Raw genomic sequence first — 109,279 nt, forward strand, 5'->3', positions numbered from 1 at the left:
TCTCAATATGATCCCTTACTACAGATTAGGAGCATATTCCCATGCTCAGAAGTCAATGGTCTGAATACTTAATTATTGGGTTACTTAGATGGGTCAAGTGACCACATCACGCTCATGTGCCAGGTACAAATGCCTTATGAGTTTTCCATCTTTGCATGTTGTAGTTGCTTTTGGCTTGCTAACTGGAGGTTTACACACAAATATATTAAGGCATACTTTTTTAAAATGAATCTTTAAATGGAGCTGCTCAATGAGCGGCTTATCGATAATGTGCAATGTGAAGCGCTATATAAATTAAATTAATTTGACTTGACCAATGCACTTCCATGTGAAAACGTAGTAGACTTTTAAAAAGACTTTTAACAGAAGCAATATGCTTTAAAAACATATACTTGTAATGTTTTTGGATACTTAAATGCATGTTAATTGCATTAAAAAGTAATTATAATCAACTTTTCCATGACATGCTATTAGCTTAATTTAAGAATGCTTTTTTGACCCATTAAGTAGGGCTTAAGTACATCTTTATATGTAATCTCATAATTATTTCTATTGACTGAAATATGGTTAATGTGTACTGCATATTGTCCATATTGACAATACGGACATATTGTAATTACACATTTGTAATGAAGTTGCAATTTTGCAAATTCTTTTAATATATTAATTTTAAATATAATACTGAATAACACACTACAGTTATACTCATAAACTTATAAAAAATTATAAACATTTTTTTTTAAAGTAATGACTTTACACTTACTGTTAGTCACATCAAAATAAGCATACTGTTTGAATTACTCTAATTGATCAAAAAGAGATGCAATAAAGTTAATCTAACATGGTTACCACAATGAGAGAACTTAACCAAATCAGATGCAGATTTGCAAATAATTTGAATTAAACTGGCTAAACAGATAAATATTAAATTTAGCAGGGGATTTTCAGCTCCTATCTTGCTTTGCATTAAACTGGATGAGAACTATATTATACGTCTTTCTGGGAAAGTGACACAGAGTTATTGCTGTTAGTGCTGAACATGACTGTTAAGTTAACATTTAGAAAGGAGTTATTTTGAGGGTTACTGTTTTGGTGATGAGTGGAGACTGTGGTTGGGACAGAAACAAGCTGTTATTAGACAAAACTATTCTGTAAGTTGTTTCAATGAGCAAGCATATTCCTGACACTCTATTTTTGCAATTTATAGTGTTATTATAGTATTACCTGATCCTGTTGTTATATGAACAAAATCTGTACAAAGCAGTTGTATCTGCAATAAGAACATTTATTTAAAATAAATAGGATTTACAAGATTCTCATGCGAAAACAATATTTATCATAATGTTGACTTAAAATAATTTTTTGATTATAAACAACACTAAACAGAACTGATATTGTTTTTTTGTTTGTTTTTTGTAAATAAAACAAAAATTACTCGAGCAAGTCGTACAAGAACATATTATTTCAGTCTTTCTACTTCAAATTTCACATTCAGTTCAGTGTGTTACCTGCCATTTCTTCGTAATTATTTGTGAAATCTAAATTAACATTATTTATATATATATATATATATATATATATATATATATATATATATATATATATATCAAAAACATAACTTTATAACTAATAACGAAAGAACATTGAGTTGCTTCATTAAAAGCTTTATTTACTGATACTGATGGCAGATTCTTCGTATCCGAATATCAGTAAGAAGATTTAGTCTAGGGCAGCAGACCTAAGTGACTGTAGAGGCCAATCCTGGATTTGCAAGCTTGAGGTAAGGAAAGACTGGGTTGCTGCTGTTGGCTACTTGGACAGCCAGGCCTTTCCTACATTTGCCCTTCTCCTGGGCAGTTGCCACTCTGCATTTCTCAAACTCTCAAACCAGTGACTCCCAATTTTGGGGGTTGATGTTAGCCTGCAACAGCTGTCGCTTCAGCTGATCCTTGTATCGCTTACATGGGGCTCCTCACTTGCATTTTCCCTGACAGAGTTCCCTATACAGCGCTACTTTTGGTAATCTTGCATCATCCATGCGTGATATGTGACCTGCCCAGCAGAGCTGCCGCTACAAGAGTATAGCCTCGATGCTTGGTAAACCTGCTCTCTCCAGAACCTCTGTGTGTGTCTTGTAGTGCTGCCACTGGCTTTCCATGATGGAACGAAGACAACGCTGGTGGAAACGGTACAGGACCCATGACTCAGATCAGTAAAGCAGGGTGCTAGGGAAGGCTGCTTTATAAACTTGGATTTTTGTCATCAGGCGCAGGGAGTGGTTTTGCCAGACAGGTTTCTGGGGTCGGCCAAAGGAGCTGCAGGCTTTGGCAAGTCGATTGTTCATGTCTTTGGTTATTGATACGTTATTTGAGGTAATGCTGCCCAAGTTGATGAACTGATCTACTGCATTAAGTGGATGGCCATCAACGTTAATCTTAGGCGGTCTGTAAGTATCTTGTGGAGGCATCTGGTACACGTCTGTTTTCTTCAGGCTAATGGTCAGGCCAAAGGTGCTAGCTGCTACCGTAAAAAGGCCAACGACTGGAGGGCTGCTTCCATGTGTGCTAGAAGTGCACAATCATCTGCAAACAACAATTCCATGATTAGTCGCCTTTGTTTGTTTGTTTGAGCGAAGAGGTGGCAAAGGTTAAAGACACCATCTGTTCGAAACCTGATGTATATGCTATACAGCAGGCCAAAAGGTATCACGTTGGACGGAGCTGCCATCAGACCCAACAGTCTCTGAAACTGTTTGACAGTGAGTGACCGGCCTTCTCTCACTCCCCTCACGGCTGTGAGAATCGCTTCGATACGAGCAGGAGACAACTGTTCCTGCATCGTTGTCGAATCCCACACCACGCCCAGATAAGTGGTTCTCTGTAGTGGAGAAAGCACACTTTTCTTGGCGTTCAGCCGTAACCCCAGCTCTTTCATATGGGCGAGGACGACATCTCGATGCCGAGCCACCGTCTGCTCTGACTGAGCTAATATAAACCAATCGTCGAAGTAATTGAGTATGCGGATGCCCTGGAGTCGCAACGGAGCCAAGGCAGCATCGACACACTTCGTGAAAGTGCGGGGTGAGAGTGACAGGCCGAACGGAAGAACCCGATACTCGTATGCTTCGCCCCCGAAAGCAAACCTCAGGAACTTCCTGTGTTGAGGAAGGATGGAAATATGGAAGTATGCGTCCTTGAGAGCTATCGTGATAAACCAGTCCTCCTGCTCCCGCTCAGCAGTCCCAAAGACCTGAGAACGGCGGGGGAGGAAGCGCTGGAATGCCGCCGCTTGCTTCTTCGCCTCCTGAAACTTCTTGACGACAGTATCAACTGCGCCGACGATGAGGCCTGAAGGCGACAGCAGGACAAGGATAATCTGTCCTTGTCTTGTAGTTCAGACAGATTCAACCACAGGTGTCACACCGTAGGCATCAGTGCTGCCATCGAATGGCCGATGGCTCTGGCAGTTTCTATGGTGGCCCGAAGCGACTGGTCTGTGGCCTGTCGCGGTTCGGCGACTATGTCCGATTCCTCCTCCTACTTATCGTCCAGGTCTTTTAGCAGGTCAGCCTGGTACGCCTGCAACATCACCATAGTGTGCAGACACACACCAGCTTGACCTGCCGCCATTTAAGCTTTCCCAACCAGGCTGGATGTCAGTGTTACTGCCCTGGTGGGAAGCTTCGGGGCCTTCAGGGACGATGCTGAGGATGGGTAGAGATAGCTTTAGTCTGCTCCACCGCTGGCATCGCCCCATACCCCTTCTCATTCAGCCCCGTGATGTTCGAGTAGTTGGATACTGTAGGGTTGAATAGTCGGGACAAATATGGTTTATCCCACGATTTTGTGATTTCAGTATGGAGATCAGGGGAAAATGGAAGGCCGTCGTGAAGGCTGTGTTCTAGCTTTGAGGAAGCGTTCATCCAGCTTTCTCTATGCACGAGCGTCCTGTTTCTCCGCTGACCATTCGATTTTCAGTTTGGCTACAGCATGAGTCACAACCTCCACAAGCTCCTCATTCGCGAAGGACTGCGGTGGCGAGTCCGCAGTCTCCTCCGTGTAGATGCTCATCACATCAACCTCCTCAGAGAAAGATAGATCAAGCACCTGGCCCTCTCTCCGGGTGGATAAAACTGCGGGGCGGGCTTCCGATCCCTGAGAGGGGGCTGTGGATCTCAGTAAGGACTGAGATAAGGACGAGCCTGTCTCTGATCCCTCCGCCAAATCTACTTGCGATCCCCACGATAACAGCCGTCGCTGTGCGTCAGCAACAGTGGGGCCGGACCCGCAGGATCATGAACCCGAGCGGGAGAAGCTCACAGTCATGACAGGCAGCCCCCTAGAGAGCTGCCCGTGCATGCTCCGCTCCCAAAGAGATGACGCACAAATCGTGTATATCCCCACCCGAGAGATAGTGTGGCCAGGGAGGAACACACAACTTGAAACACCGTCCGCTCTCCACAGATTTTGATTTACACTTAGATATGATATTACTCGCTTTCTATACAAAGATTCTCCTGACTGACTGAGTACTTTTGCATACACACAACACAGACACGCTCGCTGAAGAGTAAGAAGCTAACATGTGCGCTTGCCCAATGCACCTTTATGCTTCCTGGTTGCTCACGTCACCTCGCTCGTAAGGTCTCACTTCTCCATTGGACTGATTTCACACATGCTTCAGAACGTGGTCTCGCCGGGGGTGTCCCAAAGCGTTCGACACAGCTTGAGTTCCTGAAGGGCAACTGCTACCTATGTTGCTATCTCCTGAAAAATAATCTTTAATTGGTTCCACTGCTTCTCAGGGTCTGGATCTTGACTTAGTGATTCCATCTCACAAAATATTGCCTCTAATTTCCTGCTGAATTACTCTTTTTGTGCCAGCAACCGGTTAACATGGAGATTCTTGGTTCTGAGATCCACCTCTTTTCACTGTGGGCTTAATGGTGATTCTGACTTTTGCTCGAACCAGCCTATGGTCTGTGTAGCAATCAGCACTTGGCATGACACACCAGGATGTAGTCCAGGAGATGCCAGTGATTAGAGCATGGGTGTTGCCAAGTCATCTTAAATCTGGCCTTCTGCTGAAATAGGGTGTTGGTAATACTCTATATTAGACTAATAGACTATGCTCCATACAGAGCTCCAACAGCAGGCATCCACTGTCATTACAGTTGCCAACTCAGTGGTGACCCAGTACTGCAGGCCAGGCAATGTTTTCTCTGCCCACTCTTGCATTTAGATCACCCTTTATGAGAAGCTTGTCTGCCTTGTCTACTTTCAGGTGGAGAGATTTCAGTTCTCTGTAGAATTTTTCTTTGGTAACGGGATCTGCCTGAAGTGTAGGAGCGTACACACTGATGATAGTCATGAACTGGTTGCCGACAAGGGGTAGGCGTAGGGACATGTGCTGGTCAGAATGACCCACTGGGAAACTTGTAAGTTTTTTTTATTTTTTATCAATGGAGTTATTGATCCTAAGACCAACTCCAGATAATCTACAATCTTCTTTGGCTTTCCCAGACCAATGCAGAGTATAACCTGCCTCATACTCTATAAGTGAACCTTGCTCTGGGAGGCAGACTTCACTGACTGCAGCTGTATCAGTGTCCAGTTTGGCTAATTCTCTTGCCATCAATGCTGAGCGTCTCTGGGGTCGGTCATTGTGTGGACATTCCAGCATGCCACCTTCAAGCTTCTTGTCTTTGTTGACTTACTCTTCATGTTTTTACTGCTGTTATGAGATGCCCATTGGCCATGGCTACCCAACCGGGTGAAGGGCAAGGTAAACTGGGATTAGGCCACCTTTTAATGCCTATCTCCATGTGGAGCAAGCAGAACTGCCCCTAAAAAGGGCTGTTTGATTGCTCAGCTGATCATAAAAGGCAATTCAGTCAAAAGTACAAAGGCCGTGCTCTGATATACAGCATTAAAATTACATAAAATATTACCTGATGAGATTTTGCTCTCAGTCAAAACTATTTGCTCTGTAACAAATAATAGATTAATGAAACCAAATACTGCCCATGAGATTTCCTAAAACAAATTATATCGCATGTTTAACCACTATAGGGACATCAGAGACAGTGGCAAATTCCAGAAGATCTGGCCGAGGTAAGGCTGATTTTCTGAGATGTGAGCTCCAGGGCGTCAGCGACCATTTAATGCTCATAAACCTGCCGAGAGCAAATTTTCAAATAGATGTTGTCTTTATTAATAAACTGCATATATGAAGTCTAAACATGTACATTCCATGACACAAAAACAGTATTATTTATAAAATAATAGTAAATTTGGGCATCCACCATGACACTTGCTGTGAGAAATTCTGCAGAGGAGTGATACAAACAGTGAAATGGTCACTGTTTGAATTACTAGAATATTGCACTCCTCTCAGCCAATCAGATTGGAGGACCAAAGAACTGTTGTATATATATATACACGTACACACACACACACACACACACACACTTTATTTGTTTAGTTAATAAATGTAATGTAGTATACTGTATAACTTCATAGCACAGCAGAGGTTGGAGTTCCGTTCACACTGCAGACTTTCCACATGCATACATACATACACTAGTAAGTAAGTAAACAAACAAACAAACTAATTAATAAATAAATAATGTAATAGGAAAATAAAGTAAAGAACCAATAGAATCCCAAGAATGTGGTCATTGCATGACTGAAGCATATTACACTGGTTTCGGTATGATAATTGTTTTAAAGAATGTGAGTTTTGTATGAGTGTGTGCTTGTGTTTGATTTGCTGTGGACAGACCTGATGCCAAAAATATTGAAAAATAGGTGACAGCTGGGCAAGTCTTGACCTGCCGAATACATTCCAGAGCAAAGCATCAGGAAACAACGTCTCAAGAAATACAGGGGATTTCCACTGCAACAATTCAAATAATACAAATGAACTCAGGTGAACATACAGCAATTAAACCATTAAAATGACCTCTCTTATTATGTAGAGATTAATGTCTACTTTTATTGCCAATCATAAGAACAGCCCCAATGAGGCTACCTGGAGGACATGGTGGAGTAAATGACACTGAATGCTCCACCTCTACTGGAACACACATTCCAGAGCTCATTCATGCAGTAAAACAGCGCCAACAATAACACCTACAAACCAGACCACGCACTTTCCCAACACACCACTGATCACATGGACTATGTAAGCAATGCTTGGGGGCCGGCAGTGGGCCTGTCTGAACACACCTCTCTTACACGTACACTGATAGAATGTAAACAAACTGGGGGCTCTGATTTTATTGGCCGTCCTTTGGAAAAGCTGTGCCCTACCTGCTCAGGTGATTCCTGACTTCCTGTTGCACAGAATGGTGTGAGCCACGTGGTTGAGATCATGTTACACCCTTTACAAACATCTAATGAAGTCAATGACCTGACAGTTACTACAAACCCTGGTGCCACTGTCACTTCAAGCTTCGTGTCATCAGGAAGTTCAATGGTTCCACAACATGGCCATATGGGCCAAATAATAGATGCTGATCTAATAGTTGTGATGAATAGTTATGACATCAACGTTGGGAGTTTACAGCAGTCTGTCATAATATATTATTGCTGAGCCCATTGCTTCCCTTTTTCCTATACATTTTAAAATAAATTTTGCAGGAAATATCTTGAGCCATTTAAAATGTAGAGGAGTTTGTTTCTTCATCAAATTTGGAGATATGTAGCATTCCATCATTTGCTCACCAATGATCCCCTGCAGTGAATGGGTGCCATCAGAATGAGAGTCCAAACAGCAAATAAAAAAAATTAAAGTAATCCACAAGTAATCCACACCACTCCAGTCCATCAACTAACATCTTGAGAAGCCAAAAGTTGAATGTTTGTAAGAAACAAATCCATCATGAAAAAGTCATTGTATCTGAATCAGTAGAGAAATATGTACAAGCCGAAACAGTCCTAAACAGTTCTTAACAAATATGGGTGAATTTATATGTGAGAGTGATGATGTCCTTCATCAAATTATGTCATTGTAACAATTTTTGTTAATAATAGAATTATTAGCAGGTTAACAGGGTTGATGCACAACAATTTTAGGATACAAATTTTCTATAATATAATTTATTATAATTTTCTATTAATTGTCAAATAAAATGTAACCCAGGGTGGTTCTTTCAAAGTGCAAATCTTATAATGGTGGTTGACGTTATCCATATGGTTAATGTTATTTGTTTATCAACAATAAAAGTAAATTGTTTTTGTTTGTTGTCAGTACATCATAGGTCAAAGTACGTATAGGTCAAAGAAAAATGCCAACAAGACAGTTCTCTTATGTCTCCATATTAAAAACAAAACAAAAAATAAAATAAAATGAACACACACACTTCTGTGTTAACACATAAAATGTTAGCATTGCTGGTGCAGTCACATTAGCAAAATTTTGGCAAAATTTTGCGGGTCCATTATCCATTCTCAATAGTTTAGCAATGTATGCAGCACAGCTCACACAGAACTCAGTGCCAAACTAAGCAGCTTTCTGTTGGTCAACGAATAACTTGAAACCATTGTGAACCATTGCATGGGGAAATCCTCCGCTTTGACACAAAATCCCGATCGTGTGGATTCCTGCTGAAATTCCCCAAATTTCACTGAACAACATTAAATGTGAGTGCACCTTTAAAAGACACTTTTTACAGATATGTTTAATGAGCGATACAAATGCCTGTATTGCTGAACGGCCTGTATAAATGATTCTGACACATTTGAAGGAAGCATGATGTCCGTTCCTCTTCATAGTAGCATGTTTTAGGGTGTAGCTGCTGACTCACGGGCCAAAGGAGGAGGTAAAAGCTTATTGTGTCGTCTCCACCCGCCTGCACTTGTACTTTCAAATTTTCAGACAGCTATGTCCAACTTCGGCGCCAGTCTTTTCGGAGCTACTCATTTTCTCTCTGTGCCCCATTCCAGCTGGATCAGCACATCCTCGCCATCTCTGTCATAAACTTTTGTATGTCCCATAGAAAAATACAGAAGCTGCCCAAATTAACAACTGGATGTTTGTGTGAAATATATTTAACTGCTGAATGGCTGTGTGTTTCTGGTAAGTTTAGGGTCAGTTCGGGGAGGTCATCACTTGCAAGACTTTAAATTTTATATTTTAGTTTTTATGAGCAGGTGCCCAACAACCACTGAAAAGTTATTTATTAAATAACATAGTTAAGAAACACCACACGAGCTAAAGTACTTCTATACCTAATATCAGCACGATTGCAAATGTGAAATGTATTTTGTATAACACTCTAATAAGCAATACTCATTTAACATGCAATAAACACAGCAATATGCCATTTTTAGTCACAATATTGTCGGGTTTTGCTAATGTTTCTGCCAGTCCATCATTTCATACAAAGTAGCTGTGTCTCCTTTCAGTTTTGAACAAATCAGGTGAGTCAGTGATTCAATGATCCGTTCATAAAGACACTCACTTGCTTCTCTTCATGAATGAATCAGTTGGTTTGAATGAATCAGGTGAGTCAATGATTCAATGACCCTTTCATTAAGAAAAAATCCAAGAAAATCCAAAAGATGGGTTTTATTGATACTGATTTTCAGTGAACCCTAACCCTAACCCTAACTTTAATTTTGGACTGTTTCTCACATAAATCATAGGACTTCAAAACACTTCATATAGAAGTCATATGGACTACATCTGTGATGCGTGTTGTGCTTTTAGGAACTTGACAGATGTAGTTGGTCTATGAGCTTGTTATGGAAACAACTCGAACACCGTTTGTGTTCACTGAAAAAATGCAGGTTTGGAATGACGTGTAAACATGTGAGTAACAAAACCTGCTTAGTTAAAAATAGACTTTGAGTAACAAGGTTAGTTGGCGTTAAGTCACAAGCAAAGGAAGTGTCTTTATGTAAGTGAGCCTGGCTGATGACATAGCAACTAGAAGTTGCAAGTCAGAGTGATAAAGATAGACACGCATGCATACACTAATAGAGCCTTTGGGAAGACTGTCTGGGCTCATTCATATGGCATATTTTACTTCAGTCTTTATGGTTGCTTGCTTCAAGGGTGAAGTATATCAGTGTGAGCATTTACTAACGTCAAGTAACTGTAATGGTGACCTCCCTTCATAGCCCCCCACCCGGATGACGGCGATTAGACCTAAGACTGCTCTAAGCTACGATTAAAACATTCCAAATGTTCATAGTTCAAATGTCGATTTGTGGCTGTTCACATCATTCACAACTGATCGCCTTCTGCTTGAATACACACACTAATCTGGCTCCATCAACAGGAGTGAACCTGAATGCAAAAAGTGAGCCAAGTCCTAGACGCTCAGAGAATGTCCAAGGGAATTTGAATGAAAATGCATCACTGCTCTTCATTTCTCTTAAAGGGGTCATATTATGCTTTTTCACTTTTTGAATTTTAGTCAGTGTGTAGTGTATATGTTTGGGCATAAAAAAGATCTAGAAAGTTACAAATCTCAAAGTCCACTCCAAAGGGAGATATTTCGTTTTTTTTTTTTTTATCCCTTTTATCCCTTTTCAAGAACTACAACGAACAGCTCGTTTGGACTACAGCGGTCCGTGTATCATCTGATCATTCGTTTTTTGAATTAATATAGATAGTAGAAAAATGAGAAAGCAGCGCCTATTTTTGTTTTTTCAGAAAAGCGCAAAAACAAGATTTTGGCTCGATTTTCATTTTTTTTGGTTCACGGGTAGAAAATGGATAAATGACTTCAAAATTTGTTTTCCCCTTGTGGGCGGTCATGAGACGTCCCTTTCTGCTGATTGGTCAACCAAATCTGAACCTGTGACATCATCAGTCTTTCCTGTACGGGGCAGGTCCTTGATCGAACTTTCTTCTGTGCAAACTAAGCGTTATACAGAAATATTTATTTCAGAAGTGGATGAGAAGCACAGATAAACAAAGAAAGAAAAAAAAAGACACCAACAGGTTTTGCTGTATTGGAAATTATTATATAATCACACCTTCATTCCACACAGAACCCCAACAGATTTATTATATTTAGATTTAGGCTATTTAGGCTATATCTCTATGTATTCTTGATTGGCTTGAAAAGGGTTTGGTTAGGCTAGTTCTTCATTTACTGAATGAGGACGGGAGTTTGTTATCCTTCAGTGACTTGTGTTCTACATACTCTCCTGAGTTTTATAATGTAGTCTTTTATTTTATTAAAATTGATTATAATTGGTGCTCGTGAAAACTTGCCATTTCGGTTGTTTCTCACCAAACCCATATACCATCAGAACACTTGGATACACCACAAGTTATTTTACGACAGATTTGTATCCGCTTCAAAAAGAAAAGAAAAAGAGAGAGCATTCTCTGCCATTAAATGGGCAAGTGCGAGCAGGATATTGTGTGTGTGTGTGTTTCGAAAAAAGAAGGTATAGCCTTTAGTACAGGTGAGTTGCCCTAGTTCAAACAGTTCCAATACATTGCGATGGGTTAAATCAGTATGCAGACAAACGTGACTACACTCAAGCAGACCAGTACTGAAGTGCACAGGAAAAATGCCGCAGTCATTTTTAAGCAGTTTATTTTATTAATATTGAGGATTCATTTATGTTCACTTGGATTTTTTTTCCTCAACAGGGGAAATAACTAAATACTCTAACATTTTATTTGTGTACATTCAAAATAACTACAAAATACGGAAGTTCTAAGCGGCCATGCATTATTATAATTTTTCTGTCTTGTTTTCTCGTGATCTCGACATAACGAAAGTTGTTTTGTCGTTATCACGACTTAATTTTCTCGTGATCTCGACATAACGAAAGTTGTTTAGTCGTTATCACGACTTAATTTTCTCGTGATCTCGACATAACGAAAGTTGTTTTGTCGATATCACGACTTAATTTTCTCTGTGTATTTGGCATGAGAAAATGCTATAGAAGCAGCATCATCGTAGCATCATGGATGATCGTATTCGCTTTTACTTTGATCAGGGACTCACTCAACTGAAATAGCTCTGTGTCTGTCAGTGATTGACGACTTACACATAAGTGTTCGACACTTGAGAAGGAGGCTGTCGGGTCTGCAACTTTATCGTCAAAGACAATATAGCGACCCTGATTTTCTCACGATAGCTACAATTACGTCGTGAGAAAACGGTTTTTACGTTGAGATCAACAACTTTCGTTATGTCGAGATCACGAGAAAATTAAGTCGTGATAACGACAAAACAACTTTTGTTATGTCGAGATCACAAGAAAATGAAGTCGTGATAACGACAAAACAACTTTCGTTATGTCGAGATCACGAGAAAATTAAGTCGTGATAACGACAAAACAACTTTCGTTATGTCGAGATCACGAGAAAATTAAGTCGTGATAACGACAAAACAACTTTCGTTATGTCGAGATCACGAGAAAATTAAGTCGTGATCACGAGAAAACAAGACAGAAAAATTTGAATAATGCATGGCCGCTTAGAACTTCCGTTACAAAATGTCATGCCTTTGGAAAAATAAAGAAAACAACAGCATGCAACACTTTTGGCTCACTGAACATCTTTCTGTTGCACGCCACAAACACGAACCAATCCACAGTGAATACTTGATGCGCTTACTTTTTTTTAAAGTCTACATTTAGATTATTTGGCGTTAAATGCATCATATAAGTCACTTTGGAATAAATCACAGTATGTATCATGATTTAAAAAAGTGACTTTACAGTCTAAAAAATATGGTAGGCAATAGCAATTTATTTTGAGGATCACTTTAAGAAGAACCGCTGGTCTACACAGAAAAAAGCCTTGTCTAGACTCTGCCCCGGTACGAGTTGTGTTGAGCTATTCATTAGTCTGCTTGTTCGATGAGAAAAAGAGGAAATATAGTTGCAATAAAACGGGTTATGAATCCGTATACCTGCAGCAGCGGAACTGCAGAAGTACTGATGACGTCACGGTTGAGCTTTGGCTGACCAATCAGCAGAAAGGGGTGTTTAATTCCCACCCACGTAGTTCCCGTAGACATCGAATATTTAAGATGTTTATTCATTTTTCTATGCCTGAACAAATGAAAAAAAAAAACGAAAATAGGCGCCGTTTTCTCGTTTTTCTACAATCAATATTCATTCAAAAAACAATGATCGGATGATACACGGATCTACAGCGTTGCATTTCATTGTTTGTTATATCACAAAGCGGCCCATTAGAATATCATTAAAATAAATCCTGCCTACGGAAATTTGAATGGTTGGCAGGTGGGAGAACACTTGAACTCTGCACATTTCAAAATCGGAACCTGGTGCACGTGTTTTTATATCACTATATTTCTGAAGGAAATCGACTGTCTTCAGAAAATTTTGGATGTCATTTTAATTTCATCTTGCATGTAATGTTTGTGAGAGGAGCTCTGCTTTGTGTACAGCGTTACCTCGATCTCTGCCGCTCCATCAGCGCCTCCTGCTGGCAGAGAGTTAATTTGCATATATATATATGCGGCCACAAATAGTGTAAGTCTGTGGGACTATGGTATAAATAAATTCAACTGTATAACAGTTTCACTGCAATTCGTGTTATAATGTTAGAATTAAAGAACAATAAACATAATACATATTACCGTTGCACTTATTTGTACATAATAAATGCAGTTATTTTTAAGCTGTTGTTGACATCCTATCTAAAACGTGATTTAGCCAAAACAACAACTACAACAATAACTTTATCACTTTAATATGTCTTGCAATATCCATGCATGCAAAGGTTCTGCGTGATCCTCAATATTCTCGGGCTTTGAATACAGCTCAAATTGATATGGCAATATTGACGAACTTGCTGTTGCAAGGGGTGGGGCAATACTGAAACGCTGTCTAAGCTGTTCGCCAATCACAACGCACTGTTACAGCTAACCAATCACAACACATTTTATTTTTCAGAAGGCGGGCCTTCATCAAACCACTAATGGAGCCGTTTGGGTCAGGCTGGGGAGAAAGGTATTGTAATAATGTAAATTATGTGAAAAATGTGTTTTCGAACCACCAAGCATGACAGCATGTTCTAGTACACCCCCAAAAAAAAAAAAAAAAAATTCTCACTGTGTTACTGTTTTTATGCATAATGACACAGAGACCCCAATATATATGTAAAAAAATAGCAACATGCTTCCTCCATTGAAAAAGTCCATCCCCTGTTGTCTCTCACATCAAAATCCACCCGCAAATTTATTTAGAAATGTTTTGACTTGTAAACAGCTCTTGATTTGTGTGGATTATTGTGATGTGTTTATCAGCTGTTAGGACTCTCATTCTGACGGCACCCATTCACTGCAGAGCATCCATTGCTGAGCAAGTGATGGAATGCTATATTTCTCCAAATCTGTTCCCATGAATAAACAAACTCATCTACATCTTGGATGTCCTGAGGGTGAGTAAATTTTCAGCAAATGTAATTTGTTTGGGTGAACTCTTCCTTTACACTTGTATTTTCACTGATAACTTTCACTGATTTCACTTTTTTGAAGCTTTAACCATTTGTTTTAAAGTAGATAAGCACCTGCAAATCAAATAATCAAATAAGCAGAAACCATAAGCATGTGAACATTTGTTCATGCATGTATTTATATTTGACCTATTAATACATAATTTTGTTAACAGTTAGTTCTCATTAAATCGAGTCAATCCTGCAAATGACCAGCTCATGCTGTTTAGCTCCCAGTCATTATAATCTTTACTTGGTAACTTATTTTCAGCACTGTGTTTTCTAAATTCCAAAGCCTCTGAGGAGCCAGTCGTTGCTATAGAGATGTAACATTGTGTTTGTTGTAGAGGTTACTCAGCAGAATGTTTTAAAAGATTGAAAGATTGTCATAAAATGTATTCTGAAATACATAGTGTAGAGAGAGAGAGCTCAAACACTGAGAAAAAAAAAATAAGAACAGGATGATACAAAATATGTATACAGTATGTACCAATGCACCTGTATATTTTATTTTCATAATCAGAATTAGCTTTATTGCCAGGTATGTTTGCACATATAAGGAATTTGTTTTGTGTCCACAGTGCCACAGAATGACAGCGACAGGACAGAGATAATAAAAAAATAATGTACAAATATACAAAATGGACAATATGCAAAATAGCACAAACACAATATGCAAAATAGATCATTCAGTATGTACAGGTATGTATTTTATGATAATATCTGGCATAAAATTAACACAGATTTACCACAGTTTTTGTAAACTGTTTATATTTGATTTTAACAATGATTTGAATTATATGTTTAAAACAAATTGTACAGTTATTTATAATATATTTTTTAATCTTTATAGCCGAAGACTGAAATTCAGGATCTGGGACACACACAAAAAGATGCATTTAAATGTATATTTATATTAAGATTTTTAACTACTATGTACTAACGTTTAAATTATTAATTTGATACAAAGCACTTGCTGCATACATACATGGTTCTACACTGTATTTCTATTTAAAAATGTAAACATGAGCACAATAAGTACATTATACTTTTTTTTTTTGCATAAGTACATTGTAGTTAAGACACTATAAATTGGGACAAAGTTTTAATCTAAATTTCACAGAAATAAATAAATAAGCTGGAATCGGTGTCAATAAATAAATAAATAAATGCTTACAATTGTGACGGTATGTTGCTCCAGGGAACACAGGACGAAGGAAATATTCCAAAGAGATATTTTTATTAACAAAAAGGAAGATAAACAACATCTACAACAGCAGAACGCAAGTCACTTTAAGACTGGACATAAAACTCAGGGAACAGAAGGTATATAAAGCATACGGAAACTGAGGAGCAAACGAGATGATTAATTAAACACGTGAAGAGACTAAACGATGGTAAACTAATTACAGGAAACAAGAATAGGAAACACCAAATATGGTCAAAACAGAATTGAAAGGAAACCGACACGTGACAGATATCGCCCTGGAGGCTGGAGCAGAGCCAGGACAGGGAGGAGACACAGCAAGCTTCCAGGGTGGATCAGGGGACTCTGGAGGCCATGACGAATCAGGGGACTCTGGAGGCCATGGCGGATCTGGGGACTCTGGAGGCCCTTGGCCTGGCCACACAGGCCGGGACTATATGCCTGTGTGGCCAGGCCATATGCCCCCCCCCAAAATTTTCTTGGGGAAGTTCCCCTCTGGGAGCCATTGAGGAGCGGGCACTTGAGGGCGCTCTGGAGGAGCGGAGCAGGCACTGGAGGGCACTTGCGAGGAGTGGAGCTGGCCGACTTGGGGAACTCAGGAGACGAAGGGCTGGACGGGACCAGCGGAGATGAGGGAGATTCTGGGGTTAGAATGGGCGCAGCAAACGCTAGCGGTAGCGCCATATCCAGGAGCGCTGGAACAAGTGTCGGTGGGCCTGCCATACTCTTTGCCGCGGGCTTGCCATACTCTCAGACAGCGGGCTTGCCATACTCTCTGTAGGCGGCGGCGGCACAATCATCGCCGTGGGCGGAATCATCGGCGTCGCAGGCAGCTGAATCATCATCGTCGCAGGCTGCGGAAGCAGGCTGAATATCCCCGGACCTCCCTTGCGGGGAACCAAAATCAACCGCCTCCTCATCTTACGTTTAGGTCCAGTCTTCTGTGACGGTATGTTGCTCCAGGGAACACAGGACGAAGGAAATATTCCAAAGAGATATTTTTAATAACAAAAAGGAAGATAAACAACGTCTACAACAGCAGAACGCAAGTCACCTTAAGACTGGACATAAAACTCAGGGAACAGAAGGTATATAAAGCATACGGAAACTGAGGAGCAAACGAGATGATTAATTAAACGCAGATGAAGAGACTAAATGATGGTAAACTAATTATAGGAAACAACAACAGGAAACACCGAATATGGTCAAAACAGAACTGAAAGGAAACCAACACGTGACAACAATGCTATTTTAATCTGAAAAGTTTGTTCTACTAAACTGACAAAGAGAAAGACAACCACAGTAGTGAATTTGTCAGTCAAGCACAATGATGTCACTCATATGTCTTATTCTTTCGTAACATCTCTTGCATGAATCAGTTCTTCAATTGCACCTTTTCTCCACATTATAATCTGTGAATCTGTGTGCTTCTGTACTCAGTCGTGCAGACAAGAATATCAGAGTAAAATCAAGTCTATAGGAGCGTCTATCAGATAAGATAGCAGCCTCACTGACTCTGGGCCCACACTTCACCTTATCCCCGTGATTCCATTCATCGTGCTGATAAGAAAAAAGCAGACATTTAGTCACTGTGTCTCCCTGATTCATGCACAGCACACCCCACTAATCTCTCACAGCCAATGATAACCAGCAAACGCAGACAGACTCCGAGCATGACAGACACAAGCAGAAGCCAGTTTCTCCGTTTTTCAGGTTACTTTCCTCTCGACACATGATTGTAACATGTTGTTCAATTCCAGGAATTGCAGCGGGTCTGTTGTTTTCTCCAGCTATCAGACATGATAAGCCACTGTTGACACAGCAGTGGAACATTATACATTTTTTGATTTCCCCTGTTCTTTGTCCTGATTTAAAGGTTATTTTTTGGAATAGAAATCTCCATCAGCTGTTTAGAATAGCATAAGCAGATCAGCGCTTTGAATAAACACATTCTGAAATGATACATAATTCATAAATGACAATCCCTGGGATATTGGAATGCTTAAACCAGTTTTGGAGTCTAATGGTTGAATAGATGCAGGAGTCTTTGTAGTCTTTGCTAATGATACAATCTGAATGTAACTACGTAACTATTTTACACAGTTATGATTTTGTATGAATTTGTACAAAACCCTAACCATCAGTGGGATGTAGGCAAAGTGTATGAAAATTAGCCACCAATTCACCAAAACGTAAAATAGTTATGAACTGCATTAAGATTGGGTTGGAATGCTATGATATAAAATATAAATTAATTCTTTGTTACATTAAGCTGATTAAAAATAAGCTTCTTATCAGGGCTTTAAGGTACATGAATGGATAATTGACTATAATCTGTATATGTGGCTACTGGTCTAATATTTTGGTCTAATATCACTGTTCTAATATTATTATGCAACAGCTTTGGGGGTGAATTAAAAGATATGTTGTAAATGCTGAAGAATTTTAGTTATTTCATCAAATGAAAAGCGATTCATCAAATATACCATATTTCATAAATTTGGTACATTTAAAAACCTTTGGATGTTTGTCCTAAGTTTATATTAATTTAAAAGCATCAAAATATATATAATGCATTCATTTAAAATATTTTTTTAAAGTTTTAATATTTAATTAAATGATTAGCCCTGTAAACCATTTAAAATTCCCTCACAGTAATCAAAGTTTTATGTATGTATTTATTTATTTCCAGCTCTTACTATCATGTGAACATGTAATGTAATTTAATTCACCATCGAATGACTGGAATAGCATTTCACCAGGGGCAAACTGCATAATTCACACACATTGTAATATAATAAGGTGGTTTGTCAAGGGGTTACATCAGGATAACATTGACATGTTGCTTCTTGACTTGCTGTTGATATTTTCCCAAGAGAACTGTTGTAAAGACACTCAGGAAACTCTTTCTTGAAGCCACTGGCATAATTCATTGGAACAGAGATCAAAGGAAAACTAAGTCAGAAATCAAGTATCATGTTTACTTTGGTATGTAGATACTATCCCTTTTGCTGAAGAAGAAAAAAAAAAAAAAAAAAAAAAAAACTGAGTGGCTGGTAAACATACAAGTGAAGTAAAGTTTAAACATCTGTAGATGTGGTGCAATTACACAATTATAAACTCTGAACTAGGTCAAATCGAAGATGTATTATATCATAAAATTTGAAATATATAAAAATATAAGGAGTTACTAAACAAGCTGCTCCAGCACCCAGTGACAGTCACAGAACAACTTACAGCAAGATCAGATGGTTGCAGCAAGACCTGTGCCAGCCAGGGTCCAGGGAAAATAATGTTTGGATTAGGAAATAACTGGCACTTATCAAATGAATCTTGCATGGAATAAATGTCAAATTCTAAATCTTGTTACATGCATTTCAGTCATGACAACTATATATTTGGTTTCTATTTGGTGCTACACAGATAAACACGCTGCAGTGCACGTAAAATGTAAGATATACTGCTGCATGAATAGGCATACATAAATCCCATAGCAGATTTAGACAAGTGGTGCTGGGGGAGGTGGAGGGTCTCAGAGGAACTGCAGGACAGGCTAACAGCGAACCAGGCTATTTAAATGGCCAATAAGCTTGATGTGACTGCTAGCAGCTTGCGTGGAAAGAACCTATCAGTCTGCGCCATCTAGGGTTTAAAGACTGAACTAAATATTTCACTTACCTGAAATTTGTCTTTGCTTCACTCATCCACCAAACCAGTCATGATCCTTTGAACTTCACCAATGCATGCATAACGTACATCACAAAGCAAATTACATCCCAGTCTTGTGATGAACAGGCATTCAGTGTACAATTAGTCACATGGAAGCATAGAAATTATGGCTTCTGCTGGCTGAATGAAAATACCTGAAAAATCTGGCTTCTGCTGGCTGAATGAAAATACCTGAAAAATCTGGTTTCCGCTGGCTGAATGAGAATAGCCTGGGGTCAGGATTTTCAGATAAACGGAAGATGATGATTCACCTGACAGATTACCATTGCTCTGCTGAGTTTCTCTTCATGGAGTAATATCCATCAAAGAGATGAATGTACGGCTAACCTCACCCATCCATAAACCAGGTCTTAATTATCAAAGAAAGAGAGAAAAAAAAACTTCACATGAGTCAGATAACATTTACTCAGCTTTAATAAACTCATGTGCAAGACAAATGGATATACCTGACCATGAATCAGATTGTCAGAGTAAGACTGATCTCATTATTTTAAATTAATGTCATATTGTCTTCTGGGTCTGTTTAATATGAGGGAGAGTGAATCTTGTGTTTACAAAAGACTTAATTGTATTTAGGTGTGTGTGTGTGTGTGAATGCATGTGTAAGCAGGCCTGACAAAGGAGTGTTTCAGGTTTCATCAATCAGGCCGCAATGTACAGTAACATGTCAGGAAAATGTCTCAGGGTATTGGAAGTGTTGTCTTGTATTTAAAAATATATTTTCTCAATTCTTTCTATTATGGCAGTAGAGTAACTACATAATTAGTGGTATCATAGTGCTGGAACAAAATGAGATGAACAGTGTGTGCTGATCTCTTGTTAATGGTTAGTCAGGATCAGCACGACCTGAATCCTTTTTTCAAAGGGTTTTATTTGTATGCTTGACAGACATAGGTTCACTAATGAGACAATGAATCACTGAAAAACAAAGGGTGACGAAATCCAAAATGTCTGGCAAAGTAATGACTAGTCTGAATGCTAAGTAACTGTTCAATAAGGTCACAGCACTGCCACACAATAAGAAACATCTGTAAATCAAACTGCTATGAAGATTAATGTGTAACAACTAGTGTTGTCAATCGATTAAAAAAATAACTAATTAATCCTAATCCCACCTAACATTAAAGTTTTTAAATATACATTTATATTGCAATAATTTCACATTCAATCTTCAAATTAATGTACAAACAACATCAAGACAGTATATTTGTAATATTTGTTTAATGGGATCTTTTTTTTATGTCTAAAGGCCAGTATCACTGATACCAATTAATACTGATTTCCCTATATAAAACAAATCCCCCTAATATTTAACCATTGACTATAGCCATTCAACATTACATTAAGAGCTTTCAATTTTAACATTTATTAGACTTTAAAAATAACTTATAATTTAAGTGAATTTAAAATAATCTTCACATAAACCCATTATAATAAATGTCATATTTATCTACCTGTGCCCCAGATATATACATTTATGCATTTAGCAGACGCTTTTATCCAAATCGACTTACATTTGCATTCAAGTTACAGTTTTTACATTTTATCAGCTCTTGCTTTCCCTGGGAATCGAACCCATGACCTTGGCGTTGCTAGCGCCATGCTCTACTGTTTGAGCTACAGGAAAGTATACAGAAATTGAATACAGTTATCAAACACTAAATTCTAGACAAAATACAGATGAATCCTTAAAACTATAAAAGTTATTGATTTCCTCTTTTTTCTTTTGTGATTGATGAGCAGACACCACAGCAGCTGGTTGTTAGTGTAACGGAGTGACAGAAGCGTGAGGCGTGCGGATCCATCTGCAGAGCTTTATTAAAAGGTGTGGTCATGAAACAAGGAATGGTCGATACACAGCAAACAGACATAGATGAGGCAAGACAAAGAGTATTCCTAGGACAAACATGGGTCTACGATCGGTGAACAGTATCCAACAGGGCAAGGCAAAAAAAGATAATCCAGGTACGCGAGCAATAATCCGGGCAGGGGAAACACAATCCAAAACAGCAAGGCAAAGGGTTAAGTAAGGCGTGTGATAGGAATCAGCTGTGTAATCAGTGCTTTCAGCTGTGTGTGTGTATGTCATCAGTGCAATGGATGATGGGAACTGTAGTCCGTGGGGGGAAGTGCAACAGTAGTGTAGTTCAAGAGTCCATGTGGTGAGTGGGTGACCTCTGGTGTTGTGTGAACGGAAGTTCATAAATCTGATTCGTGACAGAGTCAGGTCCATGTGGAAGTGGAGAGACTGGGGACTGAGGCAGAGCCGGCAGGGCAGAGCAGAGCACCAAGGCAGAACAGAAAACCAGAGTGAAACCGACAGAGCAGGGAGCCAGGGCGGAGCCAGCGGCCAGGACAGGGCCGACAGAGCAGGGACCCACCAGGGCGGAGCGGACGGAACCGGAGCCCACCAGTTCGGAGCGGATGGAACAGGAGCCCACCAGTTCGGAGCAGATGGAACTGGAACCACCAGGACGAAGCAGAAGACCACCAGGCCGGAGCAGAGGACCACCAGGCCAGCGCAGAAGACCACTACGGCAGAGCAGAAGACCACCAGAGCGGAACAGAAGACCACCAGACTGGAGCAGACTGATCAGGAAACCATGGCAGAGACCGAAATCTAGGGAGAGCAGAGACAGACAACACAGGCAGTGCATTCACGGTCTCAGGGGCCGAGGCAGGGAACACAAAAAAATCATCAATAGGTTCACTGACTGAAACTGGACAGAACGACAGTTCATAGACAGGGTTAATGGCTGACATAGGACAGGCTGACAGTTCAAAATCGGGTTCATTGACTGAAACTGGATATGATGACAGTTCATAAATAGTCTCTATGGCAGTGACAGAGTTAACATGAAAGACATGAGATGAGTATCCAACTCTTTAACAGTGTAGATAACTCAGAATGCATGAAATAGGATTAGACCCCCCTTGAAATAGGACCCCCCCCCCCCACCCCTTTACCTACATTTCACTGCTGGTTATACTCTGTATAATTGTGTATGTGACAAATAAAAATCTTGAATCTTGAATTAAACAGAAAGGGAAGTGAATGGAGGCTCAAATGTGAAAGTAAGGATTATTGAGCTTTATTTTATATGCTATATAGTATACACCAATGAGCTAAAACATTATGACCACCTGCCTGATATTCTGTTGGATCCACCACGTGCTGCCAAAACAGCGTCGACCCACCAAGGTATGGATTCTACAAGACGCCCGAAGGTGTGCTGTTGTTTCTGACACCAAGACGTGAGCAACAGATCCTTCAAGTCCTGTAGATTATAAAGTAAAGCCACCGTGAATCAAAACAGTTGGATTGAGATCTGGGATTTTGAAGGCCAAGGCAACACCTTGAACTCTTCATCATGTTCTTCAATCCATTCCTGAACAATGTGTGCAGGGTGCATTATCCTGCTGAAAGAGGCAACTTCCATCAGGGAACACCACTGTCATGAAGGGGTGTTCCTGGTCTGCATTGTTTAGGTAGATAGCATATGTCAAATTTACGTCCACATGAATGGCTGGATCCAGTGTTTCCCAGTAGAGCATTGCCCGAAGCATCACACTCCCTCCAGTGGCTTGTCATCATCCCACATTGCATCATGGTGCCATCACTTCCCTGGGTAAACAGTGCACATGTACACATTCAACAAGGCAACCCTCTTCCACTGCTCCAGTTCCGACAATCATTTGCCCATTGTAGGTGCTTCTGACGGTGGACAGAGGTATATCATAGGAACTGTGTTTGGTCTGCGGCTACGCAGTAGAGTGCAATGCACTGTGTTTTGTGACACATTCCTCCCATAACCATCATTTGTATGACTTGTGCCACAGTTGACCTTCTTTTGGCTCAGACCACACGGGATAGCCTTCGTTGCACTTGTGAATCGATATGCCTTTGCCGCCTAACACCCTGTCACCGGTTTGTGGTTTGTCACTTCTCAGACCACCATTGGAAAATTATCATCTCTGCTGACAGGGAGCAACCCACAATTTGCCTGCCCAACAAAAGACACCATTTAGACTTAAATAAGCAAATACTTAAGACTTCAGGACTGAATCAACATTGCAGTGATTAATATGTTTCTGGCATGTTGTATGTTAAGCACCAATTCTTTAACCCCAAATGATGCAGTGCATAGCTTTTTTATTTGGAAGACGTACCCATGTACATATTCCAGGATGACAATGCCAGGATTCATCAGACGCAAAGTGCTTGAGATTGGCCATCACAGAATCCTGACCTTAATTCCATTGAAAGTGTTTGGAATGTGCTGGAGTCTAATTACTTCGTTGGATAGCTTTGATAACATTGTACTTTCATTGTGGCATTGTCTCAACGGCATTATACAACATTTCAGGAGTTCGCACTTACATATAATAAACTGAGTAAAGGTTATATGTATTTGGCGTGCTGTCCAGGGAGAGGGGTCCAGGAGCTCGGTGTTTAGCCCGGCCTCAAAGTGCTCCCCAGAGTGCTCCTCCCCATGCTGGGGTAAGAACGGGCTGAAGATGTGGAGTCGGGGTGGTAGAGGGATGCTGAAAGTCAAGAGATAATGAAGGTAGGACCTGCTTGATTATTTATAGGGGTTCTCTCTTGCGCTGATTGGATAAATGGTGTAATTACTAATGATGAATTGGCATGCTCCTCCCGAAATTTGTTTATAAAACATCACTTAAAGAGCTGCATTTATTTTTGGCTGAGATCTTGTGTTGGCAATGAGAGAGTCTCATACTCAGCACATCCTAAAGACTTTCAATGGGGTTAAGCTCAGTAGCCTGTGGTGGATAATTCATGTGCATAAATGATTCCTCATGCTCACTGAACCATTGTTTCACAAATTGAGCCTGATGAATCTTTGCCATTGTCCTCCTGGAATACGGACATGGGTATATCTTCCAACATTGTTGTTTCAGAAATAAAAAGTGCATCAGTTAAGGTTAAAGAATTGTTGGCCAAACATACAACATGCCAGAAACATATTAATCACTGCAATAATTATTAATTCCTAAAATTCCTAAATATTTACTTATTGAAATCCAAATGGCATTTTTTTTTATCAGTTTATTTATTTTTATTTTTATTTTTTTTATAAGTTTTCAACTGCAGTGTTTGTCCTACAAAAAAAAATCTATCAAGTCAACTATTATCTGATATGAATGTCAATGTGACTTATTAACTGAGATGGGAACAAATGCACATCACAGCTCAGAATGAAATAATGACATTGCTTTAAGATTCTCGCGGTTATTGACGTGTCAAGACATCTGTTAGATAGCTTCTCTGCTGTAAAGTGTTCCAAGTGTTAATGTTTGCCTGACATTTTTACTTGACAAAACTCTCTCAAATCTAAAAAAAAAGGATTAAATATTTACACTAGCAAAAGTTTAGAGGATGAATATTTGAATCTTCAAGAAGAGCAAAAGATGCAACGCGCTTCACATTTTTGTGTGACATCTTTGAAAATGATCTTTACTTCAGATTTAGCACAGCTGGAATAGTATGTACGCATCTTTTAAAATCTTTTGTACAAGAAGCACTGAACACGCTCTCTCCCTCACACACACACACACACACACACTTTAGGTCCACTAACGCCCCATCTCACTCGCCTCACAGATGAAATGTGAGAGGGTCCAGGAGGAGGACTGTGCACTCATTGACACTCTATCACTGTTCTCCTCCATTTCATCTAAATTAAGACTAGCACAGTGGAAAAACGTCTTTTTATAAATATAGTATGCCTTCACCTGGCAACGTTTAAAGAGCACTGGTCATAAGACCTTGTGTCTGTTAACTAGGCCTGTCAGGAGGCCCTTCTCAGGGCTTTATGTATTATATTAAAGTTACAAAAGTAACCCGACTAATTTCATGAATGACTGAATGAATTACATGACATGTAAAGCGGAATTTCATGACAAAATGCAGCATTTGGTACACATGTACTAACTAGGGGTGTGCAGCGAAGCCAGTATCTGTATCTGTTTCAGTGGCAAAATCATTTTTATTTGTATCTATGTTGGGGTAAAACCGGATGTGGGTGGGATATGCTGTCTTGAATTTCTTTAAATTGTTGGTGAACTGAAGAACATGCATGAAGACATGCAAACACCACACAGAGACTCAAATCATCATGTTGCCCCAGTTAGTTCCAGTCATCTAATTTAATTAGATGAGTGGTAGCCCTTTAGTTTAACAGGACTGGGACAGTGAGTGATTTGACATGAAGCAGGGAGCATGTTTTTCAAAAGTTCAGCTTAAGTGCATTTTTATATTGGTCAAAATCATGGTTTCCATTTAAACCATTTTTTTCCCCCGTTTGCCTAAAAGCAAGCCACAAACCTCCTTATTTTGTTTGTTTGTTGATTGACCAGCGGTTGTGGTTTTAATTTGTACATAATGGAAAATATGATGCATATTTTAAAAAGACATCACAATAGATATCAAGGTCCCTTATGCTTTCCAACTAACAAGTTCAAAAAACCTTATAATGCATTAAAATGCTTTTTACATCTACAAATAAAAAGTATTTATTAAGTACATGATCTTTATAATACAATAATCTTTTTACTCTTGTTTTACTTTGATTTTGTCTTGTTTTGAACCAAAAATACATATAATCTGATTAAAAACTAATCTATTTAGCAGTATCAAATTAGATTTTGTTTTTTTTCCCTTTTTTCTTTTTAATGGTTTAAAGTATCTTCTTCTTTCCATCCAACCCCCAGTGAGCTTACAGTGATGCCAAGCTTGAGACAAAGTACATTTCTCAAGTTCTGCACCAGATAATGGCACCATAATTATCCCAAATTTCACCACAATATATATATACATAATAAAATTACATCGTCAAGTCAAGTCTGCTTTATTGTCAATTCTTCCACATGTACGGCACATACATACAGAGAATTGAAATTGCGTTACTCTCAGACCCTTGGTGCATACAGTTAACATTTAAGACACTGACAGTAGACGTTCAAGTACAGATAAATACAGTTTAAACATATGTACATATACAGATATACAAATGAGGACATTGTAGACATTAGTATACATCTACTTCAATATTAGTATAGATATGATGATGAAAAATGAAGTTGAAATAAAAGCCTCTGCTGATCTTGTGCACCTAATACAAAGTGTGACTTAAATTTCAGTCAAGTGTGTTATGTTCTAGGCCGACAGTAACTATTTTTTTCTCTAAGGTCTGATGATTCACTCTGTAAGTTTTAGCTTTGCTGTCACAGCATTATTCTTTTATTACTTACAGCAGCATTCATCCGAGAACTCAAAGTCAATAAAACTATGCTTACGCTAGAAGCACAAACCAAACTGCACAAATGTGTGGGATGTTTTAGACTCTGATCTTAAAGTATGGCTCTTCTACAGCAAATCTTCATAATGTCTCACTGGGACGCTTAATCACCCTACTGGCAACTCGGCTGTCTAGACATACAGACAGTGAAAAAGAGTTAGTCTGCTGTTTATTGAGTGAACATCTCTTAAAAGAATTAAGAGAATGGTAGCTCAAGAGAGAAAGATGCAAAAAAAAAGTATCTTATTTCTTGTTTTATGCCAGTGACAGATGATTATATTTTAATCGATCCCAGTAGTGTGACTCACACTAGGAAATATGTTTTAATTAAATATAGTTCTTGTAAAGGAGAAACATCCTTCACCTTATTCTGGAGCTCCAGTTCAAGTTCAGGGCATTTACAGGTTGCTGAAATTCATTATGATTCATTTATTAAACTAACCATGACCCAATAACCTGTCCATGACCACAGAAAGTACAACTATGATGCGATACTGAAGCAAACAGCTGGCGGTCGGGGTAACCCTTGGTCACATGGCTTCTTGTCTAATCTTACAAACTGTGGAAACACCTGGAGTCAGCAAAGCTTCAGATGGACAGGCATATCACCTCTCTTGGCTCAAGGCCCTGCATGTTGTACCAACGTTTAGGCCTCACTGGGGAAATATTCATTTAGCAGATGTTTTTTTTTTACAAATAAAGCAACAAAAAAAGCAACAAAAGTGATTCATCCTGTGGAGGCAGTAACATTAGAATGCTGCAATAGGAAAATGAAACACAACAGTAAAGAGTAGCTTAAAATATTGCTTTATAGTATAAAATATAGCTTAAATAAATGATTAATAAGTGATAAAATAGTTGCATATAATTAATTATAATAATGTTTCATTTATTTTAAACATTTTAGCCTTCCTGTAACTCAAGCAATGCCAGGGTCATGGGATCGAATCCCAGCGAATGAGTAAATTAAAAAATGCACTGTCACTTTGAATTAAAAAAAAAAAAAAAAACTTTCAAAAAAGTATGGCTCAGGCTGAGATGATTCAGTTCACACACACACACACACACACTTTATCTAAATGGGGACATTCCATAGGCATAATGGTTTTTATACTGTACAAACTGTATGTGCTATTGCCCTACACCTAAACTTAGCCCTCACAGGAGACTTTCTGCATTTTTACAATTTCAAAAAAACTTTGTTTAGTTTATTTTTAAACCCGTTTTACAAATGAGGACGTCCCCAAAGAGAGGTTTTTGTCAGGTTTACCTCACTTTTGGGTACAAATTTGTCCCCAAAATATGGTTAAGTATGTACACACACACACACACACTGTATTTTCAGATTATAAATTATTCACCATCTGAATAAATTATTATACAATTTACACTATATATTTTAGCCGTTTTGTAGCTGATGTAATGCCAGGATCATGGGTTCAATTCCCAGGAAAAATATATAACTTTAATATAGTGTTACAGTGTTAATTTTGTGTAACAGTCCCTGCCAAATGCATGAATGCAACTGTAAATATATCTTCCAATCTTTTACACAAAGACCCCCACCCAAGATTTTATGATCATATGGTGTGGAGGAATGAAAAAAATCGAGGAGGAGATGGGGAGGTGGAGGGATGCCGGAAGAATTGTCGCTGAGACGCCACAATGACTACTGCTTATATTCACTCGTAGTGATGATTGATAGGATGAATGATTAGACTCCTCCTAACCTTCGTTTGGAACTTCATATTGATTGGGATATGACACATGTAGGAGGTGGTGTTGTTTTTGCTTTACTTTAAAGGAGGTCATTCCTTCTGCAGTCTTTCCCCAGTGCCGTGTTGTTCCACCTCCGTCAAGTGAAAAATATCGCCACCATATTAGATTCTCATGATGTATATCTCTGTGTTATCAATTTACTTGCTCTCCGTAAATGGCAGATCTTCTTTTGGCTGACCTCTCTGAACACAGGCATGCCCTGGCAAAGGCACAGGGGTAAATCTGAGTCATCTATGAACTTTATGAAAGCACCCACAATTCCTGCCCAGCTCGGATTGATTGATGCATTCTGGAGTGGTGGTAACTATACGCGATTTGGCACGGTCTGTAAGGTAACAAGAGATAAACTAGAATTTGACTTTCGCTAAAATGTGAATTTTGTTTGTTTGTTCATTTGTAAGCCATATTACTTCTGTAATCTGACATATTAGCAAGCAAAACAACATGAAAATCTCAACTGCTTGATTGTTATATCATTGAAAATATGATAAATATATAGCCCAACTGCCTGATTTGGACTAATCTGCTAAATGTGATTTTAAGATATTAAAAAATGAACATCACAAATTTCTGCAAAACTATTTTGATACAATGTATTGTGAAAAGCACTGTAATTGTCCTAGTTGACAAACAAATGTCAACTGATTTTATTAAAAAATAGGCACTGCATACTGCTTAACTATAAATACTTTTGTGTGTGTGTGTGTGTGTGTGTGTATTTGGCAGACTCTTTTATCCAAAATGACTTACATTGCATTCAGTGCATACATTTTATTAGTTCATGGGAATCGAGCCGATGAACTTATCTCACAGTGGGCTGAGATATTAGCAATATTTTCTCCTGAAAAGAGTAGGGGAGTAATTCATGATTTATAATAAGGACCTTCCTGTGGTTACATATTCACTCTCCATCTGAAATGTCTGAGGAAGCTATGAGTTTGTGCACCGAAGAACGCCTCTCTGTTGTCCAGTATGCGACGTGGCTCCTGTCTGTTTATTTGTAGACGTCAGAGATGCTCGGTGTGGTCAAGTGACTGCTGACTTCATGGACCGTGTGAGTTCTCCGTTGCTCTGAGAAGGTGACCTTGCCCTCATTGTCTATAAACATCTCCTGGAGGTCAGCCAGCAGTCAGACCACACCGAGGAACATTTCCCAACTGGACTGCCACCACAGCACCGTTACTGCTGCCTGAACCCTTGAGGATCTGCTTTATCCATCTGTAAAGAGCACACAGTTTTGAATATTTACAGAAGCAAATGTCAAATATCAGGAGTCCACCGTGACATTATCCCTTAATGGGTTTAGGTGTACCAATATGTCACGAGTTGAAGAATGTTTTCCATCATCTTGTGATTGAGCCAACACCAAATATAACCAGGAAAGCAATTAACACCTGGTAAAGCTGTGAATACAGCTTCATCAAATGTCACCACAATGGGTTAATGATTTGATGCTTTTCGTTTGCATGGCTTGTTTACTTTCTGCCAGTCTACTGGCTGCTGCAAATACATTAGGAGTGTGAGGTGGGCTTGGAAATGCTTATCATATGACTGCATAACAACAGACATTGATCCTTTACTTTGAGAGTTAAGGCGACTGTTGGAGATTCCTGTATATGATCCAGCATTCATGACATATGAAAGTATCACGGCAGCCTATGCTACTTTTAGCATATCCAATCTCATGACATGACTTGTCCTGGAATCCATCCAGAATATCCCTACAGAGAGTTTCACAAGGCCCTTGTAAACCCCAACCATTGGAGCTTTTATTAAAAAAAAAAAAAAAACATATAAGAGAAAAGCTTGTCTTTTGAAGTTCATAAATGCTTAAAAAAGTTGAGATTATTGTAAAAATCTTGGGAGTAGTTACTAGGCTACACAATATGTGTAATTGTAACACTGGCTGGAACGTCTTAGGTTGGACTCGGTGTTCTTTGGCATCCATGACTGCAGAAGCCCAGAAGACTTCAGAAAGTGGCTGAAATATTTTTCTATTAATAACCCAAGGCAGGTGACGTAAAGATGGCCTGAGGACAAACTGCCAGTAGCAAAGGGGTTACCAGTCTTTGCTGGTTAAGTTAATCAGGAAACCTGCACCAGCATCCAAACACAGCTAGGAATCTAAATATAGTAATCAGAACGGCAATCCAAATATCCTAAAAAAGCAACGAGAGAAACACGTCAATAAGAACAAACATCTCTGTGATGTAACTGGAGAAAATTGTTACTTTCCAGAGCTATTTCTTCTTGATTTAACCCGTAAAATTGGTTTTGTTAGTTTAATATAATGGGGTTGATTCAGTGATTTCAATAATATTTTTAACTTGAATAAAACCAGTTAATATAGATGTTAACTTTTTAGCATTTTTGCCCACTAATACACAGACCTCTCATAAAATCAAATAAAGTTAGAGATTGTGTTTTTTAGTCTGTTTGTAAGCTTGAGGTCATCTTTATGCTAGTGTACTTCTAAGTACTGACAGAATTTACTTTTAGCAGTTATTAAAATGCACAGTCTGTATCTTACAGAAAAATGCCCTGAAATATTAATCCTGTACTACACAGATTTTTGTCCAATCAAATACTCTCTAGAATGAGAATGCCCCTCCCACTAATATCTCCTCCCATCAGCTAGCAAATCATAGTTCACGGTTGTGATGTACCTAAAGCCTGCTGGTTATTTTTAAAATGAATGATTCCTACTGTAGGAATAGGAAATGTGCAACACTATGTCTCATCATGGCACGTGTGTTTTGTAAATTTGGTGGCTAATTTATATTAATTTGTACAATCTCGCGACCTGTTCTAGGAGGAATGCCTTTGCCTGCACACAATTAATACTGATATTTTCATAATATTTATGATTGCAGAAATATAGGCTACATTTGTTTACATTTTGCAGAACAGACGGAAGAAGATCTGTTAATGTGCATTTGTTTTGTTATGTTTCGACATTTGATAGCGGTCATGTGAGGAGTTTTCACTCTTCTCTGTGTCAGAGGTTAAATATATATATATATATATATATATATATAAAATACATAATTAATATACTTTAAAATATAATTTAATTCAGTGATGCAAATCAGAATTTTCATCAGCTGTTCCTCCAGTTTTCAGAGTCATGTGATCCTTCAGAAATCATTCTAATATATTGATTTATTAGCAGTGTTGGAAACTGCTGCTTAATATTTTTTGGAACCTGTGACATTTTGTTCAGGATTCTTTGATGAAAGCTAAAAATAACAGCATTGATAATAAATCAACATATTGGAATGAGTTCTTGTGTGACACTGAAGACTAGTGTAAAGGCTGACTAGTGTATTTACACACACACATTACATGAATTTGATCTATATATCTAAATAAAAATAGACTATAGATATAAAGTATATGATTCAAAGTAACTAGTAACTAACTAGTTGAGTAGTTTTTTATCCGATACTTTTTTACTTTTACTCAAGTAACTATTCAGACTATTACTTTTACTTTTACTTGAGTAAATATTTCAATAAGTACTTTTACTTGAGTACAGTTTTTGGATACTCTACCCACCTCTGGCCAGTATCAATTATGTTTGGAGCTTCAATTATTATATAATTTATTTATTTTTTTCTCACATCATACCTATTCATATAAAATCACTACATTGTACAATACTCATATTTCCAAACTGATCTTATGGGAAAACATGTCAACAGAAAAGAAAACTGAATGTGCCATTCATTTCTTTGGGTTAGGGTTTTAAATCATTCAGGGTTACATGTTACGACTCACCGAGCGGTACTACCTTTAACCCTAAAATGTCGTCTTTATGACTGACCTCTTTATAGCTTTTTGTCTTTTCATTTTTTGACAACATAATTTCCTCATGGCTGTCAATAGATCCAACAAGGTTCTGGAAACATTCTTCAGAGATTATTATTTCTTTAATATAATTATCATTTTTTAACAATTCTTAGCTCTATCTACCACCTTCGATAGAAATATTTCACTGAGCTTGTATCCATAGATTGGTATTGTCTTACACATGTTGTTGCTCAAACTTCTGGTCAAAATGAAGTGCTGTCATTCAGAGACCGTTTTTAGGTTAATTGTGTGCTTATGGCACAGAACAAAGTGTCTAGGTAGGCAAATCGTCAGGTTTTGATGATCACTGGAATAAAGCTGGGAAATACTGGGTGTGGATGTGAATATGACATAACCTTCCACCCTAACACTGACTTCTGACATGCGTATCAGGCAAACTTGGTGTTAAAAACGTAAGCTGGGCTGCTGTCAGCATCTAGTGGAGGAAGGGTTCAGGTGGTGATTGTGTGGGTTGGATGGAGGGTAGAGCAGGTATTTAAGTGAAAAACATGAAATGACTTTCTTACAGTTTGAGAAGCTTGGTTTCTACTGCAACATTATACCCAATCATCAGCCAGTGGAGGTTGGTATCTTAACATGCATTGACATATAATGCTGGTGAATTGATTGGTTTGGGAATTCTGGGTATTTTCTGCTTGGGGAAGATATGCCTACATGCATTTGAAAAGAGATCAATAGTAATTAGACCAGTAATTAACCAGACCCCCTGGAATACTGATTGATCAACAATAAATGATGAAAGAGGTATGTGTTTGCCAAAACAACATAGATTGGCCTCGGGAAGGTACATCTATTTACATAGGATACTACTGCTTAATCCACAATTAGCCTCTAACCTTTTTCCTGCTCTGCTAAACCTAGTTCAGAATCCTGCATCTGTGATGAATATTATGAATGTTATTAAGCACATAACTGCATGAATTTCATTCTCCTGTCTCCATGGCCATTCTGAAAGCAACGGGTCTCCTGACACTGCTGACTCAGACAACGTTGCTTAGGGTGAAAACCAGCATAGGTGAATGTTATATTGACAGATTACCTCCATTAGTGATGTTTGCTATGGGCCACACGTCACCAAGCAGATGCTGATTGTACAAATTTAAGCAAATAAGTACACAATACCATCTGTGTGGGGAATGTGAAAAAAAAAGTAGTAAAGTGCATGAGGCCTTTCTCAGTCTCGGTCCCAATTCACCTTAAATAATTATTAGATTTCTTGCCATTCTCATTCCTACTCATGTGTCATTTGAACACTGTTGGTCTCAGATATATCCATCATGTTTTCAAAAGGAAATTATCATTTCCGTTAGCATATTTTTTATGAGAATTTTGAAGTATATAAAAAGCCAAGATGCACATAAAATCTTAAAACGCGCATAAAAAAATGTACGCTCAAATGAGGCAAAACAAACATGCAAGAATGCATGCACATAAACTAAGATGCAAACACATCTACTGAATGAATTCCTGGATGCACAACAAAAAAATAATTTTGCCTCAGCAGATCATGCGGACTAACCAACAAGCCGATCTCATTTGCACACCATTTAAAATGTAGTTTTAGTCATTCTGAAAGCATTCCTGAGCCAAAGTCTGAAAATGATTTGGTATAATTACTGTACCTCCCACAACTGTCTCACATAAATGCTTTCCCAAACATCAGGCGTGTCTGAATGCAAGATAACATGACAGTGTTTGTTACTGTGTTTAGTCATTTATTTAGGGTGCAACTGATATAATATGTAGGAAAAGAGTCCTATGCTTCCCCCCGGTTGCAGCAACCTTTTATAATTTTATTGCTGATACTTTGCACCAGTTTCCCAGGAAGTGAATATATTGTTCTCTTGAATGCATGGAATGTGAATGGTGCTTTATTTGAAAATGTTTTATGCACTATTCCAATTTTTCATACAAATTGATTTTGGATGGAAATAGCTACTGAATCCTCCATCATTGCACAAGAGTCTGTGGGTGACAGTAGTCTAGAAAAGACAAGCAAACACATAAAAAAATAACAGAAAAATGAAATGTGGTGTGCCACATGTTTAGATGTAAAATCTAAATGGTGGTTGCATGTGCAAAACTCCCCATCACAATGCTATGGGGTTTAAGCAACAGCAATAGCTTGTCTTAGCAAACTCAACCAATTAAATGTTTTAGAACATGAAAGAATGTATTTTCTGGTAATACATTCATGATTTAATCTCATGATTTTGCTTGCACAATTTTCCTCATTACACTTCAGTCTCGGGTTCTTTATTTAAAATGGGTGGCACTATAATTGTAACCATGCAGTTATGTCTAAATGCGTCCAGGCATATTTGCGTGGGCGGCTTTTGTTGATTACAAGAAAAAGGCCAAAACATGAAATGGGCAAATTCATGCTTTTCAGAGGTTAATGAATGGTTTAAAGCGCAGAGAAAAGCGAAGCTGTCATCTTCAGTGCTCGGCAACCTCAAACGCACCACATTTGCTCATTTTCTCTGCATGAAAAGTTCCTGTAAAAGCAAGAGTCAGCAATTACAGAAAATCGTGTGATTATGACCTTCAACACAGTGTCACATGGTGGCCAGCAGAAGACGATGATCATTATGATGTGTTAGCCTAGTTATCCATGTCCTACATGCCCATTTGGTCTGCTGACAAAACCTCAATGGAGCCTATGACTTGATCCTGAACGAGACGGGTTTTGTAACATTCATGTCCCAGTAGATGCAGAATTGTACACACCAAATTTTATTGGTTAACCAAACTATTTAGCAATAGTGCTGCTTCAATAGAGCACATCAGTGACTGCTCACTTACACAGCGGCCTTACTTCTGGAATTCATTAATTTTCTCCATAAGTATTTAAAAACATTCCTCAATAAGAGATGAACCAAACCAGCTGGCAACAAGCAGAATCAGAACACAAAATAGTTTTCATACATTGCATCTCATGATTCAGCATGTAACCACAGCTAAAAAGTATTCAAAAATCCTTCATGTGATTTAGTAATGTAGAGAAAAAAAGACTTAAATTCTTTTATGACTACAATGATTGTACAATACAAAACTACTGACTGATGCTAACTGATTTTACTGTAGGTGTAAATACCATGTATTGGAATGCAAAATACTAAATATATATGCATCTATTTTGAGAGTGTAGATAGAGTGAGTCATTTATGACATCTGCAATGCTTTATGGGAGTGGGTGGTCACCGTTTAGATCTTTTGGCACAATTTCCATTTCCATGGTAACATAGACTTAAATGACAGTGTCTACACTTGAACAAATGGTAATGAATCGCAACACGTCACAGAAGCTTGAGTCTGTCTGTAATGGAAGTGCTAAAGCTCATCTAAGAGTGCCTAATTAAACACAGTTTAATTAGCCTAATGTACCTAATTAAACTATGGCAAAAATATTGTACGTAATATTAAGCTTAAATAATTTTATAATGATAATTTTATTTCAGATTAAAATCTTTATGTTTCATTTGGATGGTGTAATAAAATGTCTGGAGTATCTGAAAGTGGGCAAGACATTAACCAGAATTGGAGTGGCGTGTTTTGACATGAAACAACATGTCACTCCTATCCTCTGTGTAGGATGTTTTCTTCAGAATTATGGGCAATGAAATATTTCACTGGAAATGTTTCAATTACACTCTTTTTAACAAGAAAGTTGTGATTACAGGCCTCTGCAGGATATATGAGTGATAACAATTTTGAAAAATGAAAGGCCTATATGAATTATATATGAAGTTCTCCATGGAGAAAATGAATAGCCTTTTGGATTCAAGAACGTCACAACTCTGCTATAATGCTATAAAACAGCATTATCGGCCTGCGTCTTAGTTTCATAAATAAAAACAGCAGCAGTGCACATTTGCAGAATTAGTGTCGCAATAAGGTTAACATATCCTAGACCATGACAGAGCAGGTGTGCTTTGTGGACACAGATGGCACAGGTCAAAGGACTGTAATGTCCTCATTTGAACCTATGACCTAAGTGTTTCTCTCTGCTTTACCACACACACACGCACACACATACAGACACACACAGAAGCAAACGCCCATGCCCACAAAAGCTTAGTCACTTGCAAAGTAGCCATTAAAATCAGTTGGCAGAGACCTCACACCAATGTCACAAAAGACCTCACACACCATCTCTGGAGCTGTCGTGCTGAAATACGCTCCATGACCTCAACAGGTGTCCACAGTGGTCCAGAGCCATGTGAGGTTCAAATCTGGACCTGGCTAAATGTCTTAAAGCCAACATGACATGCTGTTCACAAGCAATTTCTCTTGCGTAATGTATCTTATGTCTAAGTGAAACAGGACATTTAACAAGAAAAATGTAGGATGGAACCAAAAAGGTCTACAACACCTCGGGAAAATTAACAAACACAGGTTGAATAGAATGAGTACAAATGACCCCCATTGTCAATATATGAAAAAAAAAGAAGGAGAGGAAAAAACCCTAAGCAAAATCACACAAGCAAGAGTGCTGTTTTTCTTACAATTGCAAATGTGATATTCAATTTAGATGATAGCCCAATAAACAAGAAGTTAATATTCCACAACTTAAATTACACACAATGGTATTTTCTTACTGAATTAATCCTGGTTTTGAAACAACTCATTTGAGTGAACGATTCAATAGTCCATAAACTTACTCCTGAATGAATCAGTCATTTTGAACAAATTGGTTGAGTGAATGATTCAATGACTCAATCATTAAGAAAGAGACTTGCCATCACATATTGGCAACTGTACTTTCATTTTTAAAGGTTTTTTTTTTTGTCCTGAAATTAATTCATTCTGAATTCTGCAGTCTTCATTTAATACGAATGTTGTAAACCCAGCCAGTCTATACAACGAAGGTTCAAACCTATATTTGATAACTGCACGACGTCCAATATGTAAACTACATCATTTATGCACTAAATAAATCCAGCAAAATGACAAATAATAATACATGTTCAAGTTTATTTGTATAGCGCTTTTTAAGATACAAATCATTGCAAAGCAGCTCTACAGGAAATTAAGTTTCCAAAATATATTTATATATTGCAGAACCTTAATATAATTAACTTATGGCAAATTAGGTAATTCTGTATGTTGTCTGAGCGTTGGCATCCTCTGAGGTCCTCTGAGGGGTTGGCATTATCTTTTCTCAGGTGTTTGGTCATCTCAGATCATTTAAGGGTTGGATCCAGACTGAAGCTTCTGTAATTCCTAGTTACCACGGGATGTTAATCAACAGAGAAACAAATAGAGACATAATTAGCGTAGCTGTTCCATCTAAGCAAAAATTATTTGTTCATCCCAAGCTAAAGAATAATAATAATGTACATTTGATCAGATATAACTGCAGTACATGAATATAACATGCATTATGTGAATGCTTGGCTAAAGAGATGTGTCTTTAATCTAGATTTAAACAGATAGAGTGTGTCTGAACCCCGAACGTTATCAGGAAGGCTATTCCAGAGTTTGGGAGCCAAATGTGAAAAAGCTCTACCTCCTTTAGTGGACTTTGCTATCCTAGGTACTACCAAAAGTCCAGAGTTTTGTGACCTTAGGGAGCGGGTTGGATTGTAGCGTGGTAGAAGACAAGTTAGGTACGCAGGTGCTAAACCATTTAGGGCCTAATAGGCAAGTAATAATATTTTGTAAATGATACAGAACTGAATAGGTAGCCAGTGCAGAGACTGTAAAATTGGGGTAATATGATCATATTTTCTTGACCTGGTAAGGACTCTAGCCGCTGCATTTTGGACTATCTGTAGCTTGTTTATTGAAGATGCAGGACAACCAGCTAGCAGTGCATTACAATAGTCCAGTCTAGAGCTCATGAATGCATGAACTAGCTTTTCTGCATCAGAAACAGGGAGCATGTTTTGAAGCTTGGCGATGTTTCTAAGATGGAAGAATGCTGTTTTTGTAACATGGGAGATATGATTTTCAAAGGACAAGTTGCTGTCTAATATAACACCCAGATTTTTGGGTCCATGTGTATTTATGGGTACACAGAGCAGTTGAGATAAATCAGGCAGGTTATTTGTGAATCTGTGTTTGGTGGCTGGAACAATAGTTCTGCCCGGACGATAATGCGGAGCCATATAATTAATATCAGTAATACACAGCATGCACGATAGAAGGAAATGATCAGTAACATCATCACTTTGAGGTACGATATCTATATCGGTAAGATCAAGTCCATGCGATATAATTAAATCTAGCGTATGATTAAAACGATGAGTGGGCCCAATATTCCTATTATTAACAAAGAGCAGTTTCTGTTCTTTACACTATGACAATAACCATTCATTTAAAGCAAAAAGTCTACTGAACCTTTCGTGTCCTTGTCGATACGTGGGAAGCGGTCCTGATACGATGATCGTCGTCGCGGGCGATGTGCTGGGTACTGTCTCGATCAGGCTCCTGAAGTCCCTCTTCAGTGTCCCCGTCTGCCGCAGCTTGGTGTCGTTAACCCCCACATGCAGCACGACATGATGCTCACAGCGCCGCATTCCGTCTCGCGGAGGGAAGCGAAGAGGTTCCGGGTGGAGATCTCGAAGACCGGAGGCAGCGGAGGGGGAGAGGTCGTCGCCCGGGCCTGGCTCGCGTCTTCCGCTGCTGGTGCACCCAGGGTCCGTGACGTCCCGGCGCCGGAGTGAAGGACATCTGGGAAGATCGCGTCTTGGTGCACAGGGTCTGTGCAGAGAAACACACGGAGTAGAGGTGGTGAGAGTGTTAGCAGCGTGCTGTATACTTACCCTGGACGTGAGCATCAGCCCGGGATGTTTCCAGCGCGGCTCTCTGCTCTCTCAGCTGGGCCTGCTTCTCCACCAGGTCGCGGATCTGCATGCACCCCAACAACATTTGGCTGCCACCTTTGCCTTATATTTGCAAAAAGTTAAGCATTTTTTTAAATTTTCAATTCTCTCAGATGCTCTCAACAGTTTCACTGATCCTCTGTCAATCCCACAATCCACTGTGCGAGCATTTTGGCTGCTCCACACTACTGTACACACACTGTTACTTCTGATAAAAGTGCATTCAGCCAAACGTGCGTTTTGGGACAAGGAAATATATATATATATATATCTATATATATACTTTTTCTTTATACATAAAAATGATAAAAATGTGTTCATGTGCAATCAGTGAAATATAGTCAAAATTCTGAATCCCTAGAGAAAGTGGAAACATAAGAAGAGAATATGATTCTGTACAAGTTTCCCAGTGGCATTTTAGAATACTCACATAACAATTAGAATAATCAAGAATCGGGGACACAAATGATTTTTATTTATTTATTTGGTTTTCTTGTATTTCTGGGTTATAAGTTATAAGCATGTAAATTGGTAATAAAAGTTTTTCAATAAGCTGATTTTTGATACACCGGACAGTCATTATTGGCGCTCATCATGTCAGCATGGGTCACCTGCTACAAATGTCTAAAATCATGCTTCAGTCAATTATTTTGATAATTTAACTTCTCTTTGACAAAATGTTATTCGATGTTACTACAGGCCAAATGAAGGGTCTGCAATCCTATTGTGAGGTCCCGTTCAGTGCAGCTGTATTTATGCCATTATGAAGTTATAGCTCCCCCATGTGGTAAGGAATTCGATTTTAGGATGACTTTAGTATTGGGGGTAAATATTTCATTTTAGTTAATAGATGTCTCTGCATACACAGAGGCACATATACACATGCAAGATGCTATTACATGCAAAAAACAAAACAAAAACAAATTATACTGCATAAATAAAAAAAAGCTTGAATGTAAAGTTTGTTCAAGCGTAGATATTTAACTAAGAATAAAAAAATATTCCAACCAATATCTATTTCAACAGTATATTCCATGTTCGTTCAGCCTCGATATATTGGAATATGACAATGTGAAAATAAATATTTTTTGCTTAAGTAGGAAATAAAGGAGAGGAAGAGAAAGACTTTGGTGTATAATTTTTGTGCAACAATTTGTGCAAAGTAAATTGTTATCATTTAAAGCAGTAAAACTCCATAGCATTATAAGTTGCACGAATGCACACCAGGCCTCTTTGAGATTAGAGTGTCTTATCATAAATTAAGACTAAACAAGACATTCATCCTTGTTCTGCATAAAGAATGAAATCACTAAACTGTGGATGATTTGGCTACTGCTGTGGATGATATGATTTCCACTTCGTTCAGCCAAAATAAGAACAAATTAAAGTATACAAGCACATGCTCTTTGGAGGAGATAGCAACAAGGAACAAGAGATAGCAACCTGTGAAGACGGTGTGCTGTAGTGGTTAAATCCATGTATTATCATCGTGTCCTTCTGTCAGCTGTAGAGTAGACTGAGTACAGTAGAGACACTTTCTGCTTTTTTCATCACTACACAAAAACTAGATGCTGAAATGAAGTGATTTTTCACATGATATTTATTTTGCTTATGTACTAAAATATCATAAATTGATAATAGCCATAAATAGTTTCTATTTTCCACAATTAGCTCATAAACATGAGATGCATTTTTATCTCAACTGTACCCATATGGTGTACAGTTGAAACTGTAGCATGGTAGAGTTGAGACACCCATTCTTAATGCTCTAAAGCTGGCTAACCATTTAGCAAATGTAATAAATTACAAAATTACAGTTTTAAATAATTACAGTTTAAAAATAAACTTATTGATTTGCTTTATTTAATTCAGATTCAGTTAAACTAAACAGGAACAAATATTTAACACTACGGAAATATATGGCAAACAATACAAATGTAAACATAACAGTAAAAATAACTATAACTACTTTTCAACTGACAAATTTTCTTCGTATGAGTTTGTTTAGTTGCTTTGCCAAAGCTTAAAATGTCCACCCTGTCGGCATAAAATATGCCAGAAGTAATTAGAATACAGTATTTTCAAAATATGTAAGTTTAAATATACCAAATTCTCTTCAACAACCAGACTAAATATTTAGCTAGTCACAGTTTGCTGTAAGCTAATATGCTAATTGGAGCTCAAAATGTCCACCCTGTCACCCCATCAACATGACACGGTGGACATAGCATTCATTTGTAGTTAACATTGCTAAAAACTAAAATGAATGGGGGGGGGGGGGGTATATCAATGTGATTTAGGATGTAATTATATTATTTATTATTATTATATTATTTTTTTAAGAATACTGTTTAGGAAAAGGTAATCATACCATTCAGCAAATATAATTTGTACGGAAGCGTATTGCATTCACTTGAGGAAAAAAAATCTACTCTGTTTTTCTGAATTAACGACTTAATTATCTCAGAATTACGAGATAATGTTGCATGAAAAAAAAGTTTTTGCTCTGTTTTTCTGAATTAACGAGTTAATTATCTCAGAATTACGAGATAAGTTTTCATTAAAAAAAGTTTTTGCTGTTTTTCTGAATTAAGGACTTAATTATCTCAGAATTATGAGATAATTTTTCATGAAAAATGTTTTTGCTCTGTTTTTCTGAATTAATGACTTAATTATCTCAGAATTACGAGATAATTTTGCATGAAAAAAAGTTTTTGCTCTGTTTTTCTGAATTAACGAGTTAATTATCTCAGAATTACGAGATAAGTTTTCATTAAAAAAAAATTTTTGCTGTTTTTCTGAATTAAGGACTTAATTATCTCAGAATTATGAGATAATTTTTCATGAAAAAAGTTTTTGCTGTTTTTTTGAATTAATGACTTAATTATCTCAGAATTACGAGATAATTTTGCATGAAAAAAAGTTTTTGCTCTGTTTTTCTGAATTAAGGACTTAATTATCTCAGAATTACGAGATAATTTTTCATGAAAAGAGTTTTTGCTCTGTTTTTCTGAATTAATGACTTAATTATCTCAGAATTACGAGATAATTTTTCAATAAAAAAGGTTTTTGCTCTGTTTTTCTGAATTAAGGACTTAATTATCTCAGAATTACGAGATAATTTTTCATGAAAATTTTTTTTGCTCTGTTTTTCTGAATTAACGAGTTAATTATCTCAGAATTACGAGATAGCTTTTCATTAAAAAAAGTTTTTGCTCTGTTTTTCTGAATTAAGGACTTAATTATCTCAGAATTACGAGATAATTTTAATGAAAAAAGTTTTTGCTCTGTTTTTCTGAATTAACGAGTTAATTATCTCAGAATTACGAGATAAGTTTTCATTAAAAAAAAGTTTTTGCTGTTTTTCTGAATTAAGGACTTAATTATCTCAGAATTATGAGATAATTTTTCATGAAAAAAGTTTTTGCTGTTTTTTTGAATTAATGACTTAATTATCTCAGAATTACGAGATAATTTTGCATGAAAAAAAGTTTTTGCTCTGTTTTTCTGAATTAAGGACTTAATTATCTCAGAATTACGAGATAATTTTTCATGAAAAGAGTTTTTGCTCTGTTTTTCTGAATTAATGACTTAATTATCTCAGAATTACGAGATAGCTTTTCATTAAAAAAAGTTTTTGCTCTGTTTTTCTGAATTAAGGACTTAATTATCTCAGAATTACGAGATAATTTTAATGAAAAAAGTTTTTGCTCTGTTTTTCTGAATTAATGACTTAATTATCTCAGAATTACGAGATAATTTTTAAAGAAAAAAAAGTTTTTGCTCTGTTTTTCTGAATTAACGAGTTAATTATCTCAGAATTACGAGATAGTTTTTCATTAAAAAAAGTTTTTGCTCTGTTTTTCTGAATTGAGGACTTAATTATCTCAGAATTACGAGATAATTTTTCATGAAAAAAGTTTTTGCTCTGTTTTTCTGAATTAACGACTTAATTATCTCAGAATTACGAGATAATTTTTCAAGAAAAAAAAAGTTTTTGCTCTGTTTTTCTGAATTAACGAGTTAATTATCTCAGAATTACGAGATAGTTTTTCATTAAAAAAAGTTTTTGCTCTGTTTTTCTGAATTAAGGACTTAATTATCTCAGAATTACGAGATAATTTTTAATGAAAAAAGTTTTTGCTCTGTTTTTCTGAATTGAGGACTTAATTATCTCAGAATTACGAGATAATTTTTCTTGAAAAAAGTTTTTGCTCTGTTTTTCTGAATTAATTACTTAATTATCTCAGAATTCTGAGATAATTAACTCGTTAATTCAGAAAAACAGAGTAGATTTTTTTTCCTCAAGTGAATGCAATACGCTTCCATACAATACGCTTCCGTAAATTTGCATCTTAATTTTAGAATGAAAATATATTTAACAGTAATATATATTTCCATGACAGGGTGAACATATCTCATGGTTTATGCTTCGAATAATGAAAGTAAAAAAAGTGAATGTGATGTGACATACTCGGAACCATACTCGGAATTTGTGCTCTGCATTTAACCCATCCAAAGTGCACACACACAGCAGTGAACACACACACACCGTGAACACACACCCGGAGCAGTGGGCAGCCACTTATGCTGTGGCAGTTGGGGGTTCGAACGCCTTGCTCAAGGGCACCTCAGTCGTGGTATTGAGGGTGGAGAGAGAGCGCTATACATTCACTCCCCCTACCTACAATCCCTGCCGGCCCAAGACTCGAACTCGCAAACCTTTGGATTACAAGTCCGACTCTCTAACCATTAGGCCACGACTTCCCCGTAATGGCCCATAATTATCTAAAAAGAAATGTGTGGGAGCTCAGCAAGTACAGTATGTTTCTTTTATTTATGATACGACATAAAGCGAATGGGAAATTAAAACCAAAAATGTTTGAGTATTGTGAGGGTTGAAAGGCTCTCTATGGTGATGTTGACCCGTTTAGTTCTTGCTAGAATGAAGAGGTGAAAGAAAGTCGCGCAAAGTCAAGACCATGTGTGAAATATTGCGTCATAACCTTGAAATGGTCCTTCTTCTGTGCTTATTCTTCCAGTGTAGTCTTCTAAAATGAGACTGGCCAGCTGCTAATCAACATGTTTTCAACTGTACAAAGGAAAACATAGATGGAAACTTCCAAGGAAACTTCATTGGGGGTCATCAAGATCCCCTACAGGGCCCTAGGGAGCAGTTTGGCACTCTTGATTTGTTTGGCAGTCCTGAGAAAAGTGTATCTTGCAGGAAGCCTGGCCAGATCTACAGTACACGTGTCATTCCTCTATGGGTATGACAAAGCAAAAGGTTCCAGCATTAGCATATCTCTCCAGTGTGAATGTCAGCCACTGATACACTTATTTATAAAGGTGTTTATCAAGGTTGGCTATTTCTGCCTCCAGTCTCGCACATTCTCATTCTCATGCACAGCTGATCGCATCCCTCGGCTGACAGTGCGAGGAACAGGCAGAACAGAATAGCTTGTTCCTCGGAGCATTCTGTCTTTGGTTTATACGAGTGATAACAGCACATGTGATTCAATAATGAAATTAAGTGTTTAGACCTTCCTACAGGCCAAAGCAGCAAACGCCACAAGGGTATCTGACACATGATCATGGACCTTTTTATATCAACAATAAGATTTTAGGTTAAACATGTAAGTGAACACATAAAGAGAATGTTCTGTAACTGGTCAGCTAAGTTTTTCACCACGTATTTAGCTTTTGGCATTCACTAGATCGCAACAGTTCAGCCATATGACAAATATATGTATTTATTTCATTTTTTATTTTATAATGAATGTGACAATATTTTAAAATATAAATTTTTTGTACTTTTATAATTTTTTAGTTTTTTTTGTACTCTCAAGTGACGGCTGTTGACTTGCATTTTGTGAATCAAGGACCACGGTTTCAGCTAAAAATCTACTTTAGTCTTCTGCTAAAGGAAAAAAGTAATCTGCATCTTGATTGGCCTGAGGGTGAGTAAATTAACAGAAAATTTTTATTTTTGGTGAACTATCCCTTTAAAGTCTCCACAATACAAGAAGTGACAGTAAACCTCCCAAAAAAAGCTTTATGATATCCTTACCACAAAAAATGGATGAGGCGTTACATGCTGAACTTTAGGGAGCAATATTTATCAAAACAAGCATCACCAAATTTAAATTGTCCTAATGTCACACTGATGTGTTTTTCTGAGATTTAGTGATGACTAGTTGAACAGAATGGAATCTGGATGACCGAATCAGATTGTGAACATCACATGAGGCAAACCTGATCAAAAGCGTGCAGGTGCATACTGTGACACTGTGTCCCTTATCTGGTTACAGATCAAATACGATAGCGCTCCCTCTGGCTCATGCTGTTTTATAGGCGCTAAAGCGTGTGGGTTAAAGCATGTTCTCCTCATGACAGCGACAGTGTCAGTGTCAGTTGAGCAATGTCTATCACGGCTGTCATCATCACAACTGTCTTTGTCCATCACTCTACAGTGCTGTCTGCACATGCTGTGATCACAACTCACTCAACATTAGACTGTAGACCTTGGTCAGGGTAGTGCCATATTTAATTTTTGACAGGAATGAAGTGAGGCTGTGAGGAACTAAAGTACAGTGCGTTCAGTCGAATGTGCTGTTGTTTAAAGGGTTACTCCACCCCAAAATGAAAATTTTGTCATTAATCACTTACCCCCATGTCGTTCCAAACACAGAATTTAAGTATTTAAGATACTTTGGATGAAATCCGGGAGGTTTGTGACTGTCCCATTGCCTGCCAAGTAATTAACACTGTCAAGGCCCAGAAAAGACATCTGCCATCAGTGATTCAATCGACGAGAACACTTTTCCTGCGCAAAGACAACAAAAATAACTTATTCAACAATTCGTCTCCTCCGTTATTTAAGCCGTTATATTAGTTTTCTTTGTGCAGAAATGTGTTCCCGTCTCTTCGTAAAATTCAGATTGAACCACTGATGGCAGATGGACTATTTTGACGAAGTCTTTCATACTTTTCTGGACCTTGACAGTGTTATTTACTTTGCAGACAATGGGACAGTCACAAGCCTCCTGATTTTCATCTAAAATATCTTAAATTGTGCTCCAAAGACGAACAAAGCTTTTACAGGTTTGGAACGACATGGGGTAAGTGATTAATGACCAAATTTTCATCTTGGGGTGAAGTAACCCTTTAACAACATACCGAATGTTCAGCTGACAAACCTCTTTCAGTAGACAAAAACTCCATAAAACAGTTTTGAAAGCTGTGGAAATTGTGTGATGCTGGACCTTTAAACACTGTGTCTATCTGTGTTAACTCAAATGCATTTTGTAGTCAAATTTCTTGCGGTAATTGATGTACAGACAATGCCTTTTTCCCTACACTGTTTGAAGTTTCAATTTATAAATGATGTTAACCCAAATTAATTAAACACACTAAAAATAAACATTGCATTTTCTTCTGTTTTACTCAATTTTTTTGGTTAGGTGCACAATTTACATGATTTTTCTCACTGTATTACATTTTTTTAAGTTCAGTCAACTTCAATCAATTCCTTAAAACAATATAGGCCTAAACTGAAGCCTATGTGTGCAAAAAAATTGTTAATTATTAATTGATTAAAACAGTTTGAAAGCAGCTGAAATAAATTTCCCAAGCACATACTAAGTGGTTCGTACTAAACTTCTAAGAGGTACAATACACCCAATAAACCCATTTAAGTTAATAATCATTTAAATGTATAATTACTTACATTTTACTGGTCGAATTCCTTAAAGTCATTACATAAAACTGTGTAAGAAAATATATTTTCATTTTCTTAGATGTTATAGCGTTTCACAGTGCAAAGGTCTGACAAACTGATAACAAAATTTGTTTTACAGTTATTATCTTTCTACCAGTTAGTTGTTACAGTAAGTTACAGTAAGTCTGATTCCAGTTTGTTTGTTGATGTGTTGTTCATGTGAGTCTGTGTGAGAACTGTGTAACTAATATTCACCAACATGACAGAGTTCTGAGCAAATGTGATGATGTGAGTCCTGTGGCGTGTGCTTGATTTATACAGAGGTCATGGAGGACAAAATCAGTCAGTGACCTCCTTAGCCATAATATTCATAACAGACCTTCAGCTCATATCCTCTTGTTTTAAATATTAACCTTGCACAGCTGCTGTTATCTCAGGAGCCTGGCAGGAATGTGTTCGGGAGGAGGGAGGAGGGAGGAGTAGGTGCTGAAAGAAAAGAGATACGGTCCAGATGAGCTTCAGCCGCTGACCTCGCCAGTATTTCCCCAACTGAAAAGTGGCACAGTGGGACAAATCTCATGCCCATAACTCTGCTGCAACCAGTGGCTGAACTTTAAACCACCTGTCATGAGCTTTTACATCCAGTCCAATCTCTTTATCAACTGTAAAATGAGAGTCTAATCAAATTTCCATCTTGTCTGATAACCTTTCTGAAAAAAAAAAAGATATCATTCACTGGTTGCATGTTAAATTATTGCAAACAATTGTTGGAGTTAGACAAATGTTTTACTTATAGTATACATGATTTAGTTTCAGTCCATTTCAAGAACAAATAAAGGTATGAAGCAAAACATAAAATACAAACCCTTTGCGATAGTCCCAAAATTGAGAGCTTCTTCTTGAGCCCTGCTCTTCTGTATTCTGTATATATATATATATTTATATATATAAATAACCAACCAATGTGTCAATAGAGAGGTTTTTTTTGGGGGGGGGGGCACTTGAAAAACACTTGTTCAAGATGCACTAAATCGAGTAAAATGCATTTAATGTTCCTACAGTCTAATATTTTATTTAACTTTATTTTAACATTAATTAAACTTAGATTATTAGTTGTACTTACAGTATTTTTAGTATTATTAAAGTAAATTACACCATAGCCCATCACTCAGACACAGGCAGATTGAGTTCCAGTCACAAAGCAGATCACTTTTAATTGGACGTTCACACAGAATGTGTTTTTTGCTTTGGAAAACACAAGATCTCGTGATGCGTCTTTTAAAAATTGAACCTCTTTTAACTTTAGAGCTGCGTTTGGTGTAAAGATGCGAGCGCAACAGTCAAAGATGTCCCAATCCTGGTCCTGGAGAACCCCTAACACTGTTTAGGTTGTGGGGCAACAACGTTTAACATTGCAATATAAAAGTATAATGTATTAAGTTTAATACTGAAATCTGTATCATAAGTAATGTTAGTGAGTAACTGAGTGGCAGCTCCATAAAACTGAGATATCATGCCAAATGACCTCAACTGTATTAGTGTAGACACGCACAGACATCACCATTCAGCATGCACAGCACAACAATACTAACAACCTTATTATTTTAGATGAGACTCCAAACATGACAAAACCTGAAGCAACTGTGTGATTTTCTCATGCTGCCATGCACTCTGGAGTCAGCGTAACACTTGTTGCTGAGAATAAGGTAATCACAGTCATTTGTTTATATGGTGAATTGCCCAATTAATTTTTAGAGCGTTGAAATGACTTAATCATCACAAGCTGACAGTGATTTGGGAGAAATGATTATGAGGTCACACAAAGAAATCACGCTTCCTGGATCAAAGAGCTTGAAGGAAATGAAATATCGGCCAGCGCTATATGGTTTGAACAATCTGATAAACAAAATATCATGTAATAATGTTTGTTAAAAATAATGAAAGTTATGGCCGACATAATTAAATTAGGCTGTCAGAGATAAAATATGCTGCTCATCATAGGTTCTGCCTTTAGGTGATATATATCATATTTTTAAAAAACCCTTTTATTCTGCAACAGAAAAGTTTTCCGATAAAAGCATTATCAGTGTTTTGTCGGCTGAACAATATATATATATTTGTCATTTTTATTAGCTTTTTTTTTGGACAATGCCTATATATAGCTTTCATTACGGTTTAGTTTTGGTTTATTTAATTTATTTAAATGAAATTGTGCCTTGCCAACTAACTGAAATCAAATTATTTTAGTTTATTTATTTAATGGCTTAGTTTAGTTAACAGGTATTCCTTTACAAAGAGGCTTGAGTCACTGAATTATTTTGAACAAGTGAATGCAACATTTCCTTCCAGTAAAATCTGATCATGTATTGAAACAAGCCCTGTCTGAGTAATCAGACACCTGTCTACTTATACAAACACTCTTCTGAATACCAATCATCGCCAGTGCTGCAAATCACCAGATCAAGCATCATCAACAAAGAACTCAACCTTTAAATGAACAGATTGCTCATGTGTATCAGGCTACAGTCCACACTGATGATTTCATGATGAATACAGACTCATAATAAACATGGCACTGACTTCCATACAGCCCTTATCAAGGAGTGCACTTTGTGCTGTGAGTAAACCTGTGTAAAACTCCAGGCATGTTCTGAGCTATTCTTCTCTTTTTTTATAGTGCCCCCAATGAAGCCTTGCGTGGCATTAACTTTCACCCACCCGTTACTGGCAGCTGACAGCCTGGCTCTCTGCCAACTCCGGATTAAGCCACTGCAAACGTGCAGCTGCTCATGTAGATGCTTGGACTCAGCCTGAAAGAAATGACAGCACTGCAAAGCAAAGCAGCTGGAAAAAGTGACGCATTTTATACATTTATTAAAAATGTAATCCAGATACATTTCAATGAAAACAATCCATTTGTCTGTGATCATGCATAATAGTGCATTGTAGTAAGTAACTGCTTACATAATAGACACTTTGAGTCTGATAATTGCTTACGTGCCCCCGGTCAGGTTTGCTGCATGGATTTGCATCAGTAGATTCATTGTAAAGGGTCTGGTGTTGGGTTGAGTGAGCGCTTATAAAAAACAAAGAATTTCCTTAATAGAAGAGAACACTGTGATAATGACACCTTAAAGGAATAGTTCACCCGAAAATGAAAATTTACAGAAAATTTACTCACCCTCAGGCCCTCCAAGATGTAGATGGGTTTGTTTCTTCATGGGAACAGATTTGGAGAAATGTAGCATTCAATCAGTGAATGGGTGCCGTCAGAATGAGAGTCCAAACAGCTGATAAAAACATCACAATAATCCACAAGTAATCCACTCCAGTCCAGTCCATCAATTAATGTCTTGTGAAGTGAAAAGCTGCGTGTTTGTAAGAAACAAATATATTATTAAGACGTTTTAACTTCAAACCATTGCTTCTAGCTAAAATATGAGTCCATAATCCAGTGAAAAAGTTCATCTCCAGTTGTCTCTCACATCAAAAGCCACCAACATATTCATTTAGAGCTGTTTTGGACTGTTTTCAGTGATATAAACTTGCTCTGTGCATATTTCTCTCATGATATTTGGCTGGAAGCAACAGGTTAAAGTTGTTTCTTACAAAGCTTTTGGCTTCACGAGATATTAATTGATGAACTGAAGTTAAATGGATTACTTGTGGATTATTGTGATGTTTTTATCAGCTGTTTGGACTCTCATTCTGACGGCACCCATTCACTTCAATGCTCATTTTTGTCTACCACCCTCTAAAGTCAGTCAGCCTGACATCAGCATTATACCAATATAAAAACGTACTTTCGCACAGTGTCTTGTGACATCTGTCAGTTAGGAATATGTTATGCATGATATTTTCCCCAAAACACATGTAAATAATTGCATGTCTTTTATGACACAATCATGCTTTTCTGTTATTTTATATGGCAAGTTTTCCTCTGTATCTCGTGCCTCTATCCAGACATATTAGTCATTCCAAATGAATAATTGATGCTGTTGATGGCGCTCTAACTTACAATGCATCATCAAAGTCAGATGCCTCAATGAGTTTTCCTAGCAAGATTCATTGCCAAGTTCCTGTGGGCTTTGCACAATGACAATCAAGTCCTTTATTCCACTAACGTCAGTTCCCATTCACAAAGACAAAGCATATCACGCGCCCAGATGATGCTGCTAAACACATTTAGGTTAAGTGTTTCAAGTGATCCAGTTGGCCCATGTTTAATTCACCCCAAAATGCAAATTCTGTCATCGTTCACTCACTCTCTTCCTTCTACTGAACACAAAGAAAGATATTTTGAAGAATGTGGACAGTCAAACAGTTCCTGGTCCCCACTGACTATAGCATTATTTTTTTATTTTTTTCATACTAGCTATTAATTATAACTTTTGCCTCAATAAACTTGTAATTTGCTTCTTATTAATAGTTAGTAAGGTAGTTGTTAAGTTTAGGTATGGGGTAGCATTAAAGGATTTAATATATGGTCATGCATAATTAGACATTAATATCTGCTATTGCATCTTAATTTGTGTTCCACAGAATAAGCAGCAAATTAGGGTTTATTGAGGGTTAATCATCAGTTAATAGTAAGAATTGGTCCTTAAAATAAAGTTTGACCAATCTTTCTAATAAAGATAACGTAAAGCTTGCGATTTGTCTTCTGTGTGCATGGGAATAGGCTGCAGATGTGTGCTGTTGTTCAGCCTTTGGACCTGAGCTGGGGAGCGGCTCCTTCTTTATGACATGCTTCAGTTCTTCACTAGTGTTAACAGGGTCAGAGATGTTGTGCTTTGGGGAAAGATCCGTAAAAGAATGTCCAATACCACTGTTGTAATACATTACGTATTATTAACATAAGGCGTTCATCATGTGATGCGTTTGTACTGCAGCCAACGCAAATACTTTTCTAACAAATCACTTACAATGTAAGCAAGGGCCCTTTCTTCTCAACTTTGTCTTGCTGGGTTATAAAAGCCAATAACATCAATAACACATGCGTGTCCTCTTCTTTGTTCTTCCTGCCTCAACCAAGGGAAAGGACCACAGGAAAGATTCCAAAGAGGTCAGACTGAACAATACAGTTATGAATGGACATGAACACTGGAACCGTGTGCATCAGCATCCTCTGTTTGTATGCAGGCTTTTTCAAACCCTGGCAAGTTTACATTAAAACTTCCTTACTTTTCACCAAGCCTTCGTCATTTCATTTATTTTAGCTGTGTATATAGATTTCATTGTCCAGACTCAGACTTTAAATCTTAAAATAAAATGTAGTTAACTAAACCTAAACCTGAAACTAAAACCATAAAACACTTTCATTACTTGAAATAAAACTTTGCATGCAATAAAATATATATAAAAAACTGAAATGTACAGCAACTTGATGTAATGACAATAACTGAAACTAAAATAAATAAAAACTATATAGACGTATTCAAGTAATAAAAATCTCAACAAAAACTCACCAAGAGACTTTCAAAATTGAAATAAAAATATAAAATCAGTTATTTCAAAATATTCATAAAAACTATAATAGTATCTCACTTCTACTAAAATAACAATGACACAAATCATGACCTGGCATAATTTCAGCCATGACCAAATATTTTACCACCCTTTTTCCCAAATGTTAAGTAACTTGATAAAAGGGAAAATTACAGCAAGAAACAGAACAAGTATAGCGTTATGGCATGCTTGATTCACACAGACAAGCATTGATGCTATGTGAACAGTGATGCTGTTGTCTGAGGATTCTGAGCATGCTCAGACGCTCAGTGTCAGCGAGTCTCACGTACACATGCAGAGGAGAGCTTATAAAAAAAAGCATCTTCTGAGAGGTTTATATTAAGTTTGAAACCTGCTTTTGATCTGTAATGAAACTGACATCTGTGTATTGTGTGATTGTATTTTATGTAGGAGGATCAAAACAGGCTTGATCCCAGCTGGCAGAATAACTAACCCCTGTCAAAACCAAGCAGGATGAGTTCTTCAGATACCATGCGAAAGACATGGGTGGAGTCAGAGAGCTGACGATCAATCACAGCAATCTGTCATTCAAGCCAGACACCCAAAGAAAGAGACTACTGGCCCTCACCGCAGCTCAGAGCACAGACCTCCAGAGATGGACAGGAAGATGAACTGGTCGCACCCCACACTTCGGGGCAAACTGATTACTGCACTTTGATAATACTAATTATGAATCACTATAATAGTATATATAACAACAAAATCAGTCAGTTAATTGGTTAATTGTGAAAATAAATTAACAACAATGACTGATTAACAAAAAAAATTAAACTCATAGTCTATTTATTTATTTAGTTAATTAGTTATTACAGATTATTACTCAATAACCTGAGAATTGAGTCTAGAGGATCTCACACAGCATTCCTGCAGACATCATTTAATTGGTTGTAATTAATGGGAGGGAATTATGCTAATTGTGATTGCTTACGCAACCCTATTGATGCTCAACAGGAATTTATTAGCTTACACACGTTTAACTATAAAAGCTCAGGTTTACGAAGCGTTTATGAATGGGAAATGTTCATTTTAAGTGCAAATTACTCTGAATTTAAATAAATAGGCCTGTTTATGAAAATGTCATAAATGTGATAAACTGTGATAAATTACTACACTGTATAGAACTCTCTCTGTGTGTGTGTGTGTGTGTGTGTACTTAACCAAATTTTTACGCAGAAGTGAGCTAAACCTGACAAAATCTCCAAAAACCTACCTTTGGGGATGTTCTCATTTGTAAAACTGGTACAAAAATAAACAAAGTTAAAAAAAATTGTTTTCTGTAAGGGGTAGGGTTAGGTACAGGGTTGGTGTAGGGTAATCGAAAATACGGGTTGTACAGTATAAAAACCATTACGCCTATGGAATCATCCCCATACACTGATTGGCTTCATCACTGTCTCCTCTCCACCAGTAAGCTGGTGTGTGGTGGGCGTTCTGGTGCACTATGGCTGCCGTCACATCATCCAGGTGGATGCTGCACACTGGTGGTGGACGAGGAGATTCCCCCCTCACATTATAAAGCACTTTGAGTGTCTAGAAAAGCACTATATTAATGCAACAAATTATTATTATTAATGTGAATGTCCCCATTTAGCTAAATAAACGTGTGTGTGTGTGTGTGTGTGTGTGCGCGCTCATATGTTTGTGACATATGAGGACACAAATTTGTATAATGATATGGGTATGACATTGGTATTACTAGGAAAAGGTGACTTATGAAGACATTTCCCCATGTCCCCATATTTCTAAAGGCGTATAAATCATAGAGTGAGGTTTTTTTTTTTTTTTTTGAGAAAGTAAAAATGCACAAAGTTTCCCGTAAGGGGTAGGTTTAGGTGTAGGGTTGGTTTAGGGCCATAGAAAATACTGTTTGTACAGTATAAAAACTAGTACGCCTATGGAGAGTCCTCACAATTCACAAAAACAAACGTGTGTGTTTCAAGATTATGAATAAAAAAAAATCAGTCTTGCTTCAAAATTCTGTTTAAATCAATCTGTTACTTGCAGTTTCTTTATCATCAATAGTGAAATTCAGTTGCAATACCTGAGTGAAAATTGTCAGTGTGCTCTGTGTATTTCTGTGACGTTGCACATTTGTGCTGTATCCATGAAGAGCAATGCTTTAGATGTAGTAAAAGGTCACACTTCCATTGATCATGATTTGGTTATAATATGACCTGTTGGAATGCCAGACATTTCTTAATGTAGGATGACTGAAGACAGTGACACTGATTATCATGGTGTTTACCACCCTCTAGTGGCCACTTAATATTCTGAAATTGTCAAACACAACTTCAGGCCTATATATCTAATTTCTATGGTATGGTAATATAGTATTTTGCCAGAAAAGTCATTTATTTTAATTTATTTTAATTTTGTTTTTTGTTCTAATGTTAAACATCTCTAGTACTCTTGATATGAAATTTAACACACAAATGAACAGCCTCTTTCTTCTACATATGGTATTCTATACCTGTGTGAAGAGAGTGGTCATGTGCAAACATACAATAAAATAGTTTTATACAAACCAACATATCAAAATAACAAAGCAGACCAAATGAAATAAGAGTAATTTAATAAAAAGTGAAAATGACTTCAAAAGCAAACACTGCATCTCCTGATTGGGACCAACCCTTTAAAATGTAAGAGGAGATTAGAAAATAGAAAGTAGAAAATAATTAGGTTAATAAGCACAGACACAGACACATCTAGGGTTTGTTTTACAATAATGACCAAAATAACTGCATATGTTGTGAGGATTTGCAGCGTATGTGTTGTCAAAATGATGAAGATGTTTTCTTGATTTGCTGGTGTTTTGTCTATTTGCATGTGTTTTCTGAAGTTGCAGAGCGTTGAGCTCTCTCGGCCACCGTAGAAATTAGTTAATTTACAACCTTCCTTACAAACGGGTGCATAGTCATTATTATTATTATTAGAATTATTAGTATTATTATTTACTCTTACAGTTAGGTGATGCTTTTCTGGTCTCAAATTATTGCTTTTAATTTCTGTCACATGGTTCTTTTCCATAACACCATGTGGTAAAAAAAGATAATAACGAGTTGGTTAACCTCTTCTTGCACTACACATATACCTGCACATTTAGTTTTGTTTTATTTAACTGGTTTGCACTCTATCTATTCTGCCATGTGCCTTATGCCACTTTATCTCTTTCTTTATTTTTCTACAAATGTCCTCATTTGTATATCTGTATAGTTGTATGTACATATGTTTAAACTGTATTTATCTGTATTTGAACGTCTACTGTCAGTGTTTAATGTTAACTGTATGCACCAAGGGTCTGAGAGTAACACAATTTCAGTTCTCTGTATGTATGTGCCGTACATGTGGAAGAATTGACAATAAAGCAGACTTGTCTTGTTATGCTTTGTTTTTATTTAATTTTTTTAGTCTAATCTTCATAAAATACAATACCTTGTTGTATTTATGTCTTTTGAGTTAACCCTTTAGATTGGACTATAGTGTTACTTACTATACTTTTGTAACATATGACACTTTAGACATTAACACTCTGTACACACTCCTGAATGGTTTTTTATTGTTTATTTTTGTGCCAGAAAAAGCTATAGCAAAGAAGATAACTATTCCAAAATGAATTTAAATTATTTAAATAAAAAATACAAGAAAATTTAAATATACTAAAGCCACAGAGCCTTAAAAAACTAAAACAAAATACTGCACAACAAGCTAGGCTTTTTTAAATAATAAATAAAATAAATAAGCTTTAAAATAAATAACACTTTTGTGCCAAAAAAAAGCTTTCTAGCTAAGAGAATAACTAATCCCAAATGAATTTAAACTAATGAATTTAAACAATGAAAAAAAAAAAAAAAAAATAGCGATATATATATATTAGCACAACAAGCTAGGCCTTTTTTTTATTTAAAAAATAAATAAGCTTTAAAATAACACTGTGGCTATATTTTAGAACATGCCTTAAGGCATGTTTGCATTCAAAAAAAGGAACAGACCATTTTTATTTCTAGGAAAATGCTTATTACACATATTTTGATAATTTTATGATAATTCTTAAATATGATCCAACATACAAAAAATACAGTTTTACTTTATGGTAGCCTATTTGATATGTACTGATCCGGCAAGTGGTCACGTGATGAACGAACGACTCAAACCCGAGACTCGATCAAGAACTAATCAATTCTCTTTCCGGCTCACGCTGCATTGGTTAAGCGTATGGGGCTGTCACGTGATGAACGAACGACTCAAACCCGAACACTTGTCAGATAATAGGTGGTGCGCTAATCATAGACTAAAGACCCAGGTAAACAATTAAGTAATATTTTCTGTTTCTTATAGCATAGTTTTGTATTGTTTGTAGTGTGATAAACGTTTGCATAAGTAGTAGATTTGTTTGGAAAGTAACAGATAACATTTGAATTATATTTTGCTAAAATGAACGAAATGAGTCGAAAAAAGATTCGTTCATTTTGTTGAACGAGACTCTAAGGTCCGAGTCGGTAAAATGATCCGAACTTTAAACGGGTGCGGAACCTTTCCCGAGCGCCTCTTGTTTCGCACGGACTGTTTAGAAAGCACTCGTAAACATCAGTAAAGATGGCGACGCTCACGAAGAAGCCACATGTCGTTGTTGAAGAGGAAGATGGTGAGAAATTAAACTTTTACTGGCAAATTATGATGTGTCACATATAGCATGTCATTATGCCAGGGCGTGTATTATTAATCCTTAATCAAACGATTACTGATTTCTTAATGTAAATGTGTTCAACAGGGCAGAGGGATATTACAGTAAATCCAACTTAGTCTCGTGTTTACAGTCAAAATGTAAAACAGAAAACATATTCGTTATCTTTACAGTAATTAGTCATTTTTACATGTATCTGACTTGCGTTTGTCAAAAATGTTACGCTTGGTTTATTTTTACCAAATGCGATTTTAACACTTTAGGGTCCTTCCAACTTTCTCGTACAAACAACATGTAACGTTAAATGTAAAATTCTTAGGAAAAGTAGAAACAAATTAGTGTGTTTAACATTTCACTGACATATTGTCATTTTTAAAATGAAGAAGAAATAGCTTGAAAAGAACATAAATTGCGATGCCATAACTATATGCAATATTTTTTATGTGTGATATGGATGATCAGAGGAAGAGTTTGGGGTTTCTGATGACAGCCTCAGTAATGATGGAGAGAGTGGAGCAGGAAGTGATCAGGAGGGATCCGATGTGGGAAGTGATGTAGAAGACGCCGGTGAGAGTGAGGAAGAACAGAATGGAGACGCTGCAGAAAATCCCAACGCCGGCTGGGCCGAAGCCATGGCCAAAATCCTGGGGAAGAAAACGCCAGACAGCAAACCCATCATCCTCCTGAAGAACAAAGAGCTGGACAAGATGAAAGAGAAGGAGAAGAAAGCGCGTCTGGAGAAAAAGAAACGGGTAAACTTAGCAGGGCTTTACCAGATCTCATAGAATTTAAGATTTCAGTAAACAGCTTCTTTTTTTATGTTATAAAGTGGTACAATGTTTAATATTAAGCTTATACGGGCTGGAATGAATTGCAAAACGTGCTATTTTTCTCTTTAAAAAATGTTGAAATAGGGAGTAATTTAGCTAAATGATTAATGTAGTCAACAAAAATAAGAAAATACTACGGTACTATGATTATATATTTATCTAGGAGCATATGTAGATGTTCTACATGTTTATTTGTGAATGATGGCAACCTAGTTTAATACACAGCGTGAACTTCTAAACATTTTTAATAAAATGAAACATTTGAAAAAGGGTGAACATTACAAACGGCCTTTTTTCTGCAATGTATTAAATGGCCAACCCCTATAAGCATTTACGTACTTTTTTTTTTCTTCTTCATTTACAGATCGATAAGAAACGAGCATGGGAGAATATGAGTCGAGAGAAGCCTAATGTGGTTCGAGACCGAGAGCACGAGAGAAACCTACAGAAAGTTGCTACCAGGTGAAATATCATTCAGTTCACTTTTGCTCCATATAATTAGCCAAGCAGTTTATGAGCTCCTTTATTTGAGTTTTTTCAGTCTGTTGAAGTGTAATTATGTGTTGTATGATATCTGTAGAGGTGTGGTGCAGTTGTTCAACGCTGTGACGAAACATCAGAAGACCGTGGATGAGAGGATAAAGGAAGTTGGGGGTTCAGAGAGAAAGAAGTCCAAAATTCTGTCCTCAGTGACTAAGAAGGACTTCATCGATGTCCTGAGAGGAGCAGACGTGGCTAACAAACCGGCTATCAAAAAAGAGAAAGTGGTGAGATTACGTTTCTTTCCCCATACTGTCTTTCCTCGTCACATGGCACAGCTTTCATGCTTTAATTCAACACGAAGTCAAAACGTACTCTATTTACCAGTGTTGTTATTGACTGTAACCACTATTATTATTATTTTGCAGATTGAATTCAAATAAAATAAAAATACAAAATGTGAAAATTAAATTAGAAATGTTGTCTTGGCAACTAACTGAAAATATTTTTAAATAGTATTAAAATTACTAAACATAAATTCATCTAAAAATGATAAAAGTGCATAAAATTACTAAAACTTAATTTGAAATAAATGCAAAACTTATAATTAATATTATAATAGTTTATAAATAATGCCAGGCTTACCTTACTGCAGGCAATTAATCAGTGTGCTTGATTTGAAAAGGTTTGTCTTTTGTAATTATGGACTTTTTGTGGTGTGGAATATTCTTTTCCACTCAGTCAGCAATTCATATAACATGAGTCAAATTTTGGGTGAATGCCATTTCTATAACAGCATTGTTAATCAAATGATTTATTCAAATTACTTGCTCTCCGTGTCATCTAAAATGGTCTGAAAGATCATCAGAAATCATATCCTCAATCACCGTCGTTCTTGGCCTTTGCTATTAAAGATATTGTACCTGCTATTAAATATTACTGGCTATGTACTATTTAATATTAAGATTCAGTTTATGTAAAATGAGTTTTGACCATCATGTAGGCTTTAGGTTCAAGAAATGCATTGTTCTTTTACTTTTCTTAATTTCACTCTGTGTCCACTTGGTGGCACTGTTTACATTTGGCTCTTATAGAAATTCATTAAAGGGGTCATATGATGTGCATTGTGATTGGCCGAACACCACAAACACGTGTCGGAAATGTAACGCCGGAAATCCATAATTGCAACCTTCAGCTTTCAAAATAAATTAAGACAGTTAATAATAGTTTTACCATCAGTTCAAGCCAGAGAGGGGAACAGAGTCACGTGACAGACACAGTGATGATGCTGCGGTTGTGTGACCGACCGTGTCTCCCTCGCTCTCACACACACACACACACACTCACACGATGCACAAAACTCAGCACTTGAGCAGTCAATAGCAAATCATATGACCCCTTTAATGTAAAAATAAAGGCCTAAAATCACAGAATGTGATTTATGAGACTGATTCTTGTAACTTTTCTTGACTGTTATTAGCAGCCTGTGGAAGTGAAAGGGGAGAATCCGTCTTGGAGCGTGTTGAGAGATGATTTCATGATGGGCACATCCATGAAGGACTGGGATAAGGAGAGCGATGAAGAGCGTGAAGGAGAAGAGGAGGGAGGAGTTGACAACCTTGAGCCTGCTGAAGACTACAGCAGTGAATCGGACTGATCCATCACTACTGCACATGTGCATCATCTAGTGCACACATGCAAGTGTTCTTACAGACCCTGAGACCTGGCGTGTGCCGAGAGAGAAGACTCAGCATTACCTGGACTTCTCAGAGTGTGGATCATGTGATACTGAAATAGGAAGAGAGTTATCTGTGCTGTTGCCCTGATCTTGATGTTCTGGTAAAGCGGGCTCTTTTTGGAGTGCACTGATGAGTGCTGCACATCTAGCCAAACTTCTGTGCTCTTTTTCTGTATATAGACATTTGTCACAGTGTTTTTTTGCTAAATAAATAATATCATTCGTCTTGATTTAAGAATCTTCAGATATTTTGACTGGACACAAGACAAAAATTATTTTTTTTTGCAGTGCAGGTACTCATTCAGTGTGCATACTGTCATCATGCAGACGAAAGCAAGGTCTGGCTTTAATGATAATTACTTTTTTTATTTTATATGATTTATAATATTATTAATCCATTAAACACAAGCAATTTTAGTTTAACAGGTATTATAAATCATTTATTTTAAATGTATGTTAATATATACAGATTGTATGTAATATCAATAAGCTGTAGAATAAATAGATAACACTTTAAAAATGACTACGTGACCTTACATGTTTGAGTCTCTATCGCTATATATTATCAACAATATACACTAATTTAACAAGTTTCACTTGTGACTGCAGCGATAAAGCAAGATAATTTATTTTATTTGTCCTCTTTCATGCGCAAGTACTTTTTTCATTGTAAATGCATTTAAATTAATCATATTCTTCAATCTAATAACCTTCAGCAAAACCTTTAACCAAGGTTCATGATTGGCTTTTCACCATGATGTCACACATTCATGTGCACGAGCTCCACAAACTCAGGATCAAAGCCTGAGTTGACAAAGAAAGTTGATGATCAGCATCATGGTACCAAAAGCTGAATTGTAGCAAGTACTCCAGAGTGCAGTCTGGACGATGGGGCGGGGCGACATGTTGGGCGGGGCGACACGTGTCGCTCCGCCCACCCCCAATTTCATTGGTTTATAACCATAGTTTATAACACGGCAAGCCTTATTGGTGTAGACCCGAGCATGCGCATTCCTTTGTGTACAATTTTGTAAAATTGATTTGGACATACTACAGAAATATGTGCTAACTCTAGAATCATAGGCTTTAATTATTATCTGTTTAGTAACCGTAGTAATTTTAGTCAGATGAAGTCATTATTTAAAAATAAACTTTTGATGACAGCACCTCCGGGTTCTTCAGGTTATAGCACTTCATTCATATTTCCTTGAGGATCAGAAGGCCACGGATCAGCACTAAATTGGGATTTTATACGCAAATGGTGATAATTTACTTTATTTTAGACATGGACAAACACGAATATAATTTGTTATATAACGCGAATATGTTTTAAATTATATATTTTAAAGCACAACCGTTTTTTTTTTGTTATTTATAGAGATGAGTTAGCCTATATGTTGCTCAATGCGTCACAAACTTGTAGGATATAAAGTGATATTTTCATGAGAAGCTCAATGTTTCCTTGTTTATATCTCAATAAAATATTTGAACACATATCGATTCTCTTACAGTTTTTTAAAGTTTCCTATCTTATAGTAAATAAGTGTCCGTGACATCAAATATTAAAAATCCTATAATTTCTGTATCCACGCCCTCATTGTGTGTGTGTGCGTGTTAATCTGTGTACGGGATCATTGTAGCCATATAGACCTGCGTAAATATCAAATATTAAATAACTCGGCGCTGTGAATCTGTGCAAAAGGTGCGTGCGCACTTTTAATAAAAGACCTTCTCTGTGATTAATATTTTTATTTATTAAAGACTATATAGCTACTAAAAATCTAACATCTGTAGGCCTAATATAGTACAGTGATTGGTTCTTTTTAAAGGAGAGAACCACACAACCAGTAATTCAATTTGTGCATAGTCTATATATAAAAGTATAAATAAAAATGTTTAAATACGCACTAAAGCACATTAATAATAATATTTTGCTGTAGGTCAGATTTAATAACAGCTCTTTTAGTAAACAAAAACATTTAGGCCCATATGCAAATAAATAAATAAATAAATGAGTGTGTGTGTGTTTCAGCAAGGTTTTTATTCCCATTATCCACACATAAAACCCCAGTTCACGCTGATGGGCTATTTGGTATTATTGTCTTATTTGTCACCGCAGTGTTGTTCTTTAAATTAAAACCATTTGCAGGTTTGTCCTATGTTTTCCTGAACTACAGTGAATGAAGTTTGTGCTTATCCATCGATCCTAAAATAAAGAATATAGGCTACATGTAAATATTAATTATACAAAACAGCTAAATCTCAAACAGTGGATAATTTTTATCAGCATCGGCCAGCTAAAACTGCTCAATGTTTAAGTATGTCTGCTTCGTGTACTGTGAAAAGTGCAATAATATATGAGTTAATTTAACGTGCCATGATTAGGACTATATCATGGCCACGAATTAAGAATTTGTTCTGAAGACTTAATTCGTGAGCCGCTCATATTAAACAGCTCTATTCTGCCCGAATACTCGGAGATGCCGCCACCAAGCGTTTGATAGGAACTTACTCTAACTAATTCGTCATAAGTAAAAAAATACAAATAAAACACATTTGCTAATTGATTCTAACTAAAATCGCTGTTGTTATCACTGAATATTTCTGTAGTACAGCCACACAGCGTAGATCATACATAAAAACGTATATAAAAGAATGCTCAAGAGCAAACGTCTACACCAATAAACTCTGCTGTATCATAAGCCAATGAAATTTGGGGTGGGCGGAGCGACACGTGTCGCCCCACCTTAATGTGTCGCCCCGCCCCATCGTCCAGACTGCACTCTGGAGCTACTCAATTGTAGTGGTTTGGTTTTGTCAACTCGAAACTAATCCTTTAACTCTGAATTTGCTCATCTACCGTCATGGTACAGGCCCTGGAACATGATTGGATTTCCCTGGCATAGTTTGATTTGATTCTTCACCACATTAAAAAAAGAGTTTATGGGTAGCAGTAGCATTTTATTTTACAGTCTTGCTCCACATGTACATACTATGTACTTACAGGTACATCTAAAAAAAAATAAAAATAGAATATCGTGAAAAAGGTCAATATTTTTTGTCAATCATTTCAGAAAGTGAAACCCATATATTATATAGATTCATTACACATAGAGTGAAATATTTCAAGCCTTTATTTCTTGAAATTTTGATGATTATGGCTTACAGATAATGAAAACCCAAAATTCAGTGTTTCTGAAAATTAGAATATTACATAAGATCAATAAAAAAAGGAAATTTTAAACAGAAATGTCAGGCTTCTGCAAGTATGTTCATTTCTATGCACTCAGTACTTGGTTGCGCCTCCTTTTGCATGAATTACTGCATCAATGCGGCGTGGCATGGAGGTGATCAGCCTGTGGCACTGCTCAGGTGTAATGGAAGCCCAGGTTGCTTTGATAGCAGCCTTCAGGTCATCTGCATTGTTGGGTCTGGTGTCTCTCATCTTCCTCTTGACAATAACTCATAGATTCTCTATGGGGTTCAGGTCAGACGAGTTTGCTGGCCAATCAAACACAGTAACACCATGGTCACTGAACCAGCTTTTGGTACCTTTGACAGTGTGGGCAGGTGCCAAGTCCTGCTGGAAAATGAAATCAGCATCTCCATAAAGCTTGCCAGCAGAAGGAAGCATGAAGTGCTCTAACATTTCCTGGTAGATGGCTGTGTTGACTGTGGACTTCAGAAAACACAGTGGACCAACACCAGCAGATGACATGGCAGCCCAAATCATCACTGACTGTGGAAACTTCACACTGGACTTCAAGCAACATGGATTCTGTGCCTCTCCACTCTTCCTCCAGACTCTGGGACCTTGATTTCCAAATGAAATGCAAAATTTACTTTCATCTGAAAAGAGGACTTTGGAGCACTGAGCAACAGTCCAGTTCTTTTTCTCCACAGCCCAGGTAAGATGCTTCTGACGTTGTCTCTGGTTCAGAAGTGGCTTGGTAGCCCTTTTCCTGAAGACGTCTGAGCGTGGAGACTCTTGATGCACTGACTCCAGCTTCAGTCCACTCCTTGTGAAGCTCTCCCAAGTGTTTGAATCAGCTTTGCTTGACAGTATTCTTGAAGCTTGTGGTCATCCCTGTTGCTTGTGCACCTTTTCCTACCCAAATTCTTCCTTCCAGTCAACTTTGCATTTAATATGCTTTGATATAGCACTCTGTAAACAGCCACACCTTTCAGTAATGACCCTCTGTGACTTACCCTCTTTGTGGAGGGCGTCAATGTTCGTCTTCTGGATCATTGCCAAGTCAGCAGTCTTCCCCATTATTGTGGTTTCAAACAACAAGAGATACCTGGAATTTATACTGTAGAGATGGTCATTAATTGAAACTCAAATGTAAATATTGTAGTATTTTGAGATACTGATCTCAACTTTGACTTTCATGAGCTGTAAGCTCTAATCATCAAAATTAAAACAAAAAACTTTTGAAATGTTTTACTTTACATGAAATGAATCTAAAATATATGAAAGTTTTATTTTTTGAAATAAGTTACAAGAAAAAAATAACTTTTTCACGATATTCAAATTTTTTGAGATGTACCTGTATTATAGTGATTACAATAACTGAGTAATAATAACTAGATACTAACCCTGAACCTACCCCTAAACCTAACCCTTATATTGCCCATTACTTTATTAGGTAAGTACATTGTAAGTACACATACTTTAAAATAAAGTGCAACCAATTTATGCCATTGCACAAAGCTCCTAGACCCCAAAACAAGCCTGTATGGGAACAAGGAAGAGTAGACCAGTGTATTCCAATCAAACACACATAAATCAGCTCATTTGAAGATCTAAAACCTGAAATTGGGTGTTTGACGTTAAGGGAGACATTCAAAGTGTGAATTGTTGGTGGTACTAGAGGACCAGGGTTTGCTCCCACATAGGCTACTCAGGTCAGTCTTTTTCACTTCTGCTACCGAATGTACACAGTCCTGTAGAGTTTAGCTCCGACCCTGATCAAAAACAATCTTCAGGATTACTTATAAATAACAGGCAGGTGTTTGATCAGAGTTGGATTTAAGCTCTGCAGGACAGTGGACCTTCAGCAGCACAACAGAGGGACCCTGATTTAGGTGCTTGATCCTCTTTTAATCTGAATATATCAATGTCCTTAAAGTCAATGCAAACACAAAGCGAGAGCTCTAAATACTTCTTGGATCGCTGTAGTTTTACTTTTGTCGGGGGTCTATTCCTGCTTTTAGAGGACTATTGAGTTTAGCTCCAATTTGCCCCAACACACCTGCTTAGAAGCTTCTAGTAATCCTGAAGACCTTGATTAGCTGGTTAAAGTAAGTTAAATTAGTATTGAAGCAGGATAGTGTCCCTTCAGGAGCAGGTTTGGACACCATTGGCTTTTGTGATGTTTTAGTTCACCACCGGGTGGCGCTGCTGTCAAAGTAGTGCAAGGATCTACAGTTGGGTTGACTTTCTGACCTCTAGGAGAAGACAGTTCTGTAAATGTAAAACTGAAATGCATATGTTACATCATGATATGGGCCATATGGTGCATTTTATTCTTTTGAGCTCATTAGGAGTGTATGTTCTAATATAACAGGTCCTTTCATCAGAGGTTCACTGTAGGCCTCTCTGATTGGAGGGCTGCCAGGCGATGACCTTTGACCTTTAAGGGTGCAGCCCCGCTGGAATGACAGTTGTGCTGATTCTAGACTTTCTCTTTATCACTCTCAGTCGAGCTATGTGTACACACCCAGTTGAGATATATTTACCCAGTGTCTGAGAGGGTACGCTATCACCCTCTGAGGGTACAGCACTTCATTTTGACCAACGTAAAACTCCCATTTGTCATGACAACACTGTGACCTGCCACTCAGGAATGCCCGCCCTATCCAGGGCATGTTGACACAGCGCCCTAGAATGAGTCAAGCTCCTCTGTCTCTCCCTCACTGCTCATCTTTTCATAGCCGCCCATTGTCTGCATCACAAAAGCTCTTCCTCATTTCATCAGCTGGCTTGAGTCACGGCAAGTGATTGTGAGAACAGTCAGGTGGACCGTGTAATAAAATTGTTGTGCAATTTTACCACACTTAATTTAATTTGGTTTATTCCCTTACGTCCCTGACCTTTTTCTCCCTCGCTCGCATGCAGTCTCACATCTGTCTTTGTTGGTACTGATTTAATGATAACATCTGGTTTACAGCGGTGGGTAGAGCCATCGGGGGCGCTCTGAGAGCCTGTCACTCCTGATAGATGACTGGAGTGTGGGCCGGGTACAAAAGGCTTTGGCAAATGATGATTTTTTTTTAAGCAGAAGCTCAAGGGATGGAAAAGTAAATCAAGCAGGTGTGGCGAGGGAGGTTGAGGAAGAGTGGAAAATGCCTGCGTTACATGTTGCACATAGAGAATCTGTGATCGACTGACTTGTAGCAACCTCCCAGAAAGGGTTATCAGCGAGATTTGTATGCACTGATGCAACAGCTGGACTTGCTTTCCCATTCCTTATCAGCTGCCTGTGTCATAACAGTAGTAATACCATAAGCTACTATTTGTATTTGTTTTTTTTTGTTTTGTTTTTTTCAGTATACTAAATGAAGCAAGATAACAGGGCAGATTAGATGGGTGGTTTTGTGCTGAGACTTCTCTGTCTCATTTAATTACATTTATAAAGGTTATAAATACTAACTGTACCACACTGCAGAGTAATACAGAAAGTCAACATTTTCATGTCTGAAACCTTAATATTGCTTGCATGATGATGGATATCCTACATGAAGACAGTGAGAGGTAACAGTGTTTTTTATTTTATTTTATAATAATAAGTCATTTTAGGGGATGATGCTAAAATGCCAATCCTGTTAACATGATGTTGTACTGAAAACAACTGATAAGTGGATGTTCGTAAAGATATTAACATTAAACCCTTGAAAATTCATTGTTGAACACAAGGCTTGTAAAATAAAAACTCATTAACTGTCAACTTTCACATTGGCTTTCTGAAGGCATTCACATAAAAATGTAGCCACAGTGTAATGAATTAAAGCTTCTACATGTTATTTGATGGATGTAATGCTTACAATCTTACTAAAGTTTAATTTCAGTTCAGGTTTAATTGCAAACTTTCAAATGGCCCAATTAGTTTTGTTTATTTATTTATTTATTATGACATACTTGTTGACTATTGACAACGTGTTTTGTCTACCACCTGGGACTATAAATGGTTCCTAGCGTTTTAGCGCAGGTGAAGTGGACACAGGCCCCTCGAAATCTTTCTCTTGCTAGTTTTGTGGTTTACCCTGCCTTTCTATTGGGGAGGTTCAAATTAGTCTGGTCATGCCAGAGTGGAAGGACCCAGTGGGCGTTAGGACCTGGCCGCAGTGCTGAAGAGAAAGGACGCGCTGAGATATTTACACCGAAGCGCTCGGTAAACCCTTGCGCTGACGAATCCCTCGGACTCACCGTGATGACCACAACCACGTGGTGAAGTCAGTCCTATATAAATCTCTCTCTCCAACCGGCTGCCTTCAGATGTGCATGTGTGTGCTGGCACAGGAACCGTTGTTTTCCACCAGAAGGAACAGAGGAGTGCGTAAACTGAAAAGGAAATCGCTTTTGCCTGCTCTTGCGGTAGTTTATCCCATCACTCCGTACTCTTCTTCTCTGTCGGGCAACTTTAGGACGCGTGAGACAGGTACAGCTTCATTTTCTTCAGCATCTGCTGGTGCCAAACGCGAGGAGGAGGAGAGGCGATGCGCCTTGCGGAGTGAGCAGAGGCTTTTCCTGGACCTCCACATCTTCTCATACAGCGAGGGCGAGTGGGAGGCGTGATTGTGCGGCGCTTTGGAGAGAGTTTGCGGCGCTCTGATGCGGTGGAGGTGCGCGCAAAAAGCCCGCAGGCGACGCGTCTGTCAAAAAGAGAGCTTTGCGAAGCAGAAATTTTTGATGGCCAAATCAATGGCTCTTTTAGTGCCTCGTGATTCTGTGCACTTGCTATGAACTGATTTGGAATGAAGATCTTAGTTTTTCTCCCGCATATAACGGATCTGACAGACCATTTCTCGTTGGCACCTCGGATGGATTTGCAGGTACAATAAACAGAGACGTTTGCCATTGATAATAGCGTGCGCAAAAAGTTAAATTTGGCTTCGCCATCGAAATGATTGGGCTTCTGCGTAATTTAATTCATTAATTAGTATTTTCAAACTCGCTTCAGCTTCAAAAACAAAAGCACAAAATGAACTTGTACGTCTTGAGTCTCCTTCTGACCTTGGATTTAGCCACAGTGGCCGTCAGTTTATCCACATGCAGCACTCTGGACATGGAGCAGTTCAAAAAGAAGCGGATCGAGGCCATCCGCGGTCAGATCCTCAGTAAACTCAAACTGAGCAGTCCTCCCGAGATCTACCCCGAGCCCGAGGAGGTGTCCCGGGACATCATCGCCATCTATAACAGCACACGGGACCTGCTGCAGGAGAAAGCCAACGAGCGAGCCGCCACCTGCGAGAGACAGCGCAGCGAGGAGGAGTACTACGCCAAAGAAGTGCACAAGATAGACATGCAGCCCTTCTACCCTGCCGAGAGTGAGTGTTTCAACCCTGTTTTGGGGGTGGGATTGGGTAATGGTTTAACTGAAAGCTTGTAGGTTCGAACCTCGACTTCACTGAGCTCAGTTTACCTCAGTGCTTTGATTGGCCTCAACGCGTAAACACTTGACGGGCTCCACGCCACCCCAGCATGAATGAAATAGACATACATAAAAAATAAAACAAAACAAAAAAAACTCTCAAGGCACCTTTTAGCCAACAAAGTACCAGTATAATTTGATATATATATGACCCTGGAGCACAAAAGCAGTCTTAAGTAGCACAGGTATATTTGCAGCAATAGCCAACAATACATTGTATGGGTCAAAATTATAGATTTTTTTTTTTTTATGCCAAAAATCATTAGGCTATTAATGCTCCATGTTCCACTGTCATGTTCCATGAAGATATTTTGTAAATTTCCTACCATAAATATTTCAAAACCTAATTGTTGATTCAAAATATGCATTGCTAAGATCTTCATTTGGACAACTTTAAAGGCGATTTTCTCAATATTTAGATTTTTTTTGCACCCTCAGATTCCAGATTTTCAAATAGTTGTATCTCAGCCAAATATTGTCCTATCCTAACAAATACGTCAATGGGAAGATTATTTATTCAGCTTTTAGATGATGTATAAATCTCAATAAAAAACAAAAACAAATTGACCCTCATGACTGATTTTGTGGTCCAGGGTCACATATAGAATAGGATTTTTAGCGTAATTTTGATATTTTTAGCATCTCTTGTAAGTTGCTTTGAATTAAAGCTTCTGCTAAATGCATAAATGTTATAGGCTTATGTGTGTCCATAGAGTTTTCCAAATAGAAAATTGGCACAACATTTACCAAAATTGGCAGTTATTACAGTAATTTAACAGTGTTGCTTGCATGTCCAAAGATATTGTGGCATGATTCCGACTGTCACGGCGCACCCCAGATCTGCACGCCCCTTCGCAGCCGCTCCGCCCGCATAGTAGTGATGCCACTTGTTTAAGCCAATTTCAATAAAAGAACCAGCTAAATGATAATTCAAACCTCTGTGCTAAGAATTAAAAGTGTGCTGGTTATGCTCTCCAGATCAGTCCATGGATACCTCTTGCTTTGTGTTTTGTGTAATTTATTTTGTCATTTGTAATTGATACTAAAAATGAGGTTCGATGGTTGTAGACTGGAGTACTCATTATCCAATTGTTGTCTAATGTGAACCTCATGTCAAATGTGAGGTGGCATGGTTTTACTTTGCTATTCAAGAACTAAGATGTTGTTGCCAGATTATTTTTGACTACAATTTCAATTACTACTTTGCCATTAATACACATATTAGAGGTTCAGTCCCTTTGGAGTAACCTGAGGTTAGGCTCCTTTTTCAAGGGCGCATTGGCAGTGTGTCACTCCTCTGATGGGTTTGAATCCACAATCTTTCAGTTACAGAACAGATTTAACCACTAAGCCACAGCTGCCACATCATAGGCTATAGTGTGGTCTCCCCTGATCAATATTTATGCAGCTGTTTGCAGCGTCTTTACATCATTTACGCAAATTTACTGGGCAAATCATTTGAAAAAATATATCATGTTTCCTTTTAGCTACCAAGCAAGTCAGCATTACAGTACTTTTGGTTCTAGAATGTTATTCTCATTCCTTCCCTCCATTACTCTCTCTCTCTCTCTCTCTCTCTCTCTCTCTCTCTCTCTCTCTCTCACACACACACCACTTTTGAATAATGCTTCTCAGTGTACCTAAATACTACCCCACTGTGTCTTGAAAGTTGGGCCTATATAAGCAAATAAGTGCTTTTAAATCTCCTTATTGTGCCATTAATTATGTAATAGTTTTCAGTTCCCCAGATCAAATTTGAGTATACAGCTTGAAAGAAACATAAATTAGGAGATCTTTAATGCCCCGAGGTATATTTTGCATTAAATGTTATTCTTGGCTCTGCCTGCTGTATAAATGCTTCAGATATGAACAGAGTTGGCACAGCTCCAGCCCCAGTCAGCAAGCATTTACGAGATATAAATAATCCTGTGTCAATGTCCGGAGAAACGCCACTGATTATTTTCAAATTGAACTTTCAGGTTGTGGGTTAGATCACAATGGCTCTGTTCCAAAGCCTAATGAGCTGCCTACATAATTAGCATTTTAAGGCATTGTAGGCACACTCCCTGGAATAAAGTATATGCTACATATATAGGTAGTCATGTAATATGCATCATCCTTTCTAATCTAATTCAAGTCTGTGCTGTTTTTTTTTAAACACTAAATGCATTGAAGCCACTTTGTTCATTGTTGAAGTGAACTTTTGCCTGTATGGTGATTAGATTCACTGTCTTGGACGGCTGCCTTTAACTTGAGCGTGCGAGTACAGAATGACCTGTTCGGTTTACCTGTGAGTTTGTCTGCGATGTGGTGTGCGACAGGTATAAAGCAGTATCACATGTATCCCTAATGGATATTGAAATCCCAGAATGCATTGCAACGAGCTCAAGTGAAGCGAAACAGAAATGCTGATTAGGGCACAATAGGGCGGAAGGCACACATTAAGGAGAATGTGCTTTTCACTACTACTGTACTGTATGACTGCGGAAAAAGAGCTTTTATTGAACACTGATAGATCAACACATTTGTGACCCAGGACCACAAAACCAGTCTTAAGTGTCAATGTTTCGAAATCGAGATTTATACATCATTTGAAAGCTGAATAAATAAGCTTTCCATTGATGTATCGGTTTTGATTTGTTAGGATAGGACAATATTTGGCTGAGATACAACTATTTGAAAATCTGAAATCTGAGGGTTTAAAGTTGTTCAAATGAAGTTCTTAGCATTGCATATTACTAATCAAGTTTTGATATACTTATGGTAAGAAATTAACAAAATATCTCAATGGACAATATCTTTACTTAATGACTTTTGGCATAAAAGAACATTTATAATTTTGACCCATACAATGTAGTTTTGGCTATTGCTACAAATCAGCGACTGGGTCACATATGGTGGGATAATAAATCATAAAAGTGGTTTGTTTTGTTTTTAAATCTCATGACACATTTGGGATAAAAGGCTCACCAGTAATATTATTTTTGCATTAATACTTGTTAAAACAATCACTTCATCAAAGTTTTTGTTTATTTTGATAAGTCAAAGGACGCACATCCAAAGCATCTTGGCTAGGCGCAAGATCAAAAAACTACATCAAATAATACAAAAAAGAGCTTTGCACTGTTATTCTCCCTTTATTTAGAAAAAGTTAAAAGCGGCAACGTTTCGGTCAAAGACCTTCATCAGGCACACACTATTTTGATAAACAGAAAAAAAATTGGTAAATCTGTCATTATATTAAAACTGTCATTAAAATGTTTAAAAATATTTTTAAAAAGTAAAGGTAATCATTTAATATGGCTTTACGGTAGTAAGAATAAATATTTGATTACTTATGATTAATATCATATTTTAAAATTATATTATAAATAAAATAATATAATTTAGTATCATTTGAATTATATATAATTATAAATATGCTGATTATCTCTTAGGTGGCCATTCAATTTAATAAATAACATTTTAAATCTAACCATGACATGTCAACAAATGGAAAAATCAACCATCTCTTAATTATCACATCAATTTTAGCCCAACAGCAGAGCCGATTTGATCATAAATACCATACTTTTACATATCTTCAGTTATTGAAAAACGGTTGATTTAATTACCTGGAACAAAACTGAACCTCAGATGTTTTCTAAAAGATATATTCTGCAATTTTATAAATACATCCATTACATTAATAGATCAAATTAGTGCAGAATCAGCTTTGCGTTGCTGCCTGTGATCGCATTAAAGATCAGCCGAATTTCGTAGTGAAATGCGGATGTTTAGGAAAGTGCTGCGGTGAGTTTTTGGTGCCATCTAGAGGTTAAGATGAGAATAAAATGAACCCCCTGGTGCGCCATATTCATTCAATACAAAAAATAGTTCAATTTCATTAAAAACGGACAGTATTACCAAATGTTTGTGCGCTGTGAATTTTATTTTGAGTTTATGGCATTAGCTTAGCGCACAGGCCAACTTTTAGTGAAATCAATTGTGAGTCAAGTATCCCGTGCACTTCCTGTGAGGAGTGCTATTTAGAGCCTATGTAGAGCGTTCCAAATTGGTCAGTTATGAGATTCCATTTCAGATAGAATCCTTAGAAGGCAGCTGCCTATGCAGACAGTGCAGATTTTGGAGCGGAGCCAAAGTTGGAACAATGAGCAAACAGAAAAGACAGAAGACTAGATAATAACCATATAGGAGGTAGTTAACTTTTTCCTGGAAGTGAACTTTGAATGAGGTGTCCTGTTGCAGAATAATGTGTTGGCGAATACGCTCACAGGCTATCAGCCTTATTTGGTTGGGCTCCAGGAAGCACTCGCAGGCAGCACTACAGGGTACAGCGGCACTGGAAGCCACACAAATATGCACGAGAGAGAGAGAGAGAGAGAGAGAGAGAGAGAGGGTGGGGCTCATGCGGAGACAGAGCGCTGGCAGAGCCCACACAGCACTATTTAAACTAGAGAGGAGTGTGTGTTTGCTCCGCACCGTGCCACATGCTCCATGGAAAATTCCACCCTGAGACCCACTGTTGCTGGGGTGTGGAGCTGGAGTCACTGGAGAGGTTCTCCCCGCACCCCCACCTCCAGCCGATCTCACGTGCTCTTAAAAATAAAGGTTCTTCAGTGGCTCCTGGGTTCAGCGGAGAACTCTCTTCTGATCAAAGAGCTTAAAAAGTTGTTGCATTGTTGGTGCATTACAGTGTCTTCCGGTTTGGGTGTCTTTAAAGCACCAGAATAAAATGCAACACTCTTAAAAATAAAGGTTCTTTATTGGCATCTATGGTTCCTTGAAGAACTTTTAGCATCCGTGGAACAGTTTTATTGCAGTTGATTGTTCCTTGTACACTCTTAAAAGGTTCTTTATTGGAATCTATGGTTACTAATATCCCTGGAACCTTTCAGTAGCACAAAAGGTACTTTAATATTTGAAAAAGGAATATTCAGAATATTAAAATGTTCTTCAAAAATCGTTCTTCTATGACATAGCTCCGAAAACCCCAGTGTGGAAACTTAATTTTAAAGAGTGTAAAGTGAAAAGATTCTTTAGATTATTCAATTGTTCTTCACAATAAGACAAAAACGATTCTTTTAAGATTTGTTCACCGAGAGGTGCTTTTCGAAACCTGAAATGGTTCTTCTATGCGAAAACCACCGTTGTTTTTAAGATTTAACTTGCTAATCTGCACATTGACACTTCTGCACATTCTCAAAACCTTTGGACTGCAGGCGTAATGATCTTTGAAAGAAGACACTTGGGAGGTTGTTGAATTAGAATCAGAGTTTAGTAATGAAAAGAAACATAAGCAGAAAAGCGCAAATTAGTTGGAAAGTCATCAGAAATATAGTTTATAATGGAAAAATATGAAGCTGTCAAAGCCATTAGAGGCAAAGCCAAAAGTCAGAACTTGTTCTATTTCAAATGTATAACTCTGGAACTATTCAGTCAGAGTTTTATTTTCTATGTCATATGAAATTTTAAAGGACAGTGGAAATATTTCTGTTCAGTTGGCTGTTTGGTTAAGTTGCTTTACAATTCAAAATTTGGTGCAAGTAAGATTTTTTATTTTATAGAAGTCTCTTCTGCTCACCAAGGATGCATTTATGTGATCAAAAATACAGTAAAAACCGTAATGTTGTGAAATATTATTACAATTTAATATAGCTGTTTTCTATTTTAAAATGAATTTTCAGCATCATTGCTGATGCTTCAGTGTCACACGATCCTTCAGAAGTCATTCTAATATGCTGATTTGCTGCTCAAGAAACATTTCTGATTATTATCAATGTTGAAAACAGTAAGTATTTAAATAAAATCTTACTAACGGCAAATATTTGTAAAAACCTAGTAGTGTAGGTTCTTGCAATGATAGTTTATTCTTTATTTTCTTTTTTTTAAGAACTACTACAGTAAAGTTATTGGAGTGTAAAAAGGTTCTCTGTTGAAACCAGGCTCTAAAATGCTTGAATCTTTATTTTTAGGAGCTGCACCAAATTGCATCCAGTTTCAACTTTACTATTTTATTATTAGCTATAATGTTGCTCATACATCATTCACACAGTGAAATTTCCAACAGTAAACACACACACAGCAACCGTTATTTACAGCCGCTCTCTTGATATATAGATTATTCTGCCCCATTATTTAAGAAACAAACCAGCTCGTTCAAATATCGTCCGTCCTGCAGGAACGTCCATTAAACCTAATGTCCCATACAGCTCCGTATGTTTTCGCTGTGGTATTAAATGTCCATGCATGCATAAATACTAACATACCATGGTCCCACCGGTCTGTTTGTAAATGCAGGTCTCTTGGAGCCCAGTACAGAGCTCCCTTGTGACTGAACACACAGCAACACAAGGCTGCCTCTGTGCACCGGGACCAGGCTCTAGGAAATGGTTTATGTTGCAGCCGTTTTATGACTTTGTGTGGTTTATGCTGTTCAAGAGCATATGACTTAGTATATATGCACTTTGAGTGCTTGCTGAAGTATGCTCTCTGTTTGCACTAGATATCAGTACCATATTTTTTGCCACTAACACACCTAACCTGTCAAAAAAAATGACAGTGAGTCATTGAGCAAAAACAGCTGGATACGGCTTTTAAAGTTCATAGCGTTGTCTCCATGCAACTCACGATTGCACTGTAAGAGACTTTTAGATGCAAAAACAACATCTTGACTTGAATATCATTCATGCTGTCTGTTAGTATATAGTTGCTTTAATTTATATTGTCATAAAGGGAATTAGCTAAATTGATCTTTGCAGTCTCAGATTGGCTTGATCACTGCTTTGGTTCGTAATATTTTTCTTTTTCTAGAAATTAGTTCTTACAGCTTGTTCAGTGCAGTAATTGTAGAAAAAGAGTTTCTAGGCTACCTCACATGATTTATTATAGAACATTAATCATTACATAAGTTGGTACAGTGTTTGGTATGTGTTTATTTAATCACTTTATGGATAAATTCAGTGAATGTATAGCAGGATACCTAGTTCGCTGAGAAAATATACATTATCTCCTGTACATTACACATACTAACATAAACATAAATGTTACTCAAAATGAAGAATGACTGCAGTCGGTGCCAGACGGCTCACATTCGACCCTGTGGGTAAAATCGCTGAAACTGGCAAAGGATTCAGACTCATGTTCACTAATATATCATTAGCAAGCATTATGCCTAACATATCAGTGGCTCTTGTACAACCAAGCGAAGGAATGTTTGTGAAAATGCATGAATCAGGTTATCATTACTTCATCAGAATGTAAATTAAGTAGTGATTTGTTAAGCGCCATATAATGTTGTAATGTTCGTGGATGAAGGTATTATGAAGTGTTACCCAAAATTCTGTGGTAGTGAGGTTTTGTCTCTAAGCAAACACGCAGTCATGAAAAGGTTTGCAAACACCCTCAATTTAAAGGCGTTTCAACAGCATTGCTTTTGTTGCTATTTCTGCTCGTCTGAGGTCAGCCGTTTTGTTAGTTTAAGAGCAAAATAATTTGTGCCTTTTAACACAGTTGTAGACAGAAGTTGCTCTTTTATATCTGAGAAAATTACTGGGTGCATGAACTAATTTGTTGCATGTGGCAAATGGAGCTGAGCTAATTTTACCCAACAAAATATTCCAGAGATTATCTGTCTTGCTGTACAAATACACAGATGAGAAAATGAGTAAATAGTAGCTCAACAATCTAAAGATCTAGTGTTACAGTATTATAGAAAAGTCTACTTGTGCTATCTTTATTTCAAACAAAAACACTTGCTTTTTGAACTATTGCAGTGGTTTTTCTGTGTGTCCAAATGCTTGCAATGCTTGTTTAGAAAGTTGAAGTTGTTCTCGAGTGTGTTGGGAGTGCATGGGTGTAAGAAGTGTGTCAGCATTTGTGTATGTTCCAGAAGAGGCCGGTGCGTGTGCATGACGGATTATGTTTAGTGACTCTGAGAGATCTCCCAGCGCCTCTCCCTCTGTAAATAAACACAGGCGTGCGGACAGGCCATCCCAAAAACAACCCAACACACCAGAGCTTGTGGGACAAGGGTGGGCGCTCGAAGCTCCACCGCACGGTCTGCCACAGCTACTCACGTCAGCTCCTCTGGGGGCGCGTTCCAGTGATAAAGATGGAGATAAATGGAGCTTGATCTCGAACAGCCTGCGGGGAGAAAACTTGTGAGATTTTTGTACACCAGTGGTGTAGTCTAGTTTTTTGTAGTGAGCATCTTGTGATTTTTCCCTCCCTCACCCGTCCCAAAACGACACCCCATAAACACTACTGACTAATATGTACAGTATGCATCTACATAACTGACAGCATTTTGAAAGACTGCTTATGTGATATCAGCATGTCAATTTATTATAAGCAACACAATACAGCCGATGACATTTACAGCTGGGGAGACTGGACTGATTTTCTACTGTGTTAATCATCTAACTCAGCCAGTTAAGAGCTACATTTTTCCCGAATATGGTCCCTGGAGCACAGGTTTTATCAGCTGGCAATTGTCAATGCACATTTAAAAGTGCCTGACCTTCAGTCCACAAGGCTGGTCAGGTGTTCTCATTTTGCTCATCATCTGAAACAAGGAGATATAAACATTGTATTCAGTTTAACTGCTGTACACAGACACATACATATCTGTGTTATCTCTCCCCTTCTCCTGCATTCATTGATCTGCACACTAATGTTACTGAAGTTATTAGCTACATACTGTTGACTGTGTGAAATATGCTTGGGACAGTTGACTGATCTGTGGGTTGACCTGATCTGGGGTTTGCTGGGCCCCGGTGCAGGTTGTACCTGTGGGCCCTGTTTGAAATAGTTTAATATATGTTTGTTCTATGTATTTATTTGTGCTATTTACACAATGTTTAAGTTGTGTAAGCCGAACACGGCGTGCGAGTACTCATTTGCTGTCACTGGGGCGGTACCCTTTCAAAAGGTACTAATATGTACACTTTATATACTAATATGTAGCTTTAATGTACTAATATGTACCCTTTTGGGGTAAATAAGATACAAAGATGTACCTTTTAGCTTTTATACCTTAGAGTAGTCCCCAGTGGCAGCTTTGAACAGGGAACAGCCAGCCAATCAGAGCGTGTCGTCCACCAGCTTTGATACCCACAGATGCTTGTTGCGCACAAAACTGGAAAGCACTTTCTCATTCTGGCAAGCTCTAATCTGATTGTCTGAGTTTACGCAACTTAAAAGAGTAAAAGTTTGTTTTAGCATTTTGTAAACAAGGCAACAGGTGGATGCAATGATTTTTTTCTGAGGTGCTTCATAACTAGTAAACTAGATGTATATTCCGTGTCAGTGAATTAATCGCTTCCTATTATTTGGATCTCTCTTTTTTCCTATCTTTCTAATCAGAGTTTTCTGACCCATAATTTCAAATATATATGAAATGTTTTTGAAGAACTCCAAAAGGCTGCATTTATTTGATTAAAAATACAGTAAAAACAGTAAAATGGTGAAATATTATTACAAAGTAAAATATCTTTCTATGGGAATATATTTTAAATTGTAATTTATGATGTAAAGGTGAATTTTCAGCATCATTAATATTATCAAAACATTTCTGATTATTATTAATGTTGAAAACAGTCGAGCTGCTTCATTTTTTCTTGTCAGAATTCTTTGATAAATAGAAAGTTCAAAAGTATTTGAAACAAATCTTTTGTAACATTATAAATGTTTTTACTGTTACTTTTGATCAATTTAATGCATCCTTGCTGAATAAAAGTATTATTATTATTATTATTATTTGAAAGCTGACTCCAAACTTCAGGAGTCAGATTTTTTTTTATTTTTACACAGCGTTTGTTTTTTTAATGTTTTGTGTTTTTTGTGGTATAATCTATTTTTATAGTCTACATAATATGAATGCATCTAAATGGAAGAAAAGAAGCGGCTGATTGTTTTTCATGTCAGTCTGTCTTTTCCTGTCTAAGTGGACGGTTCTTTACCAGAATGAGCTGCGATGTGGACCAGACATTTGCCGTTTAGTCAGAGCTCTAGCTGCACGAGATTATCCACCAGCTATTTATTTATGACCTTCTGCTCTTTTTGCACATTTCTATGGGTTCCCTCAGATGCGAGTGCGAGTTGTTGACATTATGAAAGCTTGGGGAGAAACGTAGCGAGTTGGATCCGAGCATTAGGAGTAGATCGAGAGCAGATTTTCCGCCTGTATGTTTATACAGAACATCCTGATCGCAAAACCCTCGGTTTCCTCATAGCTGCCTTGAGAGAGTTGGTTTTGATCCACCAAACATCTCTCGGTGAGATTCTCGAGTGGGGTTGTTGTCGAAAAAGGGGCACTCGGTACTTACGCAAGACCTGGACCCTCTTCTGCTTCTACTCGGGAGTTAGCGACAGCCAAACTGCATTGCGTAACAGGGAAAGAGTGAAAGGGAGACAGAAAGAGTTTGAGCAAAGGATGAGAGAGAGTGGGATTGTGAAAGAATAACAACTGCTCTTCCAGCGCTTTTATACTGTTTACAGGCAGAGTGCAGGTCTCATGTAATACAATACTCTAACACGAGCACAGCACAGTGTGGGAATGAAATCTGGGGCCCATCTACGTGTCCAGGGTCTCGAAAGAAGCGAAAAAGGAAGATTGAGATTAGAAACTAGAGCATTTCCATGCATACTCACTTTCCAATGACTGTACATACTGAATGTGAAGAACTGCATGATGCCACATAATCATATTTGACATTTTAACACGCAGAAATGTGGAGCAGGATTTTTGACCAATGAATTTTCATGGTGGTCCTGGCTGGTTACAAAAAATCTCATTGACATGGAAGGCAGAAAGAGACAAGATGTGTTTGTGGGTGCAACCTCAGCTTATTACTGGTGTTTGCTAAGGCCAGCATTGCTGTTACTATTACTCATATATTCGAGTTAACCCTATAAAACCTACTGTATCATGTCTGATACACATTTATAAGGCCTCTAAATGATCAACATGATCAAACTTTGCTGTTGCACACAATCTAGTGCATGCCTTCTGTCATTTGATTGATAGTTCATGCTTTTTAGCAAAGTAAAAGTTATTTTAGTCTATTTGTGCAAATGTCAACCTTCAGCTCGTGATTCACGTGTCTTTTTGCTGTCAAATCTTCAATCATGTGTCTTGTTGAATAGAGGTGTGCTATTAATTTTATTTGACTTTTACTTAAGAAAACAGGTGGAAAAACATCCATTACATAAATTAAGGGAAGCCTGTTAGTCATGCACACAGAGACCAAAGTGGATTTTTTTGGCCATTAAGGTACAGCATCAGCACTCTTGTATTGTAGCACCAATGTCTGCATGGCAAGCACCTCTCACATTTTCTTTAGAAGTGCTTTAAAGTTCTGCATTGCAAATTCATATTTAAATGTATGTTCTTCCAGCTCTCTGTCTATCATTATTCTTGGTGTGTGTATGTGTGTTGGCCGGTTGCTCAGAACGAGTCCTGCGGGGACTAAGCAGCCTTCATGGAAGGGCCTTCAGAAGTGTGGGGTATTTTTAGTTCCCAGGGATTATGAACAGAGTTGTTTTCAATTTGCTATTGGCAGGTGAGCGTCAGGGCGGAGGGAAGAACATCTCACATTCCCTCTCTTCTCTCTGTTTTCCCTCTCAGTCTTCTCTCTGTCCCCATCCTCTCAGTTTTCTCCCTCCCACTCTTTCCCAGTCTTTCATTTCTTTCCCAGCATTCCCTTCTCGTCTCACTCCCACTCCTCTGCCCTCGCTGCTTAATCTGGCTTCCGTTCGGCCTCTCAAGGTCTCGACTCTCAGCGGCAGTTTTTTGGAAGCTACTTTGGCTGCTTCCACACAGTCGGTGTTTGAGATCGGAAAAACAGTGTTTACTAACAGGTGCGACTTTCCAAATGTCCTGTACGTACAACAACAGACAGGAAGAGAACAATGTCTTCAACAATGCATGAATAGGTAGCCGGAGTCCTTTGTCTTCTTTTTGATTTGAGGAATGCAGGTAACCATTCAAAATGTCTTGGCTTTTCTTTGCATTTCTAAAAAGCAGCTCCCACTCTTTCGTCCTCTGCAGCCAAAGACTCTCTAGTTCATCCAGCTTGTTTTTTTCTTCTCTTCTGCCCAAACACTTAACGGGAGTTTTGTCTCAATTTAATACCACTGAATTGTGCCTGTTTTCATAAACTGAGAGAGATTGACAGCCCTAAAACTGGTGATTGACAGAAAAGAAAAAACGGGGAATTGCTTATTGCCATATATGTCCAAGATGTGACACACAACCACTCTCAGAATCCCCAAATCCTAAAAATGCATGGTGTTATCAATCTCTACATTCGAACAGAATTGTATGTAGTGTTTTAAATGCAACTGGGGAGGAGGGCAATATAACGTGGTGATATGTTTTTATGTCGCATGATAAGATAATTCACATATGCTACTGTTCAAAAGTTTGGGGTTGGAAGATGATTTTAAGAGTAGTCTTTTGTGTTCACAAAGGCTGCATTACATCAGTAAAACAGTAATTTTGTCAAATGTTCTCACAATTTAAAACAACATGTATATAATTCTATATTTCTATATTGCTAAATGAAAAAATAAATAAATGTATAATTCATTCCTGTGATCTGCAGCTGAGTTTTCAGCATCATTACTCCAGTCTTCAGTGTCACATGATCTTCAGAAATCATTCTAATATACTGATTTACTCGAGAAACATTTCTGATTATTATCAATGTTGAACACAGTTGTGCTGCTGAATATTTTGTGGAAACTGTGATACATTTATTTTTTCAGGATTCTTTGTTGAATAGAAAGTTCAAAAGACAGCATTTATTTGAAATATAAGATGAAACATTATAAATGTCTTTACTGGCACTTTTGATCAATTTTAAAGCCCCCTTGCTCAATACAATATTAATAATAATAATTTTTTAAAAATCCTACTGACCCCAAATTTTGAATGCTAGTGCTCTTTTTTTCATTTTCATTTTAACTAATCATATAACCGAGCCGATTTACTACAATATATCATTTTTCATTTAAGAAGGCATTTTAAGAGTGTGTTTGATTGTTACCGCAGTAAGTGCTGTAAGTAAGCTGCAATGCAATATAACAAAAACAATGATGTAGCATTTTGACATGCTGTGCTCCACTGAATGGAAAAAGTAGCTCATTATTGGAAAGGCAACAATGTCTTGAAAACAGCTTAACCACTGTCATGTTACTGAATATGTAGTTAAGTTAGCACTAATGTAACTACTGTGTATGTTACTCCTGAGCAGCAGCTTACAGTGCGGCGTTCTCCTCACTGCCTGCGGTCAGCTTGCACTCTCCTGTTTCCTCTCTCTGACCCTCACAGGACAGGACGAGTGCAGGATAGTCCCGGCGAGGGAACGGGGGAATCCGAGAGCATGTCTTACAGAAGTGAGAAATGCTCTAAAGTAGGTCAAATACTTTTCCTCCGCTCTCCTTCCCGGAGTTTTAGCACAATGCTACCAGTACTTGGTCTCAGTTTCCATTTTCAAATGGTAAAAGTGACACGGAGGTTGCGAACGGTTGCATCCGGCAATTTCTCGCACTCATAAATCAGGATGAAGTCTTTTGAATGTGAACAAACGTTTGAATATTTTCCTCATAATTCACTGCTTGTAAAAACTGAGAAAACTAATATATCCCCATAAATAAGCCCCTTAATGTCATAGTTTTATTGAAGCCACATGCCGTGCCATAGGTCTCCACGGTAACTAAAACTTACACCTTACACCAAATAATATGAATAGTTATTCTGTGTTAAACATAAGTAAGCTTGTGTCTCTGTGTATTGTAATATTTAAGGCTAAAAAGGATTTTTGTGTTGGAAAGCTCTTCTTTTGTATGCTCAGCTATTTAAAGAAACAGTTCTCTCAAAAAATAACAATATATTCTCGCTCTCGTGCTGTTTTTGCATGTGGATTTATATATATATTTATACAGTATATATCTTATATAAATTGTAAAGATACTATTCAAATGTTTTCCCTTAATTAAGGCCCTTTCACACAAAGAACAATAACTATAAAGTTAACTGTAACAAGACTTGCTTTAGCGTCTACACCAATGCACAATAACACTTTATTTATTAATGTAGCATTGCATCAGTGTCTCAGCAATGGATGCTCTGCAGTGAATGGGTGCCGTCAGAATGAGAGTCCAAACAGCTGATAAAAACATCACAATAATCCACACCACTCCAGCCCATCAGTTAACATCTGGAGAAGACAAAAGATGTGTGTTTGTAAAAAAAACAAATCCATCATTAAGACATTTTATCTTCAAAATGTTGCTCTATCCATAATATTGCTTTCTGTTTTGATGTGAGAGGCCAACAGGAGATGGACCTTTCACTGGAGGAAGCATGATTATGCTTTTCGCTTCTCCAGATGTTAACTGATGGACTGGAGTGTTGTGGATTATTGTGATGTTTTTATCAGCTGTTTGGACTCTCATTCTGACGGCACCCATTCACTGCAGAGAATCCACTTTGATGCATTGCTATATTTCTCCAAATCTGTTCCTATAAATAAACAGACTACATCTTGGATGACCTGAGGGTGAATACATTTTCAGAAAATGTTTGGGTGAACTATTCCTTTAACGAAGCTACATATTTTGCCCTCCAGCTCTTGTATTGGACTCTTCACGGATCACTGATGAAGCGTTCTGGCCTCTGATGAGGCCCGTGGCACACGACCTGGAACATCTGTAGTGGATGATGAGTTGGGCGTTCACTGTAATGTAGATAGTGAAAAGGTGAAAGTGTACGCTCATGTTTTTGTGTAATTTGATTCAAACGCTAACTCCTTCCCTGTCAAACACACATCTGACAGCGTTTTCCAGCCCGAGAGAGAGAGAGGGATGGTCCAGTCAGCAACAGGAGTTATTTCGAGACTGAAGGACGGACAGCCGTGTCATCGAGCAGACAAGCTCGCTAATCTATCTGTTAATTAAAGCCTGGAGGAAATCCAGCACACAGGAAGTAGGACTTGGGTCAGTGGCAGAGCAGAGGACACTGGGAGGCATTTCCTGGCGCAGGTGTTTGATCAGTGAGCATTCAGATGTGCAGATCAGTAACCGGGATCCATGTCTATTTAACTACCTAATGCCTTCAAGATGTATATTCGGCGTAGGGTAAACAGCTTATACACCGGCAGGGCTTTAAAACAAACATGATGTCATGTCTTCGCAGATGTGCATACAGAGATTCAGTTGAGGCTTATATGTTGGAAATATGTGCGAAAGCATCAGATAAGTGTTTTTCGCTACTAAACAAGTGGTGGCGGCCACAATGCAGCTCTGTAGCGTCTTTCCTCTCAGGAAGGAAGCTCTTGTGAGATCAAGCCGCTGTGCATATTTTTTGGCGCACATCACAAGTGGTCCTCACTCACGAAGACTTCCTGAGTTTAAGATCCAAGTGTTTGCAATGGCAAACCTGATGAGTGATTTATGGGAACATAAAAAAGCTCTTTGTTATTATTAGTGTGTATGAAATGTGTGTGTGTGTGTGTGTGTGTGTGTGTGTGTGCAAGAAGTGAATCATTCATCAGGGCTATTGCTCTTTGTGGGCGCTTCATATCGGGTTCAACCAGTTCAGTTTCAGCAGCACATCTGACGGCTGTTTTTTTTCCAGTGTTATCTCTTTTTATTGAAAAACGGTTACATTATTTTACATTACATCATTTTTTGTGCACTTGGTAATAAGGTGCTATCAACGAGTTTATGTAAGCCTGTAAAATTCCTTAGATGGGAATAATAAGCCCTTGTGAGATATTTTCATTGTATGTGATCAAAAAGAAAACACCCAGCTGAGAGTGTTAGCTTTGCCTATTAAAGTGCCTGTAAAGTCAGGTCATACGTGCTAATTTTACACAAATAATCACACAAGCTCCGCTCAAACAAAAAAATATATATTAGGCCTAAATTTAAGATTTTAGTATTTGAATTGCATAAAAATGCATTTCGTTTTAACATAAACAGGCTAATAAACTTAATGTGGTGCATATTTGTCAATCATAGACAGAGTCAGATTTCTGTAATAGTACTAATTAACCTAAATGTGTTTTAAATAGACAATAAATCCAATCTCAGTATTGCTCTGATTATTGCAGTTGAATCTTGGTTGTTTCAGCTAGCCATATTTGAACCGTGTTATAAATAAAAGTTTTTAACTGAATAATTTAGTTTTCACAATGAAATTAGTTTGGGAAGCCTGCATTTATAATGCATTATAATTCATGCATAATGCCTTATAAGTACATTTTCATACCTACCAATTTGTGGTAATAAAATTTAAAAGTATGATGCATTATATCAGCAGATGAAACCTACATTTATAATGCATCATAAATACCGGCCTCCTATAAAGTGTAACCATTTAGTTAAATACATTTTGAAAGTATGATTATTTAAATAAAATCAAATAGTCAAATAAACTTTGCCATGATTTTCAGTACATAATTAAGTTTTTTTTTTTTTTTTTTTTATGGTAAAACTGTGTAATCCAAATTGATGGACATTTTACATGCAATTCAAATACATAAATCTTACATTTAGGCCTAAATAGTTTTAGAGTGTGTCATCCCAAAACTGGAAAGCACTACCTCTGTTTAGTTGACTTTTGAGAAAGAACTAATCACTGAGTTTGCAAACACTTACAAGGTCATTAACATCTCATTTTTGAGTTTGACATTGGAGCCCCTTGGGAACAACTAAACCATGACCTATATATTCTGCTCTGTTTATGTGAAATAATCAGTATGTATCACTTTTGGAAGTCTTTACACATTCTATTATTTTCTGTGCAATTACAATACAGTCTCTTTGTGCACTTTAATGTGGTTCTGATGAGTTTGTTCAGACCACAGCGGCACCACATGCGACTAATCATTTTTATGTCACGTTGGTATAAATCAGCGGTTTGCTACTGAATCTGTGTAAATCAGCGGTTTGCTTCCTGACTCAACCCATATTCCCCAGCGGACTGAGGGTGACAGCGAGCTTGTGTTGTAGAGAGATTAGAAGTATCATCATACGTATGTGCGCGCTCACTTGTGTGTGAACTCGGCGGAGTGTGGTTTCAGTGAACCCTGCTCAAAGCGTCCAGTGTAGTAGCAGCACAGCAGAGCCTTTCATGCAGTCGAGATGTAAACACTGCGCCTTACGCTGCCTCATTGTAAGTGTGACTTTTTCTGCTGCTGGAGGGAGGAAGCTTCAGAGAAGTGCACTGGACTTGGCTCTTCTGTTCAAGCTGGTCAGCAGAAGAAACCCTTACAAAGACTGATAGACTTCTGGTGCTTGAGATCTTGAGCAATGGAAAACTGTCACTTGTCGCTTATGCAAACACAGAAACCATCATCACTTTTAAATAAACAACCAGTGGTTACACTACTATTTTGGTAGTCAACTTCAGACATTATTCTCACTATAAGTTACTAACTCTCATTGGAGTATTAGTAGACTGTTAGGTTCAGGTCAGTGTTAGTAGAATAAGTAGACTTGTACTTGCAAACCTACTTTTAGTCAGTGGAATGTCAAAATACGTGTTACCGAACCAGTTAGAACCAAAACATATCATGGTTTCCACCACAGTATGAAGCAGCTAAACTGTTTTCAGCATTGATAATAATAAGCAAAAAGCAAATCAATAAGCAAAAATATTAGAAGGAATATAATTAGAATTCCTGAAGGATCATGTGGCACTGAAGACTGGAGTAATGATGCTGAAAATTCAGCTTTGATCACAGGAATACATTACATTCTACAGAATATATTCACATAGAAAACAGTTCAAATGTAATAATATTTCACAATATTGCTGTTTTTGTATTTTTTATAAAACAAATATAGCCTTTGTGAGCAAAAGAGACTTCTTTCAAGAACATAAAAGATAAATGAGTAAATCTTACCGACCCTAAACATTTGAACAGTACTGCACTTCTGATATGTAATTTATAATAAAGTCAAACATAATAACAGGATTTGTTGATTTATTTTGTACCACCTGTAACTGAACTCGGTGAAACCCACAAATCCTCCCATAATTTGCTCTTGATAAGAATAGAGTTCTGCTAAGAACAAAAAGCATCACTATAACTCATTCAAAACACCTTTGCAACCATCTAGAACTTTTAAGCGGTGCCCCAAAAAAGCTACTCTAACATAGTTGCATTGTGGCAAGCTGGGCACAACCACTCACATTTAACATACTTTCATATTCACTTGGTACACCGTTTATACAATTTACAAAAATATCTGATTCTCCAGAAAGCCCTGTAATAAAGTTACTTCTCTTGAAGTGAAAATTCACAGTTTTCCTTCAAAGCCCTGATTGTTCTTACAGTCACGGCAGCTGCCCAAAGTTTTCTTCTGTCAGTCTCATGTGGACGGACGTCCTGCTTGCGTAGGCTTATTAAACAAACCATTGAACCTCTGTAATCCATGACTTCTGTGCAACGCTCAGGCTCCGTTTAGAGCTTCAGGTCTCATACACTCACTGCGGCATACTTTTTTTTCACAAATATATATATATATATATATATATATATATATATATATATATATATATATATCAAAATATACAATATATTTGCTGAAATATATTTCTAAATATATTTATATGAATATATATTTTCTAAAAGATATTTAAAAAAATATATAAATATATTTAAATGCATAAACATAAATACATTTAAAAATATAAACTCTAGGCTATTCCATAGACATTTGCATTGCATTTTCTTGCCTGAAATACATTTTGAAATATATTTTGATATACGAAAATTGAAATTAAATATATTTTCAATTTTCATTTCATTGAGCTTCACTACAATATAAATTCAGCATATATTTCAAAAATATTTTGGCCAGAAAAAAAAAATCCCCATATGGGGAAAATGCGAAGCTCATGCTAAAAACATATTAGTTACACACGGTTGTGGGGTGATTTTGAGTGTATTGCTGCGTGTCACACGGCATCACGCCGCTGTAATTCATGCGGTGTCACAGCGGCCCGTCAGGAGCTTGCTTACACAGTTGTGCATGTGGCTTTGGTTGTCTTTGTTAATTTGTTGAGCTAATTTGTGGAGTGTCGCTCTCATCTCGCTGTTGCACACATGGTTCTCGGCACACTCGCGGTATGTGCGTGTGTTTACGGGGCCTGTCAAAGCACATGATGTTCACACATGGTTTGGAGTTCTGTGTGAGTGCTGGGCTACTGGGTTCACTCAGGAACCATATGGAGCGCCTCTGTACCGCAGCTGACCCTCACGTGATGGCCCGGCCCCAGGGGTGTGTCCCGCTATTGTTTCATCACACTCTCAGTGTACACACTACACCTCGACGCGCCCCACGAGCACAAGGGCTCGCACGTCAAAAGGATTTCACTGCAGCAGTGCTCACTGCCTCTGCAAGACTCTGATTTACACGGTTAAAGTTTGAAATAGTTTAAACGCCTTGAGTGCCATCAGCTGTGTGAGAAATATGCAAACCCTTGAGAAAAAGAAGTGCACTTTAGCATACTTTTAAAAAGAGCACTTACTGTATTATGGAAATCATATACTTTAAAGAAAACACTGAATGTAATGGTTATGGACACTCAGCTAATTTGCATGATATTTTCAGTTAAATGTATTTAAATTTATATTAAATGCATTACATTAAATTTTAGCTTGCTTTTCTGACCCACTTAAGTAGGTCTATATATGTAATTTCATACTCTGACACCCCCCCCCCCCCACCCCCCACCCGAATTGGAATTTGAACCGGGGTTCAAGCATTTTAAGGCCTAAGGTGGTATGCTTTTAGGGTCTAGGCCAACCTGGATGCATAGCTGACCCCAAATCATAGTGACCATTTTTAATTTGCCTTGACCAAGGATTCCAAAAATGTTAAAATGTTGAATCTACGACAAGCGGTTTAGGAGTTATGAGCACTTTCGCGTTTTTGATCGCTGTAGCGTCCCCTATTGGCCGATTGGGCTGAGACTTTGATAGGTTCTCCCCAAATTGAGCTCTTATCTTTTGACCAAGTTTGAAGTCTCTAGATCCGTTTTACGGCGGAAAAATAATAATAATAATAATAAAAACTTTAACAATTACAATAGGGTTTCAGCACTACGTGCTTGAACCCCTAATAATGCACTATAGTTAAAATTATAATCAAGTATTTTACATGTGCTTTAGTTTGTTAGATATCAAAAAGTGTCTTTAAGGCACAAGAAAAAGGTTATTAACACAATGATTATAATGTACTTTAAAGTAAAACTTTTGATTTGACATTACTACAAATTGCACTTTTTAAAAATGTACTTAAGTGGGTCAATGAACGTGTATCTCTTTCGATACACTTAAGTGGCTTTGATATTATATTAAATGCAGATTTGAAAGATTTTAAGTGCACATTCAGTAAACCTCTTTTTCTGTAGGGGGGTAGCAATCCTGCAACTACTCCCCAGCTGAGTCAGTTTAGATTTCATGTCAACGTTAAGCTTCATCCAATAAGCTACTACTATGTATACAAAAGAAGTAAATAACGGTGTGCAGAACTGGCGTGACGTGTCTTAGCAGGTCAGTAACACTGCTCACTGTTTGTTCCAGATGTCATCTCTCCAACACATTACAACCCGTACTTCAGGAGGCTCAGGTTTGACGTGAGCTCCATGGAGAAGAACGGCTCGAACCTGGTGAAGGCAGAGCTCAGGATCTTCAGGCTGCAGAACTCAAAGGCCCGTGTGTCTGAGCAGCGGATTGAGCTTTACCAGGTGAGTCCTGTCCTCTCCATCAGCCCTTCAGCATCATAGCATTTCATTTGACTTCATCCACTCATTCAGTTCCATGAACTACTTACATGCAAATGTGAGCTGTTTTCACACTTGGTTCATTTCCTTGCTAGATTTTCTATTTGGATCCAAACTACTTTATATGTTTACGTCATCAGTGCTAGAAACAGCTAAAACCATACACTTGGTCATTTCTCAAGAACAACATAACTAGTTGTTCTAGTCTGTGAGCAGAGTTGGGTAGTAACTGATTTCAAGTAATCTGGATTACGGTATTAGATTCCGAAAATTAAGAGCTTGTAATTAGAGAATATTATTTTTGTCAAGACTTCCAGAATAATAAAAAAAAACGAACAAAAAAACTGGAAGGCTTTGGGTACGTAACATCATTGCTGTTTTCATGTTTATTAAAGTTTGTTGATGTAATGCATGGATTCCCAAACATGTTTGTCAACCAAACCCCTTAAAATAAAATATTTACTTCAAATATCTCTGAGGAAGTTAATATTTGAAGTAATTTAACAACTATATTTGCATGTTTACAGTTGTCTAATGTTGGTTAGTGGTCACATTATGTAAACTAAACTAATAAAATACAGGAGAGCCAAAACAAACATTATGACCATAGTTTGATCTGACTTTGTGTACTGGTTTCAATTGTTTATAATAAAAAATTGTACACTCATGGATGACAGTACTTTTGCCAGTAGAAAGAGCTCATTAAGAGCTTTCATTTGATATATATATCTCCATTTCACCAAAAATGTCACTTATGGCCTTCTTATTCTCACCCCTCGATATATATATATATATATATATATATATATATATATATATATATATATATATATATATAAATTAGTGCTGTCAAACGATTAATCGCATCCAAAATAAAAGTTTTAGTTTACATAATATATGTGTGTGTACTGTGTATATTTATTATGTATGCATAAATACACACACATGCATGTATATATTTAAGAAAAATATGTTACGCTTGTATATTAAATATATTTATATATAATTTATATAAATATAAATATATACATGTGAATATCTTCAAAATATATTTACATGTATATATTTATACATAATACATAATAAATATACACAGTACACACACATATATTATGTAAACTAAAACTTTTATTTTGGATGCGATTAATCGCAAATTAATCTTTTTACAGCACTAATATATATATATATATAATTTTTATTTGCTTTAAATATGTACCATATTTAATGGTAAGCTTAAAACAAGTTAAATAAAAGTAGTCTAAAAATAATGTAAAAAGTAGTCAGAGTATTTGTGTATACGTTTATTTGGATAGGGACAATAAACATGATTCCAGTCAAAGACTGGAACAAATGCACTGCACAGAGATTATAGCAGGTGCTAATGTGCATCTCATGTCCATTACCTAAAATGAGTAACCTAGTTAGTACGTTACTAACTACAGTTTTCATCTTGTAATCTGTAATCAGTAATTGACTACAGTTTGTAAGGAATCCGCTCATCTCTGCCTGTGAGGAAGGTCAGTCAATTTTAGCCCAGTGTGAAAACATTACCTAGCATTTTCAAGAAAAACTAAATCCTCTCCAAGTCACAATGACTGGAACACAATACAGGGGGTTTAGTCTTCTGGTAAAGTAACCCAGAACCAGTAAAGTAACTAAGGCCAGTTGTACTCTGTTCACTAATACACACTCATGTTCAGAAAACTGTTTTCACACCAAGCAAACGAAGCAAACAGTGACGTCAAACAGGCTTGTGTACGCAGTGTGAAAGCGCCCACACATGCACTTTTTAACCTCTCTCCTCCTCCTCTGTCCTCGTATGTTCGTTTATTTATCTTAAGGGTGCTGTAGGGCTCCGGCCCATCGATCAGCGGGGTTTTATGTGTGTGTGGAGAGACCTGAGTGTGGAATGCTGTTTGGTGATTTAGAGTTCGGAGGGTCTCGAGGGCTAAATAAAATCCCAGCGCTGTCGAGGTCTGCGCTCCCCGCCTCCCACCAGCCTCTCCGTTTAACCTCGCTCCCCTCCTCTCTGTTCATGTGTCAGGTCCATCATGACAGGTGCAGTAAACACTGGCCCACTAACACAGAGATGGTGAATGTCTTAGGGAGGGTTTAAAAGGAGTTTACAGGGAAGGGAGAGGTTGATCAGCTTCCATTTGTATTACTCATGTTAAAGATCCTGTTGTAGTTGGTCAGGATCATACAGTCGTTATAATTAAAGTGAACTTCAGTACTGATAATATAGTGCAATATAACATATTTAATAAAGGTAATACATTGGCTGATTAAAGAAGGGAGTCACAAATAGTGAATCTAATCACCATACTGGCAAAAGTTCACTTCAGGAATTAAATAAGCAGTGTCTGTTTGATGTTTGGTGTATGAAAAATGATATGATATGTAATGTCACTTTAAAGCATGCACTTTAATCAAGACCAAAATAGAAGGCCAAACATTTTTTCCCAAAATATCATGAATTATTTTTATTGACCACATGACTTTTATTTGGTGGACAAGTTTTCAAATGTTTTTTGATATTTTAACAAAACTGCTTATAATTAGGTCAACGTCCTCAAAAGTTCAAAATCATGATTTATTATTATTAATTCATGGATAATTGTTTTTCTAAGACATAATAAAAAAAGCAAATGACAAAGTATTACAATTTCTTCATAATGATATCAAAATAAGTAATAATTCAGAAATGGGGGGGGGGGGGGGGTTATTACCAAAGGTGTTTTTTGCAATTAACAGGAATTACTCATTCCTAAATTATGAAAATATTTTAAAGAAATGTTTTCCCTTTTTTCAAAGAAATAAAATACAAGAATATGATTAACTAATAAATGAGATTTTCTTTTCAATAATTTTATCCTTTTAATGAGGTTGACGTTTTTGACTTATGCCCTCAAAAAAATTCCAAATCAATATTAATTCAGACGTGAAAAGTATGTTCATTCATCACAGAAGAGGTGTTTCTAATTCATTGTATAAATAGCTTTTTTAATGAACACGACCGCTCAAAAGTTTGTGGCCAGAAAGATTTTTTTAAGTATTTTTTGCTTACAAATGCTGCATTTATTTGATCAAAATTACAGTAAAAACTGTAAAAAATAATACTAATAAATAAAAAATATTGAAATTATATTACAATTCAAAATAACAGTTTTCATGTGAATGTATATTGTAAAAAGTAATTTATTTCTGTGATGCGCAGCTGTATTTTCAGCATCATTACTCCAGTCTTCAGTGTCACATGATCTTCAGAAATCATAATAATATACTGATTTACTCAAGAAACATTTCTGATTATTATCAATGTTGAAAACCGTTGTTCTGCTTCATATTTTTTGTGGAAACCATGATATATTTTATTATTCAGGATTTTTGATGAATAGAAAGTTCAAAAGAACATTATAAAGGTCTTATAAATGCATCCTTGCTGAATTAAAGAATTAATTTGTTTCAATAAAATCTTCCAGAAGTGTATTTTAATTAGTACTAAATGAATAGATCCCTTATATCCCTCCTGTTAAACCAATCAAGCTTTACTGCCGTTCAGTGTGAAGATGTATCTCTGTATCAGCAGTTGTGTAACTAGACTCCAAACTGGCCCAAAAGCGACAGCAGACCCCTGTAGCTCCAGCCTAACAACCCTACAATTAACAATCTCCATGTTGGCCTCCGTCTGAGCCTCCCCATCCCACGTTCACCTCCTCGGCCTGATGGAGGGAAGCTGAGCCGCTGCAGCTGAAGCAGTGTTTTACGCATTAAGAGCTGTGCTGTCCAACGTAAACAGAGGAATAACAGTGCACCCTGTCCAGCATCTGTTTCCGCCACCACAGCCTCTCCAAGCATTTCCCAGACCTGGCTAATCAATCAGGGAGCTTCCACTGGGAGGAAGGGAGCCGCTGCTGAGGCGCTGGACAGGGTGCCGCTCTAGACGGGCACGTTTGCGATCTGTGCTTGACCCGTGCTGATGCCTGTCCTCTTTCTGTAGATTTTAGGTCACAAGGACCTCACGTCTCCCACGCAGCGCTACATTGACAGCAAGGTGGTGCGCACCCGCACGGAGGGCGAGTGGCTGTCGTTCGACGTGACGGAGGCCGTCAGCGAGTGGCTGCTGCACAGAGGTAAAGTCCTGCTGGAAAATCCAACTAAAATCAGCTTCAAGAAACCAAAACGGAAGATTAATGCCTTGTAGTCCTAGTCTGTCTCTTAGTATTCTCCAAAACATTGACGATAACATTACATTTAGCTGATTTAAAAATGTACAGTCTTTCTCTTGCTGGAGAAGGGACCAAAAATATTGCTGAGTCATCTTGTACTCATGTACGTGTGTAAAAGAAGTGTGCTTAATTGTATTAAATGTGCACTTGTAGTGTATTTCGAATCTTTAAAGTATATTTTTAAGATAATATAATATTAATGAAAAAAAAAATTATATTACATTTAATTAAGTTCATATCTTGCATCTGTGTTACAAATGTTTGATTACAGATTATTCAAATACAATTCTCAATTGAAATGAAAAAAAACAAAAAATAAATTTTTGTTGCTTGAAATAAAGAAAATGTTAAATGAATGTTTCTTTCAACTAGTTTCCAAGGCAACACTTATCATTTTTGTTTAATTTAACTTGATTTACTGAAATAAAAAAAAATATTAGTTCTAACGATTCAAACGATTAATCGCGATTAAATCGCATCCAAAATAAAAGTTTTTGTTTACATAATAAATATATACAGTACACACACACATATTATGTATATATAAATATACACACATGCATGTATATATTTCAGGAAAAAAATTATTTTTATATATTAAATATATTTATTTATAATATAATATGAATATAAATATAGACTTTTAAATACATGTAAATATTTTCAAAATATATACTGTATGTGTGTGTATTTATATACATAATAAATATACACAGAACACACACACATATATTATGCAAACAAAAACGTTTATTTTGGATGCGATTAATCGATTGACAGCACTTAAAAATGATAAAAACATATTTGAAAACAACAAAAGTCATTTAAAAACTGGTAATACACAACAAAATTACAAAACTTAAAAAAATATACTTAAAAGTAACATGAAAGCAGAAAATATAAAAGATAAATTATAGTTCAAAATATAAAATAACTATAATAATCTCTTGCATTAAACCGTATTTTAGTTTAGCAAACATGCTTGTGATTTCAATAGAAAACAGATCACTCTATATATAGTTGGTTTAACTTAAAGGTTAGTAACCAATAAGTTAAGTTAATACAAAGAGACTGACTTAATCAACAGAAACTATAATACTTTTATCATTTAACTGCAATTAAGTCCAAAAATATTACATTCAGTTCACATTTAATTATATTCAGTTAGGAAACTTGACAAAGTATATTCATTCAAAGTGTATTTGGAAACCTAAAAGCCGACTGAGACACTAAAGCAAAAGCTATAAATAACCATCTTAAAGCAAAAGTTGTTGTGCAGCATCTGCGCAGTACTGTAAATGTAATGGATCTAGCCATTTCTGTAATCTCAGTTCAAATCCTTCGTGCATGCAGCGTCGAGTGAGTTTTCACCACGGCTTTTCAAAGTGCACAAGAATAGCAGTAGTAATGATGAAGGTCAGCATCCATGAGCTCATAACAGCACGAGCCCAGCGGCTCTCCATCACATTACGCAGGAGAGCGATAGAGCTCAGGCTGCAGCAGCAGATCTTCAGCATGACTGGAGTGGCTGTGATGAATGCTGGAGCTGAGAGACAGCAGTGACGCTGTGTGCGACTCCTGAGGGATGATGGGAGTGGGCTAGATCTGCAGCAGGGGCCAGATCCAGAGATGAGCTCATTTATCTGCTGTAGATTATCTGACCTTGCTGTGCATGTGTGTGTTTCTCACTGTTTTTCTCTCCCACCAGACAGAAACAATGGATTCAAGATCAGTCTGCACTGTCCCTGCTGCACATTTGTGCCGTCAAATAATTACATCATCCCCAACAAGAGCGAGGAGCTGGAGGCGCGCTTTGCAGGTGGCTTTGGGTGGGGGTGTGAGTCCGTTAGTTTGTGATCGAGGGCTGTTTGTGTGTGTGTGTGTGTGTGTGTGTGTGTTGGGGGAAAAGAGAAAAAAGGAAATCAATGTTTTTGATTCTTCCTAGAGTCCATCAGATTTGATTAATATATACGTTTTTTCAGAAAGGATTGGATCTGATTAAGGAATGAATTGCAGCAAATCAATTCAAAACAAAGCACACGAGCATGCAGGCCAAAGTCTGGACACACCTACTCGCTCTAGATGAGGCCTATTTGTCACGTTTTACAATAATAATAAAGTCATCAAAACTATGAAACAGCACAAATGGAGGCATGGGAATTATGTAGTAACCAAAAAATGTTAAACAAATGAAAACTAGCTTATATTTGAACGTCTCCACCCTTTGTCTAGATTCCAGCTTCTAGTCACATACTGCTTTTAACTGAAGAAGTTTGATGGATACATGTTGATGCTTCTCCTTGAGCTGATCCTATAATAATAATAATAACAAAAATGTCATTATTATTATTATTAGTAGTAGTAGTATTAAAATAATAGCAATACAAATAAATAATAATTATTATTTTTCAAGCAATATTTAATTAATCCTGAAAGTTACAGGTTCACAGTTTAATGAAAGGTTTAATGGTTTTAATGAACTTCTTTATGATTATTAATATCATCAAATGTTCCTCAAATACTCCATATGTTGTGGGCATGACAGCATGTTTATGGGTAATTCATATTGATTTTTTCCCCAATTTTAGTTTAGCTACTGTACTTGTAGTAGTAAAATCACTGTAATTGTTAATTGCATTATTACACATTTACATTTATGCATTTGGTAGACAATTTTATCTAAAGCAACTTACACTGCATTTAAGGTAAAAAATTATAAGTTAGGTAACAAAATTTCTCTAAATTTTTAGAGCCAAATTTAGTTTTATATTATATTTATGGTTTAGATTTAAACCTTAAATTTAGTTTTAATATTAATCAAAAATATTTTAGTTTAGACCAACTTAACTAAATAGGTTTAAAACGAATACTTTGATTTAATAATTTAAAAAAACCCGTCATGGTCGTTTCACTTTTTTTTCAGTGTAAACAAGTAATTAGTTGATGCATTTCCTTTAAATTGAGCCTACACTGAATAAAACAAAACAAAATAAAATAGTTTTAGAAACTCTTTTCATTTAGAAATTGCTAGTCAATTTCACAAATAATTACAAAGAAATTAAAAAAGTAACGTATTGAATTAAACATGCATCTGTGTTTATTTCATTTAGTACTAATCTGTGCACCTGCTCTATTGTTTGAGATACAGGAATGTCTTAGCTTGCTGATGCAAACAGTCTAACCCTTGTCTGGTTTCTGCACGGTTCACAGGTATAGATGACAGCTTTGTGCACGGAGGGGATCTGAAGATGTTTAAAAAGCGGCGTCACAGCGGTCAGTCTCCGCACCTGCTGCTGATGCTGCTCCCGTCATACCGGCTGGAGTCGCAGCACAAGAGCCACAGACAGAAACGCGCTCTGGACGCGGCCTTCTGCTCCAGGTATCCTCACAGTCTGCATCTGAACCGCAGCGGAACGTTTAACACAGCACAGTGCTTCTGGGGTCCATAGATACTCATCTGTCATTAGTTAAAAACAGCCAGACTTCAGTCCAGGATTATGCAATCGGCGGGCCGCGTATCAAAGCAGACTGGACCACCTATCAATCCAGACTCGACTTAATCAATGAACTGGAAAACTTTTCACTGTTGGATTAAAGCTAAAAGTGGCTTGACTGTCTTTTAATAAAAGTCATCTGTATTCTCGCTCGTCCAGCCTATTGCTATTGCATATTATACCAATGTGCTGTTAATTTTATATTTCCTGACATATCAACTTCCATTATAGCCTCCAGTATTAACAAGCTGAGTAACTAGCAGACATTTGTCTCCAAATCGTAAAAAAGAAAAATTGACATTGAGAATGAGTTCAGTGAAGAGAGGACTGATCTGATTAGAAGTGTTGGCCAGAATTCAGGATTTTACGAAATAACTTGAAAGAACCGTTTTCTTTCCTGTGTTGACAAATTTCCTATTGGAACAGAAGGTTTGGGCGGGACGTCTCGAAGGACTCATCCCTTTTGTTTGTTTTGTTAATAGACATTAGACATTAACCACATCACAGCTGTGAGCCATGATTTGCTACATTCTATTAAGATGCAAGATATATTATATAAGAGGGAGGGATGTATTCATTCTAGAGAGCATTTGACTGTTCAAAAATCTGTATATTGCGAAATATTAAATGCATATGAATGCTTAAATGTATTTTAGCCATGAATTTGAAATTAATTAGCCACAGAGAAATTACATTAATCCAATATACATTTTGCAAGTTAATTTAGATTTATTATTCCTTTTCATTTTTTGACATGTATAACTCAGTTGTATAACTCAACTGTTAACTCAACTGATTAACTAATTTCAATACTGTACACTCTAAAAAAAATGGTGCTATATAGCACTAAAAGTGGTTCTTTGGCTCGTAATCATAGGGGAACCACTTTTGGTGCTGTATAGCACCAAATCATGATGCTTCAGTGGTTCTTCAGCGGTGCTTCACTGGTTCTTTGGCATGACTGAGGTGCTATATAGCACCGCTACCATATACAGAACCTGTTAAGCTCCTGTATGGTTCTTCAGTGGTTGTTTGGCATGACTGAGTTGCTATATAGCACCACCGCTGTACAAAAGAGTTGCTATATAGCACCACCGCTGTACAAAGAACCTGTTAAGCCCCTTTAAAGGTTCTTTACGAGCCGAAGAACCACTGTTTTTGCAATATGGCACCTCTTATGGTTCTACATAGCACCATTTGACAAAAGTGCTGTATATCACCTTTAAAGATATGGTGCTATATAGCACCAAAAGTGGTTCCCCTATGATTACGAGCCAAGAACCATTTTAGTCCTATATAGCTTGTATAAAACTGGTAGGTTACCTTAAACAGCTAATTCTACCACAACAACCTACCCCCAAATCCCCCCAAAAAATAAAAACAGTTTGTTGGAATAAATTAAATCAAATATATTGTAGACTGGTTCAGTGATGTTAAATAGCATTTTATCTGTTAATTTAAATGTTATCATTTTATCTGTGTGCTCATGGGAATCCTTGTATGGTGCTACTGCAGTCATTTCTCGGTTCGAAATAGGCTTTTTCTCATTTTAATCTTCAAAATATATATTAATCATTAATTATCAATTATAAGAGTATGCATTTTTATGTGCATATACTGTAGTTTGAAGGTGTACCAAAAATGTCCCAACAAAGAAAGTTGTGTTTGTCTCCCATCATCCCACAGGAATGTGCAGGACAACTGCTGTTTGCGCTCTCTCTACATCGACTTCAAGAAGGATCTGGGCTGGAGGTGGATCCACGAACCCAAAGGTTATAACGCCAACTTCTGTGCGGGAGCCTGTCCGTATCTGTGGAGCGCAGACACCCAGCACAGCAACGTAAGACGAAACATTCAGTTATCATTTATCATTAGTTTTAATTTTGGGAGGAGTTAATATAATTCTAGATATAATGTTTTTAGGTACTGCCCTGTTCTAAATTTGTCAAGCAATGAATTACATAATGTGACCCTGGAGCACAAAACCAGTCATAAGTAGCACGGGTATATTTGTAGTAATATCCAACAATATATTGTACGGGTCAAAATTATTGATTTTTCTTTTATGCCAAAAATCATTAGGATATTAAGTAAAGATAATATTCCATGAATATATTTAGTAAATTTACTACTTTAAATATCTTACAAAAAAACTAAATTAAATTAAATTAAAATAAATAATAATGTTTAATAATATGCATTGCTAAGAACTTCATTTGGTCAACTTTGAAGGCGATTTTCTCAATATTTCGATTTTTTTTGCTCCCTCAGATTCCAGATTTTCAAATAGTTGTATCTCGGCCAAATATAGTCCTATCCAAACAAGCCATACATCAATGGAAAGCTTATTTATTCAGCCTTCAGATAATGTTTAAATCATTAATGTTTAACAATGTTTTAAAAAATTGACCCTTATGACTGGTTTTGTGGTCCAGGGTCATATATGGTTTTAATAAGTGCATTTCATGTCCTGTTTCAGATCCTTGGCCTCTATAACACCATCAATCCAGAAGCGTCTGCATCTCCTTGCTGTGTGTCTCAGGATCTGGAACCCCTCACAATCCTTTACTACATTGGAAAAACCCCCAAAATCGAGCAACTCTCCAACATGATTGTCAAGTCCTGCAAGTGCAGCTAGGAACCAATCAGCTCCGTTTCCGAGAACACGCATTCACTCAAACAAACACACAGTAATTTAAAACCCAATCACACACGTGCTGGGCAGGGTGTCGAGGTAGAACAGAGTAACCCTACAAACTCTCACAAACCACAACACACATCTGAATGTGTGAACTTGTGCTGGAAACGGCCCTGTCGGCATGCGTCACATCACCCGCTCGTCACTTGATGGATGTGAGTTTGGCAAACACTGGAAGTACGTGATAGGTGTCTATATGTGAAGCAAGCGGAAGAGAAAATCCCTTGTTCCATTTATTTCAAACCAACCCTTCTGTTTTTTTGTGATGTTGTTTTTTTTGTTGTTGTTGTTGATTTTATTTCCCTCAATAATACAGATACTGTTTGTTTGGTAATATGTAAAACCTATGATTTTGTTCACCACTACTGGTGAAGAGCTGGAAACTTCTGGCGAACAGTGGTCGCAAACTGTGCAGTTGTCGCAAATGAACTTCGAGTTTGGTGCAAATGAAGCGTTTTTGCATAGGGGTTGGCGACAGAAAGAAGACATATTCCGGAAAGTTTATGCAAGCCTCAGAAAGACATAGTTTAAGCCACCTTACATGGTGTAAAAAAAGGCCAAGACCAATAAGTAATGTTGTTCCAAGCAGCCAAAGACGTTTTGTTCCATTGCAAACAGAAACATTCTCTACACAAAAACGCAACTGCATACGCAAATGCTGCAAAGCAAAACCATTGATTGTTTCTGCCACAGTGATACAAAAATGCAGAGTTTCCATCAAATGTCTGCACCATTAATCCAAATGCTTTATTATGCAGATAGCTGGATATAAACATGCTCAGAAAGATTCTCTTCAAACTGTTGCTCTGCCATGGCAGTAATTGACCTGGAAGAGAAACGTATGCTAGTCCACTGTAGCGCCCCTGAGAATGCAACATGTACTTGTGATATTTAGTTACTAAACTTAACAGCATGTGAAACTGAGCTTGCAAAGCAAGAAGTGTTTATGATTATGTACGTATATATGGAAGAACGTTAAACGCCTTATTCTGAAGTTAAAAAATGTTTGTCTACAAATTTATGTCTAGCTAGCTCTTATTCTTGACACAAATCATTTGTAAACATCACAACAATACCTGCAAAAAGGTCCCACGCAGAAATGGTGTCTATAACACATGCCTGAAAGTTAGTTCCTTTAGGATGGCCAGAGGACAGTCTTTACTGTATTTTAAGGTGACGCTGTTACAGTGTAATTACACAAATATGTACTGAGTAATATTAATTAACTACATGTACTTACTAGAGGGTTAAGTACATGTAACTACGCCACCTAAAAATAGCATTTGCACTGTTTGCATGGTTTGAAAACAAACAGCTGCAAACAGCCACAAATTTGCATAAAAGCAGGCGTTTCTGAAAAGAATGACCATGACTTTTAGATGGTCACTGCGCAGAGCTATACCAGAGCATGTTGTGCCTGGTTAAACTGGAATACGGGTGGTTAGTAAAAAACATGCAGGGTATAGCATGCAAAATTGGCAACTTCTTGAATTCACCCCATGGTCCCTTATTAGAGCAGGTGAAGCTGTGATGTCACCAACTCGACAGTGTTGAAAGGAAGTGATGTCATCAGACTGGTACAGAGACTGAGGCGAGGCCAGGTCATTTGCAATAGGTATGTTTACATGCACTAATCGGAATGAATCCAGTCCGAATCAGATTCTCAAAGCTCTGTTTACACTGACTTCATTGTTTACATGTGCATTACATTAATTCCGAACAAAAAATTAGTGCATATGCAGTTTCCAGTCGCCGCATTCAGAAATGGACATATCTAAAAATATATATATTTTTTTTTTTTCTGACCAGTTTGTAAGACAGAACGTAAATAAACATACACATGTTTGTATGACAAAACTATCACTGATGCATGTGCGTACTTATTTTTGAGTATTTTCGAATCCGTCTGAGAAAATAGTCATTGTCCTGTTGATTGGATTGTTTAAGGTTTGTAAACCTGAAATAATCAAATCAACATGAAAAAATGAAGCAGGTAAAGCACCCCTTTAAATTGCATTTGGATCGAACTCTGTCGAATCGTTTACATGAAGGCTTTTCAGTCCTATTGAGCCATCGATCCAATTCTAAACGGATCATTTGGGTGCATGTAAACGTAGCTATTTACGTGAGAAGAATGAGTTGCTTTAGTAAAGTCAGAGATTTTGATGAAAGGATTTGAAGAATGTGAACAGACGTATAATGGACGTGTAAGTGAGAGACGGTAACATCCTTTGAACATGTTGTGCAGACGCCAGTTTGACGAATGCACTGCAGCCGCCGCGGACGCTGACGTCCATAACGCTTATCATGGAGAAATGTTTTTTACACATCTCAAAGTGTTTCCTGAATTTGTGATTTTGTTTTCTCTCAGAGAAAGTGATCCTTTGTTACGAAGAATTGCACTGACTATTTTATTTCTACATTTTTTATTTGTAACTTTTGTTTGTTGGTTTTTATTCGTAGTAATAGCTTCACCCACATAACATGAGCTTATGATGTGAGTGGCTTCCAGGTGGAGGTTCTCCTTTTAATTAGTCCTTATCTTAACCAGTGTTAGGGAGAAACTGGTGGCAGATCAGATTAAAAGAGCAACGTCCATTCATGCCCAGGATTTTTAGGTGACACTTATTTTATTTCTATTAGGGCAAGGATGCCAGTGGACTTCCTGCAGACACAGGAAGCAGAAGGAGACACCAGCATTGTCACACTAGAGCTGTTTATTGTTATTGTTGTCAATGATGATGATGATGATGTTGATATTGTTGACCCACTATGATGTATTGTAACACATTACTGTTGTGGTGCTCTAGTGGTAAATAAATTATTTAAGTGACAAGTGATTGTGCGCTTGTGTTTTCCTCTGAAATTATTGGTGCCTTCCTCAGTTATTATTGGTGCTGAGGTAATGAGTCTTATTGTTATTATTGCTGAAATTAGTTTTTGCTGCTTAACTGTCATACTCTGCTAACTGGTTCACTAGTATGAACTGTCTGAATGAATTTAATTGAAATAAATCGGATTTGTCTTTATTCTAATAAAGTAAACCAAGCTGTAAACGGCATGTGGTTGAATAAATCAAGTATTTTAGTGAATTTTCCCAAACATTTTTTTCCCAAAATCTGGAAAGGAAAAGACTCCTTAACATAAACAGACTATATTACACTGCCTTATGATGAAACCATAAACATTTAATCTCCATTTACTCCATTTGTTTATTTAACTCACATACGCAGTGAGCATGAGCAAGCTGACATAAACTACAGTACAAACCCTTGAGTTTATTCTGACGATGCTCTGATACTGTATATCCTCCCATTAGCCCTGGAGCTCTGGAGTCGCACCAGGCTCATTAGCCCAGTGGTTCCTTATTTAGGAGTGAGACTCGAGCAGCAGAAAGCTCTGGAGACTGTCAATCTGGAATTAGGTTGGGATTGATTAAGACTCAACTCAGCATTCTACAGATAAATGCTCTGCAAATGCATGATGTCACGCATATAGGCTATGTGAGAATTGCTGCTTTTTCTTAGGACTAGTGTTGACTGGTGGGTCAGTGTCTTTTTCAGTCAGATGCCATCTTGCTTTGCCAAAGTCTTTCATGATTAAAATGGCTCTGATAGGACACAAGTGTAAAAATTCATTTGCAAACTGTTTTTCCACAGTATAAGAGTCAGTTGTTCCTGGGTAAAAAATTCTGGGGATAATGCACCTCATGACCCCAAATTGTGTAAATTGCACATTAACTTTACTTTAATAAATTTAGAATGCTTTTTGCCTGACAACATACATATTTCAAGAAAAAGACCAATCTAGTTAAGGTTACTTAGTATAATCAAGTTGTTATCATTGAAATTTACAGTGTGTTTTCTGGACTGTATAATTACCAAAAATGATACAGGTATTAGAGCTGTCAAACAATTAATTGCGATTAATCGCATCCAAAATGTTTAAATAATATATGTGTGTGTACTGTGTATATTTATTATGTATATATAAACACACACATGCAGTATAATATTTTGATTTTTTTTTACATGCATTTGCATGTATATGTTTATATTCTTATTACTTATATATATAAATATATTTAATATATACATTTTTCTTAAATATATACATGCATGTGTGTGTATTTAAATATACACAGTACACACATAATATGTAAACAAAAACTTTTTTTTGGGATGTGATTAATAATTTGGCAGCACTTATATACTGCACACACACACACACAAACTCTGTCATAATTGATAATTTTGGCAGTATATTCATGTTAAATGAGTGCTTCATTGTTTTCAAAAACAGGCTTTGGGTTTGTGGTTGGGTCAAATATAGTGTTAATTCATTCATTTAATTTAGATCCTTTAATAACAGCCTCTAAGTAAAGGTGCATCACATTGTGACAAATTCCGAAAACAATCAGTCATTCAAGTCTGATTACAGTCCAAGTTTAAAGTTTGTTTCTAAACGTGTTCCAATGTCTACTGTCCTGTCCTGCCAAATTAAGACAAAACTGCCCAAAGTTTGGGAAAAGCTTTTTTTTTTACTTTTTAGATTAAAGATTTTTTTCATTCTGAGAGCATGTTTGACACTACAATGAACTTGCTTCAAAAAATAAAAGACACTTGGATTCCTCATGGTATGAATCTTCTATGCTAATAAACTGACTTTCACTCATCCCAGCAGGGAGTGCGGACACAGAACTGACGCGCAACTAGCTGTGGCTTTTCATTTTGGACTCTCACATGCATCTTCAGTCCAAGGTCCCTTTCTTCAAATGTGGCTTAGTTAGTTAGCTGGATGTTTCAAGATAACCTGGCATAAAGAAGCATAAACCAAGATTTTCCATTCTTTTGAAGCAAAATGATTTTGACCAAGCTACATACACTGAAGGCCAAAACAGGATTCTCTGCACACTGCCATGCCAGCCATTGTGAAAAAGAAGTGCACAAAGTAATAGTTTACCCAAAAATGAAAATTTGATCTTAATTTAGTCATCCTCAGGTCATCAAAGATGACGTTTTTCTTCAGTAGAAGAAGTTTTTAGCTTAATCTATGGTCCTTGGTTATTCATAAAATGCAAGTCAGCAGCTGCTGGTTTTTGAGAATAAGCAAGTCAAGGAAAACAAAATTAATACCCGTGGCTCCTGACGATATATTGAGGTCTTCTGAAGTGAAACTATCAGTCTGTGCAAGAAACTGAACTTTTTTTTACTGTATATAACTGTAGTCCAGAGCCTCAGACAAAGGGGAAATTTGATTATTTTCCATGAACTGGCGGTTCTTTTCAATTTACTAGTCAATGAACTGGTTCAATATACTAGTTTGTTTACGTAATCATGCAATGACTAAACATATATGCAATTATATCATTATAGCAGCCAATAATGATGTTTTACGTCTAAAGCATATCAAGTGAAAAAAACAACAACAACAACTTCATCAGCTCACAAATAATGAGAAACCATAAAAACTTAAAACTAATAAAAACCCTAAAAACTTAAGTTTCACCCCTTCATTCGAGTGCTTATTTCATGCGTACGCTCATCACCGGCTCTTTAGTTTCCTCAGTTCATTGACTCTTGTAGGAACTGGCGCGCCAGCATAATAGGATAATAAAAACCAGCATCATAGGATAATATACACCAGTATATTATATTCTTTTAAAGTACATTACTTCCAAAATAAGTACTCGCTTTAAAAGTATGCTAAAATGTACTTATTTTCACAAGGGTGTATTGCTAACGACATACTTGCATTCAAACGCTCCACCATCATCCCCGTTCCAAAGAAACCCAAGACAACATCTGTTGTCATGAAGCCATTTGAAAAACTGGTTCTCGCTTATCTGCAGGACATAATTGGACCCCCTCCAGTTTGCTTACTGAGCAAACAGGTCCGCGGATGATGCAGTCAACATGGGACTGCATTACATCCTGCAACACCTGGACAAATCGGGGACTTATGTGAGGATCCTGTTTGTGGACTTTAGTTCGGCCTTCAACACCATCATCCCTACACTCCTCCAGACCAAACTAACCCAACTCTCTGTCCCTAGCTCTATCTGTCAGATAGGCAGCAACTAGTGAGACTGGGGAAAATTCATGTCAAAAAGCCGCTCCACCAACACTGGTGCCCCTCAGGGCTGTGCAACCAGGACAGCCAGGCACAAGAACAGTTTCTTCCCCCAGGCAATCCAATTTATGAACAGTTAAATGCCCCCCCCCCCCATTATGAAATAACAATAGGCAATAACCTTATATTTATTTGCTACCACCTCCAGCCTTGTACATCCCTGTATCTCCTTTTATTCTGTCCCATTCTATCTTCTACAGCACAACTGTATATACAATCATTTATGTTTCAGTTATTTATTTATTTATTTTTTTTTTTTTTATGTGAATGTGTAATATAAGTGTATTTTTTTATTCTCATCTTATTTTTATTGTCTGTGTGTCGTTGTTGTCTCTGTGAACTGGAAGCTTATGACACTAAAACAAATTCCTTGTATGCGAAGCATACTTGGCAATAAAAGCTCTCTCTGATTCTGATTCTGTACTATGAAATGAACAATGGACAAACTGAGCTTGCATAGCTAGAAATGTTTGTGTTCACATGCTTACACATAGTAAACATGTCAGGCTTTTATCATATTGGAAGTTCGAGGCCTTAGAGGGATTGAAAGAAGCTGTTTCATTATTTTACTTTTTTCTCACACTCCTTAACAGAAAAAAAAACACTTCTCTTTTATCTCCTCCATTTGTCTCAGTTTCTCTCTCACCGACTACTTGCTCTCTGCTTTCATTCCGTCAAGTGTTCATGTGCACACTCACACACACAAAGCTCTGGTAATCCAGCAGGAGAGGTTTGAGGTGAAAGGGTCTCCAGTCCCTTGGGATCGGAATGATTTGGGGATTCGGTGATTCAGCCGCAGCTGGCTGCTCACAACAATATGAAATTAGCGAGAAGCATTTTCAGCGGTGATGTCAGCATGAAACCATGCAGGGACCCCATTAGCACACAGAGGAATTTTGAGACTACTTGTCAAAGGCTGTTTGTGTGTCCATTCATGCAGAAAAAAAAGTAAGAGGAAAGCAACTTTCTTCTTCTCCCCAGTGTTTGTATGGAAATGCGAAGAATTCCTTTGATGCCGTGTTGACATCTGTCTCCAGCGCTCTTGGCCTGTCTCGTGTGTGTCAGCAGTAATTGCCCTACAGACAGAGGCTTGTATTGCATCTGTAATTACATAGGAAGGCTCGCTCCTTTGAGCTGCGGATTAGTAACTCTTTGTGTTGCACTGAAAAGCAGCACGAAGGCAGCCCGACTGAAGTATCGCACCGAATCCTAGTACTAAGTGTTCCTTCAGCCGCCCTTCCCTTGAGTTTGACAGGCGTCTTGGAGATGTAACGATAGAGAGATCTGTGGACATCCAATCCCTGCAGCGCCGGTCTGCCTGGCGACAGGACCCCCGCTGAACTACAGACCCCCGTAACCCTCGCGAACAAACATATATACAGCCTGAAACGTGAGAGGAATGAGGACAAACACAGTTGAAGGAGGAAGTCCCCCAGCGAGGGATGTATTTATAGCACGCACTCAAGGCTAAGTGTGGAGATGCTGGTGGTCTGTGCTGGTATCAGTCAGGCCCTCTGGGAAAAGACGATGTGCTGCAGTCATTAGGCCCTGTTTTCACAAAGCCAGTGCTCCGTCAGGAACTGTTTCATGCATTTCCACAACAGAAAAGACAGTTATAAACCTTAGTCAGTGTAGCACCATATTTCATTTTTGACTGGAATTTCCGAAAAAAGCTTTAGACAATAACTCCATAAAAGAGTTTTTTTGAGTTAAGAGTTGTGAAAACTATGTGATCCATGACCTTAATGCAATGACTACCGTTGAAAAGACTGTCTAAAGGTTTATCCGTCACAGCCTTGTTTTCATCCGTGTTAAAGTCAATATATTTAATCTGACTAAGGTCTATGAGCCAAAAAAAAACAACTGTACCAGAAGATGCTTTAGATGTTCCTGAACACTCTCGGTAAAATCATATTGTTCCAAACGTATATGCATTGCTTTCTTTTGTCAAATTGACGATATTTTGTAAGATGTCTCATATTTTCTTTTCATACACTCTCAGAAAAAAAGTGTATGGTCACTTGGACAGTACCCTTTAACAAAAGTTATTAATATGTACATTTTAGGTAGTAATATACAGGTGCATCTCAGAAAATTAGAATATGGTGAAAAAGTTAATTTTTTCTTGTAACAGTTCAAAAAGTGAAACTTTCATATATTTTAGATTCATTACATGTAAAACACTTCAAAAGTTTTTTTTTTTTAATTTTGATGATTAGAGCTTATAGCTCCTGAAAGTCAAAAATCAGTATCTCAAAATATTAGAATATTTCCTAAGATCAATCAAAAAAAGGATTTGCAAAACAAAAGTTCAAGTTCTTTAAAGTATGTTCATTTATGCACTCAGTACTTGGTCGGGGCTCCTTTAGCACAAACTCCAGCATCAGTGAGGAATGGCATAGAAGCGATCAGCCTGTGGCTCTGCTGAGGCACTATTGAGCCTTCAGCTCATCTGGATTTTTGGATCGACTGTTTCTCATCTTTCTCTTGAAAATATCCCATAGATTCCATATGGGGTTCAGGTCAGGCATGTTGGCTGGTCAATCAAGCACAGTAATATCATGGTCAGAAAAGCACTTGGAAGTGGTTTTGGTAGTGTGGGCAGGTGCTAAAGTCCTGCTGGAAAAGGAAATCAGCATCTCAATAAAGCTTGTCAGCAGATGGAAGCATAAAGTGCTCTAACATCTCCTGGTAGATGGCTGCATTGACTTTGGACTTGATGAAACACAATGGACCAACACCAGCAGACGTCACGGCACCCCAAATCATCACTGACTTCGGAAACTTCACACTGGACTTCAAGCAGCTTGGATTCTGTGCCTCTCCAATCTTCCTCCAGACTCCAGACCTTGATTTCCAAATGAAAAGTCAAGTCAAGTCTGCTTTATTGTCAATTCTTCCACATGTACGGCACATACATACAGATAATTGAAATTGCGTTACACTCAGACCCTTGGTGCATACAGTTAACATTTAAGACACTGACAGTAGACGTTCAAATACAGATAAATACAGTTTAAACATATGTACATACAACTATACAGATATACAAGGGTCCTGGGGATGTGGGGAGCTGGGGATGGGGGGGGGGTCGTAGTATCAG

The 109,279-nt window shown here is 37.4% G+C and overlaps 2 protein-coding genes across 2 annotated transcripts; both read left to right on the forward strand.

The window, feature by feature from the left end:
• The first annotated feature begins 56,991 nt into the window (after positions 1 to 56,991).
• On the forward strand, positions 56,992 to 60,393 carry LOC306877870 (RRP15-like protein). Its single transcript, XM_079429882.1, has 5 exons — positions 56,992 to 57,076; positions 57,578 to 57,867; positions 58,310 to 58,407; positions 58,526 to 58,712; positions 59,906 to 60,393. The coding sequence occupies exons 1-5, from the start codon at positions 57,028 to 57,030 to the stop codon at positions 60,080 to 60,082; spliced, it is 801 nt and encodes a 266-aa protein (XP_079286008.1). The 5' UTR covers positions 56,992 to 57,027; the 3' UTR covers positions 60,083 to 60,393.
• A 7,266-nt stretch (positions 60,394 to 67,659) lies between these two features.
• Positions 67,660 to 102,883, forward strand: LOC306877585 (transforming growth factor beta-2 proprotein-like). Its single transcript, XM_079429434.1, has 7 exons — positions 67,660 to 68,713; positions 89,424 to 89,587; positions 93,624 to 93,756; positions 95,561 to 95,671; positions 97,063 to 97,231; positions 99,033 to 99,186; positions 99,826 to 102,883. Exons 1-7 carry the CDS (start codon positions 68,368 to 68,370, stop codon positions 99,982 to 99,984), a joined length of 1,236 nt encoding a protein of 411 aa, XP_079285560.1. The 5' UTR covers positions 67,660 to 68,367; the 3' UTR covers positions 99,985 to 102,883.
• Positions 102,884 to 109,279: the final 6,396 nt, after the last annotated feature.

The sequence above is a fragment of the Barbus barbus genome (assembly GCF_936440315.1).
Source record: "Barbus barbus genome assembly, chromosome: 12".
NCBI lineage: Eukaryota > Metazoa > Chordata > Actinopteri > Cypriniformes > Cyprinidae > Barbus > Barbus barbus.

Excerpts from the sequence above, each read along its gene's own strand:
- LOC306877870 (XM_079429882.1), top strand. The coding sequence starts at position 57,028 with ATGGCGACGCTCACGAAGAAGCCACATGTCGTTGTTGAAGAGGAAGAT. Across the intron at positions 57,077-57,577 it reads CGTTGTTGAAGAGGAAGATG|AGGAAGAGTTTGGGGTTTCT; the intron begins GTGAGAAATTAA and ends ATGGATGATCAG. Across the intron at positions 58,408-58,525 it reads CTACAGAAAGTTGCTACCAG|AGGTGTGGTGCAGTTGTTCA; the intron begins GTGAAATATCAT and ends TGATATCTGTAG.
- LOC306877585 (XM_079429434.1), top strand. The coding sequence starts at position 68,368 with ATGAACTTGTACGTCTTGAGTCTCCTTCTGACCTTGGATTTAGCCACA. Across the intron at positions 95,672-97,062 it reads GCTGGAGGCGCGCTTTGCAG|GTATAGATGACAGCTTTGTG; the intron begins GTGGCTTTGGGT and ends CACGGTTCACAG. Across the intron at positions 99,187-99,825 it reads CAGACACCCAGCACAGCAAC|ATCCTTGGCCTCTATAACAC; the intron begins GTAAGACGAAAC and ends GTCCTGTTTCAG.